This window comes from Elaeis guineensis, chromosome 3, assembly GCF_000442705.2.
Source record: "Elaeis guineensis isolate ETL-2024a chromosome 3, EG11, whole genome shotgun sequence".
In the NCBI taxonomy this organism is placed as follows: domain Eukaryota; kingdom Viridiplantae; phylum Streptophyta; class Magnoliopsida; order Arecales; family Arecaceae; genus Elaeis; species Elaeis guineensis.
In genome coordinates this window covers 104677910-104822088 of record NC_025995.2, presented here as the reverse complement: position 1 = coordinate 104822088, position 144179 = coordinate 104677910, and the positions used below count along the sequence as shown (strand labels likewise).

The 144179-nt window shown below is 37.0% G+C and overlaps 11 protein-coding genes, 1 long non-coding RNA gene and 1 other non-coding gene across 32 annotated transcripts in view; 6 read left to right on the top strand and 7 right to left on the bottom strand.

The window, feature by feature from the left end:
- LOC105041238 (mediator of RNA polymerase II transcription subunit 22a) overlaps positions 1-1648 on the bottom strand; it is a 6895-nt gene extending 5247 nt beyond the window's left edge. For 4 of the 9 annotated variants that reach the window (XR_831355.3, XR_831356.3, XM_010918113.3 and 1 more), the window contains exons 1-2: positions 1334-1647; positions 78-344 (exon numbers count right to left, since the gene is read on the bottom strand). Coding sequence is in view for 7 of the 9 variants with exons in the window: in XM_010918113.3 (XP_010916415.1) it covers positions 78-230 (153 nt within the window). In the remaining 2 variants the exon portion in view is untranslated. Of the gene's footprint in view, positions 1-77; positions 345-1126; positions 1261-1333 lie in introns of all 9 variants that reach the window. The other 5 variants (XM_010918114.4, XM_073254235.1, XM_073254234.1 and 2 more) reach the window with 4 other exon arrangements.
- A 4288-nt stretch (positions 1649-5936) lies between these two features.
- Positions 5937-10522, bottom strand: LOC105041239 (uncharacterized). Of its 2 annotated transcripts, none has more exons than XM_019849223.3 (3): positions 8993-10522; positions 8575-8793; positions 5937-6307 (listed from the first exon to the last, which is right to left on the bottom strand). In XM_019849223.3, the coding sequence occupies exons 1-2, from the start codon at positions 9590-9592 to the stop codon at positions 8719-8721; spliced, it is 675 nt and encodes a 224-aa protein (XP_019704782.1). In that variant the 5' UTR covers positions 9593-10522; the 3' UTR covers positions 5937-6307; positions 8575-8718. The 2 variants fall into 2 exon arrangements, with proteins under 2 accessions (XP_019704782.1, XP_019704783.1); XM_019849224.3 differs by having other exon boundaries at positions 5940-6307; positions 8600-8793.
- Positions 10523-11800: 1278 nt separating this feature from the next.
- On the bottom strand, positions 11801-12662 carry LOC140856114 (uncharacterized). The gene is made up of 2 exons (XR_012139496.1): positions 12182-12662; positions 11801-12074 (listed from the first exon to the last, which is right to left on the bottom strand). It is a non-coding gene; the product is annotated as an uncharacterized lncRNA (long non-coding RNA).
- Positions 12663-38893: 26231 nt separating this feature from the next.
- On the bottom strand, positions 38894-40157 carry LOC105041240 (zinc finger protein GIS3-like). The gene has a single exon (XM_010918117.4). It carries the CDS (start codon positions 39792-39794, stop codon positions 39063-39065), a length of 732 nt encoding a protein of 243 aa, XP_010916419.1. The 5' UTR covers positions 39795-40157; the 3' UTR covers positions 38894-39062.
- Positions 40158-56562: 16405 nt separating this feature from the next.
- On the bottom strand, positions 56563-57383 carry LOC105041241 (uncharacterized). The gene has a single exon (XM_010918118.4). The coding sequence runs from the start codon at positions 57249-57251 to the stop codon at positions 56649-56651; it is 603 nt and encodes a 200-aa protein (XP_010916420.1). The 5' UTR covers positions 57252-57383; the 3' UTR covers positions 56563-56648.
- Positions 57384-58183: 800 nt separating this feature from the next.
- On the bottom strand, positions 58184-64318 carry LOC105041242 (chloroplastic group IIB intron splicing facilitator CRS2, chloroplastic). The gene is made up of 8 exons (XM_010918121.4): positions 63959-64318; positions 63808-63892; positions 63628-63695; positions 62832-62882; positions 62671-62744; positions 60754-60812; positions 60582-60658; positions 58184-58566 (listed from the first exon to the last, which is right to left on the bottom strand). Exons 1-8 carry the CDS (start codon positions 64190-64192, stop codon positions 58450-58452), a joined length of 765 nt encoding a protein of 254 aa, XP_010916423.1. The 5' UTR covers positions 64193-64318; the 3' UTR covers positions 58184-58449.
- A 3028-nt stretch (positions 64319-67346) lies between these two features.
- Positions 67347-68224, top strand: LOC105041243 (uncharacterized). Its single transcript, XR_002164249.3, has one exon. It is a non-coding gene; the product is annotated as an uncharacterized protein (transcript).
- Positions 68225-68600: 376 nt separating this feature from the next.
- LOC105041244 (uncharacterized) lies at positions 68601-75839 on the bottom strand. The gene is made up of 5 exons (XM_010918123.4): positions 75545-75839; positions 75380-75456; positions 73466-75268; positions 70378-70507; positions 68601-69609 (listed from the first exon to the last, which is right to left on the bottom strand). The coding sequence occupies exons 1-5, from the start codon at positions 75681-75683 to the stop codon at positions 68918-68920; spliced, it is 2841 nt and encodes a 946-aa protein (XP_010916425.1). The 5' UTR covers positions 75684-75839; the 3' UTR covers positions 68601-68917.
- Positions 75840-81896: 6057 nt separating this feature from the next.
- LOC105041245 (plastidic glucose transporter 4) lies at positions 81897-93726 on the top strand. 2 transcript variants are annotated; one of them, XM_010918124.4, is made up of 14 exons: positions 81897-82086; positions 82385-82681; positions 84155-84263; positions 84499-84566; positions 84860-84992; positions 85082-85181; positions 85274-85386; positions 86878-86971; positions 87080-87233; positions 89487-89633; positions 89746-89819; positions 91042-91130; positions 91263-91377; positions 93068-93726. In XM_010918124.4, the coding sequence occupies exons 2-14, from the start codon at positions 82402-82404 to the stop codon at positions 93248-93250; spliced, it is 1659 nt and encodes a 552-aa protein (XP_010916426.1). In that variant the 5' UTR covers positions 81897-82086; positions 82385-82401; the 3' UTR covers positions 93251-93726. The 2 variants fall into 2 exon arrangements, with proteins under 2 accessions (XP_010916426.1, XP_029119251.1); XM_029263418.2 differs by lacking the exon at positions 93068-93726 and adding an exon at positions 92342-92485 and having other exon boundaries at positions 81948-82086.
- Positions 93727-95833: 2107 nt separating this feature from the next.
- Positions 95834-102142, top strand: LOC105041246 (ribonucleoside-diphosphate reductase large subunit). The gene is made up of 17 exons (XM_010918126.4): positions 95834-96638; positions 96737-96798; positions 96923-97010; positions 97502-97765; positions 97854-98094; positions 98179-98255; positions 98896-99066; positions 99151-99243; positions 99322-99471; positions 99562-99648; positions 99739-99903; positions 99991-100110; positions 100784-100986; positions 101073-101222; positions 101317-101464; positions 101585-101668; positions 101786-102142. The coding sequence occupies exons 1-17, from the start codon at positions 96411-96413 to the stop codon at positions 101879-101881; spliced, it is 2427 nt and encodes an 808-aa protein (XP_010916428.1). The 5' UTR covers positions 95834-96410; the 3' UTR covers positions 101882-102142.
- Positions 102143-105920: 3778 nt separating this feature from the next.
- Positions 105921-117397, top strand: LOC105041248 (glycosyltransferase BC10). Of its 10 annotated transcripts, none has more exons than XM_073254230.1 (5): positions 105921-106372; positions 109905-110079; positions 111204-111296; positions 112172-114412; positions 116581-117397. In XM_073254230.1, exons 4-5 carry the CDS (start codon positions 113846-113848, stop codon positions 117220-117222), a joined length of 1209 nt encoding a protein of 402 aa, XP_073110331.1. In that variant the 5' UTR covers positions 105921-106372; positions 109905-110079; positions 111204-111296; positions 112172-113845; the 3' UTR covers positions 117223-117397. The 10 variants fall into 10 exon arrangements, 9 of the variants coding, with proteins under 9 accessions (XP_073110331.1, XP_073110330.1, XP_073110329.1 ...); XM_073254229.1 differs by having other exon boundaries at positions 110801-111296; XM_073254228.1 differs by having other exon boundaries at positions 109905-111010.
- An 11905-nt stretch (positions 117398-129302) lies between these two features.
- LOC105041249 (glycosyltransferase BC10-like) lies at positions 129303-137299 on the top strand. The gene is made up of 2 exons (XM_010918130.4): positions 129303-129948; positions 136400-137299. The coding sequence occupies exons 1-2, from the start codon at positions 129394-129396 to the stop codon at positions 137042-137044; spliced, it is 1200 nt and encodes a 399-aa protein (XP_010916432.1). The 5' UTR covers positions 129303-129393; the 3' UTR covers positions 137045-137299.
- Positions 137300-143169: 5870 nt separating this feature from the next.
- LOC105041250 (probable leucine-rich repeat receptor-like protein kinase At1g68400) overlaps positions 143170-144179 on the top strand; it is a 2566-nt gene continuing 1556 nt past the window's right edge. Inside the window, exon 1 of the mRNA XM_010918131.4 lies at positions 143170-144179. This exon is cut by the window's right edge and continues 649 nt beyond it. Coding sequence (XP_010916433.1) covers positions 143439-144179 — 741 coding nt within the window. The 5' untranslated portion in view covers positions 143170-143438.

Sequence of the window (144179 nt, the reverse complement as noted above, 5' to 3'; positions counted from 1 at the left end):
ATAAACAATGGAAGCTTTTGTAAAAGAAATTTAAAACCCTAGATTTGAATCACCAAGAAACAAGTTTGGGAACAAACCCTGGCAACATTAATGAGGAGGTTAAAATTATCAACGATGTTCGCCACATCAGCATCAACCCTTTGCAGCAGGGCCTTCTGCTTCTGGGCAGCTGCTGCTGCAGCTGCTGCTGTTGGCCCACTTCCAGCACCGCTTGCTCCTGCTTTGCTCATGCTTCTGGAAAACTTTGGATCTTTCTATAGGCCTTTTTGGGTAGCGACGATATTCGGCCAATATTTGCTAAAAGTATAGGAGCCTAGTTGCAATACAACAGATGTACTCTATAACTGCGGGAATCAACAAAAAATAACTAGCAGTCTGATAGTAAAAAGCATAGATTTTAAATCATTCAAATCCCTCATTAGACAGCATGGAACAAATAGACTTGATATGTGTAACGCTTAGCAGCAGGATAAAGCAAATACTCAGTAAACTAAAGGAAGGCGGTTTGTTGGAAAAGATGGAAGATAATTGAGATAAGCTCAAAATTCCAAGAAAATAATACCGATGAAATGTACCAAAGATATTAGGAAATCTTTTGATAGTTAAAGTCCATGTAAATCAAATAATACAATGTCCACAAGGTGGAACCAAGCAACAAGTTTCGGAAATTATTTGGTGGAGCCAAGCAGAAGAACTGGGAAACAAAAGTAAATAAGGAAAACTTCAGAAGGCAGCAGGTAGATAAGGATTACAATAGTACAAGAAATGGGAAAGTCCAATGCAAGCCCATGGTAGAAACAAAAACATGAAGGTGCATACAGGAAGGTTTTTGCTCACCCCTAAGCTCGGTGTTCTAATTTTACCTCTCTTTCTACTGCTGCCTGTTAATTTCAAGGGACTGTGTAGTGGCCAAGCCTATAACATCATGAAAAAAGCAGCTAATACTCCTAGTTGGGAAAAATCGTGCTAAACAAATGTTTTCATACCCGTTGTAAGTTTTGAACGTTAAATTTCGAAATCCAGATGATCTTAAAAATCTAAAACTTCTGAATTAATATAAGCTGGTAATAACAAGTAAGGTGAGTCAGGCTTTTTCTCGAACAATGAGAATGCATGGTATGCTCACCGTCGCAGACATGATTGCAAATTATTTTTGCTGCGGCTAACTGTTGCATATCAATTCCTCTTCGATCGATCAAGTAAAATCTCAACTTGATGAAACTCTGATATGCCAAAATCTATCAAAAATTTCTCTATGACCTAAAACCAAGACAAGAAAACACGACTTGTCCGAATAAGGAGTAGAGATTTAACATTTTGAGGAACACCTTACCCCGTCAGCCACCGCCGATGGCCACCGTTGAAGCCGCCACCATCTGCCGGACGTCCCCCCCGTCTCTCTCTATCTCTCTCTTTCCTGGCTTTCTTCTTTCTTCTTCTCCTATTGCCTCTAGGACACCGATATGGAGATGAGGAAGGAGTTGGCACCGAGGAAAAACGGCTTTTGGTCGCCGGAGTAGGGGGAGAGCGGCCGCGAGACCCACCGCAACCAGGTGGCCAGGACTTTGCTCGCGTGAGGGGGTTTTATGACGCTGCCGAGGGGGGGTGTGATTGAAGCCAGCCAGCACGGAAAGATGCTTTCTCGGGGTGAACCGTGATTTGACCTCATAAGTGCACCAACCACCCCATAAAGAATATATTGATTAAATAAATAAAAAATTACAGATAAATTTACAACTCTATTTTTAATTTAAAAATAATTTTTTAAATAAATTTTATATATATCTTTATACTCTTATACCTTTTAAAATACTACAGTATTACATTATTATAGTACAGTACTTATTTATAATAAGATAGTATTACATTATTTAGTATAATATTTTTTATAATAATTTAATATTATTTTATTATATTATATTAGTATAGTATTCTTTTATAATAAGTTAGTATTACATTATATTAATATAATTTTTTTATAATAATATAGTATTACTTTATTATATTACATTAGTGCAATATTTCTTTATAATAAGATAGTATTACATTATCATAGTATAGTATTCTTTTATTTCAGTATTACTTTACAATAATGCAGTGTTACTTTATAATAATATGATATAATTTTATAATAATATAGTGTTGCTTTTATTGTGGTGTATTATTATTTTATAATAGTATAATATTACTTTAGAATAGTATAGTATTACTTTATAACTATAAAGGTAATTGGATCATTTTATCCTATTTGGATGGTTGTTTTTAAGTTATGTTTTAAATGAATATGATTTTTTATTTGAAACTTAAGTGGATAGTTACTTTTAAGTTTAAACTCCATTAGATATTTTTTATTAATTTTTTTTTAAATAAAATAATATTTTTATGATAAATTGTTACTAATATTTATATAATAAATAACATTATTATTGATAATATCTCCATTTTAGCCCCATATCAAATATCTATGGTTTGAGAGATTTTAAGTAATAAATAATATTATTATTAATTACAAATGGATGTTCAGAATTAAAAAACAATCTGATGATTCCATTGAAAGTTATAAAGTCTGCATGATGAGACATTCAGTCCAGTTATCAAACTTGTCACAATTTGTACTATTCTTTCTCTTATAATTTTCGAAAGTTGACAGATTGACCTATTCAATAGTTGGATGATAAAAATGTATTGCTCCATAGATATATCACTATAGATGTTTGTATGAAATAAACTTTTGGTTTCATTGACCCAGACTATCCTAGTTATATTTACAAGTTACAATGTTCTCTTTATAGTGTTAAATAGATATCACATGCTTGATTTCAACAGTTGAGCACTCACTTACATACTACTCTTAGTTTTTTTAGGTTTAAGACTAATGTCTCACTTTTTATCAAACATATTAAAGAATATATAACACTTTTTATAATTTATATCGATGATATTATTTTTATTAGCACTCATAATACTTCATTAGATCATCTTATTACTTCTTTATAAATTGAAATTGTAGAATCTAGGCCTTTTTGATTACCTTTAAGGCATTAAGGCTAAGACTTCTATTTTTGGACTTCATTTAATCCAATCAAAATATATTTTTGATCTTATCAAAATCAATATGAATGGTTCTAAGCCTGTCTCGACACATATATATATATCTATTGAGTCCCAACTGTTTCATTCTAATGACTTGCCACTCTCTAATCCGACCTAATATCAAAGTGTAGTGGTTGTGCTTTGATTCCTTTCTCTCATACATTTTGACATTGGCTTTGCAATCAACCAAGTATATCAATTCATAAATACATTTACTTTTATGCACTAGCTTGCAATTAATCATATTCTTCGCTACTTGGAGCATACTTTTAACTATAGTCTTTATTTAACCAAAGGTTCATCCTCTTCTTTTCATGCCTTAGTCGATGTTAAGTGGGCGGTGATCCTAATGACTAGCATTCTATAAATAGCTTCAATATTTTTCTTGTCCCTAATCTCATATCCTAGAGTACTATAAAGCAACGCACTTAAGTATGTTCAAGTACAGAATTTGAATACAAAGGGCTTGATAATGCTGCTGCTAAACTAATTTGAATTCAATTTTTCCTATAGGAATTGGGATATCTTGCTTTCTCAACTCTCTGTACTTTGGTATGACAATTTATCTTTCATTTATCGCACTGTCAATCTCTATTTAATGTTCTGGCTAAATATATCAAAATCAATTTTCATTTTATTCGAAAGCAAATGGTTTATTGTTAGCTTCATGAACAATTCATCTCTTCCAGTGACTTATATTCACTAAAGAACTCCTTTGAGTTCCAAGTTTTTGATGGTACCTACCTACCTTAGCTTGAGAGGAGAGGCGTTGGCAAATATTTCCATTTTATCTCCATATCAAAGGTCCATGATCTGAGAGTTTTAAATTCTGAATAGCAATCCTAGCAATCTATTTGTTATTTCTTTCCAACTTTTACATCATCTTACTTATAATCTCTCGTACATTTTCAACTATAAATATACATGATTACTAACTTATAATATTGAGGTACAAAAAGTTTCCCACCATATTTTTCTTTCCCATAATTATTAACAAAAAATGAGTAATCAATGATACTTTGAATGCTATTAAAGAAAATAATAATGTTATTGATTACTAATGATATTAAATTACTGATATTACTAATTGTGTTTGAATAAAATAGCATTATTTTGTTATTGATTATTTTCAATACCTAAATAATATGGGCAAAAAATTGATATATGACTATAAATTTCTATTGTTTAGATAATATTAATTATATTATTTACTAATAATACTAAATTATTAATAGTCAATAATCACTGACAAAATAATATTTTCAATATTTAAATAGTTCTATTAATTAATTAATATTATTTTTATTGATAATATTATTATTTATTATTATTTTTATTAAAATATGATCATAGCCAAGATGAGAAAAAGTGGAAGTGAGAGAACCCCTCGTCTCCCAATGCCTTGGTGGTTTAAAATGAAAGAACCCCCTCCTTATTCCTAATGAAAGTCGCATTGCATCAAAATTGACTCACTTTCATGATCAAGTGGACTACAGTCACTTTAGAAAAGCGGCTCTCATGCAATTTCACCTCCCACCCAAACGTGCTTTAATTTAGGAAAGTATCATATAATAGTAATATTAATGTAGTTATACTTGATGAGTATGTACGAGCGATTCAAATGCATTGATGAATGTTATCTAATTAATTTAAAAAATTTTAAATAATATTTTTTAATAAAATATTTTGAATTTACGATGGGTTGGAAAGTATTTCTCATTCTATCGTATACACGTAAAATTATAGTTTCAATCTATAATTTTTCGGCCATCTCGACGGCTGATATGGCACTGTTGAAATCATGAGTTGAGCCTACGACTACAATCAAATTCAAAATTATGGATTCTACTCATGATTTTTTTTTTTCTATAATAGATGACGGATGGGTGTGGAGGAGCCACGCGGGTGTCAGAGCGAGGGGTGGGGGTTTAGGGGTGTGCGCGATTGAGGAAGGGGGTGTGCTGAGGAGGGAGGAGGAGAGGAGGGAGGGTTGATGTTTAGCCAGGAGAAGAGAGGGGGAGGTTGGGAGGGATAGGGAGAGATTTTTTTTTTTTTTTTAATGTGGCAGACAAAGGAGGGACGGTGGCGATAGGCGCGGACCACAAAGTGAGGCGAAAGGGCATCGTGGGAGGTGGGGGGCACGAGCAAGAGGCATAATATTTTTTTATTTTTTTATCTGATGGAGGTAGAAATGGTGATGATAGACATTGACCCGCGAGGTGGGACAAAAGGACACCACAAGGAGTAGAGGGCACGAGCAATGCGGACCCACTGAAGATGGAGGAGATTTTTATTTTTTTTTGTGACGAACGATGGTGGGGGCTGGGGGCGGTGGTGCCAAGCACCGGAGGGGCATAGATCGAAAGAGAGAAGGAGAAACGACACCAAAAAAAAAAAAGAAAAATAGAATCATGTGCTCAACCCACAACTTCAGTGAAATCGTAAGTTGAGCCTACGTTTTCATTTTTTTTTTCTTACATCACATGGACATATGAATTTGAAATTGTGGATTCAACCTATGATATCAGCTAAAATGACGTTGAAATTATGAATTGAATCCACGATTTTACGTGACACGATAAAACAAGAAATGATTTTCAACCCGACATAATTTAAAAATATTTTATTAAAAAAATATTATTTCAAAAAAATCCAATTAATTTATGATATACTTTTTTTTCCCTCTCTAGTGATGTTAAAACTGAAATATTTGGCATGCCCCATGGATGAGACCGGCTCAAGACTTCAACCTCCATTTTGATGCTAACATGCAACATATGATATAACTCAATGCAATACGACAAGCCAGGCAGCACAGAAGATTTATATTCACATCTGAAAGATAGCATTCTTCGAACGCCTTCACTAATGAAAGGCTTATCGTGCACCACAGTTTTCACTTGAAGCATATAGATATTGGACACTGACATGGTGATCACAAAATATACACAAGGGCAACACTTAAATATGCCAAATCATTTCTGAGCTAATCAGGAAAAATGATATTGTACATGAAATAATATAATGGATAATTTTCACACCGGAAGAGTGACTACTAAAGAAATCTTTGAAGTCAGGTTCCTTTAAGAAGAACCTTGTTTCCTCTTAACCTTGAACTTGGTTAGATTTCGATGCTTATATCTGCAATCAAATTTCCATACACCTTGTCTCAGCATCTCAGAAATACGGATGAACTGTTCATAGACGTCAGATTCTGCAAGGCATTCCACAAATCATATTAATTGATGAAAGTACTTGACACAGAGAAACAGCATCAGAATCTAGTAGTCCCTGAGATTAAGATGTGTTGCTAAAATGATTTTCAATATAATAACTAAATCTCAAGATATGTTTTTAAGTGCCAATAAGATATGTTGGAAGATAAACTTGCCATTTCCCATCCATTTCTAAAAGCTTCTGACAAGAAAAGGAAAAACAAAAAAGCCAACAAGATAGAGAAAATCTGCAAAGGAGGTCTCATTTACGACCCTCTCACTTTGTTCTTGACTGAACCGAATAACGTCCACCATTCACTACCATAACGGCAAGCACAAAGACTTTCAAGTATTTATCATCTTTTTGCAACAACAAAACTTTTATTTCCAATGAAGTCATTTTATAAGCTTATTTGGTTATTTCTGTGACCAACTTTAAGGATAATTCTAATCCTAAGTGGAAGTCCGTCCACTCATCACCTTGCACTCAAGAAGAAATGTTCTAGCAAATGAAGCTCATGATCTCAGCAAGAACCAATACGTTGACCATAAAACTAAAGAGGAATTACCCAAGTTGCATGTATGGACTTAGAAGTCTTGAATGTTTCAGAACTATTGCCAGATTGCCAGAGCAACATCACAATATATAGTCAGAAAATCATTGATTTGAATCTCAAAACATAAAGTGCAACAAAATAAGCAAAGCACTCTTTTAGATTCATTTTCAGTTCCATATAATGTTCAAGGTTTTTAGATGAATATATTCTTGTATACATCTATTTTCATGTACTTGATTCTTAATGGACATAATAAGAAATCTACATCTTTACCTAAAACATAATTACATCTAATTTTTAAGGGATGGTGAACACAAATTCTTGTTTACTACACCATTATTGTTTACAAGATGGCTTAAGTCTTAAAACCTTTTCAACATGTGTGCAACATAGAAAATTGAAAATGTCTACAACTTTTTCCTTGAATGTTGGATTTTTTTTTTGCGTTATTCTGTGTTTTCTTACAAAAATGGCTATACCTAATATAGCCACATGGCATGCTTTTAAAAGTAGAACCTTAAGAATGTTAAAAATTCTTAAGCATCCCTGATGGGGTAGTTTTGTTGTAATTACAATTAATAACCAAATAAATATTTAGTAGATCTAGGTGCATAACTCATTAACTCACAAATAAGACAACTGTTAAACTGGCCAAGAGTATCTATCCATATGGACAGAACTACGTTAATCTTCCTTGCTTAGCACCTCAGAAATAGTACAGTGGCGTCAATTTAGCATGCTTAAGAAGAATAATGATTTCAGAATTTACTGATGATAGAATTTCATTAACATCACAATAACAGCATACAATTAGTATCAATAAACCAATCAGCAAACACGAGAATAAGATTCCCAGCCATTATTAAATTATGTATAAACACCATAAGCAGCCGCATGACAAACATAATCATAACCAAAACACTAACTGTGAATTCTGGAAAGATCCAACACCAGAAAAATAGAACAGATTGATGATAAGAGAATTATATGCAACGGACTATCAATTTTTTGTCATCGATACATACAATTTGAGTAACGGATAAGAAGCAAATCATGAATGATTAATTTCATTAACCAAATAGTATTTTTCAAAAAATAATCGGTTTACTGGAATATGGGAATCACATCATTGTTAACTAAACATTACTGACCTCTGCAAATATGATGACAAGATGTTGGTATTTCTTCAGAAAAAGAAAAACATGCTTCTAAGGAGTGCCTTGTATGCGACATAAAATCTAGCTATCAAACACATGTTTATCGTGCAGAAGTATTTGATTCCTCAACTCATGATCAAAGAATTTGATAAGCTTATCATCACAGAATCATCTATTTATGTGAAAATATACATGGCACTCTGTGGCTAGCACCTTAAAAGAACAAAAAGCGATTTTCAATGCTAAATTGTGGCATCAACAATGATTTTTTCAATAACATTATATATCATTCCATTATGAGCATCAGATAATCAGACCCAAAACAAACACGCACAAAAAAAAAAAAAAAGGGAAAAAAACTAGAAAAAGAATATCATAAGCAAAACCATAACCACAAGACTGATTATGGATTCCATGAAGAACCATTGTTGAAAGTATTGAAGCAATTAGTACTCAAGAGCAGCATTAGCTATGGACAGTTTATGAAGCATTGTCATCAACATGCATAGAATTAACAAAAGTTATGGAACAATGTATAATCAATTTCATCACCGTTTTCTGGTTCCTGTTTAAGCACCTTTATGGCATGTGGAGGAACCATATTGCTTCAGCTCAAATAAAACAAGTCCAACGTACAAGTTCGGAATCTTAGATATCTGAAACCGAAGGAGACGAAACCAGTTGTCGGAGGCCAAATCATTTGGAGGAATCAGAAACCCTGTACAGATCAGGAGTGACAATCTCCGGCAAATCCAACCCAGGAAAGATCCCCTGATCATAGAAAAACCCTATATTAGTTCTCCATCTTACAAGCCAAAGAAAAAAGAAAAAGAAAAAGAAGAAAAAAAAAAAAAGTAGGGGACCACAGGAAGGCTAAAGGATCATCTTTTTATTCAAAGAAGAAGAAAAACGAGGCAAAAAGACGATCTTTCTAATATTTCCAGAAGCAGGAAAAAAGAAGGAAGCTTACATTAAGCTTCTTTTGGAGGGGCCTGGGCCGCTGCTTGGGGCGGCGGGGGGGCTTGGCGCCGGTCATGGCGATAAAGTCCTCCATCATCTCCTCCTTCGATAGCGAGATGCTGAACTCCGCCGGCCTCACCTTCTTGGCCGTCTTCTCGTCGCCCTCGGCACCTGCTCTGGACCTCAGAGATCTCGTCACCGGACCAGAGACCGGCCTCCCAATCTCCACCGCAGTCAGGCCGCTGACCGCCGTCCTTGCCTCCAGGCAACGATCTCGCCGCTCCTGCAGAGCGGGAGGCCCGTCTCTCTCCGGCTTCTTGGGCTGGGTCCGGCAGGGAATGCGGATCACGAGCCTCGGGCGACTGGAAGGAAGGGAAGGATCGTTCTTGGTTTGGGACGCCGGAGGGGGAGGCGAGGCCGAGGATGGACGCCGGTCGGTGGTGTCGCGGTGGCCAGAGGCTAGCTGGCATCGGAGGATGCGGGTGCTGCCCCACCGGAGCGCGGGGTTCTTGAAGGGGACCGAGAAGCTGGGCCCTGCCGCCGCCGCCGCCCGCGGCTGCGACGGCGGAGGCTTCGGAGGCTCGTCGATCACCGAGCACCTCAAAACCATCTCATAGAGTAAATAATGGAACAGGGAAGAGAGGATTGGAAAGCGCAGTGCGAGGGGGTTCTTTGTGTCTCTCTTGTTGTACTTGGTTTTGTTTCCGAACGAGAGAGAAGCGAGGGAGAAGGGCTTTTCTTTCCATTGAGGGTTACTGCTAAGATGCGCCGTATAGTGGGGAGAGTCCGGGGGCAATATGGACCGTCAGATGGATGGTTCTCCCACTACGATTGGTACGGAAGATTTCGGTGGAGTTTGAGTGCAACCGTCCACATCTTATTGATGGTGGATCCCGGGCCACAAGCAGTTTCAGCCGCGCATCACGAAAATGACTCGGCAAGGATCATGCTTTCCGGCCTGCACTGGCCGAACAAAAAGAAAATAGGTGGCTCTTCATGGCCGTCGCAGATCAAGTCATGTTCCAGTATAAGGTCCCATGACTTCAATCATAGCTCCTATATAAAAATTATACAAAATTATAGATTTTTTTCATTTTTGTTAGCAATAGTATGCATTAAGAAAAATGAAAAAGAGGTAAAGACGAAAGTAGTAATCCAATGATAAGTAGATTTTTTTTTATGAAAATCTAATTCCAACATCACGCAGGAGAGAAGGTATTGCCTAAATTTTTAACCACTATGAATATAGGTTAAATAAATAATTCATTAGAGAGCCGAGCATTTCCAACATATTCTCCATTGATAATTACTTATTGGTAGCTCATGTTACAGCACAGAATGCATGATCTCAAAGTAATACTGAACCTCTATTACAATCTATTAGGTCAATTAGTGAATACAACAAAATCTTTCGTCAAGTTCAGCCCTTGTGTCTCCTTATAACTCCGATCTCATTTCTATCATTTGCTTAAGTGCAGCCAAAAGAGAGGATTTGGACTTATCTAGGTATTACAACATTAGGTACTTAACCTTCAGCCTACACTTTCAATTACTTATCTATAAGATAGCATGTAGAATTGAAGGGCGGAAGCAAAACACTCTCTGTTTAGCAAATAGAGTAACTTTGTTGCAATTAATTTCATCATCGCTACGGTATATATTCTTACTTATAGTTTGCAAAAGTTAGAAAGGAATTTTGGACTTTCTTAAAGGGCCATGATTCTACTAAAAGATGATTGCATCTTATATCCTGACAGATGGTTTATGTTTTTAAGGATCAAGGAGGGTAGAGCATCAAATCATTGATGATTAGACAGCAAGCTTTGATGATTAAATGTGAGGATTTGTACGAATATGTATTTAGTCCCATATCAGTTATTCGTTTGAAAAATTTTGGATATTTATATCAGACTAAAAAATTCAGATAATATCTTTTGACTAATTTTTTGAATAAAATCTCAATCGTTACAAATATATTTAATCCTCACAAATACTTATCATGATGCCTATTTGTTTTTAGCATCATACGTTATCAATTTTTCATGGTAGGCTTTCATTCATTTTGATGGGTTATCTTCCAACTTGCATTAACATATACTAGGAATGCAGTAGGAGAAGAATTTCAACACATCGCAGTATTGTTTAAAAGGTGAGTCGCTCAGTCACATGGTTAAAAAATAATAAGTTTTTTTAAGAAGGAACAATTATATTTTAGTTAAGTCCACTGGACAATCAAAGCAGTCGGCAAAGCCTATACTCCGGAGCAATTTAATTATGGGGATTTTTTTTTTATTTTTAACGTTTTGGTGAATAATCATGAGGAAGAAGTTATATAAGTGTCTGTCTATTACCTTAAAATAGCACAAGCAAGTAATGATTAGTTAATTATTCATCTTCCCCCATGTCATCATCTTATTTTATACCGGTTGAACAAGAGCAGTCTCCTCCGGCTGTACACGCAGCATTTTTGAGGGAAAAAAAAAATCCAGTAACATTATCTATCTAACTAGACAAAACATTTTCCAACAAGGTTCAAAAGAATTGTACCAAAAAACAAAAAAAAAAAAATCAAAAGAAGCCCAATAAAAGGGGGAAATAAATACCAGCATCACCACACCAAAATCATAACCATTCAATCAAACCTCATCCCTCCGATAGCACAAGCACAAAATATATAAAGAATTCAATTAATGCTTTAAAACTTACAAGAAAAATTCAATTAATGTTTAGAAACATGCAAGAAATTAATAAATATGCATGGATTCATAGAACGGCTCATTAATCTTGCTGTAGACGAATGGGTCATCAATCTATACCATTTAAAATGAATTACTATTTCTTTCCATTTACAAATATAACTAAAATAAATCAAGAAAGATGAAGAAAGAAGAATCCAGATTTCAATCACCCCACAATCACCAATCAATGCCAAATTCTCCAGCGTGTTGCATGGGAGAAGATATCCGATAAAGAACTCCTTCGATTCCAACCGCTCCAAGACAAAATTTTCTCCTCTATGAACGGGAAGGTTCGGCAACTCTATACCGCTTTAGAGTCACAGTCTTGGGCAGTCCCAACCCAGGCAAGAGTTCCTGCATCATGAACTCCCTAGGTCACCTCTATAATATTACTGAGACTAAAGAATCGTATGGAGAAGCAAGAAGAAGGAAATTCTAAAAAGAACAAGAAGAGATCTTACATTGACGTACTCTTGGACGGACCTCTGCCGCCTCTTCAGCCTGCGAGGAGGCTTCGATCCTGTCATGGCGATGAAATCCTTCTTGATCTCCTCCGCGGTCAACGAGATATGGAACTCTACCCTTTCCTTCCCTTTCGTCGCCGCCGTCTTTCCCTCGCCTTGTGAATCTCTGGATTTTAAAGATCTCATCTTGGAGGCATCTTGGGAAGGTGGATGTGGAGGCTCGTCTTCTTGCTTTGAGTTCTTGGAGTGGGGGTGGAAGGAGAGGCGGTGCACGAGCTTCCGGCGATTGGATGGAGGGTTTGGAGAATTCTGGGTTTGTGGGGGAGGAGGAGAGAAGGAGGTGGTGGGAAAGCGACGGGGACGCGGCGGGCGGTGGCACCGGAGGGAGGGGTTCTGGAAGGGGACTCAATTTTGGGCAGTAGCCATGGAAGCCTCTGGGGCGTCTTGGACCGTGAGCGGCTCAACACTACCTCAGGCCCACGCGCAACCCCAAAAGAGGGAGAGAGATGCGAAAAATAGGCTTGGACGGAGTGGAGGGTTGCTAGGGGGCCCTCCAAAAATCGTTATTACCTGTTATAACAGCAATCACGGCACTTAGTTTGCCGAGTCCGGCTATTGACTAGCTTGAAAAAAATAAAATAGTGGCAGGGCAGAATTCCGGAGGACCACTGGACTTAGCTAATAGTTAGTCTAGGCCTTAAAGATTAGTAATAATTTTCAACCCTGCTGACATGGAAAAGTAAGGTCATTTTCATGAGCAGTTTTCTGGAGGCAGTGGGCTGTGGGCATCCTTAAAATGTAGCCAACCGAGTTGACCTATTTTATCAGTAAAACACCTAGATAGATGTGCTATTGAAAAAACTAGGAAGCTTGAACCAAAGATAATATTTGCAGTGATGCTCAACATTAAAAATCCCATTAGATTAGGATTCCAACACCATTTTTTAGACCTAAAGTGACCAACCATAATAGTATGATTAGAAAAGGATATTTGACTCCCAGCTATTAATTTTGTGTTTGTCAAAGAAAAAATTAGCCTCTTTTACCCCCCAAAAAAAAAAAGGAAAAAATCTGCCTCATTAAGTAGAGCCAAGAATGTTCCGAGCAATGCTAAAGATCTTCTCTCTTTACTGTTTCCACCGAGAGTTTTCAAATCAATTACTCAAGTGAGAAAAAACATTCAGGTTGAAAAGGACACAACGCTGCCTCATCTTTCTCTTTCTTTTCCCCCCTTTCTTATTTAATGACTAGCTCTCGTGATGTCATTGATGAGTTAACGGGAAAAAAAAAAACTTTTCAGGAGAATAACTTGATCCATTTTCCCGAAACAAAACTTAATACAATATTTTTTGAATTTACTTTCATCCTGTTGTATTGGGCCCCTGTCGTCAGTTTGTTACATTGCTTTGTTTATCGTCTCAACGAATTGTTGGGTCTTCCCAACCTTTGCTCAAACGAAAGGACTCAATACAGTATCTGCATTATGATACCAAGAAAAAAGAATTAGAGGATCCAGGCCATGCCTTTTCCTTGAAGTAAAACTAAGACATGTCTTCTTTTGTCCTTTTTAGGCTTCTCCACTCTTCAAGATAAGAGCATAACTAGTATTCCAAGATTACCCACACCAGCCGGATAGAGAGAGATGAGGCCATGGAGGCAACCAGATTCTGCAAGTGAGAAGCACTGATTTGTCAGAGAAAGGAATGACTCAGCCGAATCTCACCCAATGTCCTAATAACGATGCGAGAATCTGAGCAATCATCAGCAGATAAGTACTGCTCCAAATCAGCCTCTGACATCTCCTAGCATTTCCTTTTTATGTGCTCTTCCTCTATTCCATACATGACTCCTGATTTGTTGCATGATCTTGTTAGTAAACGTCTACGTTCCTTGCAGTGGTCAATATTACCTTCCCAACACTCCTCCTCCGGATCATGTCCACGAGTTTTGGCACTTTTGGAGACAAAGAAACATCGATAAAAAATCTCTGAAATCTTATGTCACCCTGGTGGCAATCGCCTTGTGGTGCATTTGGGTTGAACGCAACAACCGGATTTTTCGCAGTGAAGCACTCGGTCAGACCGGATTGGCAAAAAGTATTATTTTCCTCCAACGCGATTGGACTAGGAACTCGGAAGACGAACAGATTACTAGATTACACTCTAAACTCTCCTCAGCTTTGGGACAATACCACCGTTGTGTACAAGCCAGCGTCTCTGCTTGTAGCACCACGACTACTGAACTTCTGAAGTTCCATCTCCCTATTCCCCACGTGTACCGTCTCCCCTCCACTCAACTCTACAATCACAACATGTCAGTTATCCTCTACACCCTTATTCTGTAGCCAATGTCATAATCTATTATATATAATATAATCCTACGAGGGAAGTGTCTCGCTTACCTCATTTCAATCAAATATATATATATATATATATATATATATATATATATATATATATATATATTGCCTTCTCAGCTACTAATCCTACTGGTTTTTCCAATAAAATGAGTTTTCTTTTTTTAGTCCAGAGGTTCTTTTTTTTCTTTTTCCGGTAAAGATCGCCCGTAGGCATCAAGATTTATAACAAAAGGAATGTTGCATACAGCCGACGAACAGGAAAAAATAAAGAACAAACAAGTATATAGCCTTTGTGACCAGGACAAAAATCCATCACCCATAAGCAACCCATCACCCAGCACAAAAAGAACCATAAGCAACCCATCACCCAGAACAAAAAGAAAACCAAAATATATTGACAAAAACCCTCCCAACAGGCATCACATTTGAAAAGCCGATTCCAGATGTAACAGGCTTCCTGGTTGTTGGCAATCCCCGCATGAGATATATTGAAAAAATTATAGTAATCATCGAAATGAAATAGAAGGACAGTCCTGGATGATATAGCAAGAAGACAAAATGCACCATAAAAATGAAATTGAAACCGCAAGTTATCGCTGTGTCTGGCCGTCCTGCTGGGAGGGTTTTTTTTTTTTTTGTCCAGAGGTTAATCCTAACTCACACATCATCATAATGCTACCTTTTCGTTTAGCAGTTCACTGATCTTCACTAGCATTAGAGTCATCAAAAATTGGACAACGTCTGGATCTTGTTTAAACTGGTTAGTACTGAATGCATATATGTTTTACATGCTTGATGACGATTCACAGCAGAATGGAGAAAGGAAATGAGATGTGTTACCGTGTAACTCGTTTCCTTTTTGATGCTTCTGCTCTTGGTGATTACCATTTTCATCCGTCGATATGGGTAGGTGTGGGAACAAACAATAGCAGAGAGACATTGACATTTACGCAAGCAAGCGCTATACACTTTCATGGGCTATTCTCGGAGGGAGGAAGGCCCTTCAACCTTGGATTCCATCGGGATAGACTCCTACAAATTTATAAGGTTATATTTGGTACATGACCAGGCAACCTTAAAAGATAATGTAGATTACTTTCAAAATAAATTATTATCATTAAATTATCAATAATATCGATTATCATATCTACAAATTTATAAGGTTACATTTGGTACATGACCAGGCAACCTTAAAAGATAATGTAGATTACTTTCAAAATAAATTATTATCATTAAATTATCAATAATATCGATTATCATATCTACAAATTTATAAGGTTACATTTGGTACATGACCAGGCAACCTTAAAAGATAATGTAGATTACTTTCAAAAAAAATTATTATCATTAAATTATCAATAATATCGATTATCATATTTGATACATATAGATAATATTACAGTAAAATTACTAAAAATTTTAATTGATATGTTTAGTATAACAATCAGATTATCGATAACGTAAAATTAAATTTTCAAAATATCTTCAATAATTTTGCTGTAATGCTCTTCTTTTTTTCTTGATGAGAAATAACGATAGTAATGTGGGTATGATGGTAGTGTGAAAAAGTGACGGGCCTGAGGATATGAAAAACCACTGGTATTGAGGGAGGTGGGAGGAGTTGGGCCCATGTGGAGCCGTGGGGATGGTGAAGATAAGCGTAGAGGAGCCACGGAGAGGTGGTGGGAGACAAGAGTGGAGAAACAGCGAGTAGGTAAAGGGAGATAGAGAAGTCGTAGGCCGGGGGCGCACGCAAAGAGGGTGGAGAAGAAGGAGGAGAGTGGGACAATGGGTTTTGTATAATTTTTTTAGAAATAATTTTGTTTAAAATTTTTATTATAATATTATCAAAAAAATGATAATCTGAATAGCCACCTCTTCTCAAGATAATCTAAATTACTTTCTATGAGAAAATCTGGATTGTCAAGATAATTTATATTATCGTTTAAAAAGTATATCAAATATAATAATTTAAATTATTATATTAAATTATCAATAATTTGAATAGGTTATCAACTACCGAATACAACCTAGGTTTTTTTTTTTTTTCTATCCAACGGTCTTTTGCTATGTTCACCCTCCGCCATGATTTTTCCCATTGTTTAAGTTTTATGAAAGCAGCGATCTCCACAGACCGATGTACGAGTGTCAGCATAAAAATTTTATGCGGATTTGCTTTGTACGGTTATATTCATGCGTCCAACCACATACGGAACTTTCGATTGAGATGTTCTATTTTACTCGATCCGAAGTGGGAATATGCGCAAATTTCCAAGGAAAACAACATCCCTACAATTTATGCGCGCAGCCGCAGGTGAGCTTTGTCGTGCACTTGTGTTTTCCCAACACATCCGCTTGCAACCTTCCTCACGGACGTCCACATACTTACCGGCATGCCTATGTAGATCTGCATAGGAATTTTGCGAATGTCCCCGAATGTGTCCCCCGGAAAAATATTTGTGCTCGCATCTCGTGAGCGGATCCCCTTACCGTTAGCTCAAGATCAGATTAATGCTTAGGTTGTGTTTGATGGCCGGTAATCTAGTCAGATTATCGATAATTTAAAATAAATTTATTAAATTATTGTATTTGATAGTTTTTAAAATAGTAATCTAAATGATCTTAAAGAGAGATGTCTAAATTTGACAATTACATCCGATCCAAATGGTGGGGGGTGACAATTCGTGTTCGTATATGGCAGTCATATCGATACGATTTCGATACGAGCACGATTATGAAGAACACAAATATAATATGATTAATAAATGTATCAGAATTTTTCAATATGTATACGAATCTATTTATTAAACATGTTACTTGTTTAGCACGATTATTAAATGCATCATATTGGGTTAACACGTTTACACGATATGTTAATATAAATAATCTATTTGATATAAAATATATATTTTTAAAATGAGAGAGAGAGAGAGCTGAGTTTGATGGCTGTGTGGGGATTGAAATATTTGTTTAGTTTTATTTTTAGAATTTTTAATAAAAAAATAAAAATAATCATTGATTTTGTAAAAATATTATAAAATTACATATATTTTCATATATGGGTTAAACGTATCGTAAACGCGTTCACAGGTTAACACGCGACACGGCATGAAATTTTTCGTATCATAAACGGATTGACGCGATTTTGATACGAACATGTATAAGCCAAACATTAACATGAAAATTTCGTATCCGTCACGTGTTTTGTTCGCATGTCATGTTGAAAATTGCCACCACTATCAGATGGATCACGATCCGATCTGATCCTAATGGGTTGGGTTGATCAACGTAGTGATCGAATTTTGATCCAACTCGATCCAAACTCGATAAATTTACATCTCGGATCAGGTCGAGTTTGGATAGTGGCCACCCAGACCCATTACCCAATCCAAGTCCGATCTATTCTTATGTATATATATTATTCAAATATGGGCTGGTTATATGAAATGCAGGTCTTATGGACTTTAGGTTTAGTTAAGACCTCAAAGACTAAAGAATGGTAGTGGATTATTATTCAATACTTTTATTTTCATCTAAAAAATCTTATTTAGATGAAGTAGGTATCCGATCGGATAATCCGATATCCCATCGAGTAAGGTATGGGTAAAGAAAATATGGACCTACTGGGTCACAGGTCGGATTCAGGTCAAAATACTGAAATATCGGATCAGATTCAGATCGATCCAAACCCACACCCGACCCAACCCATTACCAAGTCTAAATGTGGCTATCCAGATTACCACTTGTTTGATAATGTTGCAAAAAAAATTTTGGATAAAATTATCCTTCAAAAAAAAAACACATAAAACCCACCACTCCACCCCCTCCCCCAATGGCTCTCATCCTCCCCTTCTTCTCCTAACTCTCTTGTGCCCTCACCGCCCTCGACCGCCTCCCCTCCTCCCATGCCCTTGTCATCTCCGGTTATGGCTCCCACTTCTACGCCGACATCGAACTCTCCTCCCTTGCCTCCATTACCGCCGTCCCCTCCTCTAACAACCCAGCCATCATCCCCTCCTCTCGCTAGGCGTACTTTAAAAATTTTGATTTAAATTTAAAAAATAAAACCAAACTATTTTCAAGCAATTCAAAATTCTATAAAATTTTATGGAGGTATATTGAAAATTTGATTTCACATTACTGATAATTTGATTATCATACCAAATATATTAATCAAGATTTTCAATAATTTTACTACAATATTATCTGCTTGTATCAAGCATAGTAATCAACATTACTAATAATTTAATGATGATAATCTATTTTGAAGATAATCTATATTATCTTTCAAGATTATCTGATGATCCACCAAATGCAATTTTAGAACCAAGGCTCCTCTCAATGGAACCAAGAGCCGGCACTGCATCCACCAATGTTGGCTCCTCTCCATGGAAGCATGGCTACCATTGATCCCATCTTCAACCATCGATCGGCGCTCAAAGCTGTCAAGGATGCAGCCCAGCCGCCCCTTTACCATTGATCTCGAATCCTATGGAACACCCTCCTCTCCTTCCAACCCCACGGAAGGCCCATTCTTGCTGATTCCCAAACCGACCCAATGGGACAGCCAGGGCAAGGCCCAACTAGGCATGGAAGGGCGGACGGGGGAACCCCTACCCCGATTCGGATGCGTCCTGGAGCAGATTTCCTCCATGTTCTTCATCAACGATAAGCCACCACACTAGGTGCCATGTGAGAACCACCTCCGCCGTCTCTCCCTCCCCCTTTCTCTCCTCAAAACCAGCCAACCCTTCCCTCACATTCTCTCTCTTGATTCTTGGTGGGGGAAGGAGGAACTAAGACCAACCGAGGGGATGACCATGCCTATGGATCAGACTATAGCTAGGGTTGGGATTGTTTTCCCGAGGTTAGGTAAATGCTTGGAACACCTTAGATTCTACTCGATCGGGAGCATCTTAGACAGCTTCATTCGATGTTCACATCGCACCATCCTCTCACTCTCTCTATTCATTTGCCTCAGTCGCTCTTCTTTCTTCTTCGTTTCCCACACAATTTCCTAATTTTTCTCATACCTCCCCCCCGTAATGTTGGGTAATTGAATTTCTTATTTAAAATAATGAATTAAACCTTGTCATGCATGAAAAATTAATATGATTTTGCCTAAGATGTGAATTACAAGGCTTGAATTGATTTTAGGGTCACGATCAAGTTACACCTGGTTTAACTCTTATAAAGTTATGCATTTTTTTTTTTTTTTTTACTGGATGATAGAGGTCTTATATCAATAATCCAAGCTATTAAATATTATCTATTATCTCTAACTTACTTACATACCAAAATTCATATAATTTAGAAATTCTTAGCCTATACAATAAGTAGTCAAAAAGTTTCACATTGTTCAAATTGCCTAATTTTTTAGCACTAATTTTTTAGCACGACTTTGGAATAAATTCTCTTTATCAGTATATTGTTTCTTCTGGATAGAAGTTTCCAAATTACATAATTTTTAACATGTAAATAAGTAGTTTAGAAATAGTAGATAATATTCAATAGCTTAGATCATCAATATGGGACTTCATAGTCCAATTTAAGTTTGAAAAAGTTATACCAAGTGTAACTTAAACCTAATCCTTGATTTTGAGCTTTGGACTAGTTATATATTATCCATGTCTCGTCATAGGCTAGAAACATAACCTTATTAATGCTCTACCATAAGCTAAAAATGTAGCAATATCAATACTCATTATGGCTAGAATGTGGCAATATCAATATTTCATCACAGGTTGGAAATATGGCAATATCCATATTGCATCATGGGCTAATAATATGATCATGGCGAAATCCAATACAGGATTAGATTGTGATTTTTTATTGAGAAAGTTTTTATGCACCATGTGCGGTGCAATAAAATTGACGTAGAACGCACTATCTAATTACATTGAAATACGTAGCCACCATTTTTCAACGTACATTTAATGCTTACAGTTTTATTTTTTTATTTAAAATTTTGAATGAAAAAAATGATCATCTTATTTTGAAAAAATTATGACATCCTATGGTTATATTATGAATCCTGCAGTCAAATTATGACTTCCTATATACAGAAAGTCATAATTCTTTTCAAAAGTCATAAAGAGGAAAGAGTATTTTCGTCATTGAAAATTTATAAATTTTTTAAATGACAAAAATATTCTTCCTTTTCTTATGACATCTTATGGTCAAATTATGAACAGGAAGTCATAATTTGACCACAGGATGTCATAATATAGTCACAGAATGTCATAATTTTTTCAAAAGAGAAGATGTATTTTTGTCATTCAAAATTTTAAATAAAAAAGTGAAACTGTAGGCATTAAATATGCGTTAGAAAGTAGTAGCTACATGGCCCAATCAGATGGGATGGTATATTTTTTCTACACCGCATGCGGTGTATAAAGAATTACTCTTTTTTATTATAAACTATATTATTTTATAGTTGGAAACTATGCTATTGAATTACGAAATGGTAATTAATTTGTATAACTAAAATTAGGAATCATGCATGCATATTGAACAAGGATAATTATGGCTATATTGGAATACTGATGAAAGTATTTAATTAATTATGTATATGGCATAAATATTTTGTGATAATTATATTTCTATTTTTGTTGGGTCTATATTATAATTTGCATTCACATTATCTATTTCATAGATATGACATGTATGTATGTGGTGAGATACTTACTGAGCCATCAAGCTCACACTCTTTCTTAATGGTTCTCAAAGGAGCAGGACAGCAATAGCTACTTTGTAATTGCTTATTGCATGAGATATGAGGAGATAGCATAATTGAATTGAAGTTTTTAGATTTCATTTGTTATCTTCAAGATTTTGAAACTTGGATAATTTAGTTTAATAATTGATTTTTTTGGATATGAATGTTAATAATGAAAGTTGTTACCTTAAATAGTTGGAATATTAAATTTATGTTTAAGAACTCAGTTATTTTTAAATTAAAATCACAATCTATCCTAAGCCTTGCAAATTTCCGAAGTTATGTTCTGTGGGCTGACTTATGTGCCCAGCTTGCACGGTAGGCTTGAGGCATGATAGTAGCTAGTACTGTCAAAATAGTCCGGCCCGACCTGGCTCGACCCATAAGGGCCTAAAATTTGATGGACCGGGCTAGGCTAGGCCCATCCAAAAAATGGAACATAATATTGCCGGCCCAGCCCAGCCCTTTAAGAGCCGTGGGCCGGACCGGACCAGTTCATGGGCCTTGAATCTCAAATGACTGATAAAAAAATTAATAATTTGATAAAAAAAATCAACATATCCTTAATTGAAAGTTGAAATATCATCAATTCAACCACTTAGAATTCAAAAATTCAACCCAAACATTAATAAAGTAGAAATTAAAAGTTTCAAACATTACCAATTCAATAATTTATTACACTAAATCACGTAAAATACTAAAATTTAATATCCACAATAAATCATATTTCACTATCTTTATTGGCCTCTTCCTCAAGCTGTACGATATTTGAATCTGTTTGTGATACACTTGTCTCAAAGCTATCATCTTCATCTAAAATTTATAATAATAAAAGAATTAGACAATCAATCTCATTAAAAAATGAAAATCAATCATTAGTCAATACATTAAAATAAATTTAAAGAACATAAAAAAAAATCATTTGAAGCAAAGCCATGCAACCAATTTCACGTGCAAATAAGAGTTTGGATATTTTCAGGAAGGAGAGAGCTTCTATACTTGTTCAAAATACGACCTCCAATACTAGAGGCAGATTCAAATGCTACTGTAGTAATTGAAATGCTTAGCACATCACGTGTCATAACTGAAAGATCAAGATATTGTGTAGTATCCCTTCAATACTTGAGTATATCCAAATTACTAAAGCAGTCATAATCAAGTATTCGCTCTTCCAAATAAAGATCCAATTCAGATTTATCATCATTAGATTTAGTTGCACTCCCATATTTCTTGAGCTCTTAAAAAATTTTAAACACATTCACAACAAAAAAAGAAAAACAAATGAGATATCAGATATCAAATAACATATAGCTGAAAAAGAATTAAAATTTTAAAATAATAAATTTTAAAGAATATTCAAAACTTACACTAAAAACTATTGTATCCTTGGTTTTAGCTCCTCCGCTTGGCTTAGGCAAAATATTGGATTGAGAATCACTTGCACTTGCACTTGATGATGCACTAGACTTACTTGCATATTGTTCATAGAGCTTGTACAATTTCATCTTCACAAAATCTCTTTTCTCTTCAGTAATAGAAGGATCAATCTTTGAGTAACAAAATTCTAAAAATTCAAGCTTCATGCGTGGGTCAAGAATAACTCCAAATGCAAGTACTACACTATACTCCTTCCAATATTTGTCAAATGTTTCTTTCATTCTTTGAGTCATGTCCCTGATAATCCCATCTTCATAATACAAATTATCATTCAACATACATTCAATTTTTCAAACTTATAAAAAATATAAGTTGGAGATCGGATAAGATGAGCTAGAGATCTTATTAGTAGTCTTATAAAATGGTTCCAAGAATTTTTTTTTTTTTTTCTCTCCTCCATTCATCATCTGTTGGACAATATTTGAAATTTCTATCAACTAATTGGAGACTAGCAAAAGATTTTTCATATTTGAGTGCACTATCAAGCATCAAATATGTTGAATTCTATCTGGTTGATATATCTAGCCTTAAATCAATTTCTACATTAAGACTCATCTGCTTAACACATTCTTGAAATTTTTTCATCCTCCCATCTGACCCCTCACATATTTGACACTCTCTCTGATTTTATACAGGGATTCACTAGCCACCTTCAAGCCTTCTTGAACAATGAGATTCAGTATGTGAGCAGAGTAACATACATGAAAGAATTCTCCATCACACAATAAGCTATTTTGCAAATGAAGATGATTTTTCAAAATATCTATCATGTTGTCATTAGATGAAACATTATTTAAGGTAATAGAAAAATTTTTTTTCTCTATACCCCATTTTTTCAAGCAATCAAATATAGTTAAAGCCAATTCAACTCCAGTATGGGGATGTTCCATGCGAGCAAAATTGAGAATTTTACTGTTTAGTTTTCAATTTTCATCAACAAAATGAGTAGTTAAACAAATATAACCCTCAGTAGTGCATGCTGTCCATACATCAGAAGTCAAACATACTCTATTAAGAATCTTAGCCATAGCTTGTTTAAGCTTCTCTTTCTCTCTCAAATGAATTTTTTGAACATCAGCCACAGTAGTATTTCTAGAATTTATCACCACATCTGGATTTATATATTTTGCTTAAGCTCTGATCTTATCGTATTCAACAAAATTATAAGGCAATTCATGTTTAGTGATAGCTTTTGCAAGTATTTCACGTGAAATCATTTGATCTATTTTTCTAGACTTTATTTTTTTTACTTGATCAATGATCATTTCTCCCACATTATGATATTCAACCATTTTACAACTTTACAAATGATGATGCAAATGTGAAGTTTCATAATTTGAATCACCAGGTTTAGGACCAACTTTATACTCATGCTTACAACCATTACATGTTGCTCTTTCAATTCCATCTTTCAATTTCATCTTTTGCTTTACCAATTTTTGTGAAAAAATTTCAAATATCTGATGTTCCTATTTTCTGCTTCTTATTCATTGATCCAAAAATATTAGATTCAATTTCAATTTTGATTGAAATTTCTGACGACTGAGATTCCATGATTTTTCAAAAATCCTACATAAAAATCATAAAATATAATAAACAAAAGATACTATCATTGATTCAGTAATCAGTATGACTAAAGTCTAATGAAACAGTTATTTAATTAATAATTTAATATTAATTAATTTAATTTAACATCCTCTATTAAAGGCTTAAAGCAATAAAGCAGAGGGAGAGTTAGGGAGAGAGAGCTTCATCATACCGACTACCGAGAGGGAGAGAGATCAAGAGAGGACGAAGAGGGGGCCGACGATGGAGAGAGACCGAGAGAGGTAGAGAGCCTGAGAGGGAGAGACCGAACTCTAGAGCTTGACTCGGAGGTGGCAGCACCGATGACAAGGAGGAGGGGAATCATCCAGCCGATGGCTTTGGTCGTCCGTCCATCGGCGGCGGTCGGAAAGGAGAAGGAGCGTCGGTCGGCAGAAAGAAGAAGGAGGATCATCTGGAGATTGGATGCAAAGGCGTCCATTGGCGGAAGAGAGGAGGAGGCCGGCGATGTGAGGCTTTGTGATCAGATTCGAAGGTCGGAGGCGGCGGCACTGATGATGATGAGGAGGGGGCGAAAGGATTAAGAGAGAGGAACCGGCTGCTTGACGTCTTGCTGCTCGATGCAGGCGATCGTCCTGCGGCGATGTGGGGCAGCAGTCAGGAGTCAGGATTAAAAAACTTAGGATTAGCCTCTCAGATCGATTAAAAATTTGGAATTGAAATTAAGTATTAGTAATAAGATTTTTTTTAAGATTTTTTTTTTAATTTTTATGGCCTATCTGGGTTAGCTCGATCCAACCCATATCAGTCCTTGGGCTGATGTGGGGTGGGCCAAACAAGTTCAGTTGTTATTTGGGCTATTCATATAGCAGCCCAGCCCACCCCATTTATAGGATTGGACTGGGCTGGTTCTGTGAGCTAAGTCCATTTTGACAATCCTAATAGTAACTTGGTTTAGTCTAACAGAATGACTGTTGCAGTGATTTTAAAGTTTTGTATGCGACGGTTACAGTCTCCCAATTGGTCATATGTCAAACTAACGGCCACCATTTTTTGCCCAAATAAACCATCCAAATGGCTTTTTTTTCTTTTTTTTCTTTTTTTGTACTGAGAGAGAGAGAAGGAAGTGTGAAGTGTTAACCACCTATTTATTAAAAATCAACACTAAGTAAACAACGTTACAGCCAATTGAGGTAGTAAAATATACAAAAGAAAGAGTAGGAACCTAAAGACTGTATCATTGTGCATGCATTGGGTTGCAGCAAGCTGTAACCGGTCATGACTTACATGTTGCCAAATGTTGACCAAACGCTTGGCAGCTGTAAGGCCCTCACTGTTGCATCTTCCCAGCTAGAAGATATGTTAAGGAATAGTCAAGCATTGCTTTCTCTCCAAAATGTCTACCAAACTGCACAAACAAGATGATCCCAATTAGCTGGTTTCCATCTTTAGTCTCTGTTTGGTATAAAGAATGGATTGAAGAAAAAATAAATAGAAGAGGAAAGATGGATAAAGGAGAGGATAGATGGAAAGTACCAAACTATACAAACAAAATGATCTCAAGCTGGTTTCTATCTTTTAGCCTCTATTTGGTATGAAAGATAGATTGAAGGAATGATAGATAGAGGAGAAAAGATAGACGAGGGAGAGGATGGATAAATTTTTCACCCATCATTCTTTTCATATGTTTGGTGAAACATAGAAAGATGGATAAAAATGATTTTCTCCTCTATTTGATATAAGAAAAATGAAAGAGAGGATGGATGATATTTATATAATATTTTTATTAGACTATAATTTGATAAAAATATTATTATTATCAATTTATAACACTTATTTCTAATAAATAAATAAATAATATATAAACTTATAATCATTACAATCTATAATTATATAAAAAATATATAAATATTTAATTTAATTTAATAAATTAATTATTAATGAATTAATTATACATATTAATTATATAAATAACTAATTAATTTATAATTTAATTTAAATAGTTAATTAATTAATATCATATAAGTAGTTAATTAAACATAGTAAATAAAAATAAAGAAATAGAAGATAATTCTAATTATTTAATTATAATTATTGAAATTATGTACTAAAATTAAAATAATTAGCAATAAAATTAAATAATATATGATTAATAGTATTTATAAATATATATGTAAATAATATAAATGAAAAAGTGAAGAAATATTATAATTTTATTAAAAATTAATGAGGGATAATTTTGTTAATACGAAAATCCCTCCATCCATCCTTTCTTGCATCCTTCCAATTTGGGAGGATAAATTGGAAGAATGCAAATTGGTAGGCCAGGATGGATGGACAATCCTTTTTTTTCATTCATCCTTCTAATTTTTTGAACCAAAAAGTAGATGGAAGCCATCCATCCTTCCAATTTCATTCATCTACTCTCTCACGATCCTAACCAAATACAAGATTAGAGATCCTGTTTCTTCTCCATGGAGTACAAAGAGATTGCAGTGCAAATATTTTGGCACTGATATTAAGAGATTGAGTAACGGTTTTAGAGTAATGGCAATGGTTTTGGAGCGCCGCTTACTTGGGGATATGAATGTTATTGGCAACTTGTAGAGTTCTCTTAAAACTATTAATAAATGAAACTAGCAATGCTATATTTATGTAATTACTATAATTTACGAAAATGATGCTAGTCTTACTAGTAATGAGTTTGACTTGATCTAGATTTATTCTCCCTCATCTTAGTTAAGTTGCATTCTTCCTTCTCTGTCATCATATAGGTTGTCATATGATGCATATTTAGCCCTAGTAGTTTTTCTCATCCTCCTTCTCATTTGGCCATTTCCTTTGCAATGTCATAGTTCTGTTAGGGAAGGGTCATTCTCTGGTCCTATATCACCTTTCATTTATGTTTTTGACCTGCATCATGCATGCTCTCTTTGACCCGTAAATCGCGTTAACCCTTTTGGTGTTTTGATAATTTATATGAAGGTTGATGTTTTGCCGAAACAATGAGATGGTATACAATCCTTATTTAGTACCATGTAAGATGTTCCCAACACTGGCTCCAGAAGTTGTGATAGCAGTCTCAATTGAGGAAATCAGGATCAGGATCTCAGCAAGTAGTGAGATGGTTTGCTTTCATCCATGGAAGAGTGGTCCTACAGCAGTTCTTAGTGATTTATCTCCAGGCTCTTCTAAGTTCTTTTAATTTCTCTTCTCAACAAAAAAGATTTTTTTTTTTTTTTTAACTTATGGTCCTTCATTGTTTCAGGCCTCTGTTTTTGTATGTCACCTGAGGCCATTGTGGGCTCATAGTTGCATTGCACAGCTGTATACGTGCTGAAGAACCTATCAATAATGATCTGTTCTTGCCACAGTGATGGATATACTATATCTCATCAAATCTTTCTTCAGGCTTATCAGAGGTCTTCATCATTATTATGTCTAATTGAATAAACCTTGGCCTCGCAGTTGCTTTCTTTAGCTGTATGCATGTTGAGAAATAATAGAAGTGAAAACTTCTGATTCCTGCTAAAATAGTCCTCAAGGTTGCACAAATAGTCCTCGCACCTGACCATGTGTTCATGTTAGCAATGCTAAGAGATAGGAGTATGTTTATGGTGAGTTTTCGTCATGGTGATAAGGAGACTATCAGTACTTCCTTTTAATGAACGCGGCCCTCGTGGTGACAGTCATGGTGCATCTTATGTAATTGGGAGTGCAATTATTAGGTCCCAGTAGAGAACGTGGGCGGGAGGTAGACCAAAGCGGTGCCACCTCCTACTGAACTTGGGCCTGCCTTGTGAGCACTTGCCAGTTGTCGTTACCGCGTGCCGGCCTTGGGCCGGTGTCCATTGAAGGCCTTGTTTGAGGTTGCGGCAAGATTGAGATTTATTTTCATCACTAGTTTTGGCGCGCGTGGTGAAGGTTATTACCGGACTCGTGTAGGTGATGGCAACAGGAGAGATCTTGGGACTCTTCTCCCTCTTTTAAATTGGTACGGATAAGTAAGATTTTTTTCCCACATTTTCTTCTTTGATTATTAGTATATCAAAGGCTTCAATTCTGGTGTACGTCCAGCTTTACATGGCCAACTCCACGAATTTTCATTACATAGTAGCAGATGCTCATAATCAAATTTGCTTAGTATAAATAAATAATAAATGAATTGTTATGAATGAATAAAGAAATATATATTGAACATATTTAAGTAAAGAAGAGTGCCACTCATCCTTTACACCGGGGTTCGTACTAGGAACTGTTTTCTGGGAACAAGATCTAACGATGAAGTTAGCTCGAAGTTTATGCGAAACAACAGGAGATCCTTGGGCTGTGGCCAATTTCCCTGAAGTATACGTTGGTGAATAGCTTTAGCGGAGTTCCATTGTAGCATGAGCTTTGCTTGGGCACAGCTCAGCTTGCTCGAGGTTGGGTCATTTTTCAGATGGATCCATGATGGTAGCCCAAATCAGTTTCATACAGCGAAGAAGAGTAAAGAAATCAAGGACAAGATCGCAAGGTCAGGCAAGTAAGGTGGTTTGCAGGCGTCAGACCAAATGAAACGTAAAGGTGAAACATTAGCGCCGGATTCTTAGCTAAAGCAAAGAACATGGTGAAGGTACTTGCGGAAACTAAAAGGGGCCCAACCTTTTTTATGTGATCAAATCACCAAAGTGCCAACCATGATGGACTTATATAATGACTTGCATGTGATGATATCCTCCGTTACAAAAACATTTTCCTTTATAATAACTGGTACTTTGGTGGTTCAAGTGCTCAATTCCCTCTGCTTAGGGAAGTGTTTTCCTCCTCTGGCTCCACTTGATAGGTGAGTGGTGGTTGGACTGGTGAGCCCACAACATCTCAAGTGTTCGACACATTGCCAGCAATGATTCCAAAGAAGGCATTGACCCTTTGCTCCCAATTAGTCCCCCAAAAGTATGCTGATGCTACATGCCTCTCCAAACAAATGAGCAAAGAAACCTCTTTTCCCAAATGCGAGCTACGGTTAGTGCATCACATATCATACATATTGCAAGTGGGAACCTCTTTCCAAGCTCAAATTTGCCCTATTTCCAGGTTTGGGGAATCACCAATCTACTCTTCAATTGTTTAGTCCTAAACTTCCATCACCATGTATATTTCTTTCCTTGTTTTTTCTCATCCTCTCCACCTTTGGATGGCATCTCATCTGCCCCATTGACCCATTTGGAATGCTTTTGGAAACCTTAAACTATGCTTATCGCAGGGCTCACACGTAAGCTATTGCTGCAGCTGCCAGCTTTCGGCACCTACGTGTAGGAACCTACGCAGGGATGGTGGGTGGCTGCACACTTAATCGCTCTCCAATTGGGATAAGGGTGGCAATAATAAGAGGCTTTAAAAGATTATAAGATATATTTTGCATATCTTGCCTTTTGGGATTTGTTTTCAGCTGCACATCTTGGGGATAGCGACACATGGCTCCGATGCCACCTTTGAGTTTCTTTATTCACAACGAAAACATATCCCTTTGGTAGGGATGGAATAATTTAGTTGGTTGCGGAGTCTAATGGCACTAATAATTACTTTGTTGCTTGGCTCCAGTTTGGGTAGATTGGCACTTCCAGGGTAAATTTAATTGGTTTGGTAAGAATAAGGTCAGATGTCAGTTCTTTTTCAGTTCAAGTGTGCCAAAGTTTGTTTGTGTTTATTACTCATAGAAAACAGAGATCATACATAATAAATTCTTTGATCAGAAGTCAAGAATCAATTAACATAAGCTTGTGTGCACATGCGTATATATACATATACATACGTACGTACCACTATATATGTGTGTGTGTGTTCTAACTTGGAAGAACAACCGGAAATATTTGTAATGTGAGAAATCGTACGGGAAAAATTTTACAAATAATCCAGAATAAAATTGTAAAATGTTACAAAGTTGTTTGCTAAATTTTGGCTGGAGTATCGAGTATAGATTATTTGCAGTGGACAAGGTAGTTTGGAAGGATAATTTTGTCACCTTTCCGAGTAAGTAGATGTGATCCTATACTATGTGAAAATAGAGTAAGCTAATGCTACTAAAGGACCAGAACATAGCCTCCTCTTTAGAGATGGCTACCTATATATCCTGGAAACCAGTAGGTTCTAGGCATTTATTTGCTGTCAATCAAGTCAAAATATGACTTTTTATTTAGGCATCTGATTGCCATCTCTCAGGGAGATGGGAGCATCCTGTCACTAAAGTTTATATAGATCCAGTCTAAGGAATTCATGCTAGTTAAAGAAAAACCTCAAGAGCAAATTGGTGCAGGATGAAGAATCTCCCTTTTTCTTTTTTTTTTTTTAATGAAGGAAGGAGACTAATGGGGTGAACCACATTAGTCACTGAAAATTTATTCAAGGTTGAAGAATTCGTGATCAAGAAAATTTATTCACGAGGAGCGGGTTGAAATTGGTTGGGAAGGAGAAGAGAGTTGGTGTGATGGAGAATCAGGCTTAAATATAAGGATGAAAAAGAGATTTAATGTTCTATTACTATCGCCACACCAAGGAAAGATATGTTTCCATTGAATGGACCAAGTCATCTGCTAAACTGTTACTTTGACGGGTGTTTCTTGTTTGCATGTACCCCTGAAATTTCTTAATCAATCATCTGAGAGGCACTGGTAAAGATTACTGCATAACGAGACAAGACTCTATAGGCAACCTCCCCTTCCATCAAAAAAAAAAAAAGTGAGACGAGACTCTAAAATATGCTTTCAGCTAGGCAACTTCTATGTCAGCTAGTTGATGTGTAATGAAATACCCCAAGTGTTAAGTTACTAGTGACTAGAAAAAGGTTGCCACCATTTTCTGGTTTAAAATAGCCACTTGGCAACCACATGAACTAGTCACCCAAAATCTTTTGTGCTTAATTACGACACAATTTGAGGAACAAGGAATCAAACTCTCAGTTCTCCCTTTTATTTTCTGAAGCAGGTGACTATATTTTTTACTCTTTTTTTCACAAATATTAAGCATTTTTACGTCAGATATCTTATATAAAATATACCAATATGCTTGATAAATGAAAAGAGCCGGGGAAAGCCGGCCATGCCATCTCATCCAATTTGTGTCTCGTAAAGTAGTTGATATATGAAATTATCAAAGATAACAAAAATGAGAGATAAAAATAAGCCATTTATTTTTTTGATGGTCTGGCCTTGTATCTTCTTTTATAGATCCAAAATTATACAACGGAAGAATACAAATATAGCTATTCTATATAAATATAACTATCCTATATTTGGCAGAATTGTAAACTCTATACAAATACAGCCATTCCAAATATAGTGGATATCTACAGCTATTATATACAAATATAGCCATCCTAAATATAGTGGATATCAATCCTACACACATATAGGATATGGTATTAATCTTATACATACATAGGATATGTACAGCAATATTTCTAACACCCCCCTTCAAACTCAAGATGGTAAGGAGTGATTAACCAAATTGAGTTTGGAGCAAAAGTTATGAAAATGAGGCATAGATAATGACTTGGTGAAAATATCTGCAAGTTGTATTGTTGAAGTGATGGACTGTAGAAGTATAGTGCCAAGTTTAACATATTGTCTGGTGAAGTGATAATCAATCTCAATATGCTTCGTGCGTACATGAAAAATGTCATTATGGACTAATGCAACAGCACTCTTATTGTCACAGAACAGTGGTATCGCAGTAAAAAATTGAACTTTCATGTCAGAAAGAAGCCAACGAAGTCAAACAATTTCAGACACTGTATCTGCTAAGGCTCGATATTCAGCCTCTGTGCTGGATCGTTAGATAACTTTTTGTTTCTTGCTGTACCAAGAAATCAGAGAATCACCAAGAAGTATACAATATCCTGTAGTTGATTTGCGATCATTCACATCACCTGCCCAATCTGCATCACTATAAGCACTTAAACATAAGAAAGAATTTGATGGCAATAATACTCCAATATGCATATTTCCTCGCAAATAGCGGAGAATACAAAGAACAACAGCAAAATGGACAGTGTGAGGATTGGACATGAACTGACTAACCACATGTACTGCATATGTGATATCAGGTCTAGTGATGGTAAGATACACTAAACCACCCACAAGCTGTCGACATAGGGTTGGATTGTCTAAGGATTTACCATCAGTGGACTTGAGCTTGATATTTGGTTCAAGAGGAGAAACCATGGTTTTATTGTCAGTCTTCCTGACTTTATAATTAAATCAGTTGCATACTTTATTTGAGACAAGATCAACCTCAAGGCATGATTAGAAACTTCAAGTCCTAGAAAGTAGCGAAGTGGACCAAGATCTTTCATTTCAAATGTCTGATGTAAGGACTTCTTGAGTTGCATGATTCCTATACTATCATCACCCGTGATGATTATATCATCAACATAAAGTAGAAGTAGAATAAGACCCTTATATGTTTTGCGAACGAAAAGAGCAAAGTCATGAGCACTTTGAACAAAACCAAAGAAAAAGATGGTGGTACTAAATTTTGCAAACAATGCCAATGGAGCTTGCTTTAGTCCATAAAGAGCTTTTCGAAGATGACAAACATGACCAGATTCATGTGAAATATCCTGCGGTGGTTGCATATACACTTCCACCTCCAGATCACCATTAAGGAAGGCATTCTTCATATCCATTTGATGTAATTGCCAGTATCGTACAGAAGCAACTGCTAGAAGTATACGGACAGAAGTTAATCGTGCTACTGATGCAAAGGTTTTCTCGTAGTCTATTCTATACTCCTGAGTATAACCTTTGGCAATAAGACGTGCCTTATAGCGTTCCACCGATCTATTAAAATAAGTTTTGATCTTGAAGATCTACTTGCACCCTATTGCTGTTTTATTAGGAGGTAAAGGTATCAGATCCCAAGTGTGGTTTTTCTTCAAGGCCTATAACTCATCAGTGATAGCTTGTTGCTAAACAGAATTAGTAGAAGCCTCTTTATAAAATGAAGATTTATGAATAGATAGCAAAGTAGAGAAAAATATTGTATCATACCTTTATAGACAAATATTTGGTATTCGAGTTCTGGTGGGGTAATGATTTTCAGTGGATGGGGCAAGTGTAGGTGTAGGAGTAGCATCTGAAGTAGAATCGAGAGAATCAATCATGTTAGATGGAACAGACTACACTGATGAGATTAGAGCACCATTCTCGATTGGAAAGAGAATGGGATCAATATCAAGCATAGCAGAAGTTGAAGAATTCAAAGATGTGAGTTGGTTGGAGATTTTAGTAAAATGAATGATCTCTCAAAAATCGATATTTTGAGAAATACGAAGATGCCAAGTGGTAGGATTATCACATCTATATCCTTTTTGCTTAATGCCATAACCAAAAAATACACACATAGCTGAACGAGCCGAAAATTTGTTGCGTTCATTAGACGGTAGAAGAACAAAACAAGTACATCTAAATGGTTGAAGATGAGAGTAGATAGGTTGTTTGTCAAAGAGTTTTTCATAAGGTGTCTTCATATCAATAGCCGAATTTGGTAGTCTATTAATAAGATAAACAGAAGTGAGAACGGTTTCTCCCCAAAAGATTTTAGGAAGACCAGAGGAAATAAGCATAGTTCTAGCAGTCTCAATGATATGCCTATGTTTCCTCTCAGATACACCATTTTGTTGTGGTGTATGAGGACATGACAGTTGTGAAATGGTACCTTCAGAATGAAAAAAATATTTAAATTCTGTGGAAAAGTATTATCCTCCAGAATCAGTTTGAAAAATTTTTATACGAAATGAAAATTGAGTAGAGATCATCTTGACAAAAGACTTATAAGTAAAAAACACTTCATCACAAGATTTGAGAAAATAAAGTCAAGTGAAACGAGAGAAATCATCAATAAAAACAACATAATAACGAGAACCATCCATTGTTGGATCTCGGGAAGGACCCCACACATCAGAGTGAAAAATGTCAAAAGGTGAGTAGGAAGTAGTAACACGATTATTGTAGAAAAGAGCAGTTTGTTTGCCAAGCTTACAATCGATAGAAGAAATAGAATGAATTAAAACATTATCCAAAATACCACTTGAAACAAGTTTATTTAAATAGGAGTCAGACGTATGACCAAGATGCAAATGCCATAACTGAGAATTATTTGTGCCAATGGTGGAAAGAGATAGTTGAGGTTGAGGATGCAGCCAATTGATCTCAAAGAGCCTGTGCACCTTACGGCCAGTCCTAACTATTCGCTTCGTTTGTTGCTCCCATACCTGACAACCATTGGTAGAAAAATAACACTCAAGGCAAGAGTCAACAAGTTGACCAACAGAGAGAAGATTGTAGGATAACTTTGGAATGTGATAAACATCAAATAAGTTCAAGCGGTTTCCAAGGCTAATATTATCAATATTTTTGATAGGTAATGAGATTCCACAAGCAATAAAAATAGAGGGTAAGAAGGATCTAAAAGATATAGTAGTAAAATAAGATATATCTGGGTCATATGATTAGAGACTCCTGAATCTAAGATCCAAGTGGAAGAGATACCTGTATTGACAAACAAAGCAGATGAGGCAGAAGTGGAGAAAATATTATCATGACGTGCAAAAGCTCTGGAGATAAGGTCCTCAACATCAGCAACAGTAAAGATAGCAGTAGAGCTCCGAGAATCAAATTCAGAACTGATGGAATCAGAAGTTTGTAAGGTAGGAGTTGGTGTAGCTGGTGCAGCCAGTGATGCCATAGATCGGGATGTAGAGCTAGAGCCAAAAAATTTTCTTCCTCATTTTTTCTTTGGACAATAGGATTTTGTGTGTCCAAGTTCACGACAGTAGTTGTATTTTACTTATGCCCAGTCTACTGTATTTTACATGGTAAGGAAGGCAACTTTTTGATCTTACTTTGATTTGAATAAACAGCTGTGGGAGTAGCTAAAACTTTTTCTGAATTTAATTCAAGAGAGATTCCATTACCCTTGCGAGTTTCCTCTAATAATAATTCATTTAAGGCAGATGAGAGAGTAGGTAAAGGATCTCTATGCATGATAGAAGCTCTTACTGATTCAAATTCAGGTAGCGTCATCAGCAGTTAGAAAAGCTTCTATTTTTCTCGGTATTGATCAAATTTCTCCATGTCGTTGGCATTCTCAAATTTTGGATTCATTTCATCAAGTTGTTGCCATGTAGCATTCTTTCGGGCATAAATATCTGCAATAGTTTGTCCAGGTGCTTGTCGAAGATGAAAAAGATCTTGATTGAGTTTGTAATGTCTTGTCGGATCTGGTGCAACATAACGCTTGACCAAATGATCTCATACTTCTTTTGCAGTATTGTATTTGTGGAACTCTATTGCAATTGAGGCCACCACGGTGTTAGAGATCCAAAAAATAATTTTGTTATTTTGACTCTCCCATTTCTCTAATTTTTCTGAGTATTTTTCTTCAGAGTCATCCGCCGCTCGAATAGGTCGTGTTCTTTCTCCAGTAACATATTTCCAGAGCATTTTTTCTTTCAAATAAATGGTCATCTAACTAGACCAAAAATAAAAGTTAGTATCATCATGGATTATCTTGATGGGCATAGATGTTTCTTCATAAGCCATCACTGGTCATACCACTGGATCAGGCATAAATGGCAGAGATGTTGCGCGGACAGCAAAGCAACAAAGTCACGAGGTACTAGCACGGCGAGCTTGACAATGCAGCACAGATTCTTTGTCGCAAGAGCAGTGAAGCCGCAGAGAGCACAATAAAGAGTAGATGGCGAGGGAGCCCGAGGTTCCTTAGTAATAGAAAAAAAAAGGAGAAGCAGATGATTGATCCTTGAAGGAGCAGAGAATTATTATAGCTCTAATACCATGTCAAAGATAACAAAAGTGGGAGATGAAAATAAGCCGTTTATTTCTCTGATGGTCTGGCCTTGTATCTTCTTTTATAGATCCAAAGCTATACAATGGAAGAATACAAGAATACAAATATAACTATTCTATACAAATATAGCTATTCTATATTTGGCAGAATTGTAAACTCTATACAAATATAGCCATCCCAAATATAGTGGATATCTACCGCTATTCTATACAAATATAGCCATCCCAAATATAGTGGATATCAATCCTACACACATATGGAATATGATATTAATCCTATACATATATAGGAGATATGTACAACAATATTTCTAACAGAAATGACTTTGTTATGGCAATAGTAGCTAGATGGCCAATAATTAATCCAAGTGTTGATTTTCCGGTCATGTATTCCAGATTGGAAGTAATCACCTTGTATACAAAATCCTCATCAAATGCATATTAAATTTCTAGAAGTTCTCAAGGTTAAATACATTGATCCATGGAAATAAGGCAGTGCTAAAATAGACATTAAAAGATAGTAAACCACTGCATCTACCTTCAATAAAACATAAAGAATTGGTTTCCCGATCTTATACAAGTACAAATGCTGTAGTTTTTAAATTATCTCCCATCTCACAATCCGATGAACAGCAAGCTTTCTACGCAGTGCAATTATCAATAGGTAGAGGTTAAACAATAACATGGTGTAGCTGACTGGTGGTTGGTGAGAACAACTCATCACTTGCACAAGCTTTGAAATTACTTTCCGGGAGCGTTTGTTATTTGACCGAAAGAGGTCATCGAAGTCCTTTGGTCGAATAAACTGTCGATCCTGTCCAACCATCTAATAAATATTTGGACTCAGTATACAAAATCTAACACCTTCAATTCACTGTCGCACTAAGAAGAGCCTTTGAGTCCTATTCCTGCAGTGACTAGATGGGAGCAAATAGGCACGAAAAATTAAATCAGATCACCAGAAGTCTTGACCTCATTAAAGAGCATCAACGTGAATATATAGCTGGTTCAGCAAAATTTGTCCACAACATTATTTTTTTTTTTTTAACTTGAAAGAAAGGGGGAGGGAGGTCCTACCCCTATTATATTAATAAAGTAAGAAGAAGATTAAGAATACGTTACAGAAGGGGAAATTGCAGGTCACAGGAAGGTGGGTAATAAGTTGAGTATCTACCTCACTTTTGTTCTACATGACCTATTTCCTTGAAAGTTATAACCTAATCAAGTATCTTCTATGGTTTTCAGTTAATAGCGTAATTGCCATGGTCTACTTTCAACTATGAACAAGTCGCAAATAGTTTTTCTTCTTTTTTTTTTTGGTGGGGTGGGGTGTGGGGTGTGTGGGGGGGTTGTGGCGCGGGGGGGGAAATGAAGCAGATATAGTAGACAACCTACACATGCAAAGACTTGTCGTTTATTCTAGACGTTGGGATGGCTTAAAGGCTTGGCGAACTATATTCTATATGTCCTTTTTAATGACAACATCCACAATTTAACAGAGTATCCAAAGAATGCTTCATTAGTTGGAAGGTCCATGTCATGGAAGGTGACGAGAACCAGATGGTCGCAAGGTCCAATTTAGTTGTTGTCCGGAGACATTCCATCAAAAATCTCAACGCACGCACATGACTTGGTAAATACTGGCTAACGCTGATTCGAGAAAATAATGTTAGGTCAAGTTAAGAGTCTCTAATCTTATCAAAACCCCCAAGTGGCCCTTTTTTTTTTTTTTTTCCTCTCTTCAATTACTCTTGTTCTGTGGGGAACAGAAAATAGTTTTGAGGCAATGACAAGTGTGTCTTGATTCCTGGAAGACACCAATATTCTATGTGCTTAAAATTTGGATACAGACAAGTGGGGGTGTGGGGTGGGGATTATAAAATAATAGAACTGAGTTCGGTTGGATTAAATTAAGTGATACGAATCTTAGGATGATCCATCCATCACTTGCTGTCACTGTACACATGTTGACTAATTAATCATAGTTAGTAAACAAAGGGTTAATGAATGATAAGATGAAAGGGTCTAATCTAATATAGTTACACGTAGCTGCCACCTGTACTTTCTCCTTTTTAAATATATATTGGAGTGTAGGATCGTGACTGCCGTCGTACACAACCAATCAAAACCTTCATGCTACTACGCCAGCTGCAGGTGATTCAAGGAACGTGGTATGGTTCCCATCACGTGTCAGCCGCTGAACATCATGTTCCTGTACACGTCCACTCACCTCGCGAAACGTATCATCGCCGATTCGCATGCTCTGCACCAAGCCCCCGAGTCTCACTCACTCCACCGCTCACCTTGTTATAACTCGTACTGACTCGTTTTGGATGAATTTGCTCTCCCTCTAAGATTATTTATCATATGTACAAAATTCTATGCAGCATACAAACATCCCCCCTTCATTCTATCCTTGGAGCATATTTCGGAACTTGCACGAGAATTTCTCATACAAATTAATCACCCATCGAAGGAAAACTTAAACACTTATTCTTTATTTGATTTCCCTTTTATGTTTAACTTCTTTTTCAGATAAATATTTTATTTTTAATATTTAGATATGTAGATGAGATTTTTTTTTCTGAAAAAAATAGGTAAATCATATAGTAATGATAATTTATGTATAAAATTTTACATAACTTATAAATGATTGTGGAGGCATGTACGGACTTAGAGATTTTAACACAAAATGGCAATCCATCCCAGAAGTGGATTACAATTACTTTTAAAATTATAAAAAACACATAAAAAATTGCAAACATATATTTACTGTAGTTTTAATATAAAAATTTATTGAATTGCGCAACGTCATTTCATTGAGGCAAAACTAAAACCAAAATTCCAAATAGAAAAATGAAAAAAAAAAAATTATACAATGGACATCTTATCCATCAGATATTGGTGTAATGCACCGTCTGATCGCGGAGTCCAGCGAAGAACCTAGTCAGGACGAGTCTAGCAACCGAGTCAAGCTCCGGAGGAAAGCCGCAGCTGGAGGTCCAACCCGAACCCGTCATCCGCGCTGACCGAGTCCGCTGACGTCGCGTTGGGAGCTGAAACGGTGAACCTCGCGGGTTGACGGTTCCGGTCGTCGCCGAAAAGCCGGGCGGCACCCCCGTCGCCATGGCTGTAGCCGGCGGCGGAGTAGAAGGCCGGGGACGAGGCCCTGGCGGAGGAGGGGAAGACGCAGCCATGCGAGACGTGGAAGGGAGGGGCGGCGCGGGAAAAGTAGACCCATCCGGTGGGGCCCGCCGGGCTGGCGAGTGGGGAGGCGGAGTCCGGGAGGAGGTGGGAAGGCGGAGCGAAGGCGGAGACCATGGGGTTCGCGCGGGGGTAGAGCGCACCGGGAGGTGACCGGAGCCCGCCCCCGGCGGCCAGCTGGGCGCGCTTGAGCTGCTGGCGCTCCTTCTTGTGGGCGTTCTGGTGACCACCGAGGGCCTGGGAGTTGGCGAACTCGCGGCAGCAGTACTGGCACTCATACTTCCGGCCGTCGCCGCTTCCGGAGGCGGTAGCGGTGGTGGTAGTGGTGGAGGAGGAGGAGGAATCCGAGCCCAGCCCGGCCTCCGGCGGGCCAGGGCGGTCGACGGACTCCTCGTCCTCGGACACGTGGAAGCCGAAGAGCTTGAGACGGGGACTGGTGTTGTTCTTGGACTGGCACTGGATCCCTGACATGATCTCCCTAGTAATCCTTGCTTCCATCTATCCCTTATATAGAAGAAGATTGGAGTAGAGAGTTACAGGAGGCGAGAATACGAGAAGGTATATATAAGGAGGAGGAGCGGAGAAAGAGAAGGGAAATTGGACTGCAGGTGGGTTCATCCCTGTGTCTATATATATATATATATATCTATACATGGGTTGGTTTAAGGTAATATTATAAGATTGGGAAAAGAAAACAGTCGCAGCTCCACACTGAGAAAATAGAAATGGATGACATGAATGATTTGAATACTAGTCAGTATAATAATTCACGGACAAACTATATAATATTTGAGAGGGAGAGGAGTTGGTTGCGGACATCCCAAGGAGGAGGGAAAGGGAAGAGAAATAGGGAACAGAACTTTAGAGACGGTCGGGAGGCCTAGATTGCGCTTGTCTCGGCCTCTGTTGAGGGGATATTTTATGGATTACAGGATTGTTTATGGGCTACTACGAGCGGTGGGGAAAAAGACTGGCTGTAGCTGTGTAGTAGCAATTATTTAAAAGGTATTGTATTCGATAGGAGGATCATGGCATATAATAATGGGTGCTTGCCATAATAGCTTGGGATAATGGTCCATTTGTGAGTGAGTGGGTGCCACTTCATTTGAGCTCTATTAGTTTGTGTCGCTTAAGTGGTGGTGCAACCATGTGGGACGGTGTGCACCCCATTTGTACCCAGGAATTAAACATTCCATGGAAACTAATTGAAACGCTAAAGACCCCTGAAATGGAAACCAACATAGAAACTGATGATTATGTGGCAGATCTATCTGCCTTCGGTGTGCTGCACTTCCACTGAGGCCCACTTCTCCTGCCCAATCCGGATTTCTGGGGCTCACGGAGGCCTCGGTCTCCACTTTATTTTGCTTGTAGTATTTGGTTTGTGCGGTAAATGTATAACATGCGGAAGAATCATGTAGAGATGCTTTAGCAATGCAATATGACCTCAAATAGAAACCGACAAGCTTTGTCTCGCTATCAATAATTTGTATATACGTCTGTTTGTATATATAGAGAATGTACGAATATGATCTAATTTCATATCCAATCTCTTTAAATTAAATGGTCCTAAACAATATATACTAATGGTAGTTTTACGAGAAAGATATAATAGTTATGGTGGTAGAGTTCAATCAATGAATTAAAAATCAAATATGGTTGTTGGTCCTGCCACTATTAATACATGTTTTAGATGCAAAAATGTACAGAGTTGGATATAAATTAATTTGAAGGAGGCGTGTGGCACCTCAAAGCATGCTTGGTAAAAATAAAGACATCACCAACAGTCATACACCAAGGCTAAAGTGGTTGATTTTGCATGTCTCAAACAGTTATATTGACTACTATTCATGCAAAGGTCTATAAGCAGTAGCATTTTGGAAGTCCATCCTATATGGAGAGGTCTTTATGCTACATAGCAGAGCCATACGAGTTTTGCAAGTCGTAGAGTTCGTTTGGTTTGTAGTCGAATAGGATTTGATGATTTGATGTAATGGTCAAAATTTTTCAGCGTTTCGAGCTGCTAGCTCTTGGTGACCTCTACACAAGAAACATAGTAAGTTGCCAAATTAATGCAGCCAGTGTCATTCATAATGCTGTCCCTATGAGCTCCCATTTGGTGTACATGCAGTACAAGAGAGCTTTAGTATGCATTGAAGACTTTTCCTTTCAGGCTTTTCCCGTGAAACTTCTTGAGGGAGTGTCACACCTAACTTTATATAATAATAGTTAAACTTCATTGAATTATTATTAGGAAAAATATTTCCACAAATCCTAGCATGGATTTGGTACATCACAATCAGTTTAACAAAAGTAAAAGGAAGATTAATTACCGAGTGCACCTTCCACCCAGAAACATTGCTGATAGAATGAAGTTGCCACAATTGACATTTGACCTAGTGTTTATGTCTCTGATCTCCTTTTTCGTAGACTTTGCTTCACCAATCAAAGCAAAATCTCTTCGAATCTTACTAACTATAAAGAAATCACATCTCTGTCGTAATCTCCACCACCATAAAAAGTAATATGTATGTGTCACTCATAAATTTCCTTCCAATCTCCCTTCCTCCAAAGTCTTCCTCCAACTTCCAAACCAGGCCCACCTTGTCCCCCCATCTTTTTTCACTCCAATTCCAGCTTCCGTCTCTCCCCCCATTATTTAATTACTTAAAGATGTCCTTCTGAGTCAGCCAACTAGGGCTAGGTTTTATAGAGGAGTCTTGGTGGATTGTTGACACCAAGATAGGTTAATTTATTTTATGCTGGCTCAGATGACAATTTTCGTTATGTTTTACCTGAAAAGTTAGTGTGATATTTATATAACACGTTATTTGAACTTCTAATATTTTTTAATAGAAAGGACAGGAGGCCTGCCCATGTTTTACCTACCAAGATCGAAATTCTCCAGAATGCCTACCACCAACATAATTTTTCTTGCGGTTTTTTATTGATGAGGCTGATGGACTTACAACTCAGCTGCAACAAGTGTAAACACACCTAGCAGAATTAACAGTTTATATTTGAGCTCCACAGGATAATCACCAATATTAATTAGAAAGTCCAAAGCAAGTATCAATATAGTGAGGTAAGTGTAACGCTACCCAATTAAAGCTGGCCCATTACCCTTTATGTGAATGTTAGATATCTTGAAGTGAGGCAGCCACCAGGACATGTGCCAAATATCAAGTAAGAGATGAACATCTGAATATTGTTAGCCCAGCGAATCACCGTTAGGAAATCACCCTCGATACCCACTCTTCTAGCATCAAGACAAAATTATATAGCCTATACTAGTCCTTTCCACGCGGCCATGAGTTCGACCATATAGGAATATTAGTGTTAAAGAATCTAAAGAAGTGTTTGATTTACAATCAGAATGAGAATGATAATTGGAATGGCTTGGAATCGGAATCAGAATAGTTAAATTCTCCAAAGTATTTGGTTCGTGACCGGAATCGAAATCGGAATCGGAATCGAAATTGGAATGAAAAATTAAATTTATAGTGGAAAGTAGAGATTGAGTTCTATATAGATTGAACAATTTCCATTCTATCTCGAAATCAGAATCGGAATGGGACTCCTCCCAACCAAATGGTTGAAATGGGAGTCATCCATTTCGATTCCGATTCCAGACCTCCACTCCTCCCAATCCAACATCTCCTAAGAGATTTTTCTCTCCCAACTGCTAACATCCTTTAAAACATGATCTCTTGTAGCAAAAGCAGCATGACCATAAGTATCATTATCCAACACACTATCATTAAAATTTATCTTATGAGGGCCGTATGTAGCTTGGGGTTTCCAAGCAAAACAATTCACGACCAGCAGGACGATGGTATGGCATCCCCGGCCAAATTATAGAATTGGCCGTTGAGGTGTATAGGAAAGCCTGGAGCTTGGTCTGATGAAGGATAAGATAGGGAGAGGTGAGTAGATCATTAAAGATCCTCTCATTCCTCGCCCACTAAGTATAATATGCAATACAACAACATAGAGTAATATGCTTCACATATATGGGATAATCATGGTAATCACTTAGTACCTTCCAGGATGTTCTGAGTTGAAATGGGTTGGAAAGGAATCAAAAGCTCCGAGGATGTCCAAGCCTCGAAGGCAACTTCACATCCAAAAAGAATATGATGGATGTCTTAGTCCTCCAGGTTACAGTACTGTGCAATAGGCACCCTCCTAGCCAGACTGATCGACAGGAAAGTTGGTCCCAAGCAACTTTCCGTAAGAACTAAGAGATTCTAAGATTCAGTTTTATGTTCCAGATCCAATTCAACTTCTTCTTCTTCTTCTTCTTCTATGGCAGCAAGACACCGAATAAAAGAGAGATCAAAACAAAAAATAAAGATCAATGCAAACTCAGAATTTATGTAGAAAATCCTCAGAATCAAAGAAAAAAATCACAGACAGATATAGAATTGGATTGATCATTCTAATTTAATATCAATACATCTAATAAAATAGAAAAACAAAATATCTCTAGAACTAATAGAAGCAGTCGCCGCCTCAATCCACAAAACATCTCTCAGATACTGAGCTGCATAGGAGATGACTCAAATCTGCTGCATTGTTCGCCTTCTGGTAAATCTAGTTTAACTTCTTCACCGAGTGCTAGACTTATGATAAAATTTATAGAAATCAATCATGCAAACTCCGAGAGAACCTGCCGCTCCCCAACCAAGTTTCTCATCAACAATGCCCCAGGGAAAACAAAAGTAATTAAAAATTTCTTTAAAGTTCAGTAAGCCAGACTGTTGCAACTGGATTCAGCTGTCCGCTTAACCTTTATTATTGATGTACTTTGAAAAATCATCAAGTGGATCTCACGTGTATCATGCAGGTCTAATACGTATACATTACATGTCAATCAAAAGGCTAAACGTTGCATAAACAATGCGTATAATATTAGTTTAGGTTGATGTCATGATATCAATCACCAGACCAAATTAAAAAAAGAAGCTGATATTTTAAATGTGCTCTGTCACAGAGAAGACCACAAGCTCAAAATAACTACCAATGATGCGCAAAGGCCATGTTAACTATCGAACCTTGGAGTTCCTGAGGCCCATTTTCAGGACTACTCACTTTGATCATCTTATAATATAGACTGGCATAAAAATCTAGTTGGAGGTTTTTAGTGTAGTTGATGGTGTTAGATACGTTTAGCAAATGAAATGATGATGTGAGCAATGTACCCAATCAATCATTCACCTATGGAAGGCTACATTCAAATTGATTATCATGATATTTCGAGATATGGTTGTCGCTAGCCACATGATGACTGAGGTTTCCGAGCTTAAGGGCCCATGTGACATCAAAAGTATTTCTCTTACTTGAGTTAGGGACTTTAGGTTTATCTGAGTGTCTCCTACTCTATTCTTTTCTTATCGGTCTCCCTCATGGAAAGTGGTTGAGCTGACCCTTTTAGACCTCAGTTATGTATTTCATCTACCACTCTATCTTTTAGATTCCCCTATGCAAGAAGAAATTATTAGTTGGATCAGCGTCATCGTGGTTCATTAATTACTTAATCCCTTTTCTCCCTCCATTTTCTTCTTCTTCTTTTAATACAATAATAGCAACATATGCTACCATATATTTAAGAAAAAATTATCTATAGGTCCCTAGATGGATCCGAAATTATTATTAAGTTCCTAGACTTTTCAAATTGAATAAAAAATCTCTGAAATGCTAAAGAGTTATTTCTGCATAACCAAAGTACGTACCTGTCTAATCTGAATATGAACGTGCATAATCAGATATTGAAGCTAGACAACCTGCGTAATCTGAATATAAATATGTGTAACTTGAATATAAGTCCATGTAACCTGAACATAATTTTTTTTATATTTAATATCTTTTCTCTCCTCCGAAATAATTAAATTATTGGTGGTCCATGGTAAACTTAGTCTAACTAATAATTTCTCCTGTACCAGGGCATAGTGATCCAATCACTGCATTTAGAAATACCTGGGAAGGTAGGAAACAAGTTGCAAAATTTAAAAATGAATTTTAGCTACCTAGGTCGTTTTCTCTGTCCTTTCCTCTCATCTTGCAAGTTTTCTTATAACATGAAACTTTGCGGGTCCCGTCACCTGACCAGCTTTTTGCCGATGTATGAAACATGTCTAAAAGTTGGGAAGGTTAGGATGCAATGCGTCTATGGATTTTATAGACTTCGCTAGGAAGCAAAGCACATGGCCCTCCCCTTAATGTATTGAACCATTTGAAAGGTTGAATTGGTGTTGGATCGTTGGGTCCATGCAAGCCTTCCATTGAAGCTCAGAGGTTTACAAAGTTGAGCCCAATTCGAAGAAGTTTCTTTCCAAATTGAGTTTCAGAGAATCACACCAAGCTTTCCTTCCTCACATTTCTTAAATATTTTCCTCTTGCAACATGATAGTTTAAGATCAACATGGAGTCATTGAGTGATCCCCATCTATCTCTTTAGCTTGTGACCAACCAACAAAGGACATCCTCATTTGAGTGTCCGATGGGTCCACAGCTTTTCTTGTTTCAGTGGTCTCCACCTTTCGATGCAAAAAAAATTTAACCTAGATACCTTGATAATGCCATATTTTGTTGTGTTTGTGGAGGGAATATGGTTGGCAGCATTTAAGATTACCCGAATCGCAGGTGAGGACCACCAAGTTGTGCTCCAGAAGGAAAATATTTTGCTCGATGAGACGTTAATAATGTTACTTATACGAGGTGATGTCACCCCATTTCCTCTTAAACAATGCATTAATCACACTTAACTTGGCAACCCTCCCTCCCTCTTTCTTTTGTAACAAATTGCTTTGGAAGACCCCATAAAGATTAGTGTAATCAATGTGCGCTAATAATTGAGTTGATATTTCCTTTTAGAATAAGTTGAAAGCATATTAATAATCCAAGCAATTTGTCCAAGATGTCCAAAATATGCACTTTTATTACAAGTGACCTTACCTACTCCATTAAAGAACTACTGGAGATTGGGTGGATTTCACTTAAAGTCATGTGAAGTGATTCTATCGGCATACTTAATTGAGCAATGACACAGGAACTAAACCTAGACCATGGTCTAGAATGTTTAGGGTTTCGCAAGCATATTATTAATTCTATGATGTGAATTTAAAACGCCGTCAGCTAGCCTTTGAAATAAGCTAGCATGCACTGAAGACAAAAGCATGAGGGTTAGGGCTACGATGGAGACACTTAGGTCTCCACAAGCGCTTATAGCATGATAAAGGGCTCAGAGGACATGTGTTGACAGATGGATGCACATGAACATTAGGGGATTCCTAAAAAGCTACTAAATGTATGATTAGGTGCCCTATTGCTTTGGGGGTGGAGTGGCTTTAGAAAGAGGGTTAGCAAGTTCATGAGGTGACGTGAGAGTATTTGGCAAGAACCTTTGGATAAACTATTCTGTGAACTTTAGAACCCACCCATGTGTGATTAAATAGTTAACAACTAGGTGCAATTAATGTGGTGGATATATAAGATGTAAGTATATTATAGGTTCATGAAACCAAGGTCAAAACAAAGCCTTTGACAGGAGGCCGTATCTTCTGATGAATGTAACAAGTGGCCTAGGTTGTTATGAGTAACATCAAGCACAAAATCTTTTTGACTTTTTTGAGTTTGGATCGAATGCTACTCTACTTTTGCCTTTGGGTTGTGGCTAGGGGCAATGTTTTTGTTTTCAGTCACCCTGGGTAAGTTTATGTTCAAATGACATGCTTTGGCCAATGATCGCTACTGATGAAGAGTGAAAGGGAAAAAAACAAAGAAAAGATGCTACGTGACAATACTGGATTGCTGCAAGGGATGAAATTTCTTTCTAGACTATCTACAAGTCCTGTTTTGTTGTCCTAAAACAGGCATCTGAACTCGGTCAGGTTCAAAGAAGCCACCTTGGATGTTTGGTTGGCCAGAAATTAAGCCAAAGTAGATTCAAATGGACTGGCTCGTAAAAGAAAAAGTAGTCTGAAGTGACTTCAGCCTAGGAAAAAAACAATCTGAAGTGACTCACCATTGCTTTGCTTTTTCTTTTTTGACATATTAGCTTGTCTACCAGGTTGAATTCTCAGCATTGGGTTATTTTCGCTTGATAAGTTCGCTTACATGACATCTGAATTATGCAAGAGCCAGTGACGCAAATGTTGTACCAATGAGGTATTGATTAGCGACAATAGAATACATCTTTATGAGAATTGTTTCTCCTTGTTCAGAGGTTTTACAATCATTCTCTTTGTTCTTCAACCAGAGATATAAATTTGCTTGATACTTTTTCGCTTTACACTAATCAGGCAAATCTATTAACTGGTGTCAGACTCGCAACGGTAACAACTGGCTGAGTTGGTAGAATCTCGTCTCGATGCAAGAAACTTGGACCGGCAGTGTCATACATATCAAGGATTCCTTTTGCAACTCTGGAAATTGGAAGGTAGTGAGTCTAAATTAGGTGAAGAACGAAAGGGAGGACATCATGATCAAGTACTACTGCATGGTTAATAAGATAGTATATCCTATCTTCTAAGGGAAAAAGCTATATGACCCAAACCAGTTACTAAACTGGTTATCAATCTCACAGGGAACTTGGTATAATGACTGGCCCAACCCAGTAGGAATCACACCAATCACCTCATTGCCAAAGCTGGGCCATGAAGCAAGGCTTGTCTTCAGATGTACAAACAACTTGCCTAGAAGATGGCCCAGCCAAAAGCCGAAACTTTTGTCTGATCAACATATTGTTTATGGAAAGTTGGAAGTAGTACTGACAGGATAGATTCTGCTTGGTGAATGGTCTGATCTATTTATATAGCAGTATATTTTTTTAGCATACTCACAAATATCATCACCAACAGAGAATGTTCGAAGTTTACATACACTAGTCTTTCCATGGTTGCAGCCTACTCTTATAATAATTGCAAGAATACCCGGTAATTTATTAGGAAATATGTTAAAATTAAGATTTTTCAAGAAATATCATTTAGTTTTTAGTTTTTTCATGTTGACTTCTGGTTTCCAATATTTTTCTTTTTCTATGTGTTTTTTTAATGTATGTTTTTATTTTCTATGTAGCTCATTAATGTTTGTCTTGTTCATTGTGCAAGACTTCCTCTACAAGTCTTTTGCTATGTATTTAAATTCTAAAATGCTTAATGAAGATAGTATGAATTAGCCACAAATTCTCTCTTCTTCTTCTTCATCTATTCAACCTATCAAACTTATTCAAATCTATCAATTGGTATCAAAGTGTATTTCTTAAGGGATCTACGAAGGGTTCTAAGACAAATCTAAAAGATTTCAAGATGTCTTCAAGCAATTTCTTTGGTACAGATCCTCCAATATTTTCGGAGAAAAATTATCACATATGGTCCATAAAAATAAAGTCCTATCTCAAAGCCTTGAATCTATGGCAGGCTGTTGAAGTAGAAGCTGATCCTGCACCTCTTGGGGTTGATCCTACTCTTGCTCAAATCAAGGCTCATGAAGAGAATAAGGCAAAGAAACCAAGATCTCTGACTTGTCTCCATTCAGTTGTGTCTGATATAATTTTTACAAAGATTATGACTTGTGAGTCAGCTAAGGAGGTTTGGGATAATTTAAAGAAGGAATTTGAAGAAAGTGACGGGTTAAGGCTGTTAAGTTGTTAACTTTGAAAAAAGAGTTCGAAATGTTGAAGATGAATGAAAAGGAAAGAGTAAAAGATTACTCTTCTAATCTTCTTGATTTAGTCAATAAAATTAGGATGCTTGGAGAGAATTTTTCGAATGAGAAAGGGATTGAAAAGATTATGATTAGTCTTTCCGTGAAGTTTGAGTTTAAAATTTCTGCAATAGAAGAATCTTGTAACCTTAAAACTATGACTGTTACCGAACTCATCAACAAGCTTCGAATTCAGAAGCAAAGATCAATCATAACGGAAGGAGAAGTTGTAGAAGGGGCTTTACAAGCAAGACAAAAAGGGAAGCAAGTCAAGAAGGAAGGAAAGAAGAGAGGTAATGACAAAGAAAAAGCTATAGCAACGGCATCAAAATCTGACAAAAAAGAAAAATTTTCTTCTTGCAAATTCTACAACAGAACAAATCATCAAGAAAAGGATTGTCGGTTCAAAGGCAAACCTCCAATCCAGTGCAAATTTTGCAAAAAACTTGGGCACATTGAGAAGAATTGTAGAATGAAACAGAATCAAGCATAAGAAAATCCTACTCAACAAGTAAATTACACAGAGAAAAATGAGGAGCCTACCAGAAGTTTATTCATAGCAGCTCAAACCTCTATGGCAGTCAGAAAGCACACATGGTACATTGATAGTGGATATACAAGCCACATGACAAAGGATGAGTATTGTAAAACAAAGATGAGATTGAAAAATGGTGTAGTAGTGGAAAATAAAGGGAATGGCACTATAGCTATTCAAACTAAGCAAGGTACAAAATTCATCTATAATGTGCTCTTTATTCCAAACTTAGCACAAAACTTGCTTGGTGGAGCACAAATGATTGCAAATGGCTATTCTCTATTTCTCAAAGATAATTGTTGTTGTATCTATGACAGCAAAAATGTGTTAATAGCTGAGTTGCCTATGGTTGATAAAATTTTTCCATTAAGGTAGAATTATGTCATGGAGTCTTTGAATCTTGTTAAGGTAGATAAATCTAAATTATGGCACAAGAGATTTAGGCATTGTAGTTATGGCTCATTCTCTTTGATGCATAAAAAAAATCTAGCAAGGAGTTTGCCTAATATTAAGCAATCAGAAGGTGTATGTTCCTTTTCCAAATGCATCAACATGGAGGGCTAAGGAAAGATTGGAACTTATGCATACTGATGTTTGTGGCCCTATGAAGGATGAATCCTTGAACAAAAAATAAATATTTTATATTATTTATTGATGACCTAACCAGAATAACTTAGATTTATTTCATGAGTCACAAGTTTTCAATATATTCAAAAAGTTCAAAAGAATGGCTGAAGCTAAATCAGGGTGCAAATTGAAGATTCTAAGGTCAGACAATGGCTTGGAATACAATTCTGTAGAATTCAAGAAGTTCTTTGAAGATGAAGGGATCTCTCATCAACTAATTGTTGCTTACACTCCTGAACAAAATGGAGTGGCTGAGCGCAAAAACAAGAGCATTGTGGAGATGGTGAGATGTATGATAACAGAAAAAGAGTTGCCAAATTATTTTTGGATAGAGACTTCTCACACTGTAGTTTATTTGCAAAATAGACTTCCAACTATAGCTCTTAAAGGTACAACTCCTATTGAAGCATGGAGTGGAGTTAAACCTTCAGTTTCACACATGAAAGTCTTTGGCTCTTATTGTTATGTTCATGTTCCAACTATCAAAAGGAGCAAACTGGATCCAAAATTTGGAGTTGGGAATTTTTTGGACTATGCCTCTCAATCAAAGGGTTACAGGACTTACAACATCAAAGAGTAAAAGATTATTATCAACAGAGATGTGGTTGTTGATGAAAATTTGTTTTAGAATTGGAGCAAACAACAGGTTGAAAAATATTTTGAAATTAAAGAATCTGAAGCTATTGATGTTGGAGCAATTACTAGCTCTCCTAGCTCAAGCAACCTTGAATCAGATGTTGATGATGAACCATTGAAAAAAAAGACAAAGTCTCTTGCTGAAATCTATGAGAAGTGCAATTTTACAATTGCTGAGCCTACAAGCTATGAAGAAGCAACAAAGGAGGAGGGATGGATTAATGCTATGAATGAAGAGTTAAAGATGATTGAAAAGAATGAAACTTGAGAGTTAGTTCCAAGGCCTGATGGAAGAAATGTAATTGGCCTAAAATGGATTTATCGAGCTAAGTTGAATCCTGATAGCTCCTTAAACAAGCTAAAGATGAGATTAATTGTGAAGGATTATGCTTAACAACTTAGTGTGGATTATGGTGACACATTTGCATCAGTTATGAGGCATGACATAGTTTGACTTCTTATGGCCTTAGCAGCTCAAAGCAAATGAAGAATTTATCATCTAGATGTAAAGTCTGCTTTTTTGAATGATGAATTGCAGAAAAAAATCTTTATTGAACAACTTCCTGACTATGCAATCAAAGGCAAAGAAGGCATACTATACAAGCTTCACAAAGCTTTATATGGGCTGAAACAAGCTCCTAGAGCTTGGTACAGCAAAGTGGATTCATATCTAGCAGATTGTGGATTCAGAAGGAGTCAAAATGAAGCTACACTTTACACTAAAGATAGAGATGGAGGTAAAAAACTAATTGTGTCTCTCTATGTTGATGATTCATTGATAATAGATGATGATGAAGATCAAATGAAGAAGTTCAAGGCTGAAATAGAAAGGATCTTTAAGATGACCAACTTGAGAGAAATAAAGTATTTTCTGGATATGAAAATTCATCAAAGTTCCAAAGGTGTTTTCATATCTTAGAACAAATATATTACAGATCTTTTTAAAAGATTCAAAATGAAAGAGTGCAAAGATATATCAACTCTTTTGATGGCTAATGAGAAATTATCCTAAGAAGATGAAGGTGCAAAGGCTGATTCTTCAACATATAAGAGTTTGATTGGAAACCTATTGTATTTAACCATCACAAGGCCTGACTTGATGTTTTCAGCAAGTCTCCTTTCAAGGTTCATGCAAAATCCAGAGAAAACACACATGGTAGCAGCAAAAAGGGTTCTTCGTTACATAAAGGGAACCATTGATCATGGCATATGGTTTGAAGCTGGAATTCCTATTAAGTTGCAGGATTTTTCAGATAATGATTGGGCTGAAAGTGTTAATGACTCTAAAAGCACTTTCGGTTATGTTTTTTCTCTTGGCTCGGATGTTTTCTCTTAGAGTTCAAAGAAGCAAAAGGTGGTGGCACAATCTTCTACTAAGGCAGAATATATATCTGCTGCAAGAGCAACAAATCAAGCTATTTGGCTTCGAAAGGTAATGAAAAATTTGAAAATGAGTCAAGATAAAGCTACAATGATATGGGTGGACAATAAGTCTGCAATTTCAATGGCAAAGAATCTAGTGCTTCATGGCAGAACAAAGCACATAAAGGTGAAGTATCATGCTTTAAGGGAAGCTGAAGCAAATAAAGAAGTGAAGCTTAATTATTGCAAATCTGAAGAACAAAGTGCAGATATTTTAACCAAAAGTTTGCCAAAAGGAAAGTTTGAAGTGTTAAAGGAACAATTAGGAGTTTAGAAGAAAAATTTTAAGGAAGAGTGTTAAAATTAAGGTTTTTCAAGAAGTATTATTTAGTTTTTAGTTTTTTCATGTTGACTTTTGATTTCCAATGTTTCTTTTTTTTTATGTGTTTTTAATGTGTGTTTTCATTTCCTATGTAGCTCATTAATGTTCGTCTTGTTCATTGTGCAAGACTTTCTCTACAAGTCTTTTGCTATGTATTTAAATTCTAAGATATTTAATGAAGATAGTATGAATTAGCCACAAATTCTCTCTTCTTTTTCTTCACCTATTCAACCTATCAAACCTATTCAAATCTATCAAAATAAAATGGTTCTCTTCATTATCTTAGGACAATTTATACTTGTATCATCATATTCACTATACAATACAATGCATGCTTGCATGTATGGATGGACAAATGGATGTATGTATGTATGTACATGTGTATGTATATATGCATGCAAGTATGCACCATGTACATATGCATGAGTATATGGATGAGTAGTTGAAAATAAGACAGTAATTGAGTGAGAAAAATATAACTATGGCCTATCTACCACAAAGAAATAGTAGGCAAGGATTAGCAGGCAGATTTATGATAAGATGAATGCGGTAGGAAAATTTAGCATTGCGGAGGGGGAAAGATGATTCCAGAGGATGACTCAAATGGTTGGGGAAAAAATATGAGAATAGGGATAGATAAATGAAGCATTGGTTTTGGAGACAGTGATTGTGATGCTAGCATTCATGCTTTGCAGGGGCTTATAGTCTATCAATTTACTAAGATGATTCAAAAATAAAGTTGGAAGTAAGCGTGTATGGCAGGAGGCAGTAGATTATACAAAAGAAAGCTTGCTTCTACCAAGAAGAAGATGGTAGATATGAATGTTCACATCAGCATTAAGTAGAAAAGAAAGATTTAGCAAGATTGCAGTGATTATGGTGGTGGAACTGAGAGATATACTGTGACCTTTATATGACTGATATGGGGGAAAACATGGAAATTTAAAAAGACAGTATTTGATCAAATGCTGAACTGTACCTGAAAAGCAACTATTGACACTCTTTAGTGAAATACATTAAAGGAACTTGCTAGTAGAATGTGAGTTTCAAATAATTTCATTCTGGTAATGGCAGGCCTCCTCTAGACCTAATTAACTGTTTGATAGTTTCGTTTACATCATAAGAACTGTGGATTTATGTGCCAGTCAGCATGGAATAATACGTACCATGTTATTCCTTACAAGCATGCACCACTGGCACAATACTGGCTGCATGCCAGTACTAGTTATGTTCTTGTGCCAGTTTGTGCCAAATACGAGCATGAAACAGATGTATATTGCCACTGCAAGGTTGGCTTGCTACTGACATGCAGTACTTCAATCTTTGATTGAAACCCTTAGTAACCATCTATTTAAGGTGGCATGCCTGCTTTGGAAATTCATCGTTGCACCCACTTCCTAAATGATTTCTTTTTTTTTTTTTCTTTTGAAAAAGAAATTCACCCTTCCTGAATGATTTCTTATTCCTTTTTTTTTTTTGCGAGAGGTCCGCTTCTCCATACTCACCCAAATCCACTCGTACACCACTCCTGCTTCTGTCAACCAAGTACAATATCAAGCAGAATATACCAATTTTAGAGATTTTTCAGATTTATTGTTTTTTTTTCCAAGGTTTTGGATGGTTAGGGATACTAGATTCTTACATGGCAAATCTAGAATGAGAGCTCATGTGAAAGCTCTTATCTATGACCAAGAAGGATTGATGAGGGTTCTAATTTTAAAGAATGTCCTATCTTAAGTGAAAATTAGCAGAAGTTGGATAAGATTTTGAGATAGCTTTCATAGACTCATTTATGATGTCTGACACATCAATTGGATAATAGAGAAGAATTACATATTTACTCAGAGAAAGAAACAAAGGATAAGATTATAGTCTTGATGAACCAGTTATAGGGAGAAGAAAAACCAGAACTCCATTGTTGAATAATGAGATTTAATTGAAGCCTCCCACATCAATTTCTCACAGTCAAAATCTTTAAATTGGCTTATCCTTGAAGTTCCTAAGATATCTTAGCTTTCTGTGTGATCAAAAACAGTATGTACCCATAAATTTCCTAACAAGAGGCAACTACCTCTATTGAAAATGTTGACCCCCTTAGTTTAATCTTTATCATCTTCCCAGAGAAACTATAGCACCTCCAATGAAATCAAAATTAGATTGAAGAGCAGACATTTGGATGACTGCATCAATTGCTTCTGTTTCATAAGTTCCTTGAGAGTAACAGATGATATTATGCTTCTTGATTTGTGTCCTCTCGACAGTAGCTCATAATGCAGTTCGGTCACAAGAATGCATGTCTCTAATGTATGATTAAATGGTAAGACTATCTACTTACCAGAAAAGAACCACTAAGATTATCTGGCATCATGATCCCCAATATGGTATATATTCCATATACTCAGGATGCTTCACATCCATGTTCTTCCAGCAAGTATGTTCCTGATAATGTGTTCCATTTTCTTGAGGCGATCATTGTACAGTACACATCTCCATTATCATGTTTTCATATGGAGGAGGAAAAATACTTATTATAATATCCATTTTCTAATCTTTGAGTTTTCTCTCTTAGTGAAGTTAATGCACAGCATAGAGGATGGAGCATGCAGATTCATTTCCATCAAAATTTGAATCCCTTTTATCAAGATCTTGTTATTATTGAATTGAATTTTAAGGAGATCTAGATAGTTGCCTTGATTAGTTGACTCTTCAGACTAAAGCCTGAAAAGCATGACCTTGTGCTTGTAGAAACAAATGCAATCAATTGTGACATATATAAAAACAAGCTTTGATTGCTTGTTTACTATTGTTTCAATGAGTCAGTTTTGCTCAAGTAAGGTTAATATTTCTATCGCCCAATAATCCATGGTATGACAACCTATGATACAAATATCCAATTATTCCCTCTTTTGTAGCTCTTGAATTATTCAATTAGAAGCAAAATTCTTCTAGTTTGATCTCAGCTCTCATGTTTGTTAAGCAACAATAGAACTAAACATAGCACATTCTGTCACAGTGTATTTCAACTGATTAACTACAATGTAAACTAAAGGGTTGAAACCATGAAAATACCAAATTTTTTGAAGGAAATTTGCAGTTCATTGGCCGATAGGGACCTTTTGTGTGAGCCCTTTAGAACAGGATTTGTTGATTACTATGTTAATTAGATACCAAATTCTTAGTCCAATATCTACATGGAGATTTCTAATGTTCACATATAGAGAGGCTCAAATTGATGAAATTTAGGGCCACCGAGTGAGGGAGCTGTTCATGAGCCAGCTCGTCTTCAATTCAAAATTCAGCTTGCTTGATTAGTGAATAAGCTGAGCTAGAACTAGGCTTGGCTTGAGCTCCAGTCAATTGATCTTAAAAAATGAATATACGTATAATTACTATACATTATACCTATTTTTAATTATTATTTTCTATATAAAAAATATATACTTATTACATATTAGCATGGTTAGTATAAAGTAGAATGTATGTCAGGATTAAAAGGTAACCAGGATAGCTCAAAGCATATAAATGAACCAACAAAACAACATACAAAGATTTATCAAATGCACTAGTTGGCAATATTCATCAACCATTTTGACATTGATTCAGAAAAAAGTTAAAAAATAATAAATAAATAAATAAATAAATAAATAAATAAATAATAATAATTATAATCATAATCATAATCATAATAATAAAAACAGTAACTAACTGCAACATATAGGCACATTGACACAAAGCTATCAGGAAACTTATTAAGTGGCGTTCAAAATATAATGGTCGGAGAAATTTTACTCCAATGACATCAGAAGCCATTGCCAGTGAGTTCACCGAGAAGAAGAAAATGCTTGGGGTGAGGGAAAACACAATCTACACCCACCCAAGAGCTAAAAGATTCTATACTATCTCATGCAAAAACTCTCTCTCTCTCTCTCTATATATATATGTGTGTGTGTGTGTGTGTGTGTGTGTGTGTGTGTGTGTCTCGTCAACATCAAATGACAAACAAATTTATATAGAACAGATTAATCAGTAACTGGCATCAAAAATTTCATCTATGAGCCAATTTAATTGTCAAACAAAGAAATTCCTTGAATCAAAGAATGAAATATCAACCCATCCATGTCGTTGTTTGCTGGAAACTGGAGACAGTCTTCTTGATGATCCCTTTCCTCGCACTTTGCCCTCGTTTTGCTTCCTCGTCGATGGCCAACGACGCAACCACCCCACACTCCTTCCATTCTTTGAGGCAGGAGTAGCTCTTCCTCCTCTCAAACAACCCATTTCCTCCTCTCTTCTCCTCAGCCCTGCTCTCCGGTGTGCTCCCTAGTCTCCTCAGCTCAGCCTTCGGAACCATCGGCCGAGGGGGAGTCATCAACGCATGCAACCGCGGGCCGGTCGGCGGCAGGGGAGCAGCCGGCTTCCTATTCTCCTTCCTAAAATCCATCGAGAAATCTGGAACAGAGCGAGAAACCGACGAGGTTGCCGTTCTCTTGGTAAGAGTGGCGCTCATAGAATTCACCTCTGCTTTCTTCCTCCTCAGCTTCCACTCTCTGATCTCGGCATAGACTGAATACATGGATCCACGCCGCATGGGGGGAAGGGAAAAATCTTTGGACTGGAAGGGGACTGGATCGTCGAGTTCTGGGAAGAGGGATTTGGAATAGAACTGCTGATGGTTTGAGCCTGGACGCGGTCCTTTGATCGCTGCCATGGAGTTCGAGAAAGCAAGCGTTCATCCTCCCCGACTTCCTTCTTGTGGATAATATGGTAGCCGGCCCTCCAACGGTCGAATTTGACGCAACAAGGCCGTGTTCGTTTTCGATCAGAAGGGTCTAAAGAATCAGGTGCATTGGATCCGGCCGACTCGCTAGCCGGATTCGTCGCTTCTAACGGTTGGATTTTATGCTGTTGGATTTTGGCATGATGCTGGGCACAAAATGTGCTGAAGCAATCTAGGTTGCAACATACTGAGCAAAAGAATTGAGGAAAAAAGAGCGAGGTCCGAGGGGACGATGCATGCGGAGCTGCACCGCCCACAGTGCACAAAGTATTTCTCAACGATTCATAAAATGCCCGTGATCACACAGCAAGTTTTATTAAAATGCATGCCATAGCCCGTGCTCATACTTCCCTGGATAAGATCTCAGGCCTCCTCGCGTGAGCCACCCTCATTTTCCTTTTTGCACAAAAAGGGAACGCCACATGGCAGCGAAAGAAACTAAGTTTGAGATCGTGATGTTCGTCATCCTCCATCAGACATTATTGAAATAACAAGGCGTTCACCTATTTCTTTTCGGGCATGGCGGAGATCTTGAGGCCAGCACACTAACTCGTCAATCCATATGGAACAAATCGAATTAGACAAAAGATGATTTATTTTGCTTGTCAACTAACAACTGTAATTATTGAGATTTTGCTCGAAAAACCCCATCAGACATTCAGATGCCCTCCGGCCTTTGCTAACAACCAAGAGATAAAGAAACAGGGGGAAAGGGTTGAAGAGATCAAGACGCTTCCTCCAGCATATCATCCGCTCAGAATCAAAGGGCCTCCTACCACATATCTGCTGTGACTTTGAGGTGGCTTCCTTACGCTCCGGTCTGTTTGAGCATAACCTCAAGAATAGTTGGTCTGTTCTAAAACTATAGCAATACACTTTTTCAGCATGCTGTTTCTCAAAGAATAATGTTTACAGAACACCAGTCTTTTTCTACGAGATTATCTTGCTCTACAAGAGTATTATAGTCCCTCCACAAACCCCCACCACCCCCCCCCCCCCACAATGGTCATATACATTGAAGCTGACGATGTTCACCCTCTAAAATTTGTAAACTGGTGGATCAGTGTATGCATCAGCTCAAACAGACTTTACACAAGTTTCTTCCCCGAATAAATATCTGCTGGCAATCTCAAACTTTGTGGTGCTTGTACTTCTGCACCAAATTAAACCGGTCAATGCTACTATTGAAACCTTTGAGTACAAGAGTCCTCACAGCCTCCACCCCTTGATCCAGAGCAGCATTCACCTATCAACAAACAAATTAGACATGAGTGTGTATATCTATCGAACATATGGCATGCTCCAATAGAAATATTGCATATCAGCAGAGGTCTTTATGATATGACAAATCACTTCACTTTTAAAAACAGATTACATTTTACATATTCAGAGAAACAGTCTAACTGTTATGGGGCTTTTTTAAAAAAATTTCATTTACATTTTCATTGGAATGTCTGTCTTCTAGAAAACAGATAAAAACAATCCCCCATAAATTATGATATAAGAATCCATTTCAACCCTGTTTCAGTTAATTTCAACTTGGATTTTAGCTGAAAAGGTGTTTTGCCCGAAATAATTTTCTAAACCTAAGCAGAGAGTTAACTTTAAGTTCCAGTATAAATTTTCATTTACATTTTGGTTCGGTTGTCTGTCCTTAAAAAAATAAAAAAATAAAAACAATCCCCACAAAATTATGCTATAAAAATCAAATTTGATGCTGTTTCATTTGTTTCAAATTGAATTTCAGCTGAAAAGGTTCTTTGCCAGAAGTAACTATGTAAACCTAAACAGTGTTAACTTTGTCTGTGTTTTGCCCATCTTTTTTGAAAGATAGCAAGAGCGAATGAAGATGCAATTCGACAGCCATTGTAGCATGGGTTGACACCAAACCCATGCCTAGGTAAACTTGAGAAGATGTTTGGAGTAAAAGCCTGGTCAAAAACTGATGTGACTGAATGAAGACATAAAGATCAACTTGATAAGGTATGGCTGATGACAGCTATTAAATGATATTTACTGTAACAGCTATCGATTTTTTTTTTTGTAAGGGAAGCATAAGTGAGTACTTAACGTTTAGGAATCATCAGGTAAGAGGATGATGCAGGTCTACACATTTTCAAATAAGATTAGGTCAGTGAAACATTTTAGCATTTACATTAAGCTAAGGTTTTGCAGATGAATTATTTGAAACAATTTATTTCGGCTGCAACTAACCAAAATAATGATAGTCAGCAGACGCAACATTAAGTAAACAAGTAGAATTTCCAAGTAAAAGAAAATGAAGAAGTGGAGGCAAAGCAATCACATAACGCAGCCTTGCAGACACAATGATATGCTTCTGACTACCATTGAATGGAAAACTAGAAATAATGTTTGAGAACGAAATTTAAAGAACATTATACTCTCACGTGCAAAAACGTTCAGACAACTTGTAACTATCATTAGAGATGTAGATCTTTTCAAGAGCATTTAGTCATTTGTTTTCTTAAAAGGAGGTAATTTATCCAAAGAAGAAAAAAATTCCTTTTGTAACAGTCTAAGGAAAAGTATAAAAAAAAAAAAATCAGAGGAAAAATTACAAACTTTTCAAAATTGAACTTGTCACTAGAATATTGAATTTGACAAGAAAGGAACAAAATTTTTCATAAGAGATATTCTTCAAACTATGCGTGCCGATTTTCAGATCAGAGGGTCAGGAACAGAGCCATTTAAAGTGATATTCGATATTGATGGACTTTAGAGAACCCTCATTCCTTCTCAACATTGAGAATGATCACCTGAAGGATAGAAAACCTGAATGAACTTTTGAACAACATTAGTCAGCTAGTTTACTCACTAAAATGATACAACAATTAAGTTGCAGTATTACATAATATGGTTCTTGTTAAATTTCGTCAAATCTGAAATTGATCGATCCTCTTACTAATCCAGTAGAACCCATATTTGTCACCATAAAACAAGATTAACCATTCCATATATAGGTTTCAGTTAAATATTATTGTGTTTCTTACATCTATATAAACCGATTCGGTGAACAGTTCAACCAATCACAGTGATAAACAGAGTCCCTAACACATGAACTCAGCAGTCCATCACATACATGTTTAGCAGTTAGGTTGGAGGCGCATTGACATTACAAGCACATTACAGGATTACTTAGTCTGCATATTTGGTTAGTCAAAGAAATTTGTACATTAAGATGGTCAAAAATTCCATCCAAAGTGGATGGAAACAATATTAAGCATTTGATGAAATCAGTACCTGCTCGCGTTCCTCTGCACTAAATTTCTGTAGCAGGAAAGCTCTCATATCCATTTTTCCAGGTGGATTGCCAATCCCTAAACATATTAAATAGCTTTAAATCTTCAGCACAGCAACTTATGTGCTTTCTGTTAACATGAACAACAGCAAGATGGTGAAGGATTTGACAAACCTATGCAAAGGCGAGGAAAGGTACGGCAACCATCCAAATGCTCCATGACGCTCTTTACCCTGAAGTGACCAGTTGTTATTTATCAAATAAGCATATCTAAAAGCAACAGTTTTAACAAACAGAACATCTACAGAAATAAAACTTGACATTCATCAGATGACCTTTCCGAGAATGTAAGTGTTATAACAAACATCATAAAGACATAAACAGTTGTTCAAAATAAAAGATTTGACTTTGCTTTTGAATAAAATTCATGTTGCGCAAAACAAGCACAGAGAATGAAAATCAATTCCCATAATGTTTATATAGCTCTATCAAGAGTAGGCTTAATCAAGGATGTGTCGTTGTGTATATAGTATTGTAGTTCCTTATTCCCAGTCACATCAACTTTTTAACGTTAAGGAGAGGTGGAAATTAAATAATTAAAAGACATAAGTAGCAAAACAGCCTACAATCATCTTTTGGTGAAATAGAAGTTAATCACTCTATCTTTGAAAGGAAAAGGGCTAATTTGAATCGAGTGGCTAAGAAGTTTTGCACTTTCTATTACATATTCATTGAAATCAATATTTCGCATGTTGCAGCTTGAGCCATACAAGATGGAATTCTAAAGGATGCATGGTTATGCAAATGTAATAAATATTCCATTCAATGATTTAAAAAGAATCTGACAGAGGCAAGAGGCTCTACTTATGGATATTTTGCCACCAATTTTTAAACGGTGTTATCAACCAAAAGATGACATGCGATACATTCAAATCTAACATACATGAATCAAGTCCCTTGGTTTTGCAGAAGATCCTAGAAAGGATAGGAAGGAACAATAGAACAAAAGAGGAAAAACATGGTAACACTGACAGGGATGTGTAATTTCTTCTTATTTATGAATAGTGAGAAGTAGTCATCAAGCCAACGTAAACAACAAGAAGACTTAGAAGAGAAGTGTTGGATGTAAAGAAGGTAACCAGACTAGAATGCAACGTGTCTAGCCTAGTAAGGGTTAACTCATTCAAGAAATAGTTTTTGTGCCCCTATCGAGAAACAATCACCAAGGGAACTACCCTAAGAACTCATCAAGGCAATGCCAACAACAAGACGATATAGAAGAGAAGTGTTGGATATGAAGATGGTAACCAAACAGGAAATTAATGTGTCTAGCCCAATAGGGTTGACTCATGCATGGAATAATTTTTCTGCCCCTATCCAAAAACAATCACCAAGTGAACTACCTAAAATCCTTATAACCATGCTTTAAAAAAGAAAGCATAATTCTTAAATGTTCAGAAGAAAAGACTTTAATGACCATACTCCTGATAAATCAACAAATTCTACAAGGCATGAGAAAAAACAAACTAAAAAATGAATAAGTTTACGAGCAAAGCATTTTTTTTGTTTGCGATGCTTGAAAGAAACATAAGCACCCACAAACAGAAGTGAATCAAGTCAAAAGATGCAACAATGATAGTTGTGCAGGCATCAAAGAATTGGGGGCTGTTTACCTAGAAAGTGGAGGCCTCATAAAATGTGACAAAGAAGAGGTAGGAACATGTTAAAAGGCACCAAAGTAAGCAAAATGAAAAGTTTATTAGATAAGTAACCAAGTCTGCAATATCACAAAACAAATGCACATGAAAATTTTCCTGTCCAACCAAATTATGACGGTGTCCTAAATTTCTAATCATCAAAAGATTCTGGTCATCGTCTCAAAATTATTTTTAAATGGAACTTCCCCCATTTCAAACATTTGTTTTGACTTACAAGATGCAGAACAGCAAAAGCTCACCTATTGCTGCCTCAAGTAACCATCCCTAAGTATATCGTGTTCCAATCAAATAAGACAGGAACTATTTAATATCATGCTCCAAACTAATAAAACTCAAAATCAGAAAAATACATGTGTATCTAAAAGGGCATTACCCATTATGATGTCCATGACCACCCTTAGGTTGAAGCCTCATGACACCATTTGGTAAGCTCATTTCATCATAAATCTACAATCACCAAATAAAACTGATAAGATAAGAGGTATTTGATAATAAGTTTTATATTTCACAAGGCAAATATTGTTTGATGCATACCAGTAGGATATGCCGCAGTGGTACTTGGTAATATGCAGCAAGTGTCCCCACCTTCAAATGAACATAGATTTGTAAGCTGCTTCAAATTAATACATCAAGACCCAGATAAAATGAAACTAGTGACATACTTTATTACAGCCAAGCAACAAATGAGTGACAACCTTCAATTTTGATATGATAAAAATCTTATAACAATGGAGAATAGAACTGAGAAAATATTCCTGTATAAGTCTTATGTATGCCACCACAAATGAATTTATAAATTGCATGTTTACTGTATATGGATTTCTCTCACCCTGTTTTGCATTAGTAACGTATATGAGAAAAACGATTTTACACAAAAAAGGGTTTCTGGAATTTGTCAATGTTTATTCGCACTTAATTCACTTGGAAACCGACATTATAGATTCAGACTTCAAAAAGTGTTCACCGTATGTACCAAATAAAGGCTACAGTCATAATTTTGGAGCCAGGAATTGTTTTTTACACATGAAATCCCTAGTTATTTCTTCAAATCATGAAACGCTAAAAATCACTTTTCAGACGTTCCACTGTCCAAAGGGCATGAAAAAAAAAATCAGGAAGAGTTAGCCACTATGTAGAATATATAATTTCCCAATATTAATAAAGTCCGAGTATGCATTCAATACAGAAATTACAAGATTTCAATAAAGAAAAAGGAAGAGATAAAACATTCGGGTATGAACAAGTTCAAAGAATCATTCAATTACAAAAACGATGTCTCTTTTACAACCAAAACAAACTGTTAATAGCAAATATGAAAGCAAGAACTCACCGACTCTCCGCTGTAGTTCATGTAGGCCTGCGGCTTCGCCAGCAGAATGGGCACTTCTCCAATCGCACCTGCACTGATTCCATTCGCACAATCCAAATAACCACAAAAAGATTAAAGAAAGAACCATCAACATGGTAGGAACCACGCAAAAAAAGGAAGAAATCGAGCAAATTTAAGTACCGATTCCTATCAGCGCCTTGGACTGTAGCGTATTCAAAGAAATCCCCACGTCTTGCGAGATGCGGTCAACCATTTCGAACCCAACCTGTTCATCGAAACGAGCTATAAACCAGTGGATTGAAGAGAAACTAGGAGACAAAGAAGAGCATACGTTGTGCCTGGTGCCGTGGTACTTGTTGCCAGGGTTACCGAGGCCCGCGATGAGCCACGGCGTGTACTCCACCTTGGCTCCCTCCGACGGTTCGGGCAGCGATGCGACAGCGCGGCGGGAAGGTTTGGCCGGGAGGAGGAAAAGGCGACGGCGCGCGGAATTAGGGCTGGGGATAGAGGTGAGAGGGGGAAGAAAGGAATAACAAGGGGTTAGAGAAGAGATGGCGATCAGCATTTGGAGGAGTGAGAAAAGATCTACACCGAAGCCCCCTCGTCCCTCCGTAGGCCGATGATTTTTATCTCACTCTTTTTCTTCTTTTATTCCAGAAATGGCAAGCCAATGGTGGCTTGCAGTAGACCCAGCCGAACGGGTCTACTACATGAAATCTAAGAAATCTAAGATAATTAAGCTGTTAGGGAACAGCCGAACGCGTCGACGTATATCGAAAGAAATCTAAGATAATAAAACAAAAAAAAATTAATTATAAAGATAATTAAGCATTCTTGGAAGATACATGAAACTTGCTAGTCCCCCGTTGTTGCGAGTATTTGATCAGGTCATGAAGTATTCTCAAACCTTCGGGGTAAGAACAAAAACTGAGCTTGATTTACCAAGAAAGTTCAAGCACTGCCATCTTCCTTAAGGTTACCAATTAGTCCTGATCTGTGTTGATTGTTTACAAATTGATGTTTGCATGATAGCATATGCCACCCAATTTCGTGAATTGGATTATTGCAATTTCTCCAATATTGCCACTCACCAATAATTAAATATATTGTAATTGATCAAAATTGTAAGTAAACAAAAAGTCCATAGGAACAGAACAAGAGGAATAGGCTTCATATTTGTGAAATTCCGATCAAACTAATACTTATGTTTTTTTTGGACTTAAACTGGTGCAATGCATGTACCAAAATGACTAGTATCAGGCCGGGCCAGGGTCGAAATGAACCCGTCTGAAAGACATAAAGTCAAGAGGCCAGACCGCCCTGCACCTGATGGGCCAGCTCATGTCCCTGAATATCTAAACCTATAAAGCCTGTAAAATAATTGGCTTTCTGACCCAGGAGCAATACTGCATCTTTGTCTTCATTTTTTTTTTTTTTTTTTCCTCTTTCTCCATTTCAAAGCAGCCGTGGCCCCCAATTACACCTTCTTGAAAGCAGTACTTGTAGCATCTCTTTGGGTCTTAGCCCGATATCAGTAGGTTAAGCAGCTATCGAATATCTCTTTTGGTTTAGTGCCTTGGCTTGCTTGTGAGGGAAGTCGTTGGATAAAAGTAGGAATAGTCCCATAAAGAAGAATCTGTAAAGATTTAGACAATCCTCATCTGAGATAGCGATCGAGGTCACTCGTTATTACGAAGTAGTTTCCCTTCAAAAAAAGATTAAACTTCCTTGAGCTCTCGTAGAAAGGGCAAGGACTACGAGCACTTTGGTGCAGCTCTAGCCTGCCAGCCCGAAAGAGATAAGGGCCCTTATGGGTTGCCCATCGGAGCCCACCTACTCCTGGGTGAGTAGTGCCCACATGCTCCAAGTCATCACAGTCACTAGAGCAAGCTTAGGCCTAAAGAACCCCTCCCATGACATCCGATAAAAAAAAGAAAAAGCTTAGGCCTAAAGAAACCCTCACCGAGGTTGTTGAATCAATATGGGTGCGTGGGGGTCCAGATTGTATCTTTTGCGTGCAAAAATAATTTATCTTTTTCACGACGTCAATTATTGGATTGTTCCTCGCGTGGCGGCATTCCAACCTCCTCCTTCCATCCACCTGCACAGATCTCATAGCATTTATTGAGCAATCCAAAGAATTCTATTACAAAGAATAGGCGGAAAAAACATGATTTGTGTCGTCATTCTATTCCAATGTTATAATGCCATTCCAAAATTCAATCACGGTTAATGACCATTATAAAAGAGATGGGGTCATTAGTCATGCAGAATTTTGTTAGAATAAAAAAAACCGGCCATGAACAACAAATGATAAGAGCAAAATGATGTTGCTAACTGTTTGACAAAATCATTGTTCAGATATTACTATGTATTTTTGCATTAACATATTTTTGTTGATATAGAGCAATAATTTTTTTTTTTTTACATAGCAAAAACATCAAAAAATAATTATTTATTTCATTATATCAGTGACCATCATTTCAATGACTTTTTGCGTGCGTACTTATCGCATAACGAGGGGCACTAAAAACTAACGTAAACGCTGTTATAATATTGTAATGGCAGTTACGTGGCAATGCAAGCTAGACTCATGCCCCACATCCACGAGGTTCTCTATTCAGGGCCCCACTATTACAAGCACATTCTTGAGCCCCAAGCCAAAGTAGACAGACCCCACCCATTCAAGTCATCTGTGGAGCAGCAGTCAACCGTGACAAACTTTAGTGCTCCGTGAGGCAAAGCCCCCAGCGCCGCTGCAGGCACCAAGAAATCGTTAGAGTTCAAAAATGCCCAGGACTTTGTTTGTCAACCACAAACATGCCACTACTTCTCCCCTTTCCCATCGCTTTTCAGTTTTTGCTAGAAGACCAGGATGACAATTTGAGGATTGACAGGTTGGTCTGGTCTAAGGGATGCTAATACGTATGCTGGTTGGTTGGAAGGACCAGTAGCAGAGGAGGGATACAATGGTGTGGAATGATCAAAATCTAAGAAAGATTAGGATTGTAGTTGTTGAGCATTTGTGTTTAATGTCTAGTATGAGACTGGAATATTGGTCTCACGCCTAAATTATCTCAAGAAGAAAAGAAAGCCAAGATATCATGCAACTATAAATTTTTAGAGTGAGACAAGAATTTTGAAGGCTATAGTGAATTAACGTATACCATCTTTTTGATTGTGTTTAAGAATTTGGTTTAAAATTGATAGGAGTTGCAATATCTAAACATCAATTTGAAAAAGTAAATCCTGAGGAATGCTGTTATATTGATAAATAAAAATTATTGAATGAAAAAGGGTGGTGTTCTGGTAACAAAGAAATCTTGTACAAATTGCCCGGCTGTCTTCTAACTTTTCTATTGGATCGAGTGCTAAAGTTACAAGACGGAATCTTCGTATGTGATATACCTTTGTTGCTTTAGGAATGAGAGAGAAAGAGAGAGAGAAGGGGGAGGAGGGAATAGGCACAATTGCACAATCTATAGTTGTGATTGGCTGCTTCTACAGTTGTACAGTGCTAAGTGGCGTTCAAGTAAATCTGTTGCCAGGGTGTTTGTTCAGAGGCTCCTCTGTCCCTCCGTACTCCCCACCCGCACCCCAGCAGCCACTAGCAGAAGTAACGGCTACCTGCTTTAAAATTAAAAACTATTCTAAATTAAAAAAACAAAACCACCGACCTTGGCTTCGGCTTTCCAGCTCTACCCCACCAGCAACGCCCCGCGTACTCCCTTGAAAGCCCCCTCCAAAACCCTACCACAGCCCCATTCAAAAAGGCCCCTTCTCCCCTAATCTATATAGCTTCAACCCCTTCCTCGTCCTTAGAAAAGCAGAGGAAGGGAAATAGAGGCAAGTACAAGCAATGGCTAGAAAAAGAAATCCCATCCTTGGGAGGGCATGGGACCTCATAGCCCTCTCCATCTCTCCCATAGCCAAAATGAAAAGACCCATCAGCCGAAAGCTCTTATTCTTCAAAAGGTCTAAAAGATTCAGGCTCCGCAAGCACTACAACTACGCCTTTGTTGGAGAGTACGAGTTCTCTCCTTCCAGCACTCCTCTCGTACGCCACCCTCGCACTCCCTCGAAAAAGAAGAGCTGTTTCTTATGTCTTCCATGTGGTGGGAATGACACCGAGTCCATTGGTGAAGAAAGCATCGGAGATGAATGGGAGATGTTGTTACCATATGTTGATGAATCTAGGCAGGAGCCGTCCGAGCTTTCAGAGCCAAGGGAAGATAATGGTTCATCATCTATTGATCAGAAAGCAGAGAAGTTCATAGAGAGATTCTATCAAGAGATGAGGATTCAGAGGCAAGAGTCTATGATGCACTATATGGAGATGCTTAATATAAGTTCTTAGATTTTTATATATTTTGCATTTCCCCTCTTTTGTTTTCATTAGTTTTGGTTGTCCACTTCTCTGCAAGTGAGATACTAGCATGTTTGGCTACGGAGAAGTTTTATATCTTTGTTGTTTGATTTGTTTCAAATGATTTGTCTTGTTTCATTCTGTTATTTGAAAATTATGATTGATGTGAGTAGACAATGTTATGTATGACTTAGTTTTCACTGTGTTCAAGAACCCGCTCCATTTTGTAGATAATTTACAGAGACAGTTGGGTAGGGTTTTTCAGTGGCTTGAGGGACCAGCTATGCCCTTTTCCCACAGTATGATTAACAGTTTTTAGGGTCGAGGCTTTAGGATCTTTCGGCCTTATCCCAAGCAACTAGCCTTGGTTACTTGCACTTAAAGCATATTATCACATTTGACTTGTTCAAAGTTGTTTTTTCCTCTCAAAAAAAAAAAAAAAAAAAAAAAAAAAAGGACTACCCAGACTTTAGTTCCTTGCACTTAAAGCCTATCATCATACTTCACCTGTTCAAAGTTGTCTTCTCCTCAAAAAGACTACTAAACAAAGTGATATCAATTTGATGCTGAAAATTACTAGAAAGCTCTATGAAACTTTATTTTCTGGAATAAGATACCACGGGAACAGTAGAAGAGACAAAAAAAAGGGGGAGTATCCTCTGACAGCATAGATGCAGAATGATATTCTTTGAAACAACAGTTCGCAAAAGCAACAACTCAAAAATCCTTCCACAAAACCCCTTTTGCAAGTACCATAAACTTTCTTGCAAAATCTACAGAAGATCACTTCTTCATTTTTGCTAATTACAACAAAGAGGTTAAATCTGCACTCTAAAATAAAACTGAAAAATCAATGAACCTTCTTGCTATTCATCCCATTAGTTATCTTAAATAAGTTACAACAATAGCAGCAGTCTGTCAGCATCAACAGAGATCTATGACCATTTCATCAACTAATGTTTGGAGTATGTCCGTCTCAACCTCCGTCCCTGTCTCAAAAGCTTCAATCTCACAATCCGTCCACTTGCCTGTGGAATGGCTCATTTCCTTCTCAATCATATCATCTAAAAACCTCCCAGCCAAAGCCATCCACCCTTTTATCTCCTCTTGAACTTCTCTTGTCAAGCGATCTCTGCTCAGAAACAAAGGCAGTTTCAACCATGTCTTGTAACCAGATTTACAAAACTGACTATACTTCAAATCCAAACACTCAATTATGCAGTCAAAGATAAACACTCTTAGCCAGTTTCTCTCCTCTGCATCTGTGTAATCTGAACAGCTTTTTGGCCCTATGACAAAGGCATGTACGAGAGTTTCCAACAAGCCAAGAAGAAAAGATTTTACAGAAAACTCTACCGTCCCATCTGAATTATACACGCAAATATTCTCGAACAGGAGTCCAGCATTCAAAATAGTCTCACCAGCATTGCTGAGTTTACTTTCTGGCAGTTTAACTTCACTGACCTTGGCAGAACTTCTATCGGAAAAATGGGGCATCATTCCAATATCAGACCTCACAACATCAATAGAAGTTGCTGAATCTAAAAGATCATTATCCAGATCAAACGACACAGCTGTGTTGCAACTCTCTGTCAACCCGAAATGCAGTTTACCTCCTGAAACCAGAAGCACACAAATGGACAACATAAGATCCTAAGTTCGAATTATCAGAGTAGATAAAAGGATAGCTTTGTAATTTACACTTTGGTACTACTGAATTTGACCTAAATAGATTTGGAATATCATTCTAGAAGTCGATGTCATCATTCCACGAAATATACAAAACAGTTTAGTCAAGAAGCACAAAAAGCTTTTCAGTTAATAGAACGGGCAAACCATGGGCAATTTCTCAAAATGCATTTTATCTTTTATTTTTGACTATCTACTGAATATAATGAAAAAGGTTTAATAGAGAAACTCTTATATATCCTTTTATTGTTAAAAGATTTACTGTATAACTTACCATTCTCATAGCCATTTAAATGCATGTCCTAACTGCTTGGATTTGCCTGGACGTGACATGATTATATGAAAAGTTACATGTAGGTATAAACACACGAGCTGACAACTTAATCTAACACTTCATAAAATTGTTGGCAATAAGGAAAATCTTTCAACATGAGAAGTCACAACAGACTATCCTTGGTTCTCAATAAGAAAGATAATCAATCTAAACAGACCATTAATTGTAATCAATCTTAACGGACCTAAAATATATGAAAACAATGTGCTATGCCTGAAGACAGCATGCTGGTAGAGACCTAGAGATCAATTTCAAATGTCTGAACATGTTCATACACCAAATAAAATTAATATCAGATGTAATAACTAATGAGGTGATGCTGTTATGACCACTTTGGCAAAGATAAGAAGGATTCTCACACCTAAGCTGCAATTGTGACTCCCAAAAGAGCAACTGTCGTTTGAAAAAGAAGCTTCAAGAATAGATATTGGGCTAGGCTGATCATTATTACTGGCCAGATATGAAGCAGAAATGCTTGCTTTTGCATCTTCCTGAGGAGAAAATCAATATGTCTATTACATACATGTCATAAGAACCTCATTAATCATTGACCTTGTTTAAATAATATTTGCCAACATTCTGACGTCACTGAAGAATGCACAGTAACTTAAAGAGATATTCAAGAAGAGCCGCTAATGAATTCTATATTCACAATTTAAAGAATCAAAGAGTTACAAATTCAATGACAAGCTATAAATTAACAATTTTTCCTACTTTAACATGCAAGATAAATTTCTCAGGTTCCATGTGCATCTGCTACAGAATGTATAATAGTCATAATCTTTTTCGACTTCATATCCTTATTATCAAATGTAACATATTTAGCAATCAAAAGTGCGAGCTAAAGCAGCAGATCCTCAAAAAAGGCAGATCAAATTTCCAGCATCAGCCATATTATTTAAAGTCGAGATATGGACTAATTCAAAACTCTCTACATGCTTAATCTCCATGCTGACCAAATGAATTATTGCAAAATGGAGAATGTTGGTAAAGTATGATACAAAACAAATCAACAATCTTCTCTTGTTGCCATTCCTTGGCATGGCTTATGGAGTTAGAGGAAACTTCAACTATATGCACGCATATTTTCTGTTTCCAACATATTACCAAGTGTTACATCATTCACTAAAACAAATGAATGGGAACAAGTAGCAGATCATAAAAGGGGAAGAAAGAAAGTAATGCGTAATTAAAATATCAAAAACCACACATGTGCCCAATAATTTCATCGGACTGTCCCTTCCAACAGCTGTCAGATTATATAAGAAAAATATGGAAATATTTTGTCCAATTATCTTTCCACTGGTTAGGCAATAAATGTCAAGTTCGAAGATGGAAGACTATGTTCAAACTTAATATACATGCCGTAGTTAAAACAAATGGGATGTGGGTCACCAGCCTCATTTGGCCACAGATGGTGTGTGCGCACTCATGTGTCTCCAAATTAGCTGACCCAATTCAAGATGATGTAAGGAACAAATTGATTGATGACAATTCCCTACCACATAGACCCAAGAAATAATTGGAACTCCCTTTATTGATGAATTCCAATTATAATTTTGGAAATGTATCAAGGTAAACCTTTCAGCCATGTCAGTTTATGCTGCCTTAACTAACATTACTGTTCCAAGAAAAGGTTACTCATTCTAAGGATTCTTCGTAGGAACTAGGAAGGTTAGTTGCATTCAAACCCTTTCCCATGTGCCTGTTATGAGGGACTTATTTTAATCCAATATGTCGACATAACTCGATATCATGAAATTATATCTGCTCATTTGTTGATGAAAAGAGATATTACAAAATCAAAATGTTTGTCAGGCCAGTCATGAAACTTCCTAATATTTTGATGGATCACACCTTAATCCAGACAGGCCAATCATATGGATATGACCAGGCTTTTTGCGATGGTTATGTGAGACTGGAATTCTATTTATTATAGTTCAATGATTCCATGGCTCAGATCAAGTAAGTTTTACATGATTAAAACAAGAAAACTTTACACTTGAACTCAAGAGAAATTACTTGTAGCATGTATTATGGTTGTTCATAAGAACCAAATTACATTCTTAAGCACTTATAATGCTTGCCAACATGTAGCTTAATATTGCCAAAGGCAAAATCCAAGTTGGTTATGAGGTGAATTAAGCAGGACATTCTCCTACTTGGGAAGTTACGTCCATGCTCTTCCATGTTCGGTAGAAATCTGCAGCATTTTTTTTATGGAAAAATAGCATGCTTGAAGCATAACATTCAAGTAGCTGTCCACATCATACATATCGTATGATACATAAGGTGCCACGAGGATACTGATATGACATATCAATGCACATCATGCATTGACTCGTATCGGTGGATGTTGGTCCATGTCTATTTGCATTGCAATCCCAGAGATACATTGTGATACAATCTAACAAGAATTGTTTCCCTTATATTAATTGGAAACCCCCACTTTAAAATTTGAGTTTCTTATGTCTATTTTTTTATTTTTATTCTATATGAAGCTAATTACTGTCATAACTTAAGTTAATTTCTCTGTCGCATTACGTTCAATACTAACCACGTGACTGTATGCAGGGTCCAAAAATCACATATAATATAAGGGTTCCAAAAAGAATCTGTTTCCTATTAGAAAGCAATTGAAAGGTGGTAGTCAAAAGAATAGGGTTACCCAGGGCATCTTGCATACCATTTGTGTATTGAAAGTGTCAAGTATACTTTGAACCTATTGCATGCTAAAGTTCGAGATGGTATGGTGTTGTACATGTACCATATTTTCCTCCTACATAATAGGTATGACCTACAAAAATTTGACCATTGCTAATTAACTGGTTGCTCCAAAACTTTCCAAAATATGGAGAAGCTGCTGGTAACTCACATCAATATCTCCTGATATGTCATATGCCAAAACAATCTAATAACTAAACTGAAACTACAAAATATATGCATGTTTTCCCTCAAAAAGACATTGTAATATTATGATGTGTCATAGCATTGTGCTCCAAAAATACAGTCCTTGGTTATTACAGAATTAACAAAAAATCCTAGCAAAAAAAAAGTTAAATAGCAGAGCAGTTTCTTTTATCCAGATAAAGCACAGCAATGGTTGTATTCTTAGGAATTATCATGAAATCAGCTGTGTAAAATATCTGTTTCTCTGACCAGTTGCGTGCAAGAATAAAGTGTGCAACAAGAATAAACTTGACCACATTTACAACCTTATTATAAAAGTTCAGTCCAGATGTTCAGTTCTTCATCTCAAGGAGGGCCATATGATGAGCACAAAAAAGGACCCAGTTTAGCTTATTATCTTTCTTCTGAATTTTTATTAGATTTCTGGAGGCTGAGGAATCAGGGTTGACTGCTATTAAGTGGAATGCTATTAAAACACCGCCGCAATGATACAAAAGGGCTGAAATGCTATATAACTGCCATAATAGGAAATAACTTACCTGAAAATCTTTGCTATTGTTACACATCTGAGATTGTGAAATGGGAAAGTTGGGGAGATCTATGCAATGAGAACGTATATCATCCATTGTGGAGGACCCACCAAAACAGTTGCCATCATTTTCCTCGGTTATGGGAGCTCCTCCAGTGAGTGCAGATATCAAGTCTTCGAGAATGGAAGCAGTAGATCGCGCATCTCTTTTACCTAATTCATCCTGATCCAAGGAGGTCAGTTCTCTTATTTTTTGTTCAAGAAGATTACTTAGCTCATCTCCACTCAGAGCTGTCCTCCTCTGTGGCATTGAGTTTCCACTCTTTGGATTCAATACAAAATTCTTTGGACGAGAAGAGTCATGACTGATTTCACCTTGGCCCCCGCTCTTCTCAACCACTTCTCTATAGGAGCAAGGCCTAGTTGCATGCTTCATTGGTGAATTGAACACGAAAGATACTATATCATTATTCCTACCACTAAAACTATGACCACCATCCTTCTGTAACTCACTTTTCACACAGTTCCGATTGATAGCCCTACTGCTGCTAGGCATTGTCGTTTTACGGTTAATCAAATGACTTCCAACAATTCTTGGCTTCTCAAATGTTGAATTGACTGCACCCACGTTCTCAAAGTGAGAAGAATTTATCGTTCTTTTGCGTGGTATGTTTCTTTCCCAACCATTCCTACCCGTTTCCATTCTATGTCTTTCTGGCTCTTTACTAGTTGATCTCATACGTGAGCAATTGTTCATATTTCTGTTCAAAGCTACAAAATCTTTTGGCTCATTTGACTCATTTAGGTCTCTTCTACCCTGTCTTCTACCACACTCCTTAAAACCAGGGGCCACTTTATCTCTAACCGGTGTCGGCTGATTTTGCCTCAAAATCTTCTTCTTAGGAATAGTCCTTGGCGCTAGATCCTGCTGAGGCTTGCATGGATCTTGATCATTTTGTACATGTTTCTTCCTTTCCGTAAAGTCATGCAATTTACTCTGCACATTGACCTTAGCTTGAACTGCAAGAGATGTTTGACTCTGCTTGCTCTCCATAAATGACAACTTGGTTTTACCCTCTAAACAACTGTCATGAGAGGAAGAAGCATTGCTCAACTCCAAAGCAGATGACCCATGCTCATTTTCTATCGGCTCTTTTGCCCCTAACCTCAATTCTGACACTTCTACCAAACTCCCACAGCTCCTGCAAGATCCAACAAGGGAACCACTCAATAATTCTTGAGATCTCTTCGAGCTTGCGAAAGCAGCAGATCCTTCTGCTGCATTGGCTTGCGAAGAACTCATATAGGTCAGAGCACATTTATCCCGATTCCTAGACTGCAAACCAGGCTCCAAAATCCTCGTCGCCGCCTGCACAAGCCTGGCCCTGTGAGTCCCTGAGAGCAATCTGGGGCTCTTCACAGGCGATGCCAGCTTGCGGTGCTGCTTCCTCGACCGGGATGACAGCACATTCTTGCTGAACAACAACACATCAGATCCAGCCCAGGCAGCATTAGCCGGCTGCCTCTCCAAAAATCCTCCGGTCTTCTGGAGCTTCTGTGGCCTCGATTCAAGCTTCCCAAGTCCACCATTTTCCAGACATAGATCTTGGTCAAGCCTCGGAAAGTCAGAACCACCTTTCTCCCTACTTTTCTCCGATTCAGAATCCAAAGACTTCCTTGGCTTTTCTCTGGTGACAACAGGCATAGATTCCAGACCCATCAGCCTGGCCACCAGGCCAGGAGCTCGCATTTCATCACCAAGATCATCTGATTCCTTCGCATTCGGGAAACCCCCACGGTTCTCATCCGCAATCTAACATTTTAAAGGAGATGCAAAAAAATAAATAAATAACAACCACATTGCATTCTCCATCAAATCCACCAATTTTTTTGAAAAAAAATGTCGAGGACAAATCAGTAGTACCAGAAGCAGCTTGGCCATAGGCATTTTGTCATCGCCGCCGCCACCGACCTTCTTCGATACCCTCTTCGCGGTTCTAACTGCAATGCACAAGAGAAGACACGTGAAATGGATACGAAATACAGCAGAGCACTAAAACAAATGAAAGATCGCGTGATCTTATTCGACCTGGAGGGAGGAGTCTCTTGGAGAAGAGCTTCTTCTTGGCGAGCCTCCGGTTCCAGTCGAGGAGCTGGAAGAAGATACCGACGCATCCACCCGGCCGCTGATGCTGGGGCTGCCGCTTCTCCGTTATCGCCAGACTCATCTCTCTCCCACAGCCTCTCAGATCTTTACAAAAGACCAAAAAGAATAGGGTAAAAAGGGGACCCCTTGGAATACTTGCCCCACGAAGCCTCCATCCAAGAAGACCAAGAGGTAATGTGGCTACAAGAGACTCTGAGAAAAGGAAAAGGGGGTAACATTAGAGAGCCAGGCAGAGTAGCTGTAAAGCAATACAAGACCCATGAAGCAAATAAAGGGGTGTAGAAAGAACGGAGAACGATGCAGGAAATAGGGACGAAAAGTGTGGAAATCTGAGAAGCCTAGAAAGAAGCGTGCGGTGTCGGAGGGGATTCTCGCTTGCGAGGAAAGCTATCTCTCCTCCCCCCCCCCCAACCCACTCTCTCCACCAGTGTGATTTTTTAAGTATATTTATCTGAGATAGAGTTATAAGTCCAAGAAGAAGGCAAGCAAGAGCGTAGGCCAGGTGAAACGATGGAGCGGAGGAGCACGGAGTAGGTAGGGGAGGGGTCAGGGCCAGAGGCATGGCGAAATTGACCTCTCTTTTCTGTCTTTTTTTCGGCACGGAAGAACGAAGCACTAGTCGACCGGAAAAGGATAAAAAATTTAAATATCGTTTTTTATGTCCGATATTTTAAATTATGCATTTTTTTGGATTTTATAGTTTTTTAAGGTTGAAATCTCATAATAAAAAATTCGGCAGATGCAAATAAGGACAAAGTCAGAAATAAAGTAAAAACGCCCATTTGTTTGTGTTTTCTTTCTTGCTGCAATCCTATTCTAATCCGTCCTTCCACGCCCTCCTGTCACGTGTCTCAAGGTCACGGTTCCTAAAAAACGTACCTTTTGCCATTGTAACGAAAACATCCGTCCAGACATTAAAGGCAAAGTTAATGGACAAAATTAATGATATTATTCTATTTTTATTGGATTTTTGTTACAGTACTTCAAAAACCATTTTGCATCTTCTCACTGTTATTTTTTCTTAGCCATCCGATTTAAGATGAATGGCACTGCAATATTGGCACGCAACTACTTTTAATCGGTCATGTATTTGACTGATTCAGCAAATAATTTAAATTATATAAAAATTTTATATATAAATTAAAAATAAATTTAAAAAAATTAAAAATATAAAATTTTTTACACTTTTTTCCTCTCGATTGTTGAGATTTATCTCTTCGACTCTCCTTCTTTTGCCTCCATCCCAGCAACAAGATCTGATGCCATCATCAAATTCTTCACGGACATTATTCCCATCATTGATATCACTTTCGAATCTTTCGTAGCCATCATCCTCGCTAAGATTGATCATCTGCATTGAATCGAAGAGCAGATAAAAGCAACCCCATGATAGTTGCTGCTGCTACTGATATAGCTATTTGGATGGTGGGCTGGAATAAATCTCACGATAATAATTTTATTTCGGACTTTCGTATTCCTTAAAAGATCTTCACTATTGTCACCGTTACACTCATGGCTATCATCTTCTAGATCTAGCCCCCTCTCAATCCATCCCAGACCTCCATAAATAATATCTTAATATTTTTATTTATTAATTTAAATATTTTTTTTATAAAATATTTTAAATATTTTTTTTATAAATTATTATTAAGAAGTACTATAGTAAAATTTATTTTTATTTGTATCATAAAATATTAATTTTGAAATTAGAGAGGGAATTTGAAATTGTAAAAACCTATTGTTTCATTACTCGTTATCCAAAAAGAACGTATTAAGTTAATTGGATAAACGGTGTAAATGGATCCGTCGCACCTAATTTTATAGCGTAACAAATAACACATCACGTTCTCACGAAAAGAAAACTAATATGTGCCATTACCTCAGTTACTCGTGTCCTGTTTTGGAACGTTAAAAATTTATTGTACCCACGGAGGAATCTAATGGACGGTCTTAAGCGGCGAAAACAGAGTGCACAAGATAAAGAATCATGGCCGTTGGTATACAGCTTGCTTGCTGGGTGGGTTGAACAACGGCTTGGATGAAACTTGGAGATGATGGTAAACCATGGGGCTGGGTAAATCAAAATCGTTTTCGTTGCAGAAGAGGTGAGCAATTAGGATGCTGCACGTGAGATGAGAAAGAGGGACCACAGAGTCTAGGTTGCTGATGGAGATGTTTGTCACCTGAAAGCCTACTTGGAAGTCGTTTCAGCTTTTATTTTAGTCTTGCATTTACTTCACCGCGCAAACCGGGACAAAGATGAAGCAACCTAACAGCGGATTTCGGTACTGCACATGATGAGGATTATGTAGGTGAGCTTTCAAAAATAAGAATCACAACCGTTTCTTTTCTTGGCCTCTCTGACACATTTTCTTGGCTAGAGGCGCAACATGAAGGCGGCGAAGCTTGATTTGGGCCTGCCGACCCACTTAAATCTGTCCAAAATAGTGCAGTTTAAATCAATTATTTAATGATCATGGTGGTTTAACTAGTCAATTTAGAATAACGACGTTTGACGTCGGGACAATGCTGAATGAAGAAGGGTGATGGGTCGGGAGATTGGAAGACTAAAAGAGAGTGCAATATTTAAAAATGCAAACTAATATACGACATAGGTTGATGAATGATCCCACTCCATTCTAGTAATTTTTGGCGAGTCTGAGGGCCATATGGTAGCATTGTAGTTATTCTGAAAAAAAAAAAAAAAAAATTAGTTTAGTTTTTCTAAATGATTACTATAGACAAAGAAGGGGAGAAACAAAAATCATATGGGACGGGCACCATAAAGAAAATTATAGGACGGGTTACCAATTTTGCCATATTTTCTTTTATGCTTAATTTTAAAGAAGAAACATAAATTTTATCTGACGACATGGGCAATGCACATACATAATCTATGACTTCTACATGAATAAGTACCATACCAAAAAATATAAGTGTTATTCTATCAACTTTCCTACTAATTATATTCATGCCTTTTTTCCAAAGCTATTAGTCTCCCTCAGTCAAATCTTCAAAAGATGGAATTTTGACTGATCACTAGACATTTTGCTCGAAACAATTGATCATTCATCGATCTACAGTTCAAGTAAATCATCTAGAGCTCTTCGATCTAAAATTCCATCCTTATATGATAATTACTCCTTTTTCAGTAGTTTTCTTGAAACAACCTATGTAACTTGATTTGAACATTGCATATGTGATGTATGTGACTTACCTTTTGTAGAAAGAAAAAAATTTAGAAAGAAAAATATTTGGGCCATTTGAATTTCTGGATGCAATCGCCAGAGAGAGAGTTTGGCCATGGAAGTGCACCAAATATTTTATCTTCTCTATGACCTCAAGATAGGGAGGGTAATAGGGAAAAAAATACTCATTGCCTCGTTGGGCTTCTGGAATAACATCATAGACCAAGAGTAGGGAAATACGGATGGACAGATATCTCAGGAATGAACGTTGGAAGGATTTGTATAAACAAAAATCGCATGGGGCGGGCATTATAAAAGACTATATGGGGCGGACTTCATAATATGTCACATATCTTTTAATATTAATCTTCAAGTATGAATCTAAAAGAATTTTTTTTTTTACTGACGGAGTTATTAATCTCATGATTAAAACATTCTCTTTTTTTCTCATTTTCAACACATAGCAATATATACATATGATCATATGATATACACTAAATATATAACTAGGTGATATATACTGTGAGCTTTTTTGATACACATCCAGTAACGATCCAAAACACACCTACAGCTAAATTGATATATAGTTTATCAAATTTAGTATTCATAAGTATACAGTATATGACTAGTTGATACACATCTAGTAAAATATTCATCCAACATCCCAGTACACACTTCTAAATAAAATGATATATTATTTTTAAAATATAGTATTTATCAGTATGCAGTATATGAATAAATGATGTACTGAACAAATGATACACACTAGATAGCTTATTCATATATATTATAAGCTTTTTTTGATACACACCTAGCAATGACCCAATACACCCTCGAAGCCCTTTCACTTCTGCCAAATTTTTCTTCTTTTCTAAGATCTCTATATTTAAAAATTTATGAGAATTGTGTATCGTTTCATCTAAAGGTGTGTATTGGGATGGCGGATGAATATTTTATAAATATATATCAATTGACCATATACTATGTTAATAAATACTAAATTCGATAAACTATACATTTATTTATCTGTAAGTGTGTATTAGATCATTATTAGGTGTGTATTAAAAAAAATTTCAGTATGTATCAATAAGCCGTCTAGATGTATTATTTGTTGATGTGCTGTGTATTGATGAATGTTATATTTTAAAAACTATGTATCACTTTATCTAAAGACATGTATTGGGACGTTGGATGAATATTTTACTAAATGTGTATCAATTAGTTGTATACTCTATACTGATGAAATTAAATTCGATAAATTATATATCAATTTAGCTATAATTATATATTATATCGTTGTTAGGTGTGTATCAAAAAAGCTTACAGTATGTATCATCTGGTTATATATTTAGTATGTATTACATGATCATATAGTATGTATCGCTAAAGCCCATCCCATATAATATTTTATAGTGCCCACTCAATATGATTTTTGTTCGATTTGTATCATACAATCGGTAGTTATTTTTTATATAAAAGCTTGAATAATTTCAGAGGCAAGGCTAAGTCGAAGTCAAGACTTAATTCGAGATCAGCTCAATTTAACTTAGATTTAAATTTTAATTTATAAATTTGGACCTAGACTCGATCAGTTTGTCTATGCCCTGCATACAAGCTTCTCCCAAAATAGGGATATTCTATGTCCAGCTGCATAAGTTTTTGAACCATCAAATAGGGATGAAAGTGGATCAGATAGTATCCATTCGGATCTATTTTGGTATTCGAATCTACTTGGATATTGATAGAAATTTAAGTATCCAACTGATATATGCATCCATAGATATAAATATGAATAGACAACTATCCGATTCATATTTTAATATCCGATTTCATTTACAATCCTATATAATTTTATATAACACATGAAATTTTAGAAAAAATAAATAACTATATCAATATGTTATTAACTTTATTTATCATCCACTTAATAATATCATCGATTATATAATTATAAAATTTAATTATCTAATTTATGTCTGTATTTATATTTATATTTTTGATATTCAATTTATATGTGTATCTGTTTAAAATAATTATGAATACAAAATTTTTGCATCCAACTAATATATGTATTTATATTCATTAAACAAAACCAATATGGTTATGAATATACAAGTTTTCAATTCATAGCAGAACCAATTTCAGCTCTATACCAAAATCATCCCTACTCATGTTCTCCACGTATAATGCAAGGGTGGTAACGTGTTGGACTATCAAATGTAAAATTTGGTCTAAAAATCCGAACCATATTCAAGCCATTTATGATGAATGGAAGACAATAAATTTATGACTTATTTTGTGTGGTCCTGCGGCTTATCCATCAACCAGATATACATTAGTCATATGCTTTAAAAAATAAAGCAAAATAGACACAAAACGAAAGGAAATCGAAGTATATATTACAAACGTAGATGTAAAATTGGCATACGCAGCTGAAAATCCAATAAATCCTAAAAATGACACGTGCTTCATTTTTCCTTCAATATCATTATTTCTTCTTTCAGTCATAAACTACGTTTTTTTTCCTAATGGTCCAAATTATGCTTTGACTAGTTCATGACTCACCTATAGTTATCACCATCTTAGAGACGTGGGATTGGATTTTGAGGATTTGTCCGTTCTTAGCAATTCATGAATCCTGGACACAAACTCAAACCAATCCATTTGAGGTTGGATGGGCCTTGAACTCTTGTCTTGGACAACCAAGAGCCAAGCGGATTGCGAAAAGGTGTGGCCTAAACTCATCCATCGTAGACAAATGAGACGATCTGGACAATTATTCCCAGGAAAAGGGCACCGAGCTTACCTACCGAAGGCCGGGACGGAAAAAAAACCGCATCCGCGACACCTTCATAGATATCATCGCGTATCATAAATGGCCGTTCGCAAGAACCCCACGCCACCATGAGAAACCATTGAATACCATTCGCTTCTGTCAGGTCTCCTCGTGGCCGGTCCATCCATTCTCCCCTCTTGCCACAAGAAGACGGCAGAAAAGGCTGCATTCCAGGCTTTCCGCTGGATCCCCTGTTCTTTTGGGCCTTTGGCGATCAAATTAATGCCCTTCCCTCGGAGCCTTTTTTTGGAAACTCCTCTCTCTCGCTCCAAAGCAGCGGAATTATCAAAGCTCGCTCCCTCTCTCGCTCATGAGAAGAATATATGTAGAGAAAGGTTCTGGAAACAAGAACCAGCGGCGGAAAAGAAGGTGAGCGGAGCCCCGAGAAAACAAAAAGAAAAGCGAAGTCTTCTTCTTTGCTTATATTTCTTGCACTGCAGGTAGATTGATCGATGAATCCTCACGTACCGACGCGTTTCATCGATATTTTTGCGCTTTTTCTTTCTTTCATTGCATTTCCTTTTCTTTTCCGTCATCTCGTTGCGGTGTTAAAAGTTTCGAGCTCTCGCGTTTGACTTTTCAGTGAGGCTAAGTTGTCGAATGGTCGTCTTCTCGAAGTCAAACGCTTTCTTTCTGTTTTTTTTTTTTTTTTTTGGGAGATCTGAATTGGCTCCTTCGCCAAGAAGGCACGTTTATGATTTCGTTTAGTAGATTTCATTAAATATGTTTGGAATCTAGGAGATCGAGGGAAAAAGATGATGCAAGCTGCTGCGATCGCTGGCAAAGGAAGCATTCTTGCTGCCTCTGAGCTCCACATTCATCACAGGAGAGGCTTGGCCGGTCTCGGTGCGTTCTGGGGAGGGAGTTCGGGACCGAATAATGTGTGGATCCCGAAGGGTGGATACTGCTGCGGAAGCTTGCCTTTCGGTTCTTCGCTGAATCCAGGAGGGGAGATGGCGCCGTTGAGGACAGGGGTGGAAGGGATCTTCAGGTCCAGAGGGAAACCTCGATGGGTCAGGGTCCAAGCTTCTTCTGGTTCGTTTGCTTCCCATGACTTAGGTCTTCTATTAATTCTTGGATGATGGCTGCTTTGATTGTTCTCTTGGGCTGGGTTTCTTGATTTGGCTGGCTTCAAAACTTTGGGAACCGTTTGATATTATTGGTCAAAGAATCTTTGTTATTTCTTATTGGGTTTTAATTCTCATTCCATCCATTTATAATTATCAATATGTCTTCTGCACATGGATGGACTATCTGATGATTGCAGTAGTCTGGTATTCTTTCTAAGTTCTTATATATTAATTTGATTGGAATTTTTTTCTGGTTATATGTAAAATCTTTTATGATAGAAAATGCAAATTCAGTGATCGCTTCCTGTGGAATTTATCTATTTATAACATGATGCATGATCACCCTTATAGGTTTTTTAAAGATTTTTGTATTGAAGATCTTGGCATGGATTATGTGAAAGGATGGATGGTTGTTAATTTCACACACTATGTACAAATGTCAAATACTTCTTGCAACATCAAACTTTGTAGGGAAGGGAAATTCATCCTCTACATGCCATTTCTTTATTATTATTTCTGGATCATACGATTCATAAGAAAGGATCTTTTCTCATAACCTGATACAAAACTTCATCAACTTATTAACCGATAATGGACTGATGGGAATACATATGTTGTTGACAACTAGGAATAATCGGGACAAGGTTGGGTATTATACTTATACCTGTAATGTTATATTTTCCACCTTCAAAATCAACCTGAAGACTAGAATGATGAGTACCAGTCAAGGGAAAGAACGCAATGCTTTCTAGTCATAGGTGAAACACCTGCAAGTTAATCACACAAGTGGAGGATTGATGTTATGAGAAACAGCAGCCAACTATCACTTTAGAGTTATAGTCGAGGATGTAGAAGGACCATATATTGAAATGGATAGTTTCTCATAATTTCTTGGTGTTGAACAAAGATCCCTTTTGACATTGTTACTTTTTCTTCCTTCTGCATGTTGATGGATGAAAATATAATGTCATAGATCCAACTACAGTTTCAATGACAAAGGGTGGTTTAACTTAACCCATGTTACTTTTTCACATGAACTCCAATTGATGACGCCAGCATAACCAAGTAGTCAAGAGTGAGTATGTTTCTTATCTGTGTAACCTCTTCCATTACTATGAGCTATGCTATGATCACCATCTCTACCACTAGCCCTATCCTTTAGTTTTCTAGAAAACTTTCTTCATGCCTCAGTGGTTTATATGATTGAACATAATAGGTACATATTTCTAGGCACTTAAATTGTTTTTATATGTTGAAGCCTGGAGGAATTATTTAGTCATTTGCATAGATTGGAAGTTCATGCATGACAAGAACTTCTAAATATTTAGCCAGTCTTGTTATAATATTGGATATTTGTTTTCACTATCATACTGTTACTTATGTTCTATGTTCTCTGTTCCTTAGTGACATATGATCTTTTTCTTTGACTTCATTTTAGGTGATCTGGAGGATGCTCCTGAAAAACTACAAGCAAAATCTTCTGGGACTGTCTTGCCATATGTTGGTGTTGCTTGCTTGGGGGCCATTTTGTTTGGATATCATCTTGGGTATGTGCTTTAGAGTAATGTTATATATCTACATTTACCACTTCAGGGTATTCAGGACGCATTCCATGGTCACATTCATATTATAATTCAACATTTCGAAGCTGCACTTGCAGTGATCGCGCTTGCATATAGGATGTGTTTATGGCCTGCCAATTCTTTGTCAGTATAAAAGCTATGGCAGAATTTGAACTGGAATGACAAGATCTTATTTGTTGAATGGTATTATGTATTGCAGCGTGGTGAATGGAGCACTTGAATATCTATCCAGGGATCTTGGAATTACTGAAAATGCTGTACTACAAGGTACAATGCATCAATGATTCTTGTTGGTTATTTTAATATCAAGAAGATCTCTTGAAATACTCAGCCATGATTGTTGTGAATATGACAGCTATTATTCAAAAGTATTAGGAACCAAAGCTTGTCTATTCTTTTTGACTTGTATCTAAAAGGTGCTGACTGGAGTTGATTGTGCATTTTAAGATGCCATATTAGTATGCAACTCCATCACTTGTTTGTGCATTCATAAAACTCTAAAGCGCTAGGATTTTAAGCTTTGGCTGCATTGTTTCACATATTTTTTTCCTTCTCTGCAGGATGGGTGGTTAGCTCGTTACTTGCAGGTGCTACAGTTGGTTCTTTTGCTGGAGGAGCATTGGCTGACAAATTTGGTCGAACACGAACTTTCCAACTAGATGCAATTCCACTTGTAGTTGGTGCATTTCTCAGGTGTGCTTATTATCGCTCACATTAGGCTGTAAATATCCAGTTTATCTCATGCAGATAAATATGTCTAAGCTGATGAAAAATGGTTGCAGTGCTACATCCCAGAGTGTACGGACAATGCTAATTGGCAGGTTACTTGCTGGAATTGGAATTGGAATCTCTTCTGCCATTGTGCCACTATACATATCTGAGGTCACTGATTTTGGAATGTAACATGGTCACTGTAATACTAGATCTTTAACAGTTGAATGTTCTCTGTAGCTGAAATATCTGCCAATATTCAGATATCACCAACTGAAATTCGTGGAGCACTTGGATCTGTTAATCAACTTTTCATTTGCATTGGAATTCTCGCTGCTTTGGTGGCTGGATTGCCTTTGGCAGGAAATCCTTTATGGTGTGTTTACCTTTCCTGGTTCTATTATAATATCAAAAACAGCAGGCACCAAATTTCATTTGATATTTCATTAACATGTAATGTAGATGGTTTCTTGTTAGTCAAGGAGAATTTTGGTTATGCCTGTGTTTACTAGATAAAGATTCAAACTCCTGTGTAATTTCCTATATATATATATATATATTTTAATGCATGATTTGAAAAAAAAATTGCTCAAAAAGAAAGTTATTTGTTGAGAATATTCATTTTTCAAATGTTTTGAAATGAAGAGAATTTTCTTGAACAGCAAAGTTAAGTAAAATAAAAGCCTAAAATTTTCTGAAAGAGGCTTAAAAATTATCCTCTCTATTAATTAATTATTCTGAGTGAAATTAGAAAAAGGAGAAATGCATTAGGTTACATCCTTTGCATTTTATGCCACTTATTGTATGCAATTTTCTTAGTACAACCAAATAAGAGATACTTCTCACTTCTTTATTCTCTTGTTTTCTCTTCCAGCATTGAATTAATCATCTTCTTCCCCAGTTTCCTACAACCAGATGCTTAAGAATCATTATATGGTGGCAGCACTCTTTCTTTTTGAAATAACATATGATTTCACCTGAAGTCAATGCTGTACGATAGTCTTTTCTTTCTGGTATGATATTGCTAGAATACTCTTGGTCAATTAACTTTCCAACTTATGCTACTAGGATGCTTCTTGGTGTATATGGTTATGGAGGTGCAAAAGATGGAGTTAATTACTTAAAGTGTTTATCCCAAAAAATCATCCAGAAGCAGTGCCATCATTCTTAGCATAGGCGATTCATTTGCTTTTTGAAATCTGTGGTAGATGGAAGCTCTGGTACTAAGATATTGGATATGACAGATTGACAGTTTCAAATTGTAGTACTCTTGGTCTATTAAGATGCCTTAGCTGAAGACATCACTGCACTTTCAGTATAAAACCTACTATAATCATAAATGCCATGTGATACAGGAGCATCTTTTCTGTGTTTCTATCCATGACACACATGATTTTAGATCCCGGAAAGTTTTATTTGGATTATTAAATCATCCAAGCAGTTTAGAACCCTAATGAATACTACCACTAAAGAACTCTAGCATAAAGCACCAGCGCAAATTAAAGATTCAAACCAGATATTTTTGTACCTCTCCATAAAAAGTTGCCACTTGATATTTACTTAATAACTACACCTTAAGCTTCAGCATACTTTTAGATATGTTCTTTTATTCTGATGATCTTGATTCTCTGTTCAAAAGACATATCTATTCACAATTCATGAGTAGATTTCTGTAAGTGATAATTGCGCTATGTGTAAGAGCAGTGTTGTTATGCATTGTTGGTTATTTGGTTCAAACCTCCTATATAACCATTATGTGTGGGAACTTTTGGAAAGGCGTCCATAGTTATATTAAATTTCAAAAAAACTCTAATTATTCTTAAATATATCTTGTATATACCATATAATATTCATATCCTTCATCTAGGTGGAGGACAATGTTCGGTATTGCAATTGTTCCCTCTGTCCTGATGGCATTGGGGATGGCTATTTCTCCAGAAAGTCCTCGCTGGCTTTTTCAGGTTATTGTTCACCAAACTGCTTAGTCTATTATGATAATATGGATTTATTGTTTCACAACTTTCTTTGTCATGGTGCCGAACTTATGTTTTTGATCTCTTTCAATATAGCAAGGAAAACTTTCTCAAGCAGAGACAGCTATAAGGAAACTCTTTGGAAAGGAAAAAGTTGCTGAAGTTATGAAGGATCTAAAAGCAGGTGGCCAAGGTTCCACAGAATCTGATGCCAGTTGGTTTGATCTCTTCAGCAAACGCTACAGGACAGGTAGTGGTTGTTTCTAATGCTATAAGACTGGTATTATATAGTTCACACTATCAAGTGCTTTCATTGTTTTGTCCTTTACAAAAAATAGGCTGTTTTGCCTGATGAACTTACATTCTTTTCATGTTTTGAATCTCTTGAATGAGATGTGGTCCATGCTTGAATGAACTAGTAAGACTTATATACATCAACAAGCTTGGATTCGATGTTTGATGCCATACCAATTTCCATATAAGCCACTTGCCGCAAATAACCATTCATGAATTTTTGTACCTACATATGCAAGAAAAAATGATGAATATTTGAGGGCATCCTAAAGACAATGCTTTTTAGTGCTATAAGTTTTCTTAGCATCGAACAATTTTAGGGATTAAATTTGTTTGAACTCAAAAAAGGGAGTTCTTATCAATAAGCACTGTATAATTAGAATTATGAGAATTTATTAGCAACAATGGCCTTTGGACTACTACTGCAGGCCATTAACAACAAATCTGCAGACTTCTAGAGCTATCTAATTTCATGATGACTAAGATTTTAAATCCCATTGGATGGAGGTGTCCCGTTTTCCCCATGGAATCGGATGCCCCACTATCCCGTCCTATTTTGGCAACGATCCCGATCATGTGATCCGGTAGATATCCTCCATCTCGATCTCCTAATTCTTTTCTTTCTTTCTTTTCTTCTTTCTTTTTCTTCTATCTTCCTTTCTTTCCTTTGCTTTTTCTTTCTTTCCTCATCCCTTTCTTTCTGTTTTCCTTTTTCTTCTTTCTTCTTTTCTTTTTCTTCTCTTTTCCTTTCTTTCTTTCTTTCTTTCATTTTTTTTCCTTTCACTTTTTCCTTTTCTTCATCTTTCCTTTCTTTCTTTTCTCTTTCTTCTTCTTTTCTTGTGTAGATGAGTTTCGGAGTCCCGATCCCGTCCTTGGTCCCATTTTCTCATAAGAATGGGCTGGGATGCCCCCTATCCCATTGGGACGTAAAATCTTGATGATGACAATTGATAGTGAAAATTGACATGAAAATTAAAATAATAAAAGGTTTAACTAATGCATATAACTTCTATGTTAGGATGTTCCTCTGAGTTAAGCTTGGCCTCAAGCTTATCTAGAACATAATATTATATATTCAAAGCTCCCAACTTCCAAAGATGCTATTACTGTAGTTGCAAATCCTGCTAATTATAGAAAACAAAACCTTCTGCTATCAAACAACAATGCTGTGTTTAGGGTTTTGCAACAGTACTAAAACTTCACCGAATAGATTTGGGCCCATCCACCTTAAAATTAATGGTCAGGATTGTCTCATGATTAACCTTGTCTAGAACTTGTTTCGACTTGAAAAGGGAATAGTAAACCTTACAATGAGTGGCCAACCTAAATGTTTTTGGATCCTTTGCAATTACCCCAAGATATATTTATTTATTCGTTTATGTATGACAAACACTGTTGTTATTTGCCATCATTCATATTTGAACCTGAGACTATTCACTTGGAGAGAAAGGGTACTAATTGGCTAAGGTAATAGCTGTAGTCCTATATCATACGCCATGTATTAGATCCTGGTGGAATAGTGGTATCTTGGCTGTCCCATTCCATTCCTGTGAGAAGACAGAATTAGATAGGACTCTGAAACTCATCCCCGAGGAAAGAAGATGAAAGAGGAAAGAAAGAATAGAAGGAAAGAAGAAGAAAAGGAAAGACGAAAGGAAGGAAACAAAGGAAAGAAATGAAAGAAAGAAAGGAAGGGAGCAGAAAAAGAAAGAAAGGAAGAAAAGAAGGAAGAATGGGAAGAGACTCACATTTTGAAAGAAAGAAAGATTCTTATTCTCGATTTCTATTTCACATTTTTCATTTCAAACTATGAACAAGAGATTAATTCAGCTGGTTCTCCATCACCTACTTGCTCGCTGATCCTACTTTGAAGCTTCTATCATGTGCTAATTCTGTACTTATGCCTTCTGTTTACCGCACACCATTAACTCTGGTACTCTACTATTGCCATCACATGTGTGTCCAACTACTCCTTTGTCAACATGAAGACGTACGCATAACATTAGCTTAGCATAATGCTGAAGCATTTTTCTCTCTTCAAGTCTTGGTAACGCTTGCTGACTGTACAACATTGTAATGCTGCATGTTTGTGTCATTTATGCTGTCTTTTCACCAAAACTGTATTTCTGCTTGTTCAGATGCTGCCTTGTGTTAGGCTGAAATATCCCATATAAGACACATCTTTTCTAACAAATGTTGTCGAATGCAGTTGTAAGTGTAGGGGCGGCATTATTCTTGTTTCAGCAGCTGGCTGGTATAAATGCTGTTGTATATTATTCTACATCTGTGTTCCGGAGTGCGGGAATTGCTTCTGATGTTGCAGCAAGTGCTCTTGTTGGGGCATCAAATGTCTTTGGTTGGTTTCTTCTATGTCTAAACTCAAAACATGCAAATTGAGTTTCTCTGATTTCAGTTTTGCATATTGTATGGATGATTTATTTATCACATGATTTATTATGTCATTACAGGTACTGCCATCGCATCTTCTTTGATGGACAGGCAAGGAAGGAAAAGCCTCCTAATCACAAGCTTCACTGGAATGGTAGCCCCTTTTTCTTATATAGTGTCCATCTATATCATATTGTTATTTCCCCCATATATTCAAGTAATAATGTAATCAATGCATTATAAGTGTGCAAGAACTTTGGACTAATACTGCTTAATACATGAATATTCGAGAATAAATGTGCATAGTTGCATTAACCTTCTTTGACAAGACACTCCATTCTTGGTAACAGAATGTTGTATTGCGGCATGTGCAAGTGCGCAAAAGCACCATTATTTCATATTTCTGGAAAACAATAAAACAAGTGTCCAACTAATGGCATTTGGTGCTATGTTTCCATGAAACTTGAGGAACATGTGCTGAAGTGAAATCTTACATCCATCAGATGATTGAAGAATAAATAATAAACACACATCATGCAGGTTAAATAGTTCGCACCGCATGTCATCACAAAAACAGAATATAATTAACGAATGAAGAGAATACATAATGAGTGCATAAGATGTTGTAATACATGTATCTACACTATGTATCTGTAAAAGCTTCAACAAAGTTAGTCCTTTTTTGCCTATTATTTTGCAAGAGCTATGAATTAATGTCTGCTAGGATTACCGATGGCAGCTAACATGTCAAAAAAGTTGTCTCCAACCTAAAGAGGTGTTAACTATGTCAACTATATTTGCAGCCACTTTTCATTAGTCTATCATTGGTATTAGGTTGGGGCTTGTGAATTCATGTAATCATGTTTTTCTGTCTATTTATCCGCCAGCAATGTCAGACTAATAATTTGTTGTTTAGGTGAAGATCTAAGAAACCCAATCTTTTATTTCAGAACTTCTCATTATTTTGAAAGTTCATGCTTTCTGTTATCTTCTTCTTCCAATTAGTCTGGGTAAGACTTGTCTTTACGTTCATGAGTTTTATGTTATCTTGACTTTAAAATTGTACATCATGTGATTGCAACGACCAAAAATTAAACATTTATATGATCATTACTTTCTCTACTTTTAGCTGTATTCATATTGGTTCTCCCAAGCGGAATTTTGGTTTGGCACAACTGCTATGGAAAGGTAGTTAAGGATAGCCATATCAACCTGTTGGCAAATGGAAGCACCTAAAATCTTAGTACACCAATGTTGTCTTGGTTAACCACCTTTTCTACATTCATGTCTTTGGTTTTGATATGTGATATATTTTGGTCAATTTTGAATTCCCATTCCTGATTCCTGTAATGCGGGGATGCCTGTGTTTTTTGAAGGCTGCTTCAATGTTGCTCCTTTCATTATCTTTCTCTTGGAAGGTTCTGGCACCTTATTCACGAATCCTTGCAGTGTTGGGCACAGTCCTGTAAGTGTATTTAATTCCCTTACAACTTGCCACCACCATGTTTTATTATTTTTTTTCTTATTTTTTAGTGTGTTTGTTTCCTCTTTTCTAGGTTTACTTGTAACTAAGTATGTTACTTGGTTTTGATAACAGATATGTGCTGTCCTTTTCACTGGGTGCTGGCCCTGTACCAGCCCTTCTACTTCCTGAGATATTTGCTTCCAGAATCAGAGCCAAAGCAGTTGCACTATCTCTGGGCATGCACTGGGTAAGTCAGGCCTAAATCTAGAAAAGATGGAATCATTTTTCACATGGGGATATAAAAAAGGTTTCTAAATGGGCTAGTTCTTCTGTCTTTCCTTTCTTTCTTTTCTTTTTGTTGCATGCGTGCGTGAGCATGTTTGTGTGTGTTTGTGGTAACATGATCAATTTATCATTTTCCTGCTTTTTCTTAATGTGACTTTCATGCTATTCTCAATTGCATAACCATCCCCCTTTTTTTTAAAGCACATGAAAACCTGTAGGCTGGGGAATGTGTGGTAGCCTCCAGTGAATCGAATGACCTACATCTTTTATGCCTATGCATTTAAATCACTATATTTTTTTGGTTTTGCATGGAAGTTCATGGTTTCTACTAAAGCCTCGAAATGCCACCTCCATATAGTCACGAAACTGGAGTTTGTTGTTCCGAAATTAGCTTAAGCCTTTTTCTTTTTCCTGCATGATCATGTATCGAGATGTTTTAGTTCCTGCTGCATTGTAGATATCTCATCCTCAAACTTCTTCCCCCCGGATTCTTACAGTTGCATGCTTTTATTTGACTGTGAATTTCTTTCATTGAAATTTGAATGGTGTGGTTCAAGTGGTTATTTTTTTGCATTGTTAAAATGCCTCTTTCGATGGCAAAGTGTTCAGGAAATAACTTCTTGATGGCTGATATTCTTCATTATGGAACCTATATCATGCAATTCATGCCTTTTTGTGAAATTAACACTTATATAATTGGAGCTTCTCATTCATCTGTAATTTTGTGGCTATATGTTATTACTATTTTTCATTCCACATTTGCATCATGACACCTACAGGTTGCATTCTTGTATTTATATGCATGTACAGACATATAAGAAAGAAAACGATATATGCATATACATTGGCTCATCTATGTATGCATTTTCTGATGTTGCTTATTATGTGCATGCATGATTCATGTTTATTAGTCTATACGTGTGCAGTTGCGAATAGGCATATAAGACACCTGATCACATGCTTGCTTATTGTCCGTGTATGGTGAAACCATTAAGTCACTGCTGGGGATTACTTACCCATCCACCTCAGGATGGTCATTCCCATTGAGCCCATGTTATTACTTCAAAGAATCTGCTGGGTTTGGTACTCTCTTGTTTTCCGAGTGTATGCATGCGGAGGGAAAACTGGCAGAAAACCACCTCATATTTGTGACATACATCTCAACTTATGTTCTGTCTCTGTGAGTGTGCCTACATGTGTGGGGGGAGAAATAGTGGAAAATCATCTTATCTTTGTGGCCTACGTCTCAACTTATGTTCATTTCCAGTTATGCTGGATTGTAGCAGTCAACATTTGAAGTGTACCTCTCAATCTGTGTTGTTGCTTCTGTTCTTCATTTTCCATAAAAGAGATTGGAGTAGTGAAAATTATTTTTGGTATTCCTAAACCATTAAATTTTCGTGGAGGCCCCACTGTCATCTGTATTCTGTCTAAATTGCTGTTCATGTCTTCCTTTGGCACTAACTTTCAAAACCCTTAGTAGATTCTTGCTTGTTTCTGATAATATTGTTCAAGGTCTTTAAAATCTTTCTTAGTTTGGACTGTGGTCATAATTAGATCTTGCCAAATTCTGCACTAGATTTTGTAATTTCCCCTGGTTTATACACTTCTAAAAAGCTAACTGTTAAGCTTGGATTCTTCCTTCCTCACAGATTTCCAATTTTGTCATTGGACTTTACTTTTTGAGCGTCGTGAGCAAGTTTGGAATCAGCAGGGTCTACCTGGGATTCGCAGCAGTCTGCTCTCTTGCAGTTCTGTATATATCTGGCAATGTGGTGGAGACAAAGGGCCGATCACTGGAAGAAATTGAGCGTGCCCTCACCCCTGCAAGTTGATCTGTTTAAGGCAACTGGAGCATTTTGCAGGTCAGGAGGGCGAGAACATGGAATTTAATATGCTCTTCTTCTTCGGTCCCCTGGAAATAATGAAAGGAAAAGTTTTAGACTTCTAAGAGGCTTTGTTGGCATTTCCAAGATGGTGTGCACGAGTTAAATAAAATTAATGAGATGAAGTGCGAAGACTACGTAGTTTCAAAACAGCGTTGTCTTTTTTTTTTGGTGGATATTTTACTTAATTTGATAGAAAATCAAGATACCATGGTTTGTAGTTCTAGTAAGCATCATTTTGTAGGATTGCGAGCTGCTTAGGTTATGGAAACTTTCATACTTGAGAAGATGTCCGCATCCGCATCAATGTGCGGATTGTTCTCACACTAGGATGGCAGTCTCTCTCTCTTATAATGTTATAGCGTCATCTTGGTTGCAAAGAAGCAGCAATTAATATAATTTTAAGAGTAGTTATTTAAATTAAATTCTTTGTAATTTTTGTATGATAAAAAAATATGATCCCGGTTCGATTTGGGAATATCGAGTCAGGGGTCGTCGATGCTAATGTTATCATACGAACTCTAGCTCATCCAAGATATCGGTCGTCCGCTCCTAAAATTTCTGAACTAGTATTATCTTTGTTTGGCATGTTATATTTTCATGATTAAAAATCTCAGGGTATCTACGAGGAACCTATTGGGTATTTTATGTGAATTCAGGTCGTTGATTATATAATACAAAGCCATCATATATATTTTATAAAAATATATTTATTAATCATATAAAAAATAATATAATAAATTATTAATATACTTATTATTATATTAATTATTAATATATGTTTATAAAAAATATATTTTATATGTATATATAATATTAATATAATATGTTAATAGTATTTTGATATATCAATTTTTTTTTATCAGATTGAGGATTATTTTTATTCAAAAAATTTTACTTCAAATTTATTGTCATGAGATGATCTTGGATACCTATTCTTAAAGATGAGTTTTTCCGCGTGGGATTGGACGGTGAGTTGGAGATTAGGAATCATTTGGGACCAATATCTCATAGAATCAATATGATGTAACTAAATGAGGTGATCTCATCATCTTCATTTATATCATTCATAATTTTAGGAGGGTAATAATATGGCATGGTAAAATAATTCTTATGTCAGATCATCATGTTTGGTATGAACAAGGGAAGAAAGAGATGGTAAAGAAGTTGGTAGACTTCATGCTTATTTTTTAAAGAGAGAGAAGGTAAAATAAATAATATGAGGAATTGGTATTTGATAAATCTTTGAGTGGTGATAATTCATGTTTGACAAAAATACTTTGAATAAAGCTGCATATATAATTATTAAATTTATTTTGATATTTTTTCAAATTTATTCAATAAAAAAATTTTATAAAAAAGTTAAGATGAAGATGGTATTATGTAAAGGACTACGTGATTATCGTCATTATATAAAAATTATTTAAAGATGGCAATGCTATTCTAGTATTAAAAAATTATTTTATGTTTAAAGATATATTTATAAATTTGATCATATTTCTATGTAGATTTACCTCCAATAAACGTAATAATTTTTTTTCAATGTCATTTTGTAGAATAATTTTTTCATCAATCAAATATACTAAAAGTTATTTTCTTCTATAATCATATTTTTGGATAAATGATTTCAAAAATTTTCAGATTACCCTATAATCTGACATATCCCAACCAAATGAATCATTAGGATCATCACTCTGTACTAATAGGCCTCTATCAACCATTTTTATTCTTCTTCTTCTTGTTTTTCTTTTTGGCCATGTCTATGATACCTCAATCCATCAATTTACATCAAAAGAACCGTGCCCAACTTACAAATATCCATAGGTATAAGGTGAGGATGTGGAACCATTACAGGAAAAAAATCAAAACCAAAAAGGGCGGGCGCTTGAACAAATTTCCACCTGCAACTATCACTCCTATGTGGGCTCATGAATATCCCGCACGTTCGCAGGTGATATGCCAAGTCTAGGTAGAGAGATGGATAAAATTCAGTATTGATCTTTTGTAGTTGACCATCTTATTCTGCCAATCAGTGGATGGATCCGAGTTGTTATTTATCGGCAAATATCCACGTATAGGGTCGGTTCTGTGGATTCAAATTCATGACTTTTCTGATCACTGATTAAGCCGTGACAGTTTTTACTTGTGCTAGAGACAAATCATAAACACATTCTGAGGTATCTGTGGAGTGCTCATCATGCCATGGAAAAATAACCGTTAATCTGGAGTTCTGGACATTTGGAGGTGGTGAATGGAGGGAATACTGAAAAGAGACAAACAAATAAAGACATGGCATTGTCGACCATTCAAATGGGTGTGGTGTGGTGGGCCCTTGTTTGTCCCACCGGGGAATTAGATGAGGCAAGATATGCATTAGACTGTCGTATATGCATGATATAATTTCATGATTCAATATCAACAGTCCAAAATAAAGCTTAGAGGTCTCGATATCCTATTGTTTCACCGTGCGCCATTTTTCACTTTTATAACTTTCCTAATCTTTTATTCTTCTGCGTGCTGTCACTTAGAAACAAGGTGCCATCTCACTTCTGCATCTGGAAGAGCTGCTCATCGAACGCGAAATACGTAATATTCTTCCGGCCCATTATTTATTTATTTTCACCTTTTTGGGACGCGGCGTGGCCATCGCTAAGAAATTCTCACCATATTCTTCAGGTCATGTCACTCGTACAATCTAATTATAAATGGTTAGAAACAGAGAAGCTTCCACTATCATTACCGTTTCATCCTGGCCATTTAACGATTAGAACAATCCCATCCATGGAAAGCCGTCATTTTAAAACCATGCACTTGGCTGACGACTTTTCCACCATCAGCCACAAAACGCGCGGGAAAAGTTTGAAGCGATTCCTCCAGCTCTCACCCACTCGCGCACCAAGGGCCAGTGCATGCCCGCTCTCGCGCCAAAAAATTGTTTGCACGCATTTTAGCTCCAAACCCTAGACTCCCAACCCAATCCTTTTAAAAACCCCACACCCCCTCTCCTTCTCCTCCCATCGCCTCCTTCCTTCCAGCTCTCCCTCCGTCCATTCGAAGAAATTCCCCACCCAGAGGAACTATCGTTCTTCTCCTCCCCTCCAATTCCAAGATGTATGTCGTGAAGAGAGATGGCCGGCAGGAGTCGGTACACTTCGACAAGATTACGGCCAGGCTGAAGAAGCTAAGCTACGGGCTGAGCCAGGAGCACTGCGACCCGGTGCTCGTGGCCCAGAAGGTCTGCGCCGGGGTCTACAAGGGCGTCACCACTAGCCAGCTCGATGAGCTCGCTGCTGAGACCGCCGCTGCCATGACCACCAACCATCCCGACTATGCCTTGGTCCTTCCTCTCTCCCTTTTCCTTCTGTTCATGATCTCTCATTTGGAAAAAAAAAATCCATTTTTTTGTTGATCTTACTGTTCTCTTTCTTATGATAGCTCGCTGCCAGGATTGTAGTCTCGAATCTGCATAAGAACACGAAGAAGTCGTTCTCTGAGACGTAAGAGGCTTGTTTTACCTTTAATTTGGATGCTTCTTCTTTCGAGATAGTTAGATTTGGTTATTTGGCATTCATAATTTTAGTCTCTGGCTGTTGGCTTATGAATCGATGGTTATGGTTGCAGGATTAAGGGCATGTATAACCATTTCAACGAGAGATCTGGGCAGAAGGCCCCTTTGATTGCTGATGATGTCTATGAGATAATCATGAAGGTGATCTGTTCTTGCTATCATCTGTTTGAAATGTAAATGAGATAATTCGAGGTTTTTACAACTCATTTCTGTGCTCTATACGATTGCTTTCTAACAGTAGTGATACTAAAAACTTGTTATACATCACCACTTATTCTTAAATGTTCGTCATCATTAGATCATCGAAGGAATTTTGGACTCTTTTGTTCTGTTTGCATCTCCATTTTCATGTCCATGAGGTTTTATGAAGTCTATATGTGATATCTCAATCACCTCCACACTGTATGATGTAATTTGTCATTGTCCAAGATTTGATTCACCATGATAACATAAAAAAAGTACTATTGTATCGACTTGTCTTGTTTCCCCAATAGAAAGGGAATTCACTCTGACTTCTCCTCAGATTTCACATTTTTCATAAATTATCATATGTTTGCATGGGATCTTAGTTTGTAATATTTTGTTATAACTGTTGATCCTTGTGTAATTTTTTCTAATTGTATGTATTTCAGAATGCTGCTCGCTTGGACAGTGAGATAATTTATGACAGGGACTTTGATTATGATTATTTTGGTTTTAAGACTCTTGAGAGATCTTATCTCTTGAAAGTTTCTGGAAAAGTAGTAGAGAGGCCACAACACATGTTGATGAGAGTTGCTGTTGGAATCCACAAGGATGATATTGATTCTGTTCTCAGAACATACCATTTGATGTCTCAACGCTGGTTCACTCATGCTTCCCCTACATTATTTAATGCAGGCACTCCAAGGCCTCAGGTACTGTCTCCTGAACTTTTTCACGACTCTCAAAATTATTTGAAAAAACTTATTTGCTTACTTGTTTAATATAATGATATTTTGCCAGTTAAGCAGCTGTTTCCTTATCTGCATGAAAGATGATAGTATTGAGGGAATCTATGACACTCTGAAGGAATGTGCTATCATAAGCAAGTCTGCAGGAGGAATTGGTGTTTCAGTTCATAATATACGCGCCACAGGTAGTTATATTCGTGGGACAAATGGAACTTCAAATGGCATTGTGCCGATGCTGCGGGTGTTTAATGATACTGCTCGTTATGTTGATCAAGGGGGAGGGAAGAGAAAGGGTAAGCTAATCATGTCAGCTTCTTTTGGTTTCTTTAATATCAGTCAGTAAGGCATACAGTTGTTTATTGCCATATTTCTTCCAGGTGCATTTGCTGTGTATTTGGAGCCTTGGCATGCTGATATTTTTGAGTTCCTTGATCTTCGAAAGAACCATGGAAAGGTATCATCTGTAGTTTTGCAGGTTCTGAAGGGTGTAGTTCAACTACATCTTTATGCTTAGTTTTTAGAGATGTGTTGTGCCTTGTGTACTCTTTAGTTCTGTGGGAGTAACAAACTGATTTAGCTACTTTACCAAATTACTAATGGTTTCTTCAGCATATAAGATTTTTGGTTAATGAAATTTCAGTCGATGCTAGCTGACACAAGGTAGAATGCAACATTGTATAATTCTTACTTGATGTTACCTAATTTTGTTGAAATCCCTCTTGAACCATCTTTATAAGTAGTGATATGACTTTATAAAATCAAAACTATAAAGGAAACACACAATCAAATAGGGATTAATCAATGCCAGACTTTTATGTTCCAGCATACTTTTCTTAGAAGATTTATAGCTTTTATTTTTTAAGCGGACATGCACTTCATGCCATCTTTTTGAGTATGGTGTGATAAGCATAATAGGCAACTTTAATAAATGAAATATGCTGAGGCAAGAAATATACATGATAGGTAATGCCAAGACTTGATCCATATGATCTAACATCATTCTAAGGCAACTATTTTCAATAGTGAACCATATGCTCCTATTAATGATAAATTTACGCTTTCAGTATGAATACTCAGTTTCTAAGTGTTCACAGGAAGAGCATAGGGCACGAGATCTTTTTTATGCACTCTGGATTCCTGATCTCTTCATGGAGAGGGTCCAAAGTTATGGACAGTGGTCACTGTTTTGCCCTAATGAAGCTCCAGGTTTGGCTGATTGCTGGGGTGAAGATTTTGAAAAGCTGTACACAAGATATGAAAGAGAGGTAATCCTTGTTTTCAAATTTTAAATTAGAGTATTACTTTAAATTGATCTGTGGCATTCACTGATTTCTGTTTTAAAACTATAGGGCAAGGCAAAGAAAGTTGTTGCAGCTCAGAACCTTTGGTTCGAAATTCTGAAGGCCCAGATAGAAACTGGAACACCATATATGCTTTTCAAGGTATTAAATAAGAACGTCAGTTCTATCATATCATCTAGTTTTCTGTGCTGTGCATATGAACTTCTTATGTGGCCACAGGATACTTGCAATAGAAAAAGTAATCAACAAAATCTGGGGACCATCAAATCCTCAAACTTATGTACTGAGATAATAGAGTTCACAAGTCCTACTGAAACTGCCGTGTGCAATTTGGCATCGATTGCTTTACCACGTTTTGTCAGAGAGAAGGTATGTCCTGCATATCATAACTTGCAACTTCAATTACTAGGTTTCCATAGCGAAAGATATGCTTATATTATTGGCTTTTGTCTCCTGTAGGGGGTTCCTCTAGAGTCGCATCCATCTAAGTTGGTTGGCAGTACTGGATCAAAGAGCAGATATTTTGACTTTGACAAGCTAGCTGAGGTGCTTTAATTGCTTGATTGTCATAGGATGGATTACTTTACACTATTTAATTGTTACTGTTATCTTATTTTTCTCTTCTTAATTTAACAGGTTACTGAGACGGTTACAACAAACCTCAACAAAATAATAGATGTCAACTATTACCCAGTTGAAACTGCAAAGAGGTCCAATTTACGGCACAGACCAATTGGCATAGGAGTCCAGGGCTTGGCAGATACTTTCATCTTACTTGGCATGCCGTTTGATTCTCCAGAGGTGTGTCCAAGGCATAAGAGATTCTTTTTAGAACCATCTTTTGAAGAGTTTGATTTACCTATCTAACTAATTTAATTGTTTTTGCAGGCTCAACAGCTAAACAAGGACATATTTGAGACTATATATTACCATGCGTTGAAAGCTTCTTCTGAGATTGCTGCAAAAGAAGGAACCTATGAGACATATCAAGGGAGTCCTGTCAGCAAGGTTTGTTTATCCTTGTGAATCTTTGAAATATTTGACTATTGTGGTTTTGCTTTCTGTGCATATGACATGCATCTTATGAGAGCTTACTTGGGCTTCACCCCTTGCAAATGCCTCTAAATTCAACTTTCCCTATCAATAATTATCGAGAAAGAAGAAATGCATCCTTACAGGGCCTAAGGGCTAAAGGATATCAGAAGAAGATTCCTTTTATCTTTCATCCTCTACGATGCTTTATCTACTAATTCTTCAAATAGGGCATTAAATTGCCTATTGGCATGAATTAGAATTGTTGGATTAGTCATTCATGCAAAGAGTTGGACTGGATTAAAAGGAAAAAAAAAAACAATGGTTTATTGGAAAATACCTGCTTACTTGGTCATTGCTTTGAGCCTTTTGAGTACCCATCTACTGAAAAATTGAGACCACTGGATGAGTGATCCATGTGGTGCCTGTACTAAACTCAATAGTGGTATGCATGAGGCAACACAGACTTGTGTGTAGTTGAACATGCAGCCAAACTCATCCAAATATATAGATATGCCATTACTTACTGAAATACAAGTTTTTGTTTACTTATGTAATATGTGATTTTGCATTTTTTAACCATGCTCAAACACTAATATAAAGTAAAAGCTGCAATAACAGCATTATTGTCTGCCCTTTTGATGTGCAGGGAATTCTTCAACCTGACATGTGGAGTGTAACCCCATCTGATCGATGGGATTGGACTGTTCTAAGGGAAATGATCTCTAAGCATGGAGTGAGAAACTCCCTTCTTATAGCTCCAATGCCAACTGCTTCCACTAGTCAGATTCTTGGCAACAATGAGTGTTTTGAGCCCTACACGTCGAATATCTACAGCCGCAGGGTTCTTAGGTCTGTTTTTATACACTTCCAGTAATGTCACTAAGCCTTCAGACAAGCATTTTTGTCATCATAGTTTATTGTTTCTTCAAATCCAGTGGAGAATTTGTTGTGGTGAACAAACATCTACTGCATGATTTAACGGAGATGGGTCTCTGGTCCCTGGCCCTTAAAAACAAGATCATTTATGAGAATGGTTCGATCCTTAAGATTCCTGAAATTCCAGATCCTCTGAAAGCAATTTACAAGTATGTATTTGTCTCTGTGCTGTCTAATTCTGAGAGCTGCTTATTTCATTTTCTCAAATATATACCTAATGTTAGCATTGTGGTAATGTTTTAGAACTGTATGGGAGATTAAGCAAAGGATGCTGGTTGACATGTCTATTGATCGTGGGTGTTATATTGATCAGAGCCAGAGCCTAAATATTCACATGGACCAGCCCAACTTTGGAAAATTAACTTCCCTGCACTTCTATGCTTGGTCTAAGGTTTTCTTGCACTAGTCTTTTACTTCAACCGGCGATCTTCTGTTTTTGTTTTACTGCTTGCTTGTCTTTCTTTTTAGAAAATGCAAATTGTGATGTTTTGAATTTTGTTCTTAATAAAAGGGTCTCAAAACTGGGATGTATTATTTGCGGACACGTGCTGCTGCTGATGCAATCAAGTTTACTGTGGACACTTCCCTTATCAATGTATGTGCTTTATTTTTCTATTTGTACTGTTATCATACATGTTTTGATCAGTTATGCACCTTCACTATTATGTGTTTTTGCAAACTCATCTGAGAAAGATGACCGGTGGAAATGCAGGACAAGCCAGTGGAAGATGAGGATGCAGAGGCAAAAATGGCACAGGTTGTTTGTTCCTTGAATAACCGAGAAGAGTGCATGGCATGTGGGAGCTGAGGTCTTTAATAGTGGAGCTCTTATCGGTGTTTTAATGATTAACTGCATCCTATGTGAGTGCCCCTGATCCAATCTTATATGCACACTGACAATCTGGCCTCCATTTTCTAACCTTGCCTGATGGAAGTGGAACCTGTAACTTATTGATGGATCCAAGTACCCATGGCTCTGTAATTGGTTCGTTCACAATCTCTGCCAAAATCATCTGGATGTGCTGTTGTGTATGACTTGTTTTGGAATAAAATGTTCTAATGTTTTCTATGCTCGTAGCATTTGTTTGGACCTTTGTAAAGATCGAGCTTTTGCATGCTTGTGTTTGAAAAGAACAATTAACTAAAGCATTGGAGATTTGAGGGCGAAACATTTTGCTTTTTGTTGAAAAACAAAGAATAATAATAAAAAAAAAATCAAAATTTATGGATACGAGCAAGTTGCTTTACATCCCAAATACTAGATGTAAATCATAAATCTTGTCAAATGATCCAAATCATTTAAAGATCCAATCTTTTTCTCATTTCAAAAAGAATGGAGTGGCATGAATCCTTACCTCCTCCCCCTCCGTGTCTTTTCTTTTTCCTTTAAGTTCTACTCCATTGACAGGATAATTTGTGGGATGATAGTGGAGCAGCTTATCATTCTGGAATCGAATTGGATTGCACTACTTTGCTATCTTAACGTCTGTTACATTGGATCCAGCCGATTGGCAATGTATAAGATCTAGCTTTGCTACTAGATCATGCCAGTTAAATATGATTCAATGATGGAGGGTATAAACATATGATTGAATGAAGTGTATCTTCACAAACTTTTTTCTTGTCAGAAGAGATGGGGCGGGCTGAGGGATGGTGGGGAGGGCTGAAAGATCGCACGGAGGTTGAGGTAAATAGAGAGGGAGGGGCAGGCAAGGGGCAGTGGAAGGCCGGTGATGGCCAACGAATGTCTTCCTATTTCCTATTCTCTCTTGCTTCAGACCCTCAGGGTTGTTTAGGATTTCTAATGAATTTTAGGACTCAAGTGACAGTCACGTGAGTCCTTTACTAAAGCCTATTCAAGGGACATAGATAGGAGCGTTAGATTGCAACAAAAAAGTAAAATTAATAGGTCTACATCAAAATTTTTGAAGTGTAGGGGTGTATGTGCAACATGGGCAAAGTTGAGGGGTTCAGAAGATAATATTTTTCTTTACATAGGCTAGTTGTTTATGGGCCATTATAAGGGAAAATGATAAATTTGCATGCATGCTATTCTACCAATCATTGTTCTCATGTAAACTTGACCTGGCACTGTGAAACTAGGGCACTTTATGAAAGCAACAAAAGAGGGATTTTGAATTCATGTGTATATAACACCATTAAGGCTAATTGTAAATAATGACTAGATCCAAAAAAAAAAAAAAATTCAATAGGACTCTCAATTAAATTTTGGACCATATTGAAATGTTTTTCATTTCTTTGATTTTATTTAGCTGGTCATTCAAATTTTTTAGTTAGTAAACTATATTTTTTAATACTATCATCTTTGAATTTGAGATAGAATCAATATATTCATTATTAAAATGATAATTTATTCTCCAAAAAGGCTTATCAAAAATGATGATGGTTAAGATGCAAATTTGGTGATGATGGTGGTGGTGGTGTTTAGAAGCAAATAGTTTCATTAAGTAAATTTTCAAAGGATTAGTGGATGGAAGATATGAGAAAGAAGTCTCAAAGGATCAAATATAATAGGTATTTTACTATGGCCGATAACAATTTAGTTTGAGATTTTATTATAAAACTTCTAAGATATATATAATGTTTGTATGTATAAAGCTCTTTATATACAATTAATTATTAGAGGATCGCCCAACTTCACTCTTAAGAAATAATTGAAAAAGAAAAAAAGAAATGATGTTTCATACTGATCTATCCATTGCACTTTTTTGGGACATTTTATATTTGCCTTTTAGTGACTATGGTTGATAAAAAGTTATTTTGAGATTTTATTGAGAAAGTTATAAGATAAAAAGAAAAATCCTGATTTGCAAATATATATCCAAACCTTCTCTCCTAAGATATAATTAGAAGAAAAAGAAAATGGCATATTTGATGCTGATTTATCCATGATGACTTTTTGGGGCATTTTGTTTTCCAATTAGTGACTTTTCAATTATTGGTCCCTTTTCGCATTAGAGCAAAATTGCCTGTACTTTTCCCTCATGTCCATCTATTGCTCTTTGATACTTGGAGTATGTCTATTCTCTTGAACTTTTCGAAGTCGCTCATGTCTATGGAGAAAGAAATGAAGGAGTTGCTTGGGTTGCATCTTATCAAGCCAGCCATCATGGTAATTCTCTATGGATTTTTCTATGGAGCTTTTTAGAGGCTTAAGGATAATTTATATGCAGATTTTACTAGTGTAAATATGAGCATGCATACTCATATAATACTAGCATTATTTTATAAAAAAATAACAAAATGATTGATGCAGCATGAATTGTTCGACTCGTATTGACTTGCTGACCTTAATGGTCAATTGAGTTGCCGATCTAAATAGCCGACCAAACTGCCAACTTGAGCAGATAACTAGCACCAATGAGTAATATATCTCCAAATTAAAGTATATTTAAGATGATTAAATCTCATTAAAAAGATAGTTATCATCCCATGCACTTATGAGGCACGATGCTAGATAGTTATGCCCGTCTCATATGATTGAGTGGTTACCACATGATGGGTATAAGAAAGCTAGCGTATAACGTAGTAACAGTCAAGTAATTAAAGTATATGTCCGTCTCTTTGGAAAACTGATATTGACTTTCATCCTATATAATCAATATTTGAAGTATTCTCAGGTAAGCTTTTTTCACACAAACACTCTTGCTTTTATTACTCTCAAATATTTGTTGTTTCCTAAAATCCTTGTTTGACTTAGGTGTCGGAGAGTTTTCCACCAAGTAAAATCCAATGACCTTCGGTGCTGTTTCTCTTGCTTTCAAGTCTGACTCTTACTCGACCTTGTCCAAGCATGGGTGTAACTGCTTATTAAAAATTAATGATCAGCTTGTCTAATTTCTCCAACTTGAAGCTCATCTAATTTTTTGCTTGTTTGATCTTTTCAGTTCAAATTTTGGCGTATCATAGAAAATGCTGCCTTCAGTAGCCATCAAGCCATGCATGAATATCTTTTCTTTCTTTTATTATCTCCGTGATGACGCAACCAAGCTGTCCCTCAACTCCCCACCCATATAATCTGCGAGTTCGTGAAAATCGTGACCAGAATATTATTCCACATTCCCCCCTATCTTGCCTAAAGTCCAACAAACATACTTGAGAAATTCTTTATTCACCATCTGTAATGCAAAAAATCTGACGTTCAATTGGGCCACATAGTCATCACTATCCAACGTACACTTAATATCCGTAGTTCTATTTTTTCATTTAAAATTTTAAATAATAAAAATATTTTTTTTAAAAAAAATTATGATATTTTATGTTGATATTATGATATCTTACATTAAAATTATGGCTTGCTAACAGGATGTCATAATTTTTTATAAAATATTATAATTTTGATAAAAATATTTTTATTATTAAAAAATTTATATAAAATTTTTTAATGATAAAAATATCGTTCTATATTTTATGAAAAAATTATAATATTTTATACAAAAAAAATTATAATTTCAATACAAAATATCATAATATTGATATAAAATATTATAATTTATTTTTAAAAAATAGTTTTATTATTTAATATTTTAAATAAAAAATAAAACTATAAATATTAAATATATTTTGAAAAGCTAAGATCCTATGTTCTAACCGGACGAGATAATGCAATCTAGGATGGATTTCCGACACCGCAGACTGTGCACGGAGAATTTCTCTTTATCCGTAGTTTTACTCGAGAAAGTCTATCTCGTTAAAATCAAGAACCGTGTCTCACCGAAGTGACGGTTACGGTCATCAAGGTCACGTCTACCAACTGCGACAGAAACCAGTAACGGGTTGTTGGGGACCCCAAACCCGGACCCGGCAAGGTTCGTATTTCTTGGAAGCTCTCACGATTCAAGCCGTCACCGACCGCTCGTCGTACCGATAACAAGAAGAGCAGCAGCCATCGCGTTCCTCCGTCTCTCCTCCGCGTTCCTCTCGTTGCCATGGCCGTTTTCCGGCTCATCGGCACGATCAAGAAGCCGTCCGGAGACGACTTTCTCGTAGTCCGACAGGCTTTGCCGCCACCATTGCCGGAGGAAGATTGCGGAAATACGTCGACTCCGATCTATGCGACTTGTCTTCGCCCCCGCTGAAATATCTGGGGCGAGAGCTCCGGCTTCCAGCCGGCCATGAACGCCGACTATCTCTCGGATTAGCTCGATTTGAGGAGATTCCACGTCGATTCTCCCCTAAATTTGGTGATTCGCTTTTTTCCGCTGGGGGTCGTGCTTTAATTTGTTATCTCCATGATACCGACCCTGTTGATACGACACAAGAAGATTGAAAATTGAGGGTATGCGAATTCTTTGACGCTTTTTGATGCTCTTCCTCTCTTGCTTCAAGAAATTTTCTGGATTTTTGATTTCATTACTATACATTAACTTGAAATCTTTTACGCTTAATTATGCTCTTCTTTTCTTGTCCCTTTCTTGAAGAACTTTTCAAGATTACGGATTAACTAAAAAGCTGTCGGCTTAGGTTCTTTCTTGGAAATCTCTCAGCTAAAACATCCGGTGAGCACTAGGGGTTAGCACTTTTGAGTCAACATCGTGTTAATTCAGTATCTTTCGTCAGCATACTCTTCTTGGATGCGCTATTGGGATATTTATCATTTGTTATGCCGTAACTGTATTGGGTTCCTCTGCTTTTCCTTTTCTGGTGCTTTAAAAAATCCGTCTCAAATTAAATTAAAGAAAGTTCATCCTTTCAGTCGCTTTGTGTGGTACTCATCAAGTAACCTACAAGAATACATGGACATGTCATACACAAAGACCACCTAATTAAAATATTTTATGGAACTTTGCCTCATGTTGAGCAAATCTAGAAAAGGAGACCAACCATGAGATTTTATCAATTTAATAATTTCATGTTCTTTGGAAAGCCCATGGAATTCAAATTCCTTGTGCTTGTTTGTTTGGTTGCATATACTGTAGATATAGTGCATTCCTCAAGAACTCAAAAATTCTCTGTTAGTATTTGTACAGGTGCTGTAGTTCGATGAAGGTTTTATTACATTTACCTTCTCACAGGGCCCGAACACATTCCTTTTATGGCTTTTCCTACTAACCTGGTGGGGTTCAAATTACCGATGTTTTAATGATTAAAACCTCAACTCTGCTATTTCTTTCTTATATCTTCTCTTACGACTTGATTTTCTATGATGAAAGGGAAAATGTTGAAACATATAAATTTTAGGTCATGCCTTATCAGTTTGTGTGGCTCAGCAAATGACTAAGAACTTAAGGAAACAACCAGCCCACTGCAACATAACAGTTATTCTCATGTTCTTTTCCACTGACGTTGCCTTCATACTGTTGCTTTTTGTGTTCTGTGGAAAATGGGTTTGGTAGTTGCGACCAGTGGAAGATACCATCTGTTAAAGTATGTAGAAGAAGCTGATTTTGGTCCGGAACCTCTGGTGTGAATAAAAGGGTACTACTATATGCTAGGGAGATTAGAATCCAAGGAGGAAACTTTACAAGGTTTGCATGCTTAGATATGATATCCTACAACCTAGTGTGATGGCAACAGCATTTTCTTTAAATGTTGGTTGAGCTTTTAAGATGGACATTGATACATTCTTATTGGATTGTAATTCTGCAGCAACAATTTATGATCTGCAGCAACAGATCATAAGATAAATTAATATGGACCCTGTCGCAGGTTTATTGTCATGGTCTGTTAGCCTGTTTGTAAAGCAAGCCAGATAGAGAGTGTCTCTTTGCCCTGCTGTGTCACCCAGCTGCCTTGTTAGAGGAAGAGATTGGATGGGTCGTTGTGATGGCCAAATCTAAGTTGGATCTTCTTGAGTTGGGCCCAAGTCTATGTTGGCTTAATAATTAGTCATGACCAGTTCTATTTGTGCTGAAGCTCATTAATGGGCCAGTCCAAGAACAATAGCCTAAATGCCCAACTCCAAGATTCTTAAGATAAATGAGCATTAAAGAACATATGAAGGAGGATTAGGTTTTGACGCCATGACCTCTGGCTCCATAGACATTGAATGATTTTTTTTTCCTCTTATACATACAGCACTCTCCAAAATATTTTGGGACACTCAGTTTTGAAAACAAGATGCTGGCATCTTGTGCCATCTATGTTTCTGATAACTATCTTTGCTAAGTATTATACATGTACCTATATTAAAATTGCTTAACCCAACAAATGTCACATTGCATGGAGTCATTGTAAAATAACAAATACTAAGGGGAACTTAGCTAGTATGCAATTTTGACCTGTGAGCCAAGATGATGCAGTAGAATTTTAGTAACAGGTATTTATGAATGTATCAGGAACAATGTTTATTATGACGTTTAATATATCATCATATTTAGCATCCATCTATTTTATGGCAAAATTTTAGCTTGGTTTTACAGAAATTTCAATTTTTCCCTCAAGCAAATTTCAGTAAGGTAGACCAGCAGATGAATGACATGTGATGCTGATAGAAGATGAGCTATAAATATATGCAAAGGATTGTGTTCTCAGTCTTCAGAACTCATGGGAAATATCTGAAGATGATGAAACATTCTGAATATGGTGGAGAAATGAGAGCTAAATGGCTATGGAGTATCACTACTAGTACCAACAAGGATTATCATAAAATGTTTTGTTCCTGTGCTGGGTAGGGTTTCAATAGATATTGCTTTTGACTAGAAAATAGTTTTTTTACGCGAAAAAACTAGGAAATCGACTTGTTTAGAACACTCTTCTTACTCATTTTAAGATATCTAGCATCAAAAGACATCCTCATTGCTCATTGTATGCTTCTTGTCAGTAAACATATATATCATGCTGTTTGAAACATTTCAATTTCATGAAAGAAAACTAAATGACACTCGATAAGATCAAATGATCATTGAGAAAGAAAGTAAGCTTGAGCTTTGATATAGGAAACTGTAATCATTGATTTATAGTTAATTATAGTGTATAACTAACTTACATACTACATATTACATGTACAACAGAAGCAAATATGGAAATAATACACTACAGGAGTGGCACTGGCACAACTGGAAATCAGCATCCTGCTGCTTAGCTCTATGTTGAATGTGCTAAGGATTACACATATCATCATCCTGCATTTCATAAATGTTATGTTGTTAATGTGCTTCCAAATGCCATTATTATTTAGAAGCTCATATAGTGAAGTAGCATCCACACCATATTATCTTATGCAGAATTGAACTCTGGACTAAGTGGATGCTCTGTGGATATCTCAAGTATGACATACATCGATTCCTTTGATGTATTGTTAAATTTCTTTTTGAAACACCTCTGAAGATCATGTTTAATTCATGGATGATATTTGTTTAACAATACCACATGCAGAATAAAACTAGATGTGTCAAATAGTAGCTTAAAATGATAGAGCATGACAGATTGTATGCTACAAATAAATTGTGTGCCCTTCTGTTATCATGTTCATATGCTGTTTCTCTGTGGATTTCTTATTGACTTGAAAATCAATGTGAGATTTTCTTTATTTCGTAAGAAAAGAGATAATTCTTTTTGATTATAAACAAAACAGTTCATGATGTTATTTTTAATTGAATGATTTTTCTGCAGTTCTTTTATTTAAAAATTGATGCATGGTTGCTAAGATTTATGTGGATATTTTCAAACCCTAATGCTGGATATTTGATTTCATCCAAAATCTGAGAACTCATTTCTGACCAACTCACCTACATATTCATGATTTTCTTTTCTGCAATGACTTATGCTTATATGCGGGTTCAAGCATTCTAGACATCATGATCTCAATTGGGCTAACTGTTACTATAGCACAACTATTTTTCAGAGGTAATTTATGTTAAAAGTTACAGGCATTGCAGAGACTGAGAATCATCCATTTTAAAAGCCATTGAAAATGAAGCAGAAACTTTATTTGATTTAATTGCCAAGTCATATCCTGGTCTGGACATCAAATTGTGGCTTCCTGATGCGTCGAATGTGAAACTTCATGTAGATCACCTAGTCCACCAACAGAAGCTACTGAAGGTAAAATAGTATTAGTGTTTATCCTGACCTTTTCTTCACAAATAGCTTGCTATCTGTAGGCTCTGAAAAATAAGCATGCATTACTGGTGAAATAATTATATTAAATTTTCTTTAGTCATCATCTTTTGTTGTGAAAGATATTAAGATATGTATTTTTGATCAATCCTGCTTTCCATATTTGAATGCTGGAAGTTTAACAGCTGACAAGTTTTGAATTACAGCATATCATGCCTGCATCTATTAGGTTTCTTTTTCTTTTAATTTTTTTCCCTGGCAATATACCATGCTGTACCATATAAAGTATTGAGATGCATTAATTGATATCAGAAAATAGATGACACAGCTTTCTTCTTGGACATTAAAATGGCATGCAAATTTCTGCCAGAATTTTTTTCTTAGAATCTATATTGTTTTATATATTGCTAGCTTATGTTATGATGATCTGGCATGTTATAAACTTCTGAGCTTCACCTTTGGTTGTCATGTGCCAGCTGAACTCTTGAATATGCATTCTCTTATTAAGATCACTGGAAACACATACAGTCGTCATACTAGCAACTATAAAGCACAAACTAGCATCAAATAGCATTGTCAGAAAGCAAAGCTTAAATAGAAATTACTCTTTCAAAGTAAATCGGTCTATGAAATGTCATAATTGCATCTACATGTACTTTTAATGCACAATGATGTGCATCTGCTCTTGCTGGCTTGATGGATATAGATACATGACGTCTGAGCTGCAAAGGCCTTAACATTGTCAGTTCATTGGTCCAAGCATGGAATGGTCAAAATGCATCATCACAAAGTGGTCCTTTATCAGCGAACTTCCATGCATTTGAGAGGGCTAATTTTAGAAATCAAAATCTTAGTAAACTTGAGCAGCAAGTTGCACAGACACCGTCAAAGAGAAATCTGCAAGCCTTTTACAAAAGTACAGTTGCCATTTTATTGCTTATTTTGAGTTTTATTATTGAACCTGTACATTTTTGATAAAACTAGAACAAAAAAAGGATGAATATTTTCTTTTGGTTCTTTTGTGTTTTGATAACATTGTTTGATTTTTTTTATTAACATTTATCATTGATTATGATATAATTTGTACTACTATGTTGTTAAATATACAGAGGCATGTAACTTGTGTTATGTGAAGTATGGTACTGAAATGCTGTCTACAATCACATTTGAAGAGCACCTATGTCGTCATATCTTCTAGAATGGTATAATTTTTGATTGGAAAAAGCAGCATTATCTTTCTTAATATTTGTGGCTTCAATTATGTATGTTATTGCTGTTACATGTAGGTAATCAATGTTGAATTCCAATGTTTAAACATGTTATTTTATTGCTGTCTATAAATCAACTTGTCTTGGAGTATGCAGGGCTTCTCACTAGAGGAGTTTAATCAAAATTATGATGCATTCCTCGCCAAGTTAGGCATCAGAGACATGGAAGAATAGAACTTTGTGAAGCTAGCTTTTTTTCTTCTCTTGGTGGTCTATATGCAACTAGGTTCTAGATTTTTTTTTTTTACCAATCATTAATCAGGTTAAAAGGAAGTCATGCTTTTTTGTACTCTGTAATATTGATGGTACAAACCGAGAAATGCCTCTGTCCTTAGATGTAAGCAGCATGAGATGCATGGTTCCAGGTTGAAGTATTTATAAGCATGTCACCCATCACTTCTCTCCAAGAAAGTGGAACGTTTTACCACCAATGCGAAAGATACGATTTAGAATGTCTTAATGGTATCATTTTGGTTAAAGTCAATTAATGTCTGATGACATGTCTAAATGTTCATCACCTTGATGTATTATAAAAGAAGTATTTATCATCATCAGTGAAAATTCAGTAATATCGTTATAGTATAATTTTGCTTAAAGTCAAATTAGTGTCTGGGGGCATGTCCAAACGTTCATCAGCACGATGTATCATAAAAGAAATATTTACCACCATCAGCTAAAATTCAGTTACTACTTCATAATGACTCATAAAGCCCATAACATGGTCTCTGTTGTGAAAAGTTGCATGCCTGTGCCAGTTGGTTCTCTTCCTTTTTGACTTGTAGAACTGAAAAACTGCCTGCAATGTGCAGGGTTTTTCTATGAAAAAAATCCAAGCAACTTGTGGAGTGCATCTTTTATCTCCATGGACATGGATTTTCCTGAAGAGAAGTGCTTTCACAGTGCTTGCAATTATTGGCGTTGGAGGTTTAGTCATGACTACTAACACGAGGGGGAAGCTTGGTGCATGAAGTATGCATCCATACAATCAGCCAAGCTAACTCTAAAATTATTAATTTGGAGTGCCGGCGATTGCATCTTTTACATGGTCAACTCAGAGATTGAAAGAGAAACCTTGAATGGAGAGCAGCAGTTGTACATGTTGAAGGACCTACGCAGGAAGCCTGGTATGCATCCATTCTCGGTGGCATGTGCGATTCAAGCAGCCCTGGAACTAGTTTTGTCTTTGAATCTGGCAACACATTATTGGAGACTTTTTAAGTTTTAAAATTTTAGAATTTTCTTTTACATTATTGCATTGGAAACGTAAGGACGGGCCAACAGGGCTTCATTCCAGCTGATGTTGGTCAGGTGAAGGTTCCTCACCATACTTTGCCGAAGGGCAAAAAGATTCCTCACGGTCAAAGAATTTCTGTTTCAGTCTGGGCTCAAGTTGAGCTCACATACTTGTACAAGGTTGAGTCATCTCTAATTAAATGAGCTAATTTATGATAACAACCTATCAGTCTGTTTCTTTCTTAAAGCTGGCCGGTTTGTAGGTTGAGTTATCCGCAGGACGAGCCATGACATATGGGCTTGAAAACGTAACAAAGAAATCATTGGAGCCTGAGCATGGTGGTTCTGAGTTGTTCATCAACAATAAACTCGATTACTAATCTACCTGTCTGCAGTTTTTGCTTCTAGTAATAATTTTATGCTTTCTTATTATGCTCTCTCTTGTTGCACAACCCATCCAAATTTTCTGCTTTGCTCTTTTTTTTTTTCTTTTTTTTTTTGTTGAAGCAAAATTATAGACTTTACGGGCAATGAAACAAGGGCAACCAATGCATATTGCCATGTGACAGGGTCGACATTTTAGGACCATAGTATTATAAAATCTCCGTTGTATGTGCCTCTGCAATTAATACGTTGTGCTCTTCTTACTTAAAGTTGGACTATGGTATTATAACATCTTGTCAACTGTTATATATGCCTCTGCAATCAATACGTTGTGCTCTTCTTACGGAAAGGTGCTGAACTTCTTGCTAAGAAATTTCATTTTTTACAATTTGTTCTAATTTGACCCAGTATAATACTGTTAGCTTTGGATTAGCTACAGAAAAGAGTGAGGAAGCAAAAAGTTGACGCCGTGATCATCGCTCTTTCTCAGTGATCCTCCCATTGTTTGCCAGCATATAATATGTGAAAGTCAATGCACTTGATTCACGTAAAAAGGCGTGGTCAAGATTTGTTCCATCCCCATCATGGTCAAGCGTCCAGTTTCGTAGAAGTGGGGGAAAACACAATAAGGATTCGAGTAAACGAGGTGCGGTTGTTAATGATATTGATACCACAACCGCACATCAAATACTCCTAAATATTTATGTATCTCATTTCTTCTTTACATAGACTCTCCTTTGGTGTGTATATATTATGGAAGCTGATAAAGTATGATTGAAGACTTCGCCAAGGACACTCCAAGTATTGCATAGAAGTGATAGCCCCTCCCTCCCCCGGCTCTCTCAAGCTCACAGAAGCCTTCAAAAATGGCAACTCAACAGTCAAAACAAACTCCATCACCACCTTCCAAGCCTTCCTCTCCCAGCTCTCATATGATCAAGCTTTTTTCACGTTTCCTTCTCTTCGGCTTGGGCTTCGCCTTGGGCATCATTTCCAGTTTCTACCTCAAAACCATCCCATCCTCAAGCCAAATTACTGAACCCACTCTCTTGCGTTCCCTGACACCTTCACCAGAACCGCCGTCACCGCCATTATTATCACCACCGCCAGCCTTAAATCACACAGTCGTTGCCACAGAGCGTGTGGGACTAAAAGGTTTCATGGAGCCAGGCAAGGTCATGCATGACATGAGCGACGAGGAGTTGCTGTGGAGGGCGTCGATGGTCCCCAAGATGGAAGCTTTCCCCTACAAGCGCATCCCCAAGGTTGCATTCCTCTTTCTCACTAAGGGTGCTCTTCCCTTCGCACCGCTGTGGGAGAAGTTCTTCAAGGGGAACGAAGGGCTATATTCCATCTACGTGCACCCACATCCTTCCTACAAAGAGTCCGTGCCGGAGGATTCGGTGTTCCATGGTCGCCGAGTCCCTAGTAAGGTCAGCCATTTCCTAGCTTTCTTTGTTTCATGCCTTGGTTTTTTACATTAATTGTTCTTTTTTTTTGCCTTTTCTGAGAGTGTTTGTGTTGCATTCCAGTAGTCATGATAAATCTCTCGTGGAAACTAGTAGAGGATTCATGTTGCTGATCCTGATCGAGGAGGATACTATTCAAGTGTCCAGAAATTTGATTCGGGTGAATATGGAACGGTTCTGTGTGTGTACATACATACACACAGAATATAACAATAATCCTGTGTGTACATACATACACACAGAATATGCCTGTTTGTTTATGCATGACAATTATTAATCCTGTGTGTAACAATAATTCTAACTGAATATAAAAGATTAAACATGAAATGATTAATCATGTAAACGATATGGTGGTGCATGCTAGTATCATTTTTCTCGAGAAAAAAAATGTTTTCTTCTTTTTATTTCTCAAAAAAGGAAAAAAAAACTTAAAATATGAAGACTTGATCTAGAAGAGAGATCGCGTGGAGAATCCAAATTTGACTTCCGCACTCAGAGGAGAATAATTTGGTCAGTCTGCATACCGTAAATGGATCGGGCAGTATAAGATCTTGCCTAACATTGACTTAACTTTCTGAACGTAGAGAAGAATATATAATTTGGTAATTCTTCATATCTTGCCTAACCTTGAACTTACTTTCTGCATGATTGGTCAGTCTTTTACAGGGTTGCAGTAAATAGGTTGGGCAAAACAGGGTCTTCCCTTGATCTTAATTAACTTTCTTCACGTAAAGGAGAATAGTTTGGTCAGTCTTCATATAGGGTAGTAGTAAATGGGTCGGGTAAAATAGGGTCTTTTTGCATGTAGAGGAGAATAATTTGGTCATCCTTCATATAGGGTTGTAGTAAATGGGGTGGGCAAACTAGGGACATAGGATTGACAAGTCCCTTACCTAACCTTAATTAACTTTGAACCGATTAAAGTGCAACAAACAGACTGAAATAATAAATTCATCCGGTAACTATAGTGGACCTGACTAGTCCAAATCAGGATCAAAGTTGTGGTGTTTGCGTCCATGGTTTCACTTTTTTATTAGCCTGCTTGCCCTTGCTGACTATTGTCGTCATTGTTGCAGATAAACCAGTTTCATGATATCCTGACCATTCCCTGTGACACCATTTAGGAGAATGAAAATTTTGTGTTTGTTGGGAAAACACTAAAATACTTGAATAGAGGATGGGGAATAAGGTGATCTATTTGTACACGGTATCACAAAAGGCACTATAATGTTATCTAGAAAACAAACAGTAGAACTGTAAATTTTTCCCTTGTGATGCATAGGATATGGGATATGGGACAAAATCGAAGCATTAACTAGATGTTTAATGCTTTCAAGATGCGTCTTTGGACATCTTGGGCTCTGGTCAATCACCGAACATCAGCAATACACAGAACAGCCGGTAATATATCACTGGATCTCTGCCGTTCAATTGTGAATGGGAGAGGTTCTTGACTATACATCTCTCAAAATTTACTTCTTAAATGCACCTTCTGTTTTTTATCTTCTTATCCTAAGCATTTTCTTTAATATAAATGAAATCATCAATACTTGTTGTTAATTATGAATGAAGAATCAATGGTCAGTTCTACCTAAACCTTGTTATCGTCGTTGCTTTTCTTGTGCAGTATGTTACGGATGCTATTAATCAGTCCGGTCTATATATGTTTATTATGGTTCATGCTAGGTTATTTTGGAACTGGTATGGAGAAACTCTATTAGTAAAATAAATTAAATCTAGTCTGCCTGAATCCTGATGGATGTTTGGCTAGTCCTTTTTTTTTTTTGCCTCTGACCAAATTCAAACATGGAGAGGGACAGATTATATGAAAATTGGATCCAACTTGACTAACTTGCAATCATTGCGCCAAAAGTTGGAGAGGAACGACGATCCACATAAAGACTTCGAAAAGAGAAACTCATTGCTATATAAATTTTTGGGTGACGTAGAATTTGACAAAATAAGTCTTCATGACTATACAATAAATAATTAAAACATGCATCTTTTTTGCTTTATAATCAGAATGGTGACAGAACCTGAAGCATCTATACTTTAGATAGTAGGCATCTTATGAGGTTGTTATGAAAAACATTGAGATATAATGATAGATCTTGCTTCTCCATTTGCTGCAGGTGGTGCGGTGGGGACAACCAAACATGGTGGAAGCTGAACGCCGCCTCTTGGCAAATGCTTTATTAGACCACTCAAACCAACGTTTTGTCCTTCTTTCTGAATCATGCATTCCCGTCTTCAACTTTTCCACTATTTACTCCCATCTCATCAATTCTACCAAAACATTTATCCACTCCTACGATGATCTGGGACCTGGTGGTCGTGGTCGATACAAGATAGCAATGAGTCCACAATTGAAGCTAGAACAATGGCGCAAGGGTTCTCAGTGGGTTGAGGTGGATCGAAACCTCGCAATTGAAATAATTTCTGATGAAACATACTTTCCACTCTTTTTGAAATACTGCAGGTCATCATGCTTGACAGATGAACATTATTTACCAACATTTGTAAGTATGAAATTTGGATGGAAGAATGCAAACAGGAGCTTGACTTGGACTGAATGGTCACCACATCAGTCACACCCAACCTTATATCAAGGTTCACATGTAACAATTCAGCTATTAGAGAGGATGAGGAATGGGACTACATGCAGTTACAATGACAGGACCACTAGGGTGTGCTTCTTATTTGCTAGGAAGTTCTCACCAAATTCACTGGATCGATTGTTGACGTTGGCTCCAAAAATCATGGGCTTTGGTTAAATATATATAATGAAGGATGGTGGCATATGGGTTCATATTGACTGTTTAAATGGAAGAGTAGCTCCTGAGGGGGGCAATTCTTTTGATGCCAAATTTCTTGGTAGTTATAATAAAGCCATTAAGGTTTGTGTATGCGTCTTGTGAGACCTGTGCTAAAAGGCTTATAATTTTTTTTTTTTTCTGGCTACATAAATAAAAACATAATGTATACATGAGAGGAATAGCATCTCCATGAATGAGTTCGTTTTATCATTCAAAAACCAGGTAGATTTTTTTATTTATTTTTCAAGAAGAAGAGAGGGGAATAGAAATCCCCCCTCCGATCGATTAGAAAAAAATAAAGAAAATAACTCGGAGAAAAAAAAAGAAGAAGAAGAAAGCGAGAAGCAAGAATATCAAGAAATTAACAAGAAGAGAGTTTAGATGCCGAGACATCATCTTCTATTTCTCGCTGTCCAAAAAGACTCTGCTGCTGTGTTCCTTCCGGATCTGCCAGCAAACTGCAAGAACAATTTGATCCCATGCTCGTTTTGTGGACTTGTCTGCGCACCATTTCCTCCCGGTCGGCCGTCGAGATGAAGCCAGTGGAGAATAGAGTTCCATGTTTGCTCCGCAAACGGACGATGTCCGAGAAGATGATTCACCGTTCGCATCACTGCAAAGTTTACATGTACGATCCACTGGCCTCCCATATCTCCCTAAATCGTCCTCCAGGTGCAATGGGTTCTTGATAGCGAGCCACATGAAGATCTTAATCGGCTTCATCCGTCCAAAATGCGTGATATGGACATAATTGACCACCATTATTGGTAAACTTGTAGAGAGAGGAAACAGAGAGGTTCTTGTCTGCCTTAACGCTTCCGCAATGGCTTCTGATGTTTCCTACCACTGAATTTGGTCCAAGCCGGATGACCAGACCAGTGTCCGCGGCTTGCGTAAAGTGTCTTTGCAAGCATGTCCGCTGGTAGAGTATGTACGGTTTGAATCGGATTGGTTAAGGACTATGTTTGGAATCAAATTGATTGAAATCGATTTTCTAAAATCAAAATAAAAAAAATGCAGTTTGATTTATCCGATTGATATTCCATGAATTTTGGGTACATGGACTAGGCTAAGTTAAAATATTAAAATTTTATTTTATATAACATTTATTCAATTAGTGAACCAAACTAAACAAACTGGACTAAGTCTAAACAAATAAAAAAATAAAAAATTGAAATATATACACACACATATATATTTGTTATGCTATTTGTTATTCTTTTGAGCCTTAATAGGATAGGGGTATAAAGGTAATTAAAATATAGTTTCATTTTTAAGATAATTTGCAGAAGGTAAACAGCAAGAATAACTTGCAGAAGATAAAAAGTAACAATAACTTACAGAAGGTATACAGTAAAAATAGCTTGCAGTTCGTTCTACGACAATATTTTGAACATGACTGATTTTCTCCACTAGCAGTCATGGCAGAGCAACCTTTCAAAGTTACTTGATTCAGAAATTAAATTAAAATGTACTACAATTGATAGTAACCGACCGCCATAAGGCTCCAGCATATGGATTTTCTATCATGATCTTACTATCCTTATAATGTATACCAACCGTGCTCTTGTATGCTCTAATGATCTTAGTAAAACAATTGCAAGACATTTTGAAGATGATAGAATATTTATTTTTATCTAGCTCTCAACAAAATAGTTTTGAAGAATGCTGGAGTAGCCAATACTGCGTGAAGAAGCTGATTCAGAAATTTAGAAAAAAAATTTTATTATTAAAAAAAATTCTTGAAAACTATCATCATAAAATCTTTTCTCTTGATATAAGATTTGAGAGGGACGGAAGGCATATAGGATTTGATACAAAGAGATTTGGGTAGGAATACAAGATATTTGGATTTTTGAAGAGGTTTTAATTAGGACTTGGATTTTTGAAGCTTCGGTCTTTTGAGGAAATGAAATTGAAGTTTGGAATTGAAGCTCTGCCTTTCTTCCCATCTTCTACTCCTTTTATAGAACTCCTAGAACATTCTGATGATCAGATTTGAATTTGAGTAAAGTTCGCATAGTCATTTGATGCAGATAGACTTGTTGTCTTTTCATTGGTAAGCCGACAGTCGGATTCGAATTTGGATAGAGTCCGCATAGTTTTTTGATGTAGATAGACTTATTATCTTTTTTATTGGTAAGCTGACAATCGGATTTGAATTTGAAAAATTTTGCACAGTTATTTGATGCAAACATGTTTGCCGTTATTGTCCTTAAAGCAGGCAGGTGTGATGGGTGTTGACAAGACCATCGTTCTTGATTAACTTTTTATCCTTGAGGCAGGTGGGTATGCAAATCTTGATTCTGTAAAGCTGGTTAAGGTTGGCATGCTGGTAAGAGAATTAATGGAGTCTTCTGAAGGAGATGATTTGGTGTTTTTAGAGTTTTGTGCTTCGGTTATTTAAATTTTCATGAAATATTCATCTTTTAGGTTGAGCACTGCTTCAGATGAGGAAGCGATTTTGTCTTCTTCTTCTTGTTTTTCTTCCAATCTTGCTAATGACTCAAGTAGTAATTTTTTGTATTCTATCTTGGACTTGGCACCAGCTAGTCTTGCATTAGTTCACGATTTTTGTTGAAAAAATTGAGCTATTTTGGGATCTATTGTTGGTGAGGACCGGAGCGAGTGCATGTTTAGCTAGTTATTTAATGATTTTTGGCTTAGTTTCTCTCTCCAGATTAAAAATATGCCATCATTTTATTTTAAATTTTCTAGCTAGTACATTAGGTAAAGGAGGATTTTGAAGGAATATATATATTTCCAACCGACAATCCAAGAAAGAGCAAATATTGAGAAAAAAATTAAAGACATTGAGAATTTTTATTCTTTTATGGGAAGGATGGCTTGATTTTGAAAAGTTTCAAATCTTTTCAAAGTATTTTATGGGAGGATCTCAGATAGTGGTCCAAAGTGATTCCCTCAGTTGCTAAATCAGTGGGAGAATTGAAAATTAGTACCGGATTTGAAATAAAAGAATCAAGAATGTCTGTAGGATTGGTTTTTGAAAAGAAATGTGGTGTATCAAGCAGTTTGATAGTCTCAGTAATTGAAATACTATGGACAAAATTCTTGAGAGAACTAATGAAAATTTGAAGGATGATCTCCCCAAGCAGTGGGAGTGAGGATATGTAGGATTTGAATTGAAGAGTGAGTAATCTCACTCGGATTGTTCTTATCTTTATTGTGTTTTATTGATACAGAGTCTGTATCAACAAGGATAAAGTCATAATATTTTTGTATTTTTTGAAAGTTTTTTGGTTGATAATGTTAGGTTGGTGGAAAAATTTTTTCGACAACCAATCTTGAGTATTTTGCAAAATATTCATCCTCAACTGCAACTATTAGTTAAGGGATTTTTTTTATCAAAATAATTTGTTACTGATTTTGGAAAAGATTTTTTGAAGGAGAGTTGGATCGAAAATTTCAATCTCCAATTTCGATTTTAAAGAGAGTAGTTGCAGATTTTGAGTAGAAAATTCTGCAACTGCTTTTTGAAAGGGTTCTAATTGTAACAGGCTAAGATTGGACTTAGCAAGCTCAAACATTTGTTCATTGGAGAGCCTAGTAGTTTGTTGTAACCCTTCCAATTCCTATTCCTCATGGGTCATAGCTTCATACCATGTCCTGAGTCTAAGTGCGGGTATTTGCTTGGGGGTTTGAGTTTTGGACGAGGAGGCAGATGATTGGGCATAGTCTTTTTTGGTCTATTTTTGGATAGAGCTTGGTGTGAGAGGTCTTTTACGTGGAGCCATCTAATGATCTTTGTAAAAAATTTTGAGATAGAAAATCAAGCAAGGAATTGTATTCTTCTTTCTTAAATTCTATATGAAAATTAAAGATAGCCAAAATCACTTGCCATTTGATGAAAATTTATTTTGAAACTAAAATTTTCACATCCTTTTGTAAAATAAATTTTGCAGATTGACAATCAACTCTCAGAAAAATTTTTGATTTAATAAATCATTTTAAAACTTGAGAATATATAATATTATTGAAAGGACTTCCTTTTTTATTATCAAATAATTTTTTTATGTAGGATTCCATAATCTTGATGCATACTAAATTAATTCTTCTCGATCTTTTTGTTTCTGTTTGAGTATTCCTCCATATCTCTTTTCAAAGGCATCAATTTCTACTATTTTAAATAACTTTAGATCTGCTAAATGCAAATAAGATAGAGTTTTAATTTAATTTTTAATTATTTTAATAATTTCTGTATGTTGATTTGTCCAGAGAGGAGGATTTTTCTTTAGCTTATCATATAAAGGTTTTGTAATTGGTTTTAAATTTTTATAGTAGTCTAAAACATAATTGAGGCTTCCTAAAAGTATTTGCAATTGAGTTTTATTAAGAATCTGTTCTCAAAATTTATCAGTGAATTCTATTGATTTTTGAATTAGTTTAGTTGTTCTTAGTTTGATTTCATATCCTAAAAATCTAATCTTTGTCTTGAATAGTTTCATTTTTATTTTTGACAATACTAGGCCATCTTTTATTATTTTAATTTTAAAAATCTAAAGATATTTTATGTGTTGTTCGATTGAATTAAAGAAGACTAGTATGTCATCAATATATACAATAATAAATTTTGTGAATGGAATAAAGATGTCATTCATAATTTTTTGAAATTCAGAAGATGCATTTTTCAAATCAAAAGATATAACATTTCATTCGTATTGTTCAAATGGAACAATGAAGTCTGTTTTATATCTATCCCTTTTATCTATTTGAATTTGCCAAAAATCCACACTTTATGTCAAATTTGGAGAAGATCTTTGATCCTACAATCCTAGATAATAGATCTTTTTTAAGTGGGATAGGATATCTAATCCATTGGAGGGCAGTATTTAAGGATTTATAATTGATTATAAGTTTTGGAACTCCTCTTTCGAGTTCAGCTTTTTTTTATATATAAAACTTGCTTGGGCTGATGAATTTTCTTTCTAGAAGAGACTTTATTTCTTCTTTACAATATTCAAATGTTTGCTTACTCATTTTCAATGGGTCTAGCCTTAGTTGAAATTTTTTTCTCATCAAAAGTCTTTTCATAGGGCAGGCTAGCTTTATATTTTTTTTCTATATATTTTAGAAAGCATTTGGTAGGTCAAAATAAGATAGGGTAGCAAGCTCATTTTTTATGGTTTGAATAGTTTTGATAATTTTTGGATCCTTCGGTTGTTCTTTAATTCTTTTAAATCTTACTTCTTCCTTTAGATATTCAATCTGTTTCTGCTTTCTCACAATTTGGCTAATTGTTTGGATTTTAAGAAAATCTAATATTTTATCAAAGGGCTGATGGATGAATTTTAATATTAATTTTTGCCTAAGAAAGTTAGTTTTAAGGACTTCATTGTCTACAGTGAAGGACTTGATTAAGCTTAGAGAAGGAGTGCCAAGAATAATCGACCGATTTAAATTTTGTACTAAGATGAAAGGGATTTTTATACATATCCCTTGATTACAAATGAATACATTAATCAATTTATATTTGATTTTTAATTCAGATATACTTGCCGTGTTCAGTTTTTTCTTGATTTTTTCAAAGAATTTAGTTAGAATCAAATCTTTTTGGATACAATTTGAGTCTGCCCCAGAGTCTATTAAGATAATAGTGTCTAACTTAAAGTCTTCTATTATAATTATAATTTTGATGCATCATTTTTGAATTGTTGTGTTAGTTAATGTTTCTATAAAATTTGAGTCTTCTTCAATAGGTTTTTATTATTTTATTATTATGTCGATGGGTTTCTTTTCTTCTTGATCAAAGCATTTTAATATACTTTCTAAATTATAGGTTTGAATGCTTAATGATACTTTTTGCTCATTTAAAGAATTCTTTAATTTTACTAAGTAATCTCTTTTGATTTCTGGGTCATCAATTTTATCTATGAAATTCAATAACAGATTTTGTTCTTTTGTGACAATACAAATCTCTTTATCAGATTGACTAGTTTCTTCACTATGTTCTATTTAACTTCCAGAGTCAGAGCTGTAATATTCTGATTCTGAGGTGAGAAGCAAGGTCTCTAGATTTTATTTTATGAAATTAATTAATTTGATTTGGTCTAATACTATTCGGTTTATTTTGGATTTCAGTCTATATTTATTTCTATAATGGCCTACACGGCCGCATTTATAGCAAACTGGTGATTTTTCCTTTTTAATGTATGATTTTGTCTTTTAAGGAGGTGTTATTTTTCGTTTAAAAAATTTTTGTTTATAAATTTTTTGTCTAGTTTGTGACTTTTGTATGATCCAACTTGTCTTAAGTGATTTTTTTCTTTGACAGCTTTTACAAATTTTGTTCAATTTATTGTGTCCTCTCCTTTTAGCTATTTGTTGAAGGCCAAATTATTCACAAAAATTATCGAGTTCCCTTTTGCTTATGAGTTGTTCCTTTTTCAATTGTTGTTTTAACGATCCTTTTTCATTTATTATGTTTATTAAGTCAACATAAGTTAGTTTGTCGTAAGGAATTCTATCATTGTTTTGATTTTTTAGTTTAGTTCTGATTTTTTTAGAAAAGACTCTAGGCAATCCTGCCAGAAATTTTTCTTTTCAGAAGGATTGGTTACAATCCTGCCTAATTAATACCCTAATCAAAAAGACATCCTTATAACATTTAAAATCTTAGAGTTTTTTGCACCTTAAGTTGTTTAAGATTTCAACGGTTTTATATCTAAACTTAGAAGGATCTCCAAGTGTTTTGCAATGGCAAAAATTAATGTTGGGACAGCATCTTGGATCTCAGATCCATCTACATCCTTCATGGTTTGACCATTTTTAATTTTTTTGACTGCAAACAGTATTCAGTGCTTATCTATATCATCCAGATAATAATCCATCAATTCTTTAATTGACCGATAAAATCAGCAACAAGAGCCTGAGCTATGGCATGGTCCGAGATGTTATCCTTCATTTTGTAAGCAGTTGAGACCATAGTCATCTCTTGGAGAATGTTTAAAATATTATATTCAGTCTATTCATCTATATTCTATTCATAGATTGCTTGGGCTGAATATTGATTTTGATAGATCATGAGATTTTTTTAAAGACCTATATCGGGTAAAGTAGGCCAAGGATAGTAGGATCTCTGTGGGTTGTCTCATCTTCTAATCTTATTAATTTCTAGACTTGGCCCAGTCTCCACACTGTATAGGTTTTCTAGATTCTTTTCGAATTCGGACCTAACTGATTCATCTTGAGAGTCTTGATCCTCATGAGCTAAAATTACTTTAGGCTTTCTCTTGTCTGATTGTTCTATGGTGTCTAACACTGAATGAATTAATTCTAAAGCACCTAGTCTTTTGTTGATTTCTTGTAAAAGGTCTCTGTCTTTGAATTGATTACTTTGGATTTTAGGTATTTCAAATGGTTTAAACATTGGAATTTGTTCTTTTGGAGTTTGAGGCCCCATTTTATCTTCTCCTACCATTTTTTGTATTCTTATTAGTTAATCACCTATGGTTTTCAAGTTTTGATTTGTAAAATTATTTCGTTCTATTATGTTTTTAATATCCCTACCATTAGATGTTTCATAGAGGTCAGATTTGATTTTGATCGAGGATGCTGTTACCGAGGTATCTCTTGCAGTTAGTTTTATTTCTTATAAGAGAGGATGAATTTTCTCTATAACTCTTCCTTTTCCATCCTACCAAGAAATCATAATTCTATTTTTAACATATTAACTTCTTTAATCTGGGTTTTTTGGAATTCAAACCAGTAAGAAGCAAACTTGAGCCTTAAGGGTATTTAAGAATGCATAATATTGGTCCTGTATTTTGTTCCTTTGCTCTTTGTTGTAAGTTTTAAAGAACTATTGCCTTTTTTCTCTATTTCTTGGGAAATAGAATTTCTCTTTTAATTTTTTTTTGTTAGTGGTAAAATTGGGAGAAATAACACAAATCTCAAGATCTGTTGGTTCTACGATCTAAGAATAGGTAGGCGACATTGATGGGGAAGATGGATTCTCAACAAAATTTGGTTGTGGTATTTTGGGTTCAAAATTGATTTGAGTCGGTCTGAGTTTAGTAGTCCCAAAATAGCTTTGCCTAGATGGAATTTGGGATATGTTTGGGGGCATATTTGATAGTTCTATCCCGCCACTACGACTTCGGACAAGTCTTTATCTATTGAATCTAGTTGAGACATCTCTTTCTGGGTTAGTGACTATATTTTGCAACTGACTAAATTCTTGTCTTACTGGTAGAACTAACCTTTTCAAAAGTGAGTCCTTAGGAAAGAAAATTTGATCCCACACAAGAGTCCTGGGTATAAAAACGTTCCCCTTACGAAGATCTGTTTGAAAATATTCAGTCTGTCTTAGAGTTCTTTTATTAATTGCTCCTATATAATCAAGCATGTTAAAAGTCTTGTAATATAATTTAATTAAGATTGCCACAGGATATGATCCGGGGAGCATTTTAAGATTATGTAGTTTGATTTCTAGTTCTAGAGATTTGAGAAAGTTTTTATCCTTAATTTTGACAGTGAGGTTTGTGTTACTATTAAAATATAGTGGTCCTTTAAATAGATATATTGGTCCTTCATATTGGTCCACTATCCAGCAGCACTTAAGCCTATTGTTGCTAATATTACTTAGATGTTGGTTCGAATCAATCTTTTAGTTCTGATCGATAGTTGTCAAAAACTATCTTTTAATCTTAAGTCCATCACAATTAATCTTGCCCCACTACTTAAGCTTTCAGTTCCTAATATTACTCGGAAAAATATCATCAAAACAACTAATTAAGTAATATTATTTTTAAAAGCAACTGATCCTAAGCTTAATTAAAAGCATTGGTCTCCGTCCAGCGTTTAGGCCCAGGAAAGGGTAGGATGGGAAGAAAGCCTAATCTAAAAAAGCATGAGTTTGGGCGCAAAAATGTATTATTGCTACAGGGGTTTCGTTGCCTGAGACTCTAACAAGTGGTTTTATGGACGACGAACTTTTTCTTTGGATTCTAGACGCCGAATTTGAATCCCAAATTATACTATTAATTGAAAGTGGTCTGTGTGTGTGTATATACATACAAACGAGCTGGGTTTCTAAGCAAACTGACCAATATTCTGTTCGTTATCTAATGGCTTGGACATGGGTTTTGGTAAAACCATCTAGAATGATTCTTCTCATCTCTAATCAACGATGATCACTAGAAAAGCCTATACATGGAACGCGAATCTGCTTCCTTCTTGTCTGTCCACTTCAATTTTATAATATATATATATATATATATATATATATATATATATATATATATATATATATATATATGTTGGGGGATACCCACCGACCGACCGACCGACTTCCGGAAGGACCAACCGACCGACTGACGGCCCGACCGACCGACCGACGGTCGGACCGACCGATTGGCAGTCGGGGCGACCGACTGACGGATGCCATCACCGGCTAATTATCGGCTCACGACCGACTGAGGATATGTCGGACGCACCTTTTCCGACCGACTGAGCCCAGAGGTCTGATTGCCGACTCATGTAAGACTCCCCGACCATCGGAGGGGCCCGACGCCACTCAGCTGGCCACCGACTTAGGGTCGGTCGGCTCCTCCAATCGCCGTACAACCGTCAGACCTTGTCAGTTCTGACAGCGACATGCGGCACGGCTATCTAGGGGCATTGTCCCATCGAGGGCATTGTCAACCCTGGTGATTTGACGGCCACACGGCGACATGACACTTTCACGGCGACTCTGACAGTCTACAGTGAGTTGACAGTTCCTCACTTGTCTGCGCCATTAATGACGGCGCCATACCGTGCTCCACTATATAAACCGGGGAAGGCAACAGTGCAAAGGATCCGCTCCATCTCTCTCCACTTCTCGACTTCGAAACCACAGACTCGCTCCTCTCTCCCCCTCTCTCTCTCTCTCTCGATCGAGCTCTCTGTCTTCATTTCACTATTGTCCAGTCACCTCTCTGACTTGACCGTCGGAGGATCCCCGTCGGAGCCGCCTCCGGTCAGTGCGGACTTCTCGTTTTTGCAGGTGCACGCTCCCCGACGATCGGGCGACGAGGCGATTGGCCGCAACAATATATATATATATATATATATATATATATATATATATATATATATATATATATATATATATATATATATATATATATATATTTGAATAGCAGTATCATCTATCGTGTGATACACATCTCTAAAGAAATTATATTGTGTTAATCATATAGTTGTGCACCATATCTATTGTCACTGAAATCTAAAATCAAGCTAAGGTCGGTATAGCCAAGGTGACAGTAAAATCGGTTTTCTCCCGATTACTGCATGGATTTAAGAATTTGTTGTGGCTAAGAAATTTTGGAGCTCATACGGACGGAGGGCTCATCCTACCAAGAGATATTGGCCATAACTGATACACTTGCGGTTGCTGTAGCTTATAGGCTTGCAGTCCTTAGGCCGTAGCTGGTATGCTTGCAGCTGCTGGACCTCACGATTTTATCTCCTAGACTTTGACTTAAAAGATTCTTGTTTAAGAAGAGAGGGTCTCCATCTCATATAAGGCAAAGTATCCCTAACCCACAATCGATGTTGGACTAAACCCCCCATAATTGGAGGGGCCCTTCTTCCGATGCCATTTATTGTGGTCAAAGAACTTCGAGGCTCATACAAGACAAAATACCCCTGAGTCACAATCGATGTGGGACTAAATCCTCCCACAATTGGAGGTGCCCTTTCTATGGTGCTATTTGTTGTGATCAAGGGACTTCGGAACTCATACATCTGAATCACAATCGATGTCAGACTAAACCCCTCACAATTGGAGGGGCTCTTTCTCTGGCGCTATTTATTGTGATCAAGGAACTTCGGGGCTTATACAGATGGAGGGCTCATCCCAGCAAAAGATATTGTCCATGCGTTTTGACTGTGCGCGTACCAGCTCTGGGGCCGTAGCCAGTATGCTTGCGGTTGTCATAGCTTATAGACTTGCGGCCCTTGAAATATAGCTGGTATGCTTACGGCTGTCGGGCGTCATGACTTTATTCCCTGAGCTTTGACCCAAAAGATACATCTTTAGGGAGAGAGGGTCTCTTATCTCATATAAGACAGAATACTTCTGACTCACAATCAATATGAGATTAAATCCTTCACAACAGAATGTGATTATCAGAATATCTTAATTAACAGATAGATATAGAAAAAAAAATTTCTTATCGGAGTTTTTCTAGCAAAAAATCTCATGATGCTCAAGTCAACTAGAATTTAATAAAAAATAGAAGTGATAAAGAAAATATGAGAGTTGGAGCAGCAGAATGACTTACTTAAAGGTCCGTATTTACTTTTATTTATTTATAGAGAGAGTTTAGCAGCGTTTATCGGAATGGATGAGACATACATTTACTATGTTGCAATGGCTCTTATCGTGTTTAATACACAATAACAACTTTTCACGTTGTCTCGCAATTATTGCCGCTTCAAACATATATGATTATAACCATGAGGATGTAACTGTCGTTGATATTCTCAATTTGTATGATCATTTTTCCAATTCTATCTATATTCAAGATAAATGATATTGAACATTGTCGAGATGGCTCCAGTCTAATTATTGCCGAAATCAAACAAATAGATATCCCACGTATTAACGTGGATCAGCTCATCTCTTTTGCGGGCCTCATTATCGTTCACCTGCTTCCGTGGTTGGCTAACTACAAAGAGACAAGCTGATTGGCATGTTGTAGGGTAACATTGCTGCATGCGATGCGGTGTGAGGTAAAATTTTCCGTTATCTTTATCTTCATTAACTCATCCTTCGTTCCATTAGTTAGGCACCGACAACTATACCTTTCTTCTGCACATAATAGAAGCTGATCTATTATACTTGGATACAGAGTCTAAGAAAACTTCGAATCGACTAGAAATCTGAGAGCCCAAGTAGTCTCTGCATTCTTGGTCTATAAAAGTGGCCGTCGGAATCTTCTTGACCTTTTCCTTTTCCCGTCCAATAAATGTTAGATAACGGCATGACTTCTTCCATTCCCATCTTTCCCAACTGCTTTCCTGTTCCCACGCCTTCCGTCTCCTACCAACCTTTCGCACCCTGCTCTCTCTATTAATTCTCACTCATTCTAGAAGCTTAAACAATAGTGAAAGCTATCGATGACGAACCAGCAGCAAAAACAATCTCCACGTCCTTCCATGCTCTCCTCTTCCAGTTCCCAGCTCTTCCGATTTCTCTCGAACTTCCTTCTCTTTGGCCTCGGTCTAGCCGTCGGGTTCATCTCCAGCTTTTACCTCAAAGCCATCCCCTTCCCTCTCCAAGCATCCAAAATATCCTTCCTCTCTTCACCTCCATCTCCAGTACTGCCGCCACCGTCGCCACAACCAGTAGTCCCCAATGTGACCTCCGTTGCTAAGGAGCGTGTGGGACTAAAGGGATATGTGGAGCCAATCAAGGTCATGCATGACATGACCGACGAGGAGTTGCTATGGAGGGCGTCGATGGTGCCGAGGATCAAAAGCCATCCCTACCGCCGAGTTCCTAAGGTTGCTTTCTTGTTTCTCACTAGGGGCCCGCTTGCCTTCTCTCCACTATGGGAGATGTTCTTCAAAGGACATGAAGGATTCTATTCAATCTACGTGCACGCCGATCCTTCCTTCAACGAGTCAGCACCGGAGGGTTCGGTGTTCCATGGCCGGAGAGTCCCTAGCAAGGTCAGTTCTTATATATCATGCTTTTTTATCAATAACATGTTATGGTTATCTTCTTTCAAGCCTTTCATTCCTTTACTTCATTATTGATACCCTATGTGATCTTATTATATGCTAGAGGCCAGTTACAAAGGATCCATATAGCTGACGCTAAATTGACAAGGATGACATCGTAAACGAATTTTAATCGTGTAAAATATCGGAAGGCTTCTATGATACATAGAAAGGCAAGCATGAATTTAACGAGTCAGTCTTCGTAAAGGGTGCAATAATTTCAACAAACCCGTCGGTCAAACCAGATCCAGTTGCATATTTAAGCACAGAAACCGACCGCTTGTATATTGGACCTGGCATAACCAAACCAAACCAGGGCAATAGCCAAGCCATTCGCTTCCGTGGTCAGACATGACTACGGTTGCCTCCATCTTTGAATAGGTGGGTCTAAGGAACATTTCATCTACAAGATAGGCAAGCATGTAATTATGTTTTCGTGACCCCGTTTGACTTATAGCTATTCAAAGATGGAGGCAACCGTAGTCATGTCTGAGTGACCGGGGAAACGAATGGCTTGGCTATTGCCCTGGTTTGGTTAATTTGGTTAGGTCAGATCCAATATACAAGCGGTCGGTTCTGTGCTTAATTCTAGCGTGCATTGGAGGGGTATGCGATAGCATTACTCGTGAATAAATAAAAGAAACTGTCTAAATAATAAATGTTAGGAGGAGGATCCGGTCAGAGCTACTTGGAAGCTTGGGGGAATGGCAACGAAAGGATCTTTTCAATATCCTTTATGCCCTTTCTGTCCCCCTTGTAAAATCTTTAGAATGCTAAATGAAGCTGGATGGCCTGCCATCATTCACGTAAAAAAGAATGGTTGGACGAGAAAGTCTGATGCTTCACAGCTATATGTGTTAATGTGGTTTGAATTTTAGCTATATTTTATAGGTTCGAATTATCATCCAATCCAAAAAAATCCACGTTGCGATCTGAATGAAATTTTTTGAGAGATCTGTGGTGGTAGCAGAAGGCATGGATCGATAGATCCATGTCCGAAGCCCACTACTAACCTCATTGAGGGGTGCGGGAGGCAACACCCCCGCAGTACGGACTTCTGCCAATCTCGATAGTTTTGTGAGAGAGGTTTGTGAAATCAAATTGCGGCTAAGGTTTGGAGCCGCAGTACGGACTTCTGCCAATCTCGGTAGTTTTGTAAGAGAGGTTTGGGAAATCAAATTGCGGATAGGATTTGGAGAGTTCTAAGTGATTGTATCTCTCTTTTCATCATAGTGAAATTTTTCTCTCGTGTCTTATCCGTGGATGTAGGCTTTTCAGCCGAACCAGGTAAATCCTGTGTTTGTTTTTTCTTCTCTTCTCTATTCTGTGTGATTGTATGAATCTGTGTATGTCCTATATTTATGCTTGCTATAACAATATGGAATAAGAGAAGGAAAATGGAAGCCTAGTCATATATTATTTATTGTTTTTTCGTTTTCAGATAGCATGCTAGTCTTAGTGTTTTTGGGTAAGCGCTATTCTTCGCGTTCTAAATATATATATTTTTTACTCATCTTGTCTATGCATTTCACCTTTGCTTATTACTAGTTCCCTGATTTGCCTCTCCATTTAAGCATGCATCCATGCTGTTAAGTATGCCAACTGAATGGATAGGATCATTTGGGGGCATGCATGATCTCGTCTACCTACCTATCTATCTATTTGCATTCCCCCAGCTTAATGTCTCCTCCTTTTCCTCCTCCTCCTCTCTCTCTCTCTCTCTCTCTCTCTGTCTCTGTGTGTGCATCCCCCTCCAGCCAGCTAGGCCAGCCTAGTTGGGTTTGGGCATGACGGAAACTATACCGGGCCGGGCTAAAGTTGGGCATTTCAAGCCTGAAGTCGGGCCAGACTGGGCTCGTGCCTGTTCTTAGATAGCACATGACTTGATCTTGGTTCTGATTTTCTTTCTTTCTTTCTTTTTTTGAGTTAATTGATCTTAAGCACATGGAGGAAGCATCTATAAATTGCTTTGCTTCTTCATCTCCCAGCTTCTTTAAATTCTTTTCTTCTACAAATTCTGCCTATATTCTTGTAACTTCAGAGAAGATTCCAAAACAAAAAGAATCAGTAAAAGACCAAAAGCACTATCCGGATGGCGACCTTTTGAAGAGGCATTTGTAGAGCCTTTTGTTCTTAAGTAACAAAAATTTACAACAATAGAGATTCATGGCATAGACGCATTCACAATTAATCTATACATCCCGTGCTGAGATCATATAACGCAGGAAAGCTGTTCTCATTCAACAAAGATTAGTAGGCCACTAGGCCTTCTTCAAAACCCACGTTCTACTTTTCCTAAACAGCTTCAGCAAATCTTGTTTGTCACTTCTATCTCACATTACACCAATGGGGGGCACCCCTTATAAGGACCATTTGGTATTCTTTCAGAAAGATTTCCCCGCTACATCGCCATAGCAGTAGCAGGCCTGTCCAAAGGACAAGATTTTCTTCCGAGCTGAGTTCTTATGACACACACAAAGATCTCGACCAAGTACCGCTATATATTTGTTCGATGATAGGCCTCGAGATAGCAGCGCAAAGACATAGGAACCTGAGCGGAAGAGAATCTTTCAACCCATTGCCCTTGTTCCTTTCTCAACAACGGGGGCAGAGATAATACCAGGACTGAAACCCGGTTAGTGGAATCTACAAGACCTGTAGAGACAACAAATTTATTGTCCGCCACCAACAAAAATATGTATTGATACAAAAATTTTTATGGATATATCAACTGTATATTATATAGATTTTGAAGATTTATATATAATTAAAAATTTTAAATAATATCTTCCAACTAGATTTTTAGATAAAATTTTAAATTATGATGAATTATATCAAAGTGGATGCAGCGTAGGACCTAATGATGCTTGTGAATAGATTAAAATAAACTTGGACTCTAAACTTGATCGTGATGCCAAAGTTTAAATAAAAAAAATATATGAAGACTCATGTGAATAGATTATGGATATTATATATATTTTTATTAGTTTTTAAAATGGAGTCTTAGGTTGTGATTATTCTATAGAGAGCTCAAAATGAGCCAAGCGGGGTCGCGCCATAGCCCGACTCAAGTTTGGCTCGAATCTAATTGGACTAGTCTGAGTTATCCATTTGGGTCAAAAATTGGACCAGTCCAAATCTAGTTAAAGATATGTGGAACCAATGATTACATAAATAAATGATTTTGATAGATCAAAAATGTTGATATATTTAAGAAGAAAAGATATTTTGTGGATGGTGTTAGCCCATGAAGTACACAACAAATCTAAATATGTGATATAAAAAGCAGAAATATTGCATCCAAAGATTAATAAGGAAAAAAAGTAAATAAATAAGAGTTTTTCGAGTTGGATTTGGATATGAATTCGAGTTTCATATTAAGTCTTGTTTAGGTTTGGATCGAATCTGAATCAGACTAAGAATATATGTAAATCTAGATCAAAAAATAAATAATTTTATATTTAAAATTAAATTTAATCTAAAATTTTTAAGATATAATCTATAAGCTGATTCGAAATTGATCCAAACTTATTTCAGCCCTAATTCCGAAGCTCACCAACCCATGATCATGATGCTACGGTCCGCTTCATGTCCCCCGGTGCTAAGTCGGTGATTGCTGCCGCAGAGCTGTCTTGTACCGAGGGGTCACTGCTGCAGGACAAACTGACCTGCTTGTGTCGCATCAGGTTGGTGCGCTCAAATCTATAACGGGCCATTGCTGCCAGATTGTAGGCCAGTGGATTCTGGCGGATGGAAAGGTCGTACATCAGGAATCGAGGACCGAGCAGGTGGGGCTGCTGGGGATCCTGCTTCGGTTGGGCAACCAAGTAGTAGGAGGCAAATGCGATGACGTTTGTGCTGCCTGGGTGATGGATCAATGAAATGAAAAGAGATTAGAATGCAAGTGCTTGCACTAAAAAGCAGTCGCAGAATGTGTACCAAAAATACTTTGTTGTTGCGGGATGGCGGGTGGGGGGCGCAGAGTGAGATTCGTCTCCTTCTGCTTTTTTCCCCTGATGCAGGATTGGGAGTGTTAGTCACGGAAATGTCGAATCTCATCCACTGATTCCCATCACCGATCAAGTGGTTATTTAGTAGTGGTACCGGTCACAAGTAGTCGCAGCTCAGACCATCTCATGTAGAGCACGGATCCTCTAAGATATTCATCATATATCATATAATATTATACATTATATGCACCATCCATTATACGATGAATGACTGCATGTGATCATACCGGATGTGCATGTACGATCCATATCCATATCCATATATGATAATCCATCGTGTGATGGACAGTACATGCGATACACCACATATATACTGCAACACAGGGACCGGGTACTTAAAGTAGGACTTTTGGACTTCATTGTCAATTTTCGAATTTTAAATTTTATTTTTTTTTCGATTTTATTTTTTATCTTTAAATTTTATAAAATATTTTTAAAAAAAATTAATAAAAAAATAATAAAAATTTAAAAATATATTTTAATTTTTTTTTTAAAAAAAAATTCATTACCACCACCAACTATCGCCATTCATCCCCATCCACCCTCCTGTAGGGGTGGCTCAATACATATAAAGACTTAAAGTTAAATATTAAAATATAATTTTTTAAATAAAATTTTATATAATTTTTATTAAAATTTTATTTTTTAATTTTTTGAGATGCAAAATTTTTTACTAAAATATGATTTTTTAAAATTTTTAATTATTATAATTATTTTATATTTTTTAAATGATTAATACAAAATCAAATATCAAAATTTTTAATTCAATAAATAAATATTAAATAAAATAAAAATAATATAATAATATAATATAAATTTTAAATTAAATAAAAAAATTATAAAAATTAAAACAATAATATTCGATTGTTGAATGTTGATCGTAAATAAAATGAATAATCAACCAATTATTTTTTACAGAAGTGTGGATCGTAGAAAATATAAATTAGAGTATTAAAAAATATTATAAAAAAAAATTAAAAAAATTAAAAAATTAAAAAATAAATATTATAAATTAAAAAATAAATTTATTTTTATAAAAAAATATAATCGTGTGTAAAAATTAGTTGATTGATTGGGAATTGACAAATATTAATCACGGTGGGTCAAACGCATCTTTATTTTCCCTGATGCACCGTCTGCCACGTGTGTCCGGACTCGAGAAATTAAAAAAAAAAAAAAAAAAAAGGACTTTCGCGCGGGGGCTCAAAGCCCTTCCGTCTTCCTTGCAACCCGCCGATCCACCGCTCGACCGCTGGAAGCCCGAAACCCACCGCCGCCGGAAGCCTGAAACTTCGCCGCTATCGGAGACGCCCCTCAAGCGGGCTCAGCCGTTGGAAGCCCGGAACACCCCATCGTCGAAAGCCTGGAATGTCCGCCACAGCCCGTGGCGGTGGCTGCAATCGGCCAGTGACGATCTGCCCCTGCTTCTCCACCGCTCCATCGTCTTCTTCCCAACCGTCCGATTGTTGCTTCTCATTGTCGTCCTCTGTTTCGGACTTGGTCTTGGTTTAGAAGTCGCGTGAGAGCATCATGAGGGAGAGGGCGACGTCCTCCTCAGTGGTGGTGTTGGAGATAGAGCTGGCCGGTCCTGGCTCTAGGTGCTCCGGTGGGGGCAGGGGAGCGGGGTGGGGGCGCTTAGAGCGGCGGCCATGGGAGAGCGGGGCTCAGGAGGACTTCATTTCGCTCTTCCCGTCCTGGACGACGGAGGAGGAGCCGGCATCCACGGCCCGAAGGAGGAGAACTTCAGATCCATAAGCCGGAAACTCTTCCTCGGATTCTCTCTAAGGCTATAGCAGAAACCAATCCCTTTACCTTCCTCGTCACCGCCCCGCTCTTCTACGTCCTCCGACGCCACCGCCGGCGCCGTTCATCTTCTTGCGGGTGGACGGCTGGGCGCGGTGGTCTAATGGAGGTGCTAAGACGGATGGCAACTAGTGGAGGGCCTGGAGGCGGGAGCCTAAAGTAAGGACTTTGATGGTCTTATCCTTCAGCCGGCCCTGCCCTCCTGCCACTGCCACCTCCAATTAGCCTAGCCATTACTCCCACTCTTCAACCGGTGCTACTTATTGTCACTGGTACTATTAAATACGTTTTGAACTTTCTCTCTCAAAATAGAATAGCAAGTTATTGTGATTTTCATGAAAACTGAAAGCATGAGGTGATGCCAAAATGAAAAAAAATAATTTTCCGAAAAGCTATTTCAAAAAAAAAAAAGAAAAAGAAAAAAAATAGTTGTCAAATTTTCAATATGTGTGCATCAAGTTGTTGTTAGTCCGGTATTACAGAATTTGCAAGACTACTTTGGCTAAAAGATACTCTTATGAAAACATTCATTAGAGTTCATTTCATTGATTCTTTTCAATAAGATATTACTTTTCTAACTGATGCAGGTGGTGAAGTGGGGGCAATTAAGCATGATGGAAGCTGAACGCCGCCTATTAGCAAATGCCCTACTCGACTACTCAAACCAGCGCTTCATCCTCCTTTCCGAATCATGCATTCCTCTCTTCAACTTCTCCACCATTTACTCCTACCTCATTAACTCTACCCAAACCTATGTCAGTTCCTACGATGATCCGGGGCCTAACGGCCGTGGTCGATACAATATTAGAATGAAACCACGTGTGAAGTTGCAAGAATGGCGCAAAGGCTCTCAGTGGTTTGAGGTGGACCGGGCCCTTGCAATTGAGATAATTTCTGATGAAAAATATTTTCCTGTCTTTAAGAAATACTGCAGGCCCTCGTGCTACGTTGACGAACATTATTTGTCAACATTTGTGAGCATGAGATTTTGGTGGAGAAATGCGAATAGGAGCTTGACTTGGGTTGATTGGTCAAAAGGGGGGCCACACCCAGCAAGGTTTGGAAGATTGGATGTGACAACTGAGTTATTGGAGAGGATGAGAAATGGGAGTACATGCAATTATAATGGCAGGACTACGAGCGTTTGCTTCTTATTTGCTAGGAAGTTCCTACCAAACTCCTTGACTCGGTTGATGAGATTTGCTCCAAGAGTTTTGGGCTTTCAAACTTAGGAGATCCATCAAAGATGGCCATGAAGACCCATAATGATTGTTTATAAGGAAAAGTAGCTTGCACAGGGAAAAGATTTTTTGAACCAAATTTTTTGCAATTGTTGTAATAAAGAAACCTAAATTAAGGTTGCCCTCAAAAGATAGCGTTCTTTTATTCTTTTTTCTTTTTTTGTGATCAATAAAGATAGTGTTCTTTGAAAGCACCAGGTTCATGATTGATTTTCTAGCTTATGGATCCTCTGCAGCCCTGGCTGTGGAGGGTTTCTTCAGCCCCTTCAGCACGCTACAAGCACGGAACAAGACGTTGCACAGCGCTACGCGCTTTCTTTTTTTTTTTTTTTTAGGTGTACAGCTCATCATCAATCATTTTATATTTATTTCTTATAAAAATACAAAAAAAATAAGGATCAAAAGTTTCTGTGCATGTCCTCTCTTCTGTTGTTTCCGTATGGTTATTGTTTGGATCAGATCCATTGCTCAATTGGTGGACCAATCCAACCAAGAAGAAACATGCAGAAACACGGACAAAAAGGAAAGTTGTGCAATACACGTGTATTTGTGCATGTTATTTCATGGTTAGATTGATCCACCGTTTCAGCTATAGATCTGATCCAACTAAAAATTACATGCTGTTTCATCGGAACCTGATATGGATCTTGCTAGCATCCACCAGCCACGGATCTTTATCCCTTCTCTCGCTCTCTCCCAACCTTGCCTTCATAGATTTCTACAAGGATGATGAGGCCAAGTTCAAGCAAAGCCAGTTCTGTTCAGTTTGGTTTATCTGTACAATTTGTTACCAGGTCCCCTTGTCAAAAACAAAGACACCAACAACCTTGGCATATCTGTTCAAGCAAACCCCTTGGTACCAGTTCCCCTTATTCTGAATGCATGAGGCTTTAGTCAAAGGTGGTGCATCTGAATTTATGAAATCATCTCAACTGCCAAATCCTCCATTATAATCAATGGATAGTCTGAAAGAGTATTCAAGCATCAAAGGGGTCTTCGCCAAGAGAATCCTTTGTCACCACAACTCTTCAATCTTGTTGCCGATGTCTTAAATAAAATCCTAAAGATAGCAGCAAACCGACTACTGATTGGTGGTATTAGCACAAGAAAAGTTTTGGGAGATTTTCAAAGTTTGCTATTTGCTGATGACACACTTATCTTTTGCAGTCTCCAGAGAAATCATATCATCTCATTCAAATTCATATTCTATTCTTTCGAATTACTTACTGGATTGAAGATTAACTTTGAGAAATCAACAATTGTGAGCATCAGATTAAAGCCAAAACAGCAAAACCAGATTGCAACAATCTTGGGCAGTCAAACAGCTGAATTTTCAATGACATACTTGGGCATGCCACTCCATTACAATAAGTTAAAGAAGGCCGACTGGACTCTATGCATCGAAAAAATAATGAAAAAACTTGCGACTTGGAAAGGTAAATTAATGTCAATCATAGGAACAGTAACCTTGATTAACTCTGTTATCTCACCCGGTGCTTTCTACTGGATGCATAACTTTCTTCTGCCTTTGGGCGTCGTCAAATAGATTGATAAACTCCGATGCAATTTTTTATGGAGCGGTGAAGAGAAATGAAAATCGGAGAAAAATCTCATCAAATGGATCTTAGCTTGCCGTCCTAAAGAGTATGGTGGTTTGGAAATTTTGGATCTTCAATTACTGAATAAGATTCTCTTTTGCAAATGGTGGTGGAAGTTATTCACTGAATCATCCAAACCTTGGCAGTTGCTCGTAGAAGAGGTTACTATAAAGGCCAAACTCTTTCCTTACAAACACACGTTTAGTAGAGAACCTCACATTTCTGGAAAAGTGTTCACTAGGTGAAAGAATTATTTCGCAATCTGATGAAATTTCATATTCAAAATGGGAGGAGTACTTCATTCTGGCATGATTCTTGGCTGCTCCAACAACCACTCAAGGATTGATTTCCATTGCTCTATACTTTTTCAACTAACAAGGATCTTCTTGTGGCAAGGGTCATCGATAGATTTGCACATAGTGAAAGTTGGTTTTTTCTCCCAGGGTTATATGGCCTCCTAGAGTTTCATACTTTAAGGAACTGTCTGTCAACAATTCAGCTCTCCAATCATTCAGATGCAGTGGAATGGTGATGGTTCTCTGATAAGAAATTTCTGATCGAAAGTTGTTACCGATTCCTAAATGATGACGGAATCGAACCATACATTAGTACGATTCTATGAAAATAAAGATCCCTGAGAAGATCAAATTCTTCATTCACTTTGCCTATCATGACAAACTCTTAACCAAAAGCAATCTTGTCAAGCATAGTTGGCATGGAACAAACATATGCACCTCATGTGACGATGCCTGCGAAACGGCAGATCATTTATTCATGCAATGTACATTCTCAAGAAGGATCTGGCTCATGCTTTTTGAAAATTTTCTTTCGGATGACCTATCCAATACTCTAGAGGATCTATGGACTACATGGAAGCTGCAAGACTGTAGGAAAAATATATTGTCTAGATTGGATATGTTGTTAGCAGCGAGTCCATATTTGGAAGGATCGTAATAAGCATTGCTTCGACTTTCATGCCTATCTCCCAAAGTCTATTGCACTCTAATGCTCAAAGTTGTTTCTTTTCTGGGCATCACACTCTTCCCATTTCGACAATGAAACCATCTCCACGGTAACTCAATCCATCACAGCATTGGTGGGCGACTCTATTGCGCGTGACACCAGGAACAGATTGCACATATAAGATATCTTGCTTTTGCTTGCTGCAACTCACTTGCAACATAGCTGATTTTCTCCCAATCACCACCTCAATGGTTCTGCCTACCGACACTCTGCTCTTTAGAAAATTGGAAAGGTTACTGCTGCAAACTTTTCAGGATGATAACCTGTAAATCTGTTGACAGGAAAAACCTACAGATCTGTTAACTTGTAACCTGTAATCCCATCAATAGGTTTTGCTGAAGAGAGAAGTGGTATCTCTCCTCATCTGATTAACATCGCTCCCCAACGTCACAATGCTGCAAATTTATATTATCTATAATATATCTTGAGTTAGGCTTTTTCTAACTCAATTTCATCAAAAAAAAAAAAACAACCTCGGTATAGAGACTAACAACGCCATTAACCTTGAAATAGAGACTACCAAGATTATGGACTACATCGAGCTTGATATTGGAGAAGTTATTACGTTGCCATGGTGACTGGTTGAAGGGACAGGGGGTATTGGTATTGTTATCAAGGGAGAAGCACAACATGTATGTTTTGAAGCTACCCACCTCTAAGATGCAGTTGGCTACGACTTTGCAACTGGCCTTGGAAATATCTCCATCACTTGCAAGGGGACAATCGAGATTGGTGAAGGTTGAGGATTTGAAGCAAAGATGTCATCTTCTTTCATCATCTGATCCTATATTTAAGAGCTGATCTGAACTTTGGGCTGCTTCCTTTGGAGTTTGGTGGGCTATTTGTGTCTATTTAGGATCTGCTCTCTTTCTTTTCTGTTCCACCCTTGAAACAGTGGCGACTTCAGTCACCTTCTCTGTGGAAAAGTGTTTAAAAGCTGATTTAAAATTGCTTTAACAATAATGCGGTAACATATTTGATCCCTAAGACCGCCTTCAAGGGTAAGAACTTAGGTGAGAGGTGCTAACATGCTCGCCTAACCATTCTTGAGTATTTTAATTAAAATCACACTTTTGTCAATTTAAAAATTAAAAAATTAATCCCCGAAAGGGTAAAGTTCATGAGTTTGCATGGAAGATGTCAAAGTTACATATTATTTTATAAACTTTTCTTTTCTTGGTTCATATATGAGTGAATAAATAAAAGAAAAATTAATTCCAATAAAATGAACGTACCAAAGAAAACAATAGAACTTTCAAAGTAATCGCATATTGTGGTGCCAAAAGATGCTATTCTGCAATACAAACAATCATCAAAATAAGCATCTTAGACAAAAAAAAGGGTCCATGATTGTACATTTCCTTTTAAGTTAAATTCACTTAACGGAAAAAAGGTATAAGAAGATAACTTTAGCAAGTCTATGATTCTGACAATTTTATTCTATCATTAAGATGACAATTGATTGAAAACTCTTATGGTAGGGTCCAGTAGTAATTTGGTTGAGTTGTCCTCTATTGTTTCATTTCCTGATCCATCATGAGCCTTTGGACCAACAAATTCGTGGGCACTATATATATGATAAATTTAAGTTCAAGTAACAGGAGAAAAGGTTTTACCACTGTAAAGGTGATATATACCTCAACCAAGGCAACAATTTCCTCTAAAACACAATGGAAGGAAAGCAAATGCCACGTAAGAAGAAAGCAAAAATAAAAAATAAAAAAATAGGGCCAGCTTCCTTAGTTTGAACTTAAGTATTAAAGTGTGTCAAGGCTCCTTCGGTATGTCAAGAGTGTGTATGGTGAGTGCATGTGCGCGCGCACGCATATGTGTGTGAGAGAGAGAAGATTGAAGAAGACTGAAGACTTAAATCATCTTAAGCTGACAAGGTAAGTAGAAATATTTAATGTGACAATGATGATTGCATCATAATTCTAATATATGTATATACATATATATTAATTTTAGCTGTAATCATCGTGGCATTGTGTCATCATGTTTGTGCTTGTAGGTCGACCTAATACAACCTCTCATAATAGCATCAAACATTATATTGTGAGATAACATATTTGTAGCATGCCTTTTAAGACATTATGATGTGTGATATATTGGTATGAAAGGTTTGACCATATAAGAGATTTTTTGAGAAAAAAAAAATGGGAAAAGATGCATCATTATTTGGTTAATAATTAAGATTATGGAATGTAGAATACAATTAAGTAATACATAATTCCTTGAAAAGCTTAACAAGATCAGCATGTTTTTGAAGGCGCTATAATATCCAAAGAAAACTGGATTTATTGTTCTATATCAAGTGGCAATAAACATTCAGCCTAATTTAAAATCCCTATTTCCCTAAGTTAGGCTATTTCATAGGTTGTAGGAGAGTTTACTGTCTATTTGTCTAAGCTATTTTATTTGATAATTATGACATGAAATGTAATGGATATGTTTAGTCTTTTTTAAGTATCTCCAAAACACTGTAATAATAAAATTAACCTACGGAATAAATCTTGTAGTACAAAATTTATCATAAATACGTGAATATATTACTCAAGAAATTAAATCAAATTATTTCGTATAAATCATATTCGATTTTACATGATAATTTTTTTATGGAGTTCGAAAGTGTTTGAATAGTTATTCTTACTAGACCGGTACGTGGAGTACGTCCCATAGCTAGTAGCTTACAAAGATGATAAAATTTCGTGGTGCTTGCAAGGAGGATTTGACTATAATCCCATATTCATTGTTATTCACGAATTAGGAGATATTTGGAAGGTGGTTATTTATTATGTAGCTTATCATCTGCAATGCTTTGCCAACACATTTATACAGAGATGCACGAGAACCCTCCAATTAGATGGAACCCTTTATTCTAACTAGGTCACAAAATTCATATATTTGATCTTGTTGGTAGTTTGCTTAACATGTTCATATCATATCTAGTCACCAATTTCACTCATAGATCTGCAATCACATCCAGATACCCATAAAACGTAAATTATTTCTCTCGTGTGACATTTGTTTTCTACGACCTGCTGCTTCTTTTTGTACGTACGTTCATCACTAATGTTCATCATTTATATGCTTTTTACCTTTGTCGTTAAGCTGACTCGTAGCTTTGCGGTTCTAATCACACTTTGTTTCAGTAAACAAAAGTGCCAACCGTGTCCAGAACGTATCATGTGCCCCCACTGCCAAAAGGAAACCCACCATGTACCAAGCCAGGAGGCAGCTGGCGCGGGCCAGAACAGATTCGAGCTTTAGACTCCACGTCACCTTGGTCACTTCCGTAATGAAACCCTGGCGGTCCATCAACCCCTCTGGACGTTGTAAAAAGGCGGGCGGGATCCAAACGCAATGTTCGCATTAAATTAAATATAAAATGGCCACCGTTTGTATTTTTTTATTTTGACTTCGAAATCCACAAGCCCCTTGACCATAAAGCTGGGACGGAGTTAGCAGACCAAAGCCGTGGCAACGGCCTCTCCTCTCCATCCCATCATCTCACCACCGCTTCCCAAAGTAACCGCAGCTCCATCTCTCTCACTTCCCCACCTAATCCGACACGCAACAAAGCCTCACCCTCACCCCTTCCACCACAATTACATTCAGGCCCCTCCTCTAGGGCCACAGTAGAAAGTGATAGCGAAAGAGACATCCCAAACCCTAGCAGCACCAGGCAGCACCGCTACAAAAGCGTTGTATTCCTCTCTCTTCTCTCCTCACTCTCTTGTCTTTCGGAAGAGCGAAAGAAGGAAATGGAGGACAAGAGGAAGCTCCAGTTCTTCCAACGCTTGCTCCCACCCCTCCTTTTTCTATTCTTCTTTGAGCACTCTTTCGGGGTGGAAGTCTCTTCGTCATCGTTCGATGGGGACCTGAGCACGCTGCTGGCCTTCCGCGCCCTGTCGGACCCGGCTCAGAAGCTGGCGAGCTGGAATCGATCGGAACCAGCCCCGTGCTCGACGTGGCTGGGCGTCTCCTGCGCCCAGGGCCGCGTCACCCGCCTCGTCCTCGAGGGGCTCGCCCTCTCCAGCCCCGACGCCCTCCAGGCCCTCACCCGCCTCGACCAGCTCCGCGTTCTCAGCCTCAAATCCAACCGCCTCTCCGGCGCCGTTCCCGACTTCTCCCCACTTCCCGCCCTCAAACTCCTCTTCCTCTCCCACAACAACCTCTCCGGCCCCATACCACCCTCTATTTCGTCTCTCTCCCGCCTCTACCGCCTCGATCTCTCTCACAACAGCCTCTCCGGCTCCGTGCCGGCGTCGCTGAACCGGCTTTCCCGTCTCCTCACCCTCCGCCTCGACTCCAACCGCCTCTCCGGCCCCATCTCCGGCCTCGCCCTCCCCAACCTCCAGGACTTAAATGTCTCCTCTAATATGCTGTCCGGCGCTATCCCTCCATCTCTGGCCGCCTTCCCAGCCGCCGCATTTGCCGGGAACCCGGCCCTCTGCGGCACCCCGCTTGCCAGCTGCCGCGACGCCGTCAGCGACCCCAGCCGC

Excerpts from the sequence above, each read along its gene's own strand:
- LOC105041241 (XM_010918118.4), bottom strand. The coding sequence starts at position 57,251 with ATGGCAGCGATCAAAGGACCGCGTCCAGGCTCAAACCATCAGCAGTTC.
- LOC105041245 (XM_010918124.4), top strand. The coding sequence starts at position 82,402 with ATGATGCAAGCTGCTGCGATCGCTGGCAAAGGAAGCATTCTTGCTGCC. Across the intron at positions 82,682-84,154 it reads CAGGGTCCAAGCTTCTTCTG|GTGATCTGGAGGATGCTCCT; the intron begins GTTCGTTTGCTT and ends ACTTCATTTTAG. Across the intron at positions 89,634-89,745 it reads TGGGGCATCAAATGTCTTTG|GTACTGCCATCGCATCTTCT; the intron begins GTTGGTTTCTTC and ends ATGTCATTACAG.
- LOC105041242 (XM_010918121.4), bottom strand. The coding sequence starts at position 64,192 with ATGCTGATCGCCATCTCTTCTCTAACCCCTTGTTATTCCTTTCTTCCC. Across the intron at positions 63,893-63,958 it reads ACCACGGCACCAGGCACAAC|GTTGGGTTCGAAATGGTTGA; the intron begins GTATGCTCTTCT and ends TTCGATGAACAG. Across the intron at positions 62,745-62,831 it reads CACTGCGGCATATCCTACTG|ATTTATGATGAAATGAGCTT; the intron begins GTATGCATCAAA and ends TGGTGATTGTAG.
- LOC105041244 (XM_010918123.4), bottom strand. The coding sequence starts at position 75,683 with ATGAGTCTGGCGATAACGGAGAAGCGGCAGCCCCAGCATCAGCGGCCG. Across the intron at positions 75,457-75,544 it reads CAAGAGACTCCTCCCTCCAG|TTAGAACCGCGAAGAGGGTA; the intron begins GTCGAATAAGAT and ends TGTGCATTGCAG. Across the intron at positions 75,269-75,379 it reads CTATGGCCAAGCTGCTTCTG|ATTGCGGATGAGAACCGTGG; the intron begins GTACTACTGATT and ends TTAAAATGTTAG.
- LOC105041246 (XM_010918126.4), top strand. The coding sequence starts at position 96,411 with ATGTATGTCGTGAAGAGAGATGGCCGGCAGGAGTCGGTACACTTCGAC. Across the intron at positions 99,244-99,321 it reads CACCATATATGCTTTTCAAG|GATACTTGCAATAGAAAAAG; the intron begins GTATTAAATAAG and ends ATGTGGCCACAG. Across the intron at positions 101,223-101,316 it reads CCTCTGAAAGCAATTTACAA|AACTGTATGGGAGATTAAGC; the intron begins GTATGTATTTGT and ends GTAATGTTTTAG.
- LOC105041249 (XM_010918130.4), top strand. The coding sequence starts at position 129,394 with ATGACGAACCAGCAGCAAAAACAATCTCCACGTCCTTCCATGCTCTCC. Across the intron at positions 129,949-136,399 it reads GCCGGAGAGTCCCTAGCAAG|GTGGTGAAGTGGGGGCAATT; the intron begins GTCAGTTCTTAT and ends TAACTGATGCAG.
- LOC105041240 (XM_010918117.4), bottom strand. The coding sequence starts at position 39,794 with ATGGAAGCAAGGATTACTAGGGAGATCATGTCAGGGATCCAGTGCCAG.
- LOC105041239 (XM_019849223.3), bottom strand. The coding sequence starts at position 9,592 with ATGGTTTTGAGGTGCTCGGTGATCGACGAGCCTCCGAAGCCTCCGCCG. Across the intron at positions 8,794-8,992 it reads CCCTCCAAAAGAAGCTTAAT|GGGATCTTTCCTGGGTTGGA; the intron begins GTAAGCTTCCTT and ends TTCTATGATCAG.
- LOC105041248 (XM_073254233.1), top strand. The coding sequence starts at position 113,846 with ATGGCAACTCAACAGTCAAAACAAACTCCATCACCACCTTCCAAGCCT. Across the intron at positions 114,413-116,580 it reads GTCGCCGAGTCCCTAGTAAG|GTGGTGCGGTGGGGACAACC; the intron begins GTCAGCCATTTC and ends CATTTGCTGCAG.